This window comes from Perissodus microlepis, chromosome 23 (assembly GCF_051167445.1).
Source record: "Perissodus microlepis isolate ML-2025 ecotype Zambia chromosome 23, ASM5116744v1, whole genome shotgun sequence".
Taxonomy (NCBI): Eukaryota; Metazoa; Chordata; class Actinopteri; order Cichliformes; family Cichlidae; genus Perissodus; species Perissodus microlepis.
Window position 1 is genome coordinate 24,991,551 of NC_140482.1, and position 144,179 is coordinate 25,135,729.

At 40.8% G+C, this 144,179-nt stretch overlaps 1 protein-coding gene across 2 annotated transcripts; it reads right to left on the minus strand.

The window, feature by feature from the left end:
- Positions 1-9,016: 9,016 nt before the first annotated feature.
- On the minus strand, positions 9,017-81,087 carry LOC146361558 (BCL-6 corepressor-like). Of its 2 annotated transcripts, XM_084920676.1 has the most exons (14): positions 80,289-81,087; positions 65,476-65,569; positions 63,284-63,363; positions 55,283-58,885; positions 47,908-48,166; positions 43,297-43,737; positions 42,975-43,202; positions 34,008-34,363; positions 24,696-24,854; positions 18,099-18,265; positions 17,385-17,530; positions 15,846-15,923; positions 14,690-14,873; positions 9,017-10,768 (listed from the first exon to the last, which is right to left on the minus strand). In XM_084920676.1, the coding sequence occupies exons 3-14, from the start codon at positions 63,284-63,286 to the stop codon at positions 9,472-9,474; spliced, it is 6,921 nt and encodes a 2,306-aa protein (XP_084776802.1). In that variant the 5' UTR covers positions 63,287-63,363; positions 65,476-65,569; positions 80,289-81,087; the 3' UTR covers positions 9,017-9,471. The 2 variants fall into 2 exon arrangements, with proteins under 2 accessions (XP_084776802.1, XP_084776801.1); XM_084920675.1 differs by lacking the exon at positions 65,476-65,569.
- Between the last annotated feature and the right edge of the window lie 63,092 nt (positions 81,088-144,179).

The window sequence follows — 144,179 nt, forward strand, 5'->3', positions numbered from 1 at the left end:
ATTTTTGCAGTTTAACTAATTGGTGTGTGTTATCTGGCTTCATAGATAGATAGAGCTGGGTGTCATCAGCATAGCAGTGAAAATTTATGCTATGTTTTCTAATGATACTGTCTAAGGGAAGCATGTATAATGTAAACAGAATTGGTCCTAGCGCTGAACCCTGTGGAACACCATAGTTGACCTTAGTGTGTGAAGAGGATTCTCCATTTACATGTACAAATTGGAGTCTATTAGATAGATATGATACAAACCACTGCAGCACAGTACCTGTAATACCTACAGCATGTTCTAATCGCTCTAATAAGATATTATGGTCAACAGTATCGAATGCTGCACTAAGGTCTAGCAGGACAAGCACAGAGATGAGTCCACTGTCAGAGGCCATAAGAAGATCATTTGTAACCTTCACTAAAGCTGTTTCTGTGCTGTGATGAGCTCTGAAACCTGCCAGCCAGTGGTTCCCAAACTTTTTTTGCTAGGCCCCCCTCTGTTTTACAAGAAAAATGTTTGCCCCCCCCCCCCCCCCCCCCCCCCCCCACGCGCAAACACGCACAAACACGCACAAACACACCTCAAGCTTTTAGTAAACAATTAAGCAAATACAAGTAAACTGCAATAAATTACAGGTAGTAATAAAATAAACTACTAACTCTTTTACGCTACGTCCACACCTACACGGGTATTTTTGAAAACGCAGCTGTTTCTGTGCATTTGGACCTTTCGTCCACATGTAAACAGCGTTTCCATTTGCCGAAAACTGAGATTTTGTAAAACTCCTTTTTTGCGTTTACATGTGGACGAGGAATACAGAGTTCGTCACGCAACATCAAAGGTATGTGCCTTTTTTCACGTTATTGTTTACATGAGATGAATTGCAGAATGGCAGATAGAGACAAAATACTGTTACTGTTAATCTGACTATCTGCAGGTTTTACACGCTTACATACACACGCAGTTACTGTCCCTCCATTTAGAAAGGCAGAGGCGTCACGGTGTGATTATTTTTACGTGTAGTTGTTTTTTTCCTGATATTATTTGTATCCCACTGTAACTTTACTGTGTAAAGAGCTAACATCTCCAAAATGTCAGGAGTAGTTAGTCATTATAAGAAGTGTTTGTGAACTAAAAATCAAGAATGTGGGATACTGTATGTCCGTGATTTGGAGAGCCCAGCGCGTGCTCCCGGCGAAGGGAAAACCAGTTATGCAGGGGAGACCTACCATGGTACTTGTTCAGGTGAAGCCAAAGGGAAGATATGCTTCACCATATTTTCTAGTCTTTGGTTTAGAATGAAGTTGGTTTGGAAACATATTTAGCTATGCTTCATTCCCTGCTTTGCGTTTGTGTGGGAGCCCCGTGCTAGTGTCCAAGCGTTTTAGTTTTGTTTTTTTCTCTTTTCATACTGCCATCCCCCCCCCCCCGCAATGGCTCTGTGCCCCCCTAGGGGGCGGGCCCCACACTTTGGAAAGCTCTGAAATAAGCCATTCCTCTGCAGATGGTCTGTTCAGTAGCGTTTTTTGATACGGGCGACACGGGCGGTTGCCCGGGGCGGCATCGTGGTGGGGGGCGGCATCACGGGCATCGGCAAAAAAAAAAAAAAAAAAATTGCTCGTACTCATGCTGCCCCGACATCAGCCAGCGCATATTGGGAATGGCATAGGCACCGGTCGGTTTTCTATTGCCCATTTGCTGGGAGTAAGGGCGCCCTCCGTTTGCGAGGTGCACCTGCTGCTTGTGGCACAGGGAGGAGAGGGCGGGGCGGCAGGGGATTCACTGGCTGGCTGGAGCAGCATCTAATAACCAACTCGCAAAATAAAACAAAATAAAAACAAACCAACAAACACGAAAACACCAGACATTATGATACAGACTTAAAATTTGCTCTGATGTTTTTTCGAAATTCTGTACGCGAAAAGTGAGCGCGAGAGCCCTCGGTGCGCCGCTTGCTGCTGAAGTCAAAGTAAACTTTATTGTCATCTCCACTACATACAGTCCAGTATATAGACAGACGAGATGACGAGGCTCCAGTTACAGCAGTGCAAGTAAACAAACAATAAATATAAGAAGAGTAAGAAAATAAATATGCGCTTTAGGACTCGGGGTAAAGGGATCAATAACAATTTAAAATTTATAATTTACAGTTTGGTGATTAAAGTCTCACACACAATCCGTCGAAAAGGGAGGGGGCCTGCTGCTTCCAAATAGAGCACATTTCATTCATAATGTTGTAAATTATGTATTCATGATTTGAATCCTGGGTTGTGTGAAATCCCAGAAATACACCTTAGACAAAGTGAATATGTGAACTAAGGTGTAGGTCTATTAGGTTATGTTGTGGTGATCCTCGAGTTGGGGAATGGGTGTTCATACTGGAGTGCAAAATTAAAACCAATGGAAGATGGACAAGAAAAGTTCAAAGCCATCAGGTGGGGGCACCAGAGGGAGTGTTAGCCCGGGGTGCCAAACAGGCTAGGACCGCCACTGGGTCTGTTAGCTGTTTGACAGCTACTCTTTCAAGGATTTTTGATATGAAAGGAAGGTTGGAGACTGGCCTAAAATTAGCTAAGACAGCTGCATTTAGAGATGGCTTTTTAAGTAAAGGTTAACAGGATAAGTGACCTCTGTAGAAGTAGTGTTCAGGTAGCTGATCTGCTCTTTGTTGGTACAAGGCATAAAAGATAATAACAGTAGATGAATTAGATCCTTAAACTTAGTTACAGCACTTTCAAAAAGACATCTTCTATGGCGTTATTTTTGTGCCACTGTTCTGAGCGCATGTAAAAAAAACTTGAGCGCACGTAAAAAAAAATTGCAGGTGCAAGTGTTGCATTTTGAGGAGAAATTTATTTTGAGCGAAGAAAAGCTAAATTTGAGTGAACAAAATTCATTGCTGCGTGCAAAAAATGTATTTCAGTGTTTGCTATTATCCACACACACACACAATAGCAGCCCCTGTCGCTCAGTTTTTGCACTAGCGCTCGCTCGCAATGTGTTGCTCGCGCTCTCAACATTTCTGCCCGTGCGCGCTCAACTCTTTCTCTACACTGTTATATTTGTGCCACAAAACCAGCCAATCACAGACTTGGATGCAAAAAAAATCTAATTGGCTGTTTTGGTCTCCAATCAGCTCGAAATGACGAAATGCAATATCCCAGAATCCATTTCGTCCAAAATTCAAACGAGGCAGTGGCGGAGGAACACAGAGTGGCGGAGTTTGAAATATTACTCTGTCTGGGTCACAAAATAAACTTTTAAGATATTTTCATGCGAGAATGGTGCTGTGTAAACTTCAAATATCTGCTCGATTTATCAAGACATCACATATTTGCATAAGTGCTCTAACGTTTTCGGAGATGCCTGTTACCCACCAGCTGACCGCATAGCTGGACTGGCCATTGGGCATACCGGGCATTTGCCCAGTGGGCCGATGGTGATTTTTCATTTTTATGTTTGTTTGTTTGTCTTTGTAACGGTATAAACAATGAAAGGTGGTAGATTAGCCAGTTGGTCATGATCAACTCTGGGCTGGACCAATTACAATAAATCCGTATTGAGGGGAAAAGGAACACGATTCGTCCCGGACTTCAGCTACAATGAAAAAGACACAAAGCTGGAGTTATTCTGTCTTTGGTGCACAGCTGCCTCTTCTTCTCTCATTCTCTCCCCACCCTCTCCTGTTGCTACTTCAATCATGAAACTGATCAATGATCAGCTGATCATCTCTCTTGTTGGTTTATCGCCCACTTTGCGCCAGAAAGAGGAAATCAGTGGATGTTGCGCTAAACAACAGCAGCACGTTCAAGCTTGATAAGCTGTTGTTAGAATTTATTTAATATTACTTTCTAGTATCAGCTGATGTTTGTTGGAGCCACAGCTGTAAAAGCTGCTGCTCATGATATCGGTTTGGATATGTGGTGAGAGGGAAACATGAAGGTGATACAAATTATACATATATACCAACAAGACAGTGTACATCACTGTCACACAGCGTTTGTTTTAGTTCAAAAGCTTTATGGTTTTTCCTGTAATACCTTGTGGTGTAGTCGGTGATTTTTTGTCAGTTCAGCCTTATATATTATGTTTAACCCGAGTGACCACCTGGTCAGCTGGTGGGTAACAGGCATCTCCGAAAACGTTAGAGCACTTATGCAAATATGTGATGTCTTGATAAATCAAGCAGATATTTGAAGTTTACACAGCACCATTCTCGCATGAAAATATCTTAAAAGTTTATTTTGTGACCCAGAAAGAGTAATATTTCAAACTCCGCCACTCTGTGTTCCTCCGCCACTGCCTCGTTTAGTTTTGGACAAAATGGATTCTGGGATATTGCATTTCGTCATTTCGAGCTGATTGGAGACCAGAACAGCCAATTAGATTTTTTTTGCATCCAAGTCTGTGATTGGCTGGTTTTGTGGCACAAATATAACGGTGTACAGAAAGAGTTGAGCGCGCATAGGCAGAAATGTTGAGAGCACGAGCAACACATTGCGAGCGAGCGCAAGTGCAAAAACTGAGCGACAGGGGCTGCTATTGTGTGTGTGTGCATAATAGCAAACACTGAAATACATTTTTTGCACGCAGCAATGAATTCTGTTCACTCAAATTTAGCTTTTCTTCGCTCAAAATAAATGTCTCCTCAAAATGCAACACTTGCACCTGCAATTTTTTTTTTACGTGCGCTCAGAATAGTGGCACAAAAATAACGCCATAATCTTCTGTGATGAAATGTACTCCCCACTGCTGTGTAATCCATTATTGTAAATTTAAATGTTTTTAGGAAATAACAGGACAAAAGAGGGTTTTCAGGAAACACTGTTAAATGTTCAGGTTCTATGACATATGTTAGAACAAGATCTAGAGTGTGATTAAAGTGGTGGGTGGGTTCTTTTACATCTTGAGAGAAGCCAATTGAGTCTAATAATAGATTAAATACCGTGTTGAAGCTGTCATTTTTAGTATCTACATGGATGTGAAAGTCACCCACAATAATTATTTTACCTGAGCTAAGCACTAAATCACAAAAAGTCTGCAAAATCAGACAGAAATGCTGAGTAAGGTCCAGCTGGACAATAGATAACAACAAATTCAGGCACTTCTGGTCCAATCATGTGGCCAAAGGTCATATTAGGAAAAAGCTTTAGTTTTAGTATAGCCCTTGCTCTTGTTTAATCTGAGCCTCCCCTCACCCCTCTCCGAAAACCCCCCAAAACATCTGCTGCAGTAATACTAATCAATATAATACTAACGGTTATGTTTTTCAGCAGAATAAGAATAAGCACCTTTACTTTTGATAATATGTGTACAATTTGCTAACAGTACAGTTTTTATATGTAGTTCTTCACCCAGGAAGGAAGGAGTGCAGAAGAACTGCATCTGTCAGCAGTGGAGAAAACCACAGATGTGTGTGAGTGTTTGCTTTCTCCTTCCCACACCTTTGTATTGTGTTTTGTGAGTACACCTGTGAGGACATTGTTTTGTGAGGACATTGTGTCTGCTCCTTACTCTCACAGTGGTTTCAGACTGATCGATGGGCCTCACAAGGAGAGAAGACCAAATGCGTGTGTCTTTGAGAGAAAAGTGAATAATGTGTGAATGACTCATCTCTCTCTCTCTCTCTTTTTCTATCAGGATAAATAGGGTGTGGGCGATCGAAAGTGAAGACAGCTGAGTGAGGGAGGGCGTGCGAGGCCAGCAGACACAGAGAGAGAGAAAACATCCAGGATGCATGAATGGCCTCGCTCTCTTTCATATAAGAGAAAGTAGTTTGTCCCAGTTTTTGAGAATCCAGTGAGTCACCTTGTTTGCACTTTCCGTGTCTTTGTGAGGAACATCGTTCTCTGACTATCACAGCTAAACGTTGAAGGCTGTTAATGTAAAGAATGCAGCTTTAACCTTCCTGAATGAAATGCATTCAGCATGTCTGTGAGGCTTTGAGGACACATTCAGTGAGCGTGGTCAACAACTATGGGGCAAAAACTTCACACGTGTTTACATTCTTTTCCATCAGCAACACCACGAGGAGGTGTCTGATCATTCCAGATTTCCTGTCCAAGACAGGGCCTGACATCGAAAAACACGACAGCCACTGTTTGAAAGCCAGATTTTAAACCAGTTCAAATGCCAAAACACACTCCAATATAGTGTAAAACCTAGTTTGAGCCAAAGTCAAAATAGTCTGAAACAAACAAATGAACAAAAAAAGTGCATAATGAGTCTCAAACCAAGTCTAACGCTAAGTCTGACAAAAAGTCTCAAAAATGAGTGTAAAACCATCCCAGAGCCATATTCCAAACTAATCTAATCCACAACTGAAGCCAAGGAAATGGTCAGAAAAGAAACTGGACATAAGGTCCCAAAGCTTCAGTATTAAACAGCCTAAAACCAAGAGGCCTGCACTACAAACCAAGTCTGGCACACCCAGGATATACAGGGATGGAGTGGCATTTATACAGCGCTTTCCTAGACTTACTTATTGACATAGATTTAGCCATACAGTCATACAGCACTTTATTCTAACATTTCAAGTAGTTATCTGTCTTACATCCATGGCCAGTTATGAATTAACATTTAGCCTAACCTTTAGACTGTTAAAAAAAAAGCCAGAGTACCCAGAGGGGGACCATGGAAACATACGTACACATACATAAGTCTTTCCACTGCAGGAACTCAGGCATTAAGTTGCATAAACTGTCACAGAACCATAATGTGTCCTTTCCTCTATTGTTTTCTATGATCCACTGAAATCATGCCCATATGGAAAATATATATGTAAATCTTATAAAGTTTGTATCTGTCTTGTGTGAAACTTGTATGAAAAGCATACAAGAGTGAAAACAGATAAAAGATCCCTTGAAAAATTATAATTATAAATGAAACTTGTATGTTTTGGATACTTACTAAAACAATATATGAAAGTAATGAGAAAGTGGCCACTTTCATGAGTAAATCATATAAGCCTTATATGATTCACTACATGAAGTAGGCCACATCTTATGCAAGTCTTTTATAAGTTTTTTCTATATCTTTTTCATATGGGTGGTCAAAAGTAATAATTTGCTAATGGCTTGAAAATTGACATCAATTCCTAAACAGTAAGTTGGTTGCTGTTTGTTGCAGCCCCCAGTATAGACAAGAACATTATTGACGGCCATGATAAGCTACTCGGCTTCTATTCTTACATCGTACTGACTGCTGGTTTTAAAAATAAAGAAGTGTTCCAACATTCAGCATCCAGCCACGTGTGACATTTTTTGAAGATCGTTTAGAGGTACCAACCCTGCAGGTGTTTGTTTTTTGCTGTACCAAAAATAGCACTGAAAGAGGTCCTATGGGACGGATTCTGCCACAACTAGACAATTGACTAATAATAGTCAATTAGTTCTGCGCTAACAGAAATGATAAATCACCTATAATGTTTAAGAGACTGCTAGCAATTTTAACTAGTAAGCAGTAACCATTAAAAAAATAGCTAGACTCCTGGTCCTGCTAACCAAACAGTTACAGTCATGTGAAAAATAAATATTTTGCAGGAGCCTATGCAGTCCTATGAAAAAGTACAACTTCACTACTTCCATAGGAATTAGCAGCTAGAGCTGTGAATCAAATATACTTAACTGATCATTAGCAAGTGTGAAAACTAGAGACGGAAATTGATAAGAATTTAGAGATTCCATTATCAATATGACTTATTAATTTGATTCCTTATTGATTCTCTTGTCAATTGTCATTGCGTTCTCATTAGCTCCGCTTTGAGAGGCACCAAAATCACTAAGCAGCATATCAAAGACATTACATTTATGCAAATTAATTGCATGCTTCGTGGTAAAATGGTTGTGCATGTTGGAGTTACTTCGCCCTTTGTTATGATCCGCGTTGGGATCATTAGGGTGTTGTTTTTTGTGTAACCATTTCCCTAATTGTAGAGGGTTTCAAAAATTGTGCTGCTGATTTTCATGAAGAGATGCTCCCATGACTCATTGAGTGACACTACTGACTAACCAATTGGTGGCATGCAGTCAGCTGACATCACATTTTTGGATCACCTCAGATTGCTTTGAACCCCGGCCAAGTAAGTACTAAAAAATATCTGGTACCAGGTACTACCACCTAATTTAAAAAAATGGATGCCAGGTGAGCCGTGCCAAGCTAACCTGAGTCGGTAGTAGTGGAACAGGGCTATAAGAATTTAGGAATGAACACAAAGCCAACAGCACAAAGCAAACTTTAAAATAAGCACAAAGAGACTTCAAAGCAATTATCACAGTGATTCTACTGTAAAAACATGAACAGATAGAAACAAAAGCTGCGGCTTGACTGCTCATCAGTTTGTTACTAATGATGTGTTGGTCGCGAACGAAACAGCTCTTAGAGTCGACTCTTTGAAGTGAACGACGTGAGCCGGCTCCTTATTGGGAGCCGTGTTTTTTCTCTCTCTTTCTCTCACCATCTCTCTCTCGCACTTTTTTTCGCTTCACTCCGCACGCGAGCCTTGTGCTTGCGCTGGGGAGAGGGGGGAAGGGCGGTAGTTACACTGGCAGTAGCACAGGAACAGAGCCGGCGGGACACAACAGATAACAGGCAACGATACATTTATTATATTTTAATGAAATTTGCAGATTGTTTCGGTGGAGTTTAATAAACTCAGCCGTCTGCTCCTTGCTATCTAAAATATAACAGGACACCGGAGTATATTCTCGAGCATCTCACACTTCTGATAATCATTTGACTGCTTGACGTTTATTCAGCTGTGTAAAAACTTGAAGTTTGAAAAGTGAGCCAGTAGTGCTCAACAAAGATACAAGGGAATAATAAAGTTATACATAAAAAAGACTGCATCAAGTTATTGCTACTGAAAGTGGTTCTACGAGCTACTGGATCATGAGGTGTACCTAATTTGCACATGATTACACAATCCTGTGCACATGATTACACAATCCTGTGCACAGGATTACACAATCCGGTGCAAATTTTATTTTTTACATGACTGTAAAAATAAGTATATAAACTCAAGTCTTTGCAGTTTGCTCAGGATAATTCAGACAGTTAACTCATTTGTTTTCTTTCCTCATATTTATTGGACAGTAATAGATTGGTGACAAAAGCCAACAGGATGCTGAATACAAAATTACACACAAAGGTAACAAACAGCTTCCCAGACGTCAACCAACAATCTTAGCATGTCAACAGGAATGCCATTGTATTTACACCAGACTGCATTTACAAAGAAAAAAAATGATCCATCAATTGTGTGCTCATAAATTAAAAAACAAACAAAACCCCCAAACAAACAAAGACTATTTACAGTTTACATATAACACACATTTAATACTGGTACAGTCTTGCCACAGAGTTAACTGTCTTTTCAATGTCCAGATATTAATTTACAATGTTTTTACATGTATGTTGGAATGCTTCTCAGTTTATTTCTGTCAGGATATGTCTCTTCAAATTTCCTGGTGTTTTGTCATTTCATGACTTCCCTTTGATCCTGGCACCCTTCCCAACCACTTTACCTGGCTCTTTCTTTAAGTCTCTTGGAACAGTGCCAACTTTCATTCCCAAGTCCCTGATATGAACTCTAACATTCGTCAAGTTCCTCTGCCAAGCAGGGTCCATCTTTATGTTCTTAGTGCATTCACCTTGGGTGACACAGGGATTAGCCTCTCTTTTTGGTGCTCCACTGTTGCTGCCCATTCTCTTTATTCCTTGACATTCCCATGTGGTGGCATCCACCCTGACATCCGACTTTGCAGGGCCAGAGATCCCAGCACTCTTACTTCGCAGTCGCTGGGGTTCCCAAGCACTACAGTCAACTGCAGCAGCTGGGTTTGTAGAGTCCAAAACCCTGTTGCTTATGTTTCCTTGATTTTCCCGTTTCCACACATTAGCATCCACTGCACCATTTGAATGAGTGGGAGTGGAATTCCCAATGTTCTTATTCCGAAGTCGTGGTGTTTCTAATACTGCTGTGTCCAATTTGGCATCAGAATTCCCAGGATTTCGACTTCGTAGTCGCTGTGGTTCCCACATGCTAGTCCCAGCCATCACATCAGATTTGACCGAAGTGATTTGGACCATTTTGTTGCCTTGCTGCGGTTGTTCCCACAGGTTTGAGTCCATCTTAGAGTCCGGATTAGCAGAACCCATGACCTGAGGATTCTTAGAACGCTGTCTTTGTGGTTCCCACAGGCTAGCATTCAATGTCATGTTTGGCTTAGTGGCTGAAGGACCCACAGCAATTTTAATTCCTTGCTTTTGTGGTTCCCATATGCTGGGATTTAGTTTAGTTTCTGCCTTTTCTGCTGGAGTAGAATATCCCAGGTTTTTAAATCCCTGACCTCTGGACTCAGTCTGGGTCAGCACCACATTTCCCACCTTAGGACCAGCATCTGGTCCATGTTGCTCTGGGGATAATGGTGGTGGAACACGCTGCAGCGGTCTTGGTGAATGTGGTGGAGATGGAGTTGGTGGTGGCGAAGCTTCCAGCGAGTCCCAGCGACTATCCACAAACTCCACTGAAGAGCCTAGCATGCCAGCCAGCTCGGGTGTGGCCTCCACCAGCTCCAGAGGGTCTTTGACATCTGGCCTGAAGGAGGCCAACTCCTGTTCATCAGGACCTGTCAGGAGCTGTGACAGGGATGCCTGCCGGTAGAACTCGTCTTCAGGGATGGACTGGACGTTGAGCTGTGGGAAGAGGCGGCGAAAGGACCGAGAAGTCATCCGAAGGCGACCCAAGACATCTGCAAGAAGGAGCCAGTTCCTGGGACTGGAGGAAACAAGAAGGGGAAATGAGATTAGTGCTTGTAGCCCTAATTTTGTCCCAGTGCTTTTGGCCTCTTGGAGCAAAATAATAAAATTCAGGGGTGCCAAAAGGTTGATCCTGTTTATCTGGACATAGTGTTTTCAGTGGGAGAAACTTTTCGTCACTCATCCACGTGACTTCTTCAGTCTCAGCTGACTGCAGGTTTCCCCAACCTTATAAACAATAACCCGTTAAACATTTCATTCCCCACTCCCACTGAAAACGCTACGCCCCAATGAACAGAATCAACCTATTGGGATTTTCTTACCCGGAATGATTGAGCATGCATCAAGACAATTCAGGGGTGTCTCGATACTTTTCCATGGTACGCTATCATGTCAAAACTTGAGGAAAAATTCTTGTTTTATTGGTAAAAATCAGGTCAAGTGGCTTGAATATGCCACTACAAAAAGTTGTTAAACTTGCAGCTCCCGCATTAGGCTTCCACTACATGTAACAGATTTTAAGAACACATGTATCGTGTTTTAACAAGTAAGCAAGTTGATTTTACTGTGTCACTATTGTGCAATTTTTTACACTGACACAATTTCCCAATGCATCCTGATCGGCCAGTAATCACTACAACTGAAACCACTAAAAGTGAAATTAATTCTACTGCAGTTCCATAGGGCCCTATCTTGAGAGTACCGCTCGTGAAACCAACAATCCAGTCGTGACATATTAGTGAGTGTTCTCTACTGCCGCATAGTGTACATTGAAAAAATAAGACTTCAGGTTTGAAGAGGTCTACATTGCCCATGATAAAACCCCTCACCCACTCATTGCTGCTCGAGCCCATAATTTAATATTGAACACTTTGGGCTGCTGTATAATGACTGCAGTGGTGCTTGACAGATTATATATTATATATTCAGCTGAGGCAAAATTTTAAATTTGGCTTCCACGGATGCCAAAGAGGGAAGAGGAAGGTGGGAGGAAAAAAGAAGGAGACAGCTCCTCTTTTATATATTCTGCTGTAGCAGCTGAAAACATCAATGGAGCTGTTATTGATTCACAATGTCTGTCAATGTGTGCGCGTGTCAAGGGCAGATTAACACACACACACACACACACACACACACACACACACACACACACACACGCTCAGTGCCATGGACAAGGCCACATGTTGCTTTAAAGCCAGTTGCTGCCTGAATTTTAAACAGCTCGGTGAAATGTGTGTCGCTGCCCGGTGGCCTTGTATCCAGGAAGAGCCATTAATACAACATCAGACGGCAGAGAGGAAAAAAGAGAGTGAGCGAAGAAGAGAAAGAGAGAGGCGGAGAAAAGCGACAGGGGAGGAAGACGGAGTGGAAGCCAATTAGCTGCGTCGCCACGGCGATGCAATCCTCGTTAACGACCTCTCCGTCTGTCCTCCCTCTCCTCCGCCGAGGATCTTTTTTCTCTCCTTCTCGCACCACCCTTCATCCATTCTCCCTCCTCCGCTGCTCCCTTCTTTCCTTTCCGAGCTGCTTTCCGCTGCCTTAATTGGTGTCTGAGTGTGTGCGAGTGTGAAAAGACGTGTTAGAACAACACTGAGGAGGAATGTGTGAGTGTGAAGAAGATAAAATGAGTGTGAATAAGAAACACAAAGTGTGTACACAGGTGGGGTATTTGCTAGTCCCTCTTTCTTTAGTCACATCCATTTAGCACTATTTCCTGTAGCCCTTGGTCTTTTAGAATTAGTGCCTGTAGCCCTAATTTAGTCCCAGTGTGTTTGTCCTAGTTCTGTAGCCCCAATATTATTAATATATTAGTCTTTGGTCTTTTTTTTAAAATCTCAGGTTAGACTTACTTAACCCTGCTGCTTTAGTTTGAGTTTGTTAAGCCCAGTTCTCCTGTACTATGTAGTCCTTAAACCTAATATTTGGTGTTTCTTTTAGTCTTAGTCCTTTTGGTTATACACGGGTTAGTCCCCGTTCCTTTAACCCAGCGGTCCCCAACCTTTTTTGCGCCACGGACCGGTTTATGCACGACAATATTTTCATGGACCGGCCTTTAAGGTGTCGCGGAAAAATACAACAAAATAAAACTAGTACCGGTACCGAAAAAAAGAAGATTTATTCATAACACACGTGAAAAGACCCAGGAAAACCGAGTTAACGATAAAAACAATAACAAAATAACGCTGAAAACCGATAAAAACCTTGAAAACCATACATTTCACACCTGAGCCTCAACTCTCGCGGCCCGGTACCAAACGACTCACGGACCGGTACCGGTCCGAGGCCCGGGGGTTGGGGACCGCTGCTTTAACCTACATTTTTTTTGTCCCTAGTCCTCTTAGCTTTCTACCTAATATACTTAGTTACGTTTCTGTTTTCTTTACCTCCTGTAGTCATTTTTTTGTCCTTTGGCCTTTAACTCTAACATTCAGTCCTGAATTTAGTTCTAGTTCAGTTTCTTACGGTACATGTTGTTTAAGCCTGTTCGATCCTTGTTTGTTTAACGCATACATTTTAAGTTCTCGTTCATCCCGCTTTGTCTTAGATCCTTTGGTCCTTTTAGATTTAGCCCTGGTTCTTCTCATCCTAGCTTTCTTGGTCTTGGCCTGGATCTTTTAATCATAACCCTAACACACCTATGGCCCTTTTGTTTATCCTATTTCCTTTAGTTCTAATTCCTTGACCCAGGGGTCCTGTAGTACTTCTAGGCATTTCATTCTCTGTCAGTGCGCCCCGGGCCAGCTGTGGCTACAATGTAGCTTGCCATCACCAGTGTGTGAAAGTGTGTGTGAATGGGTGGATGACTGAATGTAGTGTAAAGCGCTTTGGGGTCCTTAGGGACAAAGTAAAGCGCTATACAAATACAGGCCATTTACCATTCTAGTTCATTTACCTTAAAATATTTAGTCTTTGCTGTGGTCACAGTACCAGTTCCATTGGGGCTATAACTTAATATTGTTGTTTTAGTTCAAATGACTTTAGCTCTTTTGTAGAGCTAAATACAAGCCCTTTAGGATTCTTAGCCCCTTTTGTCACACAGTTTTTTTTGACCTAGGTTTGCCCTTGTTCCTTATATTTGAGTTCCTCTGCTTATCCCTATACATGTTGTTTTAGTTAGAAAAGACTAGGCTATTTTATATAGACATCCTCCATGGTTACACATGCATATATATTTAGCATATGTATATATATTTTTTTTACATTTTTACATCTTTTGTCCCAGACACTAGTTTATTGAGGTCCAATTTATTTTATCCACCTAGTACCTAGAGTAATAGTTAATCAGGAGCACCACTAATCCTAATCCCATTCTAATGCCTGTTAATTCTAATACAGTCGATCCAAGTTTCTGTTTCCGCTGTTCCGATGGGTTTAATCTACATCCTTGAGTCCAAGATCTTTTACGACAACAAAATCTGACATTTGTCCCTTTTCTCCATCTTTTAGGCCCATCAGGTTTTATCCTTTATATCCACCTCGCATTGTTCTAACAAGCTTTAGTCTTTCATGTCATTTACCTCTTTTCCAACAATGAGCTGCAGGTGCCCAATAAGGAAACATTTATTTCATTTCCACCAACAAGATCTGGTGCCAGCACCAAAAAGCTGGCATGAGCATGACACCACAAAAGGCACACAGCTGCAACCCGCAGTTCCTTGTTCACATGGATATTTTCCCACCTTTATATGTAATGTTTGTTTCTCAGAGCTGTCAAAATGCAGGTTGATGTCAAAGGCATCAAGCCAGAGCTGGCTCTGCATGGACAAGTATACTGTGCTGGTGGAAAAAGCTACCTAAACTCTTGCTCTATTAAATCTGTCCTCATTATTAGATTCTTAAGTTGATATTCTGAGCATACTTGCTCCTGTTTTTGACCTTTACGTTCTGGTTATGTAAGCTTCTAAGAGGGACATAAGGACGGTGGGTATTTTGGACTTACCCTTGGGAAAGTGACACCTGGATGTTGTAGCAGGGAAGCAACGGTCGGTCGGAGAGTTCAAACTCAAACACTTCCCTCCTAGCACGTTGCTCCTCATCCTCCTCCTCTTCTTCATCTTCTTCCTCCTCCTCTGGTCCCGGTGGATCAGCAAGGATATTATATACACCTTCTTCACTGGATGGCTCTGCACAAACAAGAGTCCACAACAACACATAAAAATCATCATCAAAGGTCCTTTTCTGCACTAGTCCCAGTTTTAGTCTGGGTTTCTTTCCCTATTGTGAGTTCCTTTAATTCCATTGAGTGTAATTTGGATTCGTTAGATTAGTCCTTAGTGACACAGGACTAGAGACCAGTCACTAGTTGCACCAATGGCCTCCTTATAAATACTCTGGGAGCTAGCAGTTTTCCTTGGTCACCTGTGATTTCCATGGTTGATGCTGACTTGTCGGCAAACAGCTGTCTACTGCTCACTACCATGTGGTCTTAATTCTTGTAACTTTCCAAAGACCATTAATTCTCGAGCCCCAAACCTTCAGTTTAAATTTCTTAGTCCTATCCTAAACTTCAGTTCAATTGTTACTGGACAACGAGCTCATTTCTTTAGTTGTAGTTAAACAAAGTGCTGCTCTTGTATTTACACTTAATTCTCATTTAACTGTTTATGGAAATATCGATAAATCGCAAATGTTTTCAGTACCAGTGTCTTAGAGTTGGAATCATTACACACAGGTTTAGTAGTTATGAGTGGTGTAATGGTAGTTCTTGTCATTGCAGTTGGGTTAGTGGTAATTATATATTCCTAATTAAATTCATGGCAGTGCCTTTACTCTTAACTGGTTAGAGGTTAGCTCTAACCAGTTTTGTTGTAGTTCCATCAGCTGTAATTGAGTTTGCTGTGGTTCTTTTAGTCCCGGCTGGTTTATCAAAGCTTCCTTTTGTCCTGATTTTTTCTGAGTCCCTGGAATTTTTTTAATTTTTTTTTACCAAAAGTTCAACTGCATTTCTTTTCATCTAACTTTTGTCTTCCGCTGCAGGCCATGCAATTCCTTTAATCCTAAATTATTTATCTTTCCCAGCCTTCCTGCCTTTCTCCTCTGACGATGTCATTGGTGTGTATGTGTGTGCACGTGTGTGTGTTTGTGTGTAAACTAACCGCAGACTGAGCTGCCGTAAAATTCCCAGTAGATTCCCGGATCGCCCTCCGACCTTCCCTGGAGGTCAGAGAGATAGTCTGCAGGGAGAGAACGGCAGAGTCAGTGGCTTTTGTGGCTGATCAAAGAGCCGACCAATCAGAGAGGATGAAGGCAGCGAGATGAAAACAATAGAGCCACACACAGACGCACACGCATAGACACGCACACACAGACTCGCACACACAGACCCACAGTGAAAGACGGGAAGAAGAAGATGAGTGTTTGTGTTCAGACGGTGCCGGCTCGTCGCCGCGGCGCTTGGCGCTGAGTAGACGGATGCTGGCAGGAGTGTGTGTGTGTGTGTGTGTGTCTGTGTGTGTAGCAGTAAGCTGTTCTGGGATTCAGCAGCCAAGCCTCATTAAACCCCTCTGGAGAGAGAGAGAGGGAAAAAAGGGAGATGGAGAGAGAGAACAAATAGAGGCAGGGAATGGTAATCAGACAGGCTGGCGAGCGCACACACTAGCACACAGAAACACACACACTCAGGCTGCATCGCTTTCCTTTCTGTTTCCTCCTTGTTTACTCCACTGTTTTTCTCGCTCTCACGATATGTTTAATTCTTTGTTTTTTCCACTTTCTTTTGTTCATTTTTCTTCGGAGGACAAAGGACTTTTTATGTGTAAATTTTAATGACTTTTGTAAACACAGCGAAGCGCATTAGGACAGAAAATGGGAGCAAGTGGGACAGTCGGTGGTTTTATCCTGTTTTGTGGATCTGAGTGTTGACAGCTGGCAGCCTGAATGCTTCACGAGGTCCCTTCAAAAAGGCAAGCCTTTCAGAAATGTAGATTCTTGACTGTGACCAGAAAAAAGCAAGGAAAGACAACATATATGGTATTCTGAGTGCACCTTATCGATTCATCTACAGTAGTTCCTGTTTCAGGACACCACTCTGTGGCTCTGTTATGTCTCTCAGCAAAGAAATTCTGACTTGATAATCGTTTATAGGGAACCTTACAGGAAAAGCACTGGTGGAGCAAGATGAAGCTATTTCTTACTAATAGCTACATCCCCACAGTGAAGCATGGTGGTGGTAGCATCATGCTGAAGGAATGGTTTTTGGTGACCGGGGCTGAGAAAAGATGAATTTAGAAATATACAGAGCGATCCTGAAAACCTTTTCAGGAGGGCAAACGATCTCAGGATTTAGGTGTACATTTTAAGACAAAAACAAACTGAAGAATACTGCCTGGCTTTACGAAAAATTGATCACAATCTTGGACACGAACTCAGCCAGAGTCCAGACCTGAGCATGTGAAAACGTCCGTGTAGTGATGCTCCATATTCATAACTGGCACAGTATGCAAGACCTGAAACTGTCACTGCAACCTAAAACTTTTAGTCAATTAATGGCTCTGAAAACTTAAGTCCATCTGACCAGATAAGAAAGTGACAGATGTCAAAACATTATTATCAGCAGCACTTGATTTATGTGTAAAAAACAGCAACAGTTAACAGACAGCACACACAAATGTTCTTCCTTCTCCTTATTGTCCTACCCTCCAGAAAGGTTTCCATGGCAGCGCTGTGGGTCATGTTGATTGGTGCTCGTCCTGAGTAGGAGGTCAGAGTAGGGTCAGCGCCACAGGCCAACAGGAAGCGCACCACCTCCACGTGGTCGTTTTCCACAGCGTCATGAAGTGGCCTGATGAGAAAAGAAGAAAGAGAGACTGAATCTGTCCTCATCACTTGAAGGACTTTTTAAAATCTGTTTCAGCAGCAGCTACCTGACTTTAAATTACTTTATTTTATGCTTAACAGTTTCTAATATTAATGTGCTCACTGGAAGAAGACACATAACCCATTATATTCACATAACCTTATTTAATTTAGATAAAGTAGATACTAAGATGTGAATCTGAACTGGATTTGAGTTCTTGGACTAGCTCAAACATAATAAGGCATCTAAAACACTTCTGACTCTGTATTCACATGGACAAACAATAATAGCAATTTCTAAATTTATAAAGGTTATTTATTTCTCAAATTTGGTTCAAATGTGATTAAGCCTGCAAAACTTTTACGTTTGCTGCAAGTCCGTCTGATTTTTAATGACCTCAGTTTCAGCTTTGTCCCCATTTACACATCTTTCATGAATTACCAATAGTGGATAGGATTCAAACATCCAGGAAACCTGTGCAAGAACTCATATTTACACTTTAATTTTATATTTTAATCTAACAAATGCAGAAATCTCCTTTGATGCACGGTACCTGGTTCCATCTTGAGCACTGCAGTTGACATTGGCTCCATGCTCCACCAAGTGGCGTACAATGCCCAGCCAGCCACGGGCACAGGCCTCATGTAGGGCACAGTACCCAGCATTGTCTCTATGGTTGACATCACAGATTCGCCGCTCGAGACAATACAAGACCACCTCCTGCAAATGTGGAAACAAATTGAGACCACAGTAAATTTTCCCTCCTGTCACAAACTCATCACAGAATATGAACAACTTTTCATCTTGCATTCATTCTAATGTTGTAATCCTTCTGCAATAGTCCAGTGTGCACAATTTTGGCTATAGGCGCAAGATGCTGTGTCAGGCTGCAGTCACACAAGCCTTGAGACCTCTGTGAATACATCCCCTATGATACCCTGGAAACCACAGGTCACAAGGGGGAAAAAAAGTGTCTTTTCTTGCCAGTTGTTGTGTGGTTGCTCAGGGCCGATGGTAGTCACCACATGAAATTTGTTTTAAAAAGGATGCTGCATCAAAAACTTTCTAGTAGACTGCCATAGTCCTCTGCAGTTTGCATGGAAAATGGTGATTTGTCTACAAAGACACAAAGTTTGATACAAACCATAAATGGGGACTAGTCACCTTCAAAGTAAAGGTTGTACCTTTTAAATTGTGCTGATTGCAGCTGTAAGGCTCAACCTTACCTTGAAGGTGAATGTTTGCCATTTCTGTTTTGCTTTGCACTTTATCAGGTCTCACTATTATTTGGCAAGTAGCTGGTAAGTATTTGCAGACTGCAGCAATCTGCCAGTGAACAAAGCAATTTCAAAGAGGTTTTTAGTTCAGCATCAAATACCACCTTATGACTAATTTTACCTAGTTACTGCCAGTAAGTACTTGCCAACCATTCAGGAAATACAGATTTTCTCTTAGTGACAAGTGGGTTTCTGGCTGTTTTCTAGGTCTGTGTGACTTAGCCAAACGTGACCACCAGTAGCAACTCTGGTTTTAGAAAGAGGTGATTTTTGGCAACATTTACTAACCAGTGCCACCAGAAATTTTTACAAACCTGTCTTTAAAAGATGTCTCCAAGTTAACAGTGCAAATTATAACTACAAATTGTACAACAAATGTAGAAACGTCTCAACATTCAGATACTTAATCCATCTTCCCTGAATGTGACTTCAATTCATCATGGGAATATTAATTCTGTTAGCTGCACCATATGTTATCAATCCACAAACATCGTGCACTGTTGCTGGAACCAATCAGCAACCGACCACAAGAAGTTACTGAAATCCAGGAGAGAAAAAAATGACAAAAAGCAACAGAATGCCTAATATTATTTCCAAAATAAAGAAAAGAGTTTATTAATAAAATACATATAAAATTGACTTATTGTGAATATCATTTCCACTCTTTACTCATGCTGACTCCCCCCCCCCCCCCCCCCCCCCCCCCCACACACACACACACACACACACACACACATCCCACTTGACCTTCTGCAAGAATTCCACAGGACTAAATATATATCACCACAAACACACAAAAAAGTGATCAGATAAACAATGTTTTGTTGGGTTAAAAAATGTGGTAATATTTATTTGTCTCTATGTAGATGATACAGTCATCTATACAAACAATAAAACCAACCACCTCAACCAAATCACAGTCACACTTTCGTTTCACAGGGCTTTATTATTCCCACAATATATGGAGAACATACCAACATGGAAACATCATGTTACAAGCAAAGAGCAGTTCCACCTTAAGAATATAATTAAAGCCTCACTGTTTCTGTTCTTCTATACGTGTGCACAGAAACCTGTGTGTTAATGTGTGTGTGTATGCGATGATGGATGATGGCTTCATATGCAAACTGAGCTCATTAGCTTCACCGCTGCACCTCAATGAGAGAGAGAGAGCAAGCGAGCGAGAAGCTAGGCGACACCTGTGAGCCCTGACAGGAGCCGTCACACAGAGCATGAAATATTCACACCATGTGAATGTGTGTGTGTGACCCTGAAAATCCCCCAAAACAAAACAAAAATCCCAAACTAATTTTCAAGCCCATTGAGTGAATTTGAGTGAAATAACAAAAAAAGAAGAAGTGCTGTGATGTTTGTAACATAATGTCACAGATTCAAGTTGATGTTACCTGAGATGACAGCCAGGAAAGCGGGACAGAAATATCAGCCTGCTTCCAACAATAGTTTACAACATATATTTACTAGCAGGTGGATATTTTTATCAGGCTTTTCTGAATCAGATGTTTAATGTTAAAATTATTAAAAACAACAATAAAAATAAAAACCTTCATTAATCATCAGTTCAGCATCATTTAGAGGTAATTTTGGTAGTTGGCTGGTTTTCTTGGCATTCTGATGGTGAAGGAAAACCAAGAAGTCAAGGGAACGGGACCAAAGCTAAATGTGGTCCAATATAATATTACACTGTCTGATACACTGTAGATAACTTTAAGAAAACCAATTATCATGAGGTTAATCAGAAAAAAAGGCTTTAGTTTGCTAGGGAACATACATAGACCGGACTCTCAAGCAATGGAAAATGTCATAGCGTTTGATGAGTTCAGATTTAGCCTGTTGCAGAGGTATGGGTGCATAAAGGTACGATGAGAGGTGGATGAAGTGAGGCACCCATCACGCCTGTTGCCTAATGTACAAATCTAAGTGGGCAACAATATTATCTGTTGCATCAGTTGGTCAGGTCGAGGTTCAGTGATATTATGTGCACAAAAAATGACATCAGCTGACAATCGGACTGAATAATCAACAGTTTTTCCCCTGATGGCGCGGGCATCTTCCCAGAAAACAATGGCAGGATTCATCGGGCTCACACTGAGTGTTTCAGGGAGCATGTGACATCATTTTATATTTTATTTATTTTTTTACACATGATTTGGCCGGCACAGAGTTCAGTCCTTCACCCTACTGAGAATCTTTGGGATGTGCTGTAGAAGTCTTTATACAACAGTCTTACTCATCATCTGTTCATGTGTTCACAATCCTGGTGAAAAATTATGCAAAACTGGACGGAAGCTTATTGAAACGATGCCATGATGCACTTGTGTTGTTATCAAAGCTAAACATGGTCCAATATAATATTACACTGTCTGATTTTTTTTTTCTTGGTCATGCAATGTTTTAAAATGGTTCTGCATCTGATGAGTATTTTCATTTCCAATTATCATTCAAGAACACAGAGGAGCCTTTCCATTTTTTGTACAATCAGCAAAAAAAAGAAAAGAAAAGAAAAACCCATTCACTTTACAGCAAAATTTCACATTTGAGAACATGAAAGCATCAGTTTTTTGCTTTGATTATGAACTGCAGTCATCTTCTTGATCAACTGTTGCTGCTCTGAAATGCGGCAAAGAAAAGCTGAGACTCTTTACACACTTTTTCACTATTTCTGCACTTGCAATAACGAGACCAGTGCCTGATTTTTATCTCTTTTAACTGTTCCTTACGGATCCAATTATTGCTTCGGTAATTTGAAAATATTGTTGCTGTAGATCGGTACACACGTGCGTTTTAGTTTGTGTTTAAATGAAGGTGAGACTTCATTTTGATGAAAAATGAATCAAACCAGGCAAAAAGAGGAATGAGTGAGTGGTGAGCCGAGGGCTAATTCAATTAGAGAGAGAGGGGATGTGAAAGGATGGGAAGCAAGTCTCTCTCTAATCTTTTTCATCTGGAAGCGGGGGATTAAAGTTCAAGGAAGGCGAGAGGAGGAGTGTGTGAATTAATGATCTCTGCTAAGAAAAGGAGTGAGTGAGGCAGAACAATGCTCAGCGGAGGAGGATGAATGGATGAATGTGTGAAAACGTCCAAGTGTATTTCGGTGTACATGTCTGATGTTCATAATGCCAAACTAAAATCTAAAAAACGAAAAGATTTTCTTTTAGCCTGACATCAAAAAGATAAAAAAAACAACATTTATTTTTAAAGCATTTTGATGCAACAATCCAGAAGCCATGAATTCAGTGATGTTTTGTTCTTGTTCTTAGAGTTTATAATCAGAACTGAATTTACTGATGAGAATGACATTTAAAAAAACCACTGAAGACAGTTGGATAAAAATATAACAAAGAATAACTGGACTGGAAAACTAGACTTACATGTCAGAGAGGAAAACTGGACTCAGATTTTCATGTAAGAGAGGCAGCAGTTTAAGCAAAGATGCCAATTCTTCAGACAACAGGGACAGCAAGGCATTTCCAAATCAGCCAACGGACCTAATCTCTCCAACATGTCCTGGGTCTCCTACCAGTTGAACATCTCACCAAGGAGGCATCTACAGCTGGCTGTGATGAGCTTTCTTGTGGTCACTACTCACAGCTCATGTTTATGTTTGAGGGCAAATCAACCAGTAAATCTACAGCATCTTCACCAATCTGTCTGTCAATGTCTTGCTCGAATCTTCCCTCAATTATGAACTTCTGAACAGCGTTATTAGCTTTACTTCATGTGAAACTTGCTGTCATCCTGGAGTGGGCTTCATCCTTTTCCAGCTGAGAACCTCAGAATTGAATGTGCTAATTATCGTTCCAGCCACTTCACACTCGGCTGCACACCACCTCAGTGTGAGCTAGAGGTCATGGCTCAGTAAATCCAACAAAACCACACAATCTGCAAAAGCAGAGACAAAAGAAAGCAGAGACAAAAGTCTAAGACCACCAACCACTGCGGCTGTACAGGACCCAAATATCCTGTGACAACAAGCCCGATACCACATACCCTTGAATCCCTCCCCACGGGACACCTCAAGGCACATGGCTGAATACCTTCTCCAAGTCCACAACGAGGATGAAAACTGCATCTTTCCACCTAAAGTTGAGGATTGACCAATAGGTGAAATCTCACCTTGAGTATGCCCTGATGTTGACCTTCTCAGAGAAACTGAGGAGTGGGATCCTGCTGAAGGAGAACATCCTCCGGTCGCCTTTCTTAAGAAGAGAAACCTCTACCCCAGTCAGTCCAATAAACAGCTGTTGAATTACTTCAGAGACTTTAACAACAGAAATGTGTGAGTCATCCTCCCCAGACTGCTTCCTCTGTGGATGACGTGTCAGTGGGTTTCAGGGGATCCTCAAATTATTCCTTTCCAACCATATCCACAGCTGAGGACAGCAGCACTCCACCCCCTCCACATAAACAGGAAACTACACATGAACAGGAAACAAATTCTCCAGAGTTGCCTGATGGGTTGCCAGAATCAATGCTGACCAGAAGTGTTGTTCAATGGTTTCATCAAACTTCAGTTTTTGCTTCTACCTCTGCCAAAACCCCGCTCAAAGAGGAAAACTGGACTAAGATGGTAAAGGCACCAGTTGTACCTCTTTACTCTTAACTATCCTTTAAGTGCTTTTTACACTGCGAGACACACAACATTAGGGATGGGTACCGGTATCCGTTGCCATGATGGCACCGGTTCTGACATAAACGGTAGTAACCAGACCGAAAAGCAGCACACATTTCGGTGCTTTATTTCGGTGCTTTTTTTCCTGAGCTGTGATACACTTTAGATTCTAGCCATTCATTTTACGTTTCCGAGGATAGTAGGCGGGTCCAGGTACGTACGTTCTTTTAGAGCAGAGCTACAGATTAAAAATGTCCAAGGCAAAGCGGTCAAAAGTCTGGCTGTACTTCACAGCAAAAGATGCAAACTCAGCAGCCTGCAACAAGTGCTTTAAGCTGATACTGTGATACTGTGCAAAGGAGGTAACACCTCAAATCTGATGAAACACCTGACTGAGAAATGCACCGTATTTGATAGCTTACTGCGAGACCTCACACCGTGCACATCTACTGCGGGTGTAGCCGTAGCCCTGCCAGTGTAGCAGAAATGATGAGGATGATGATGGCAGCAGCAGCAGCAGCTTCTCTGCGTGAGTAGCTTAATGTTGTTCGTGTGTAATTTACGTTGAGTAGGCTAACCACGTTATTACATTAATGCATGTAAGGTGAACTAGCAAACATCATCATAGCTACATGCGGCTGTCTTCTTGTTTGATGGCAGATACTCCCTTCACCCTGGCCAAAAAGGCTAAAATGACCAAAGAAAAAGTGGAAAACAGCTAAACATGAGAGGTTTTTGGACAAAGTTTGTGTGTTTTCCATTGATTAAGCACTGCTTCCAGCCAAGAGTGATATCATATATGCCCCATAGCTGCAGAAAAGGCTAACATTGTTATCTTTTTACAAAAAACAGCTGAACATGAGAGGTTTTTGGACCAATTTTGTGTTCTCCATTCTTTAAGCACCGGTTTGAGCACCGTTTAAGCACCGGCACCGTTTCAAAAGTACCGGTTTGGCACCGGTATTGGATAAAACCTAAACGATACCTATCCCTACACAACATGCAGTTTACTTGGGTCCAGGGAAACTGGACTAAAATAGCTCTCAAGGGGAAAATGGACTACATTGTCCTCGAGGGAAACTAGCCAAAAATAGCCCCGATAAATAAATGGACTAAAATGTTACAAACTGAACTAAAGTCAATCAAATTTGCACGTATAACCAACAGTTGTGACTGCCTAATTTAAAACTGTTACCCACCTCTCCGTACACCTGTGTGTGTGTGCGTGTCTGCATTTTATTACCTCGTATCCCAGCCGGGCGGCTCGCTGTAGCAGCGTCTCTCCGGCGTTTTTGTTCACAATGAGCCGGCGCACCTCTGGAGGGACGGGACGGGCGTTGTGGGTGTGTTGTGGGGAAGGAGGTCGATGACTGGGCGAGCGAGATGAGTCTGACAGAGCGACCTGTGTGTGTGTTTGGAGGAAAAAAAAGATGACATTTAAAGTGATTAACATGTGCTTGAGTTTTTTTTTTTATACCCACAAAACAATTAAACACACACAAAAACATGTGCTCACTTTCTTTCTACATCTGTCATTGCCACATCCCCCCCCCCCCTCGAAAGCACACACGCACAGCTCTACTTTTTCAGGCTCGGTTGAAAATAGCACTGTCACCACCTCTGCTCCCGCGACTCTGTTTTCGTGTGATTTGTGTGTGTGTGTGTTTTCCTTTGTGAGTGTGTGTGTGAACTGAAGCCTGAGGCTGATGACAGAAAGCTCAGGAGGAGATGGAGGAGGAGAAGGAGGAAGAGGAGGAGGGAGTGATGGTTTGTCTTAAAGTAAAAGACAGAGCAAAGGAGGAACAAATTAGGATTCTCTCTCCCTCTCCTCGCTGTTGGCATGCCTCTCTCGCCCCTCTCCCCACTGTTCCCCTTCATGTGTTTCCTCTTTATCTTGTTTCCTCAGGCGTGTTGTTGTGCGCTGTTGCCACTCAGGATCACACTTTGACTCTAACGCACAACAAAGAAAAGCTTTAGCAGGATTAGTAACGTCTTTTTTCTTGTGTGGGGTTCCACGTGGTGTCATTTTAGGTTCTCATGTGTTCTTGATGATCAGTTCTCTGCACAACTTTTTGGACTTGGAGAACTTGCTGCAGCTCCTGTGTGAATTTTTTCACATCATCTCATAAAATTAGATAATTTTTGGAGCTCAGGGTTCTGGCTTCACATTTGGTTAATATGTTATTAGTTTTAAGGTGGTATTTACAAGGTTTTTTGGACCACTGTTATATAGATTTTAACTTGGTTTTCAACTGCTTTTGAAAGGGTTTTAATCTGGTTTTGGACTAAATATTGGAACTGGTTTTGATCTTATTCTACTACTACTATTTTACCCAACACTGAATACTACAGTATTCAGTGTTGGGGAGTAACGGAATACATGTACCGCCATTACGTATTTAAAATACAAAATATGAGTAACTGTATTCCGTTACAGTTACCGTTTAAAAAGGTGGTAATTAGAATACAGTTACTTTGCTGAAATAAATGGATTACACAGCGGTATTTTCCTGTTTCATATTGTCGCGGGTCAGGACTGTTTGGGTTTTGTTTGACAGCTATGTTCTGTTGTTCCAGGCGGCAGCGTTACGGTTGCCATGGTTACAGGGTGACGCGCGCTCTCTGTGCGACTGCGTGTTTCCTGGGTGAGAGAGCCCTTTTTGTTGTTGTTGTTGTGCTAAGCTAATAGGCAGAATGCTACAGTCATAGCCCTAAAGAATGTAGCCTTATGGCAGTGTAGTCCGTGCTGCAGGGAGAATGGACTGCTATACACGTTATGTGTCTGTGAGCGCGAGGAGGGAGAAAAAGGAGAGTGGAAAACTACGAGTTGTCATCGAGCAGAAACGGGAGCTGGAAGCATGTAAATATAATAATAACCACTGCAGCCAAGAAGAGTGCCTGACGAGCCCAGTTGTAAGTACGCTATTAACAGAGGTGGAAAGAGTACTAAAATATTTTACTCAAGTAAAAGTACTATTACTTTGCTGAAATTTTACTCAAGTACAAGTAAAATTACCTGTCTAAAAATTTACTCAAGTAAAAGTAAAAAGTAGCTCATTTAAAATTTACTCAGAGTAAAAGTTACATAGTTACTTTTTTGTCAGCAGGAGGACAGCCTCTTCTGAGTAGTGCAAAAAAGACAATGGGATAAATCTCAAAGTAGCTGTTTTTTAATTAAAAGAAAAACTTTACAAATTAAAGTGCAGTGGCAGTTAAACTGCAAGTCTATACATCAAAATGGATAATGGTCACCAAACCAACCAACCAAACTGTCAGAACCATATAATTCTTTTACATGTGAATGTGTTTTAAACTGTCAAATAAGAGAACAAGTACTGAATTGAGCTGTACGGCAGCTGCTATAAAAATGTGTTTTAATTTTTTAAACTTGGCCCTGCTCTGTTAATTTTGAGGAGCAATTCGGGGTTGACCCCGAAGGAAATTGGGTTAAGGTTGCCGACCTTTGCCAGCGTCATCTTACCCTCCGACCATACATACATTACACAAACATCACATGGGGAAGACAGGTCAGAGAGGTATAACGATGGAAAATGCACCACGTGAGGAAAGATAAGGAGAAAAAAATAAGTCCCCCTAGACTGAGCTCCAACAGGGAGAACAGTTTGAGAACAGAAAAAAACACCTCTGCACATAGCACATGTTATTCTTTTGCCTGCAGTGTGAACATATGTGGGTTAAGTAAGAAAGTAGCCGCTTCTGTCTTCTGTCTAATTTAACTAAAATAAATTATTATTATTAACAAACAGGAAAAGTGAACACATTTTCTTTTGGCAATTTACCAATCAAGTAAAAATATTTTAAGTTGCGTGGACAACAACGTGCCCAATAACAGCTTATGTCTTAACTTAATGTGATTAACTTGAGCACAGCCTTTTTTGCTAAAATAAATGTACAAGTTTCATTTAACTTACCTCTACATGCTTGTGCAGGTTTGATGTGGAATTTTTAAAAGCTGCTAACTCGGTCTCTCTGGGCAAACACAGCTTACACTGCATAATAAAGCTGTTGCCTTTCTTGGACTTGAAGCCAAAATGGTCCCTTAAATACGGCCAGGGGTTCACATCGGTTTCTTCGAGTTCAGGGTCAGCAGAATTCGATGGGGTTTCTTTTTTCGCTGGATCCGTACCACCGATGTCAGACTCCATTTTTATCGTGACCCAACGCTAATTTGTTCTACTACCCATCATTCCCTGCAGTATTTCCGAAGCGCAATGTTGTTTTTTTGTTTTTGTTTGTTCTTTTAATTTACTCAGTAACGGGTGTGATTGAAAATGTAGCGAAGTACAATACTTTTTAAAAAATATACTTAAGTAAAAGTAAAATTACCGACTTGGAAAATGACTTTAAAAAGTACAAATACACAAAAAAACTACTCAATTACAGTAACGCAAGTAAATGTAATTCGTTACTTTCCACCTTTGGCTATTAAGACTTGACTGTACACCGTGTTCGTGTTTTCCTCCAAAACAATAAGTTCCGTTGGAGCAGCCTTTCAACGCCTCTCTCTGTCTCACGCTAGCAAAGTTGACCCAGACAACAAAGTAAAGCTATTTTTCGGCTACGACAATAATAATAATATATTAAGTAATCCAAAGTATTCAGAATACGTTACTCTCATTGAGTAACGTAACGGAATACGTTACAAACTACATTTTGGGGCATGTATTCTGTAATCTGTAGTGGAATACATTTTAAAAGTAACCTTCCCAACACTGACAGTATTGGACTGATTTTAAACAAATTGTGATTTCGACCTTGGACTGGTTTCTGGGTTTAGAATAGATTTGCAGTTGTTTTTTTCAGGGTTCAAGGTTCAAGGTTCTTTATTTGTCACATGCATAGTTATACAAGTATAACACACAGTGAAATGTAGCCTGACACGCGCCTCGACATGTGCAAAAATGGGGGGGGGGTAGAGGAAGAACATTATATATATATATATAAATAGTATATACATTGGGTGAATGTGCAGTAGTAGCAGCAAGCAGGTGAATTCTGTACATTAATATGAATAGACATCTGACTATTTTACAGAATAGACAATATAAACATATTTAAAATTAAAGGAATTTGGAATGTACATTGTGCCTTGGTTTAGAGTGTCTGGAAGAGAGTCCTGTCTCATTCAATTATAGATGATGTGAGAGGGCGGGTATGTGTGTGTTTAGGGCCCGGATGGCTTGGGGATAGAAGCTCCTCTTGAGTCTCTCTGTCCTTGCCCGGATGATGCGGAACCTTCTACCAGATTGCAGAAGTTGGAACAGTTTGTTGCCAGGATGGAACGGGTCCTTCAGTATCTGCGCTGCTCTAGTCCGGCATCTCCTGGTGTAGGTGTCCTGAAGCGGGGGGAGAGCAATCCTGCAGCAGCGTTCTGCTGTACGGATCACTCTCTGGAGAGCTCTTTGGTCCTTCACACAGCTGTTCCCAAACCACGATGTCATGTTCTGTGTGAGGATGCTCTCCACAGCGCCTGTATAGAAAATCCTGAGGATCTTTGGAGAGACCCTGAACTTCCTCAGTTGTCGTGGGTGATACAGGCGCTGCCTAGCCTTTTTGGTCTGGACCTGAATGTGGGCAGCCCATGTCAGGTCTGAGGAGATGTGGACACCAAGATACTTGAAGGACTGCACCCTCTCCACTGGAGCTCCATTGATGATAATGGGCTTGTAGTCTCTGTGCTGACCCCTTCTGAAGTCCACCACCAGCTCCTTGGTCTTGCCGACATTCAGCTGGAGGTGGTTGTCCTGGCACCATGATGCCAGATTCTTCACTTCATCCATGTAGGCCGCCTCATCGTTGTTGGAGATGGCACCCAACACCACTGTGTCGTCAGCAAACTTCACAATGGTGTTGGAGCCATGGGTGGCCACACAGTCTGAAGTGTAGAGGGAGTAGAGCAGTGGCGAGAGGACACATCCCTGAGGTGCTCCTGTGTTGATGGTGATGCTGTTAGAGACGCATCTACCCACCCTCACCACCTGAGTTCTGCCAGTGAGGAAATCCAACACCCATGCACATAGACGGCTGTTAAGTCCCAGATCCCTGAGCTTTGTGAACAGTCTGCAGGGCACTATTGTGTTAAACGCTGAACTGTAATCAACAAACAGCATTCGCACATAGTTACCCTGTTTCTTGTCCACGTGGCTGAGGGTGGTGTGCAGGACGTGGGCGATGGCATCCTCTGTGGATCTGTTGGATCGGTAGGCGAACTGCAGCGGATCTGTGGTGTCTGGGATGGAGGAGGAGATGATGTTCTTCAGCAGCCTCTCAAACACCTTCATTACTACCGAGGTCAATGCAACTGGCCGGTAATCGTTCAGGGATGAGGGTTTGCTGTTCTTGGGCACAGGGATAATGGTGGATCTTTTGAAGCATGTGGGGATCACAGACTTCGCCAGGGACTCGTTGAAGATGTAAGTGAACACACCTGCTAGCTGGTCAGCACAGCAGCGCAGCAGACGGCCGGTGATGCCGTCTGGCCCCGCCGCTTTCCTTGTGTTCACTCTCCTCAATGCCGCTCGGACGTCATGCTCTGCGATGCTGGTCACCGGTCTCTCGCTGATGACGTCACTGTCCTCGGTATTCAGGCGGTAGATAGCATTAGCCGCCTGGCTAACCTCGAAATGGGCGTAGAACTGATTCAGCTCGTTGGTGAATGCAGAGTCGGCGTTGATCGGCGCAGTGTCCCTGGCTTTGTAGTCCGTAATGGTGCGTAGTCCGTGCCACATACTCCGTGTGTCGCCCTGGTGGAAGCGGGACTCCACACGCTCCCGGTACCGGCGTTGGGCATCTCTCACCACGCGCCGCACGCCGTATGAGGCCGCTTTGTAGGCGCTCATATCGCCAGTAGCGAGACCCGCGTTGTAGGAGGCGGTCCTGGCGTTTACTGCAGTTTTGGAATTGTTCCAGAGTGTGTAGTGGACTGGCTGCAAATTTGATCTTGGAACTGGTTTCAAACTGGTTTTAGACACGGTCTGGACTAATTTTTGAAAAAAAAAAATTTAGTTTAGTTTTGGACTGATTCTGAATTTGACTTTGGACCAGGCTTTAGACGGCAGTGGATTTGGTCTTTGGCTCAAGATGTATTTGAGATGTATTTCGGGGTTGGTTGTGGATTTTATCTTGGAATTGGATTTTGACCTACTATTGAAGTCTTGGATTGTCTTTTAAGCTTGTTTTAGACTGGTTGTACATACTACCATCTACCAACTTTAGGTTATTTGGCTTACTATACTGTGATCATTTTTGCTAAAAGAACATGCAACATCTGGCATTTTTGATGTACTTTTTGAATCTTCTACACACCCACCAGCTAATGAATTACCCAGTTCACTGGATTGGACCCCAATTTGCATCCAGATGCCTTAATTGACCATGACACAGATTCAACAAGGTGCTGGAAACATTCCTCAGAGATTTTGGTCCATGTTGACATGATAGCATTAAACAGTTACTGCAGATTTTTCAACTCCACACCCATGATGGAAATTTCCCATTCCACCACAAAGCTGATCTTTTGGATTAAGATCTGGTGATTGTGCAGGCAGTTTGAGCACAATGAACTCACTATCATGTTCAAAAAACCTGATCATCTGAACTTTGAGATACGATGCGTTATCCTGCTGCTGGATATGGCCAGCACCAAGTCTCAGGTAGGCTATGGTGTTTAAACAATGCCCCACCAGTAAGGGGCCCAATATGTGCCAAGAAATGACTCCGCAACACATGCCGTTTAACATAAGCACAGTCAGATCCAATCAGCTGGATATTTTCTTCTTCTCCATCTTTAGACTGCTCCTAAGGGATCATCTGCCTCCATCTCAGTCTTCCTCTAGCCTCTTCTTTTGTTGCACCAATCTTCTGCCTCTGTCCTCTTTCACTGCATCCATGAATCTTCTCTGAGTTTTTCCTCTTTTCTTCCTGCCTGGCAGCTCCATCTCCATCCTTTGCTCTATATATCCACTATCCCTCCTCTGGACATGTCCAAACCATCTCAGCCTTGCTTCTCTGTCTCCAGAATGCTCAACCTCAGCAGCTCTACCGCAGATGTACTCATTTCTAATCTTGTCCAGTCTCTAATCTTGTCAATTAAAATCTAAACATCTTCAGCTCAGCCTCGTCTTTTCGTCAGTGCCATCATCTCCAAACCATACATCACATACATCACAGCAATTCTTACTACCATCTTGTAAACCTTCCCTTTCAGTCTTGCTGCTGTCCTGTCACAAATCCCCCCGCACACCTGTCTCCACCCACTCCACCCTCCCTGCACTCTCTTCTTCAGCTCTCTTATGCACTGTCTTTTACTTTGGATGGTTGACCCCAGGAATTTAAACTCATCAACTTTAACTACTTCTAATGTCTCCTCTGACTACAGATCACAGTGTCATCTTCAAACATCACAGTCCATGGAGACTCCTGCCTGACCACATCTATCAGCCTGTCCATCATGCAAACAACAAGGAGGTCAGAATTGGACGATTTGGCGAAAAAGCAAGATGACTTCTCTCTTTTGTATCGGCAGAGTAAACTGGATATAGCGGCAAACTGGGAAATCAGATCTAAACTAACAACGCAAATACTACTACTGCACAACACTACACAACTATCAGCCAACCAGAGGATACTGGTTCCTGCAAAGAGTTAATTATTTTGACATTAAGGTTCAAGGCTGTGAGTTCAACAAGTGTTCATCGCTCAGCAGCTCTTTGGCAGAACTGCCAGATTAATGAAAAACAAAACCAAGACCAACAAACACTAAACATTCACAATATTGGCAGAAGCAATTTGATAATGGTCCTAATATATTTACATTAAAATTAATTGGTCACTTTAATAAATGAGGACATTTTCTTGATCTTTTTCCAGTGATGAAAAGTATTTTCTGTTGTATTTAAGCAGAAACAAACCTAAATATACACAAATATATTCTGTACTTTTAATCAAATCAGAAGCAGGTAGAGCTGGATGAAAATGCAGCGCTGAGCTGCTGACGCCACTGCAACAGCCTCCACCGCTTAGCAGCCAGACGGTGTGTGCGTGTTAATGTTTTTATGTGTGTCAGGGTGTTTGTGTGAGTGTGTAATGTGCGTGTGCAGGCGTCTGTCAAACGAAGCCGCTCGCCGCCACGCATCGGCAAACAGGATGCGAGCTTTGCCCTGGAGGTGTGTGTGTTTTCTAGCGCAGCAGACTCCAACAAGGAGGAGGAGGGCTGAGCGAGAAGAGAGAGAAAGTGTGTGCGTGTGTGAGCGTGTGTTTGTGTCCTCGCTGCCCGGAGGAAATCTCCGGTGCAGCAGCTGTCAAAACGACACAATCCTCCGCCCGCACACACACACAGTATGAACACACACACGCACACCAGCAGTACATGCGGAGAATATTATTCTTCCTTCATAACCTTCAGTCACTCCATCCCTCCCTCCTTCCTTCGCTCTCTCTCTCCTTCAGTTTAATCTGCAGCGAATTGAATTACACGCGCATGCACACACACATACACGCAGACAGTAAAAACACACATACGTCCCTGCTGAGTTTTCCCAGTGAGCTCCAATCAGGACGATAATTGCAGCGATTAACAGAGACGGAAAAGAGACGAGAGGGAGGACAAACAACAAGACAGAAAAATAGAGTGTTGGAAAACCGTCCTGGCCCTTTCTGCAGAAATTATGCTTTTACTTGGACTTGTTGCCATCTTGTTTTAGTCATGTGCGACTCGTTTAGGTTTTGTCATTATACCAAGACAGTTTTATGGGTATCTTGAACTGGTTACTGGTTTTATGGGCATTTTAGCTTAGACTTCTCTTGAGGATTAGGATATCTCACACTTATCTCATAGACTTTGACTTCTAGCCATCGTATTTCAAACCTATAGGGACCATTTTGTCCAGAGAGACTGGTGGGTGTTGTGACCTGGACTTGTTTTACCAAATATAAAACAACGGTTCCAGATGCCCTTTTCTTTTCGGTCCACAGACGAGCACCTGATTTAGACACTTTTACCTTCAGCTATGGTGTATTACTACAGATATAAAACGATATCAAGGAGTTAAACAAGCGCTCCCTCTTGACATCATCCCTCTGGGTGAGTGTGTGGGCGTTTGAGTCATTCTGAGTCACATCATTTGCATGTATTACCATTTCTGCATTTAAGTAAACAAAAAAACCAAAAACAAACTCAATTTCTCCACATTTGTGTGCATTTGAAGGGTGGCAGTTTAAATCTAAGGTGGCCTGCCTGTCTCATTATTTTTATGTGTGATGGCAAAATAAAATGAATCACACTTTTCTATTTATATTTTGAGAGGAAATGAGTCAGAGGTCTTGTCCTCTATTCTTTTGATGTGGCCAGTAATCCCCTTGCTAATACGCAGCGGAAGAAATAGAGCACATAAACTAAGCATATACACAGATGACCTCTTGCACTTTCTCTCAGATGCTCACAGTTCTATTCAAGGTGTCCTTCAAAAATCCATTCGTTCTAAATAAATAATAAATAAATCATATTTTATAAAGAGAAAAAAACAAAAAAACGGACCTTCCCGTTCCTTTCTTCCTCATCACTTCCACCCTCGTCTTGTCCCTCCGCCTTTGCTGCTTCTCCTCCGGTGTGTTTCGTCTTGCAGGGACGCTTGCCTTTCGGCTTGTCTGGGTCATCATCATGGCAGCGGAATGGATGGGGGTCAGGTGATGAAGAGAAAGAGGGAGGAAGAGAAGGCAAGGAAGGAAGGAAATTTGACACCTTGCGGCTCTCCTTCAACTTCTGATGCTTGTCCTGAAGGTGGAAGGAAGTGAAGGTGGCAAAAGATGTGGGAGCCGGTTGCCGAGGTACAGAGCTGGATGGTTGCCGGGGTGGATGGGTAGGAGATGAGGGATGGGGGGCCATGTGGAAAACTGAAAGAAAAAACATAAGACAAATCAGGGATGAATTGTTTCTGGTCAAAACATAAATTATGGCAGAAATGATTCAAAATTACAAATGATATTAATAATCATTTTTTAAAAAAGTCATCAGGTATCAACTTGTTTATCGTGGTGGAAATACTTGAACAACGACTAAAAGCATTATGTTAGGTATAAAATCACTGTTTTGGCTGTGAACAGAACGCATGTCCTGCAGGTATCTGGTCACTAATTAAAGTTACATTAAAATGCTGACGGTCACAGTGATTCCAATTTATCCAGAGATAAGAATGACTTTTTATCACAATCCATCTAACAGATATCTCAGTCTTGAATCAGAGGTTGTTAATTCTATTTTAGTTTTTATAAAACTAAATCCTGAAGTGCAATTTATATGATGCTAGGAGAAAATATTATGGATTCAGTAATCTCTAGAAACAAATTTGTAGGTGAAAGTACAACATCCTCTTCTCTCCAGGGGAACATCCTAGGCATCTCCAGGCCGGCAGAGCGATATAACCTCCAGCGTGTCCTGGGTCTTCCTCAGGGCCTCCTCCCGGTTGGACATGGCTGGGATATCTCACCCAGGAGGCACCCTTGTCAGATGTCCAAACTACCTCAATAGGCTCCTTTCGCTGTGGAAGAGTAACGGCTCTATTCTGAGCTGCTCTCAAATGACTGAACTCTTCATCCTATCTCTAAGGGAGATGCTAGCCACCACAACCTGACTTTGGATAAGCCAAGATAATAGATGGATGGATGAGGGTTAAAGAGACAGGATGGCTTGTTTCTGACAGAGAATATATTGAAGACCTAGAGTTGTTGTGAAAAAGTGTTTGGCCCCTTTCTGATCTCCTATTTTTTATGTTTGTAACACTTATTTCTTTTCAGATCATTAAACAAATTTAAATATTAGACAACGATAACACAAGCAAACACAAAATTCACTTTCTAAACGAAGGTGTTTATTATTAAGGGGGAAAAAAATACAAAACTACACAGCTCTGTGTGAAAAAGTGATTGCCCCCTAAACCTAATAACTGGTTACGCCACCCTTAGCAGTGACAACTGCAATTCAAGTGTTTGTCATAACTGAGTCTTTTACAGCACTGTGGAGAATTTTTGACCTACTCATCTTTGCAGAATTATTGTAATTCAGTCAAAGTGGAGCGTTTTGGAGCATGAACCAGCTTTTTAAGGTCATGCAACAGCATTTCAATCAGATTCAGGTCAGGACTTTGACTAGGCCACTCCAAATTCTTCAGTTTGTTCTTCTTAAGCCATTCAGAGATGGACTGAAGTGCACTTCATCTTGAGGTCATGAACAGATGCCTGGACATTCTTCTTAGGATGTTTTTGTAGACAGCAAAATTCCTGGTTCCATGAACCATGAATGTTGTTTCTTATGGAAGAGCCATGAACAGTGACTTTAACTGAGGCCTGCAATTCTTTGGATGTTGTTCTGGGGTCTTTTGTGACCTCTTGGATGAGTCCTCACTGCACTCTTGGGGTAATTTTGGTTGGCCAGCCACTCCAGGGAAGGTTCACCACTGTTCCATGCTTTCGCCATTTGTGGATAATGGCTCTCGCTGTGGTTCACTGGAATCCCACAGTTTTAGAAATGGCTTTATAATATTTTCCAGACTGATAGATCACAATTACTTTTCTCATTTGTTCCTGAATTTCCTTGGATTATGCTTGATGTCTAGCTTTTGAGGAGCTTTTGGTCTACTCCACTTTGTCAAACAGATCCTATTTAAGTTATTTCTTGATTGAGAACAGGTGTGGCAGTAAACAGGCCTAGGTATGGCTAGAAAAACGAAACTTCCAAAGATGTGATACACCACAGTTAATTTATTTTAGAACAATATGTCGTGTTCTAAGATTTCTCAGGGACTTGATGGAGATTTAGGCTGGATGGACATCAAGGATGATGATATCCCTTAGAAGTGCTGAGTTAGAGTTATGAATGAAAATGAGGACAGTTTAAAACACAGATCACACCAGATATTAGGGCTGCACGATTAATCGTTAGAAAATCGCGATCTCGATTCATACTTATGTGCGATCTCATTTCCAAATGACAACGATTTAAAAAAAAAAAAAAAAGACGACGATTGTACCGCATTTTGATCCGGGACGTAATCTGCATGAAAACAAGCGCTCACTCTTCCTGCTCAACAAATGACAAGGGCGGAGCCTTATACCACGTGATACAGAAGCTGTGCCGTGTGATGCTAAAATTAGCAGGGAAAAAACAACGGAGAATACGTCAGGGATGACAAGAAAGTGACAGGAGAAAATCCGTCCCGGTCAACCACCCAAACATCAATAACGGGAACCTTATACAGCGCTTCCCCCTACCCGTCGAACTCCCGCAGGCACAAAGAAATTACGGAGGCTATCACTTATCACCTGACCAAAGATATGGCTCCCATCAACACTGTGCAAAACGAGGGATTTAGGAAAATGATCAACACCCTAGACAAATGCTACACAGTGCCGTCCTGCAACTATTTTTCTATTGTTGCACTACCTGCTCTATACACGCAGTGTCGAGCAACGGTGGAGACGGAATTTCAAGCAGTACAACATTTTGCGGCAACCACAAAACGTGAGACATTTGTTGTTTTTATGTTTATTTATTGTTTTTATGTTCAGTCTCAACTGTTACGAAGTTGATGTGCAGTTAATAAGTGCAATAAATATTTATATTGGAAAAGAAAATCGTGAGAGAATCGTGATCTCAATTCTAAGCCAAAAAATCGTGATTCTCATTTTATGCAAAATCGTGCAGCCCTACCAGATATGATAGAAAAATTAGTTCCATGGCTTTGTGTTAATGGTATTTTTTATCCAAGTTGCCAGCTGTCAACGTATGTCCAACCTAAATGTGGACGTCACTTAAAAATTAAATTCTGTTAATCGGAGTCAATACATTTTCAGGGTGACCTTAAAAATGGCCAATTTGTGCGACAAACTTAAACTTTTCTTGCAGCTTGTGATCATTCTCCTGTTTGCGCAAAGACTCTATTCATTGCCCAAAATGTCCTTCAGCCGGGGACGGGTTAGATAATAAGAGACAGAGCAAGAGAGAGCGTGAGAGAGGAACAAAGAAACACACAGCTTCCTCGCTTGAGTGGAGCAGCGAGCAAGCAGGCGTGCGAGCGAGCGAGTGAACGAGGTAGCAAATAGTGGGGGAGGGGAGGAGAGAGAGAGTGCTTGCAATGTTTTCCATTGCAGACGCCTGGAGGAAACACTCACACAGAAAAACACACACATGCTGTGCCGTCTCACACACACACACACACAACCGCTAATGTGTAAATGCCACTGCACGCGCATGCACACAGACACACACACACAGCCAGAGGTTGTTTCTGAGAGCCGGCGGGGAGTCACGCCGCTTCCATCTGCTGAATTATTTATCAGCCTGGACACACACAAACTCACACACACAGAGACACACACACACACACACACACACACACACACACACACACTTTATTCACCTACGTAGTCATTCTCTGTGAATAGGATTAACATATACAGCACATAATGAGGGCGCACGTGAATGTGTGAAGCTACTAAACAGGAATTTATCATTTACTGGAAGCTAGTTTGCGCAGACACACAAAATTAGAGACACGTGTAAAGACCCACACACATACAGGGCTAATACTGAGTGTGTGTGTCTGTGCGAATCCCTCTGGATGTGTCGCAGTAAAACAGCTCCTCATTTTAATCATCAAACTGCAGCATTCATTGTTTTCTCAAGCATGACATGATCATTAACTGGAATCACTGGCCACGCCCCTCTTGCAAACACCTGGTGCTTTCAGGTGCGACTGTGCATATCGATCGATCGTAGAAGAAAATTCTACAGTGTTCCCCAAGTTCCATTGTCTCAGTTGTAAAGATCAGTGAACTGAATAAAACTAGGATTGAACATAGTCTTTATAGAACAGAATGGAGATGGCTATCTTTCAATATAGTTCAAAGTACACAGTAAATAGTAATTTTCCTTCAAATGCCCACGACCACACTCACTAGGAGAGGTTGCCTATAAATAATGTCACAACTGGTGACATTAAAAAGTCATGAAATTGACCAACAAAGGTTTTTCTTGAGCTAGTGAAGAAGAAGAGCCTTACGAATAGAATTCAACAGGAGCGTTTCTATCACTTTGTATCTTCCTCACTTGGCTTCAGGTTACAATGAGAACTTTTTAGAGTTGGAGCTTTTAATCTTTTCGCTCCTTTTGACACAATGAAGTAGTGACTCTGCTCCAATTTCCCTCCCATTATCTGAACTCTCCAATGTATCTCATGGTGTTTTCACACCTTTGGTATTTAATCTGTTTTCCCCCTTGGCGCGGTTTGTTTGTGCAGGTGTGAACATAGTAATCGCACTGGGTCCAAAACAGCAACACTGAGACCCTTTGAACGAGAGAGTTACAAATGAACTGTTACCAGTTATGTTGCAAGTTTTTTTAAATATATTTTTTTGGCCCTTTTGACTGGCTTTATTGGATAAATACAGTGAATATAGACTGGAAAGCGGAGGGGAAGAGAGAGGGGATGACATGCAGCAAAGGGCCACGGGCCAGACCCGAACCCGGGCTGGCTGCTTTCAACCATGCGGAACATGGTCGCTCGTTCATCCGACTGAGCCAAACCGGCACCCTAGTATGTTGTAAGTGTGAGCTAAAAAACTTACTTGTATGCTTTGCATTCTGGAATACTGAATTGCACTATGATGTACAAAGTTGTGTACGGACCAGCAACTAGCTGTGAGATGAACATGAATTCTCAGTGTTCTCGGATACTTCAGAAGACTGCAATGTGTTCCTGTATTTACTTCTGTTGCTCCCAACCCAGACATCTCGGTAATAAGCGGACTGAACATTCTCACGTATTTTATTGCCATGTATTTTGGTTAACTTGGAGTTCACTCTGATTTTTCTCTGTGTGAAAACAACCCAAACCACATGGAAAAGCTACAAGGTTACAAACTCACCAACTGATTCAGACCAAAGTAATCAAACTATAGGTATGAAAACACCCTCAAAGAGTGATCCCAGATAAGGGTAGGGTGTCTGGTTGTCTGGTCTGGTACAACTCCCCTGTGGCTGTGAATGCAGCACTGGTCAATCTCATGGTCCACATTATCATCCTCTATAAACAAGATAAACTCTTTTACTTGGGGCAGCAACTGTCCTGCATCATAGAAGAACTTATCTGCTCTTTTCCTGCAGAGAATTATGGACTCAGACTAGAAATGTTGACACTCATACTAGTTGCTTCATACTCTGCTGCAGACGTCCCAGCGTGTGTCAAAAGTATGTTCTGAGGCCTACAGAACCAGACCACCTGCAAAAATCAGATGCTATTCTGAAGTTCCCAAAATGGACACTCTCCACTTCCCAGCTATGCCTGAGATCCTGTCCATGAATAACAGAAATGGCAACAAGGGACATCCTCTATGGAGTTTAACACCCACCAAGACATGCTTGATATTATGTCAAGGCTTGCTTATACTGAGGTATAACCACAGGTAACTGTGACTCATGAAACCTGTAGTTATACAGTTAAGAGTACCTCTTACTTCACCTCAGGGAACCTGGAAAAAAAATATTCTCCACATTTATAAGACACATGCAGACTTGATAGTCAAACTCCCATGATCCCATGGGTAAAGAGCTTTCCCACTGTTCCAAGGTGGAATTTTTTGGAGAAGGAAAAGAGGGTCCAAGCTTCCTTTTCAGCTTTCTCCAACAGGCTGAACAGTGTGTTACCATGACAATTGAATCACATATGAGGGAACCCTTTTGCAAATGAGAACCACTATCTCTCCCAGCTACCTCATAGGTACTGTTCCAGATGTTCATGTATCCCTGAAAAGGTGTGTCAGTGAAGACTGCCCAACAATTTCTAGAGCTTTTAGGGGGAAACTTTTGCAACTTTTGCCCGGATATTCAGCAAGTTTTCAGTCTCTGCTTCCTTTGGTAAACTTGACCAACAACAGTGTTGTTGCAGGAAGGAAGGAGCTTTTCAAAGTACCCCTTCCACCACATGGCAGTATTCACAATGTGCACCAGCAACTCCCCGACCAAAAATACCAAGCCCTGCTTTCCCTTCCTGAGTTTCTGAATGGTTTACTGGAACCTCTTTGAGGCCAACAAAAAGTCCTTCTGTATAGCCTCTGTTTTTGTCACGGCAGCAGTCTTTCTCGACCCCAGGTATTGGTGGTTTTTCAGGAGTCCCCTGGCCCAACAAAATGTGAAAGTACTCTTTCTACAGCCTGATGGCTTCTATTACCACCAACAACCATTAGTGGTTTCTTAGGTTACCACCAAGATTCACACCAATGACTGTCCTACGGGCTGCTTCTTAAATTGAGTATCATGGCCCAGTCAGATTCCATGTTACCCCATACATGCAGGAGGAGTTCTTATATGGCTTCAGTCTTGTATAGAATGAGGCGTTTTTCATAAAAACAATATTACTTTATTTTGAGTTTAATGACAGAAAGACATGTCAATAAAGTTGGGAAGTGCCTGAAAAATCATTGGTGCTATAAAGAAACAGTTGGAGGGCATTGTTATTAAGTTAACTGACTACATATCATTAACACGACTGGGTATAAAAAGAGCATCCATGAGAGGCAGATTTCACCAGTCTGTAAAAAATTGCAGTTATTAATAGTTTATCAATGAAAAATTGAAAAGGGTTGAAGATCTCTCATATAACATACACAATATCATCAAAAGATTCACTGAATTTGGAGGAATCTCTGTGTGTGAGGAAAAAGGCTTAAAATCAGTAATGAATGCTTCTGATCTTTGGGCTGTCAGGAAGCACTGCATTAAAAACAAAGATAATTCTGTCATGAAAACCACCTTATAGACTCAGGAACGCATCCAAAAATAGATAAAAAGAGTTTACCATGCCATCCACCATTGCAGGTTAAAGCTCTATCATGCAAAGAAGCTTTATGTGGACATTATACAGAAATGGGCAAAAGCTCATTTAAAATTGAGGCAAAATGGAAAACTGTTCTGTGATCAGACACATTGAAATAGTTTTTTTTTAAAAAAAACATGGAACACACAGCATCCTCTGGACTAAAAGAAGGGGGACCATCTGGCTTGTTATCAGTGCTCAGTTCAAAAGCCTGCGTCTCTGATGGTATGGTGGCATATTAGGCCATCGGTGCTAAATGCAATAAACAGGTTTAGAGCAACATATGTTCCCATCTAGACAATGTCTTTATCAAAGAAGGCCTTGCATATATCTTCAAAGTGCTTTAAGTCATTGGTAAAGTTAATCTTCTGGACAACAAAAACTGACATAACTTCAGTATTTACAGATTCATTCATACAGAGAAACAATCAGTGTGAGCAAAATCCTTGCAGTGCATGCTTTGGTAAATATAACTGCTCAGAGCTCGCAGCAAACTCCATGACAGCAGAAAAGTAACCATAAGCAGCCAATGGCTGTTCAAATTAAACACCTAAATTATTTCATAAATCTGGTGTACCACAGGGTGCTCCATTTGGTCCATTCCTATTTTGATTTAAATGGATCACATTTAAATCAATGCTTTTAATTGTATCATCTTGACAAATCAAGTTCCAACAGCATTCAAATGTGCTGCATTTGGGTTTATTTAAATTAATTATGTGTTGGTCTGCAATAATTCCAACTTGTTTCTCCTAAAAAGTAATAGCTTTACAGACCTTGCTATCAGCATCATTAGCATGTAGTAAATTTGCAGATTTTAGGCAAGCGCATGAAATCAGCAGAGACTTTGTAAGTCAGATGCACCAATACCACCACCACCACCACCACTAATGGCAGGTTTGGATTTAATTGGATTTATTTGGTTTGAGTTAAAGTGAATTTGACATCCTGAAGAGAACAAGCAGAGACTGTGAGTGCCACTCCAAGCAGCCTTCAACAAACAGAGCAAGGAGACAAGGAGGAGGCTGCTAACACATTCCCTATGTATTACTGCGAGTGTGACAGCTCCATCTGGGAGATGTTAGACGGCTATTAGCACGCCACGAGGCCGCACGGGTTCATACACACACAGATTTACACACACGCTCACATACACATACGTCGTTGGTGTAATTCCACTCGTGTGCTCCGGCAATCACAGAGAGAGCTGTGAGGGAGAGACGAGAGGGGGTGGAGGAGGAAATGGAGAGGTGTAGGACTGATGACAGCAGAGAGACGCAGAGAGAGATTTCATCAGCACGAGCAGCAACAGCAGCAGAGCTTTCTGCTCTGAACCCACAGCTCTGCCTTCAGAATAAAAGTTGTTAGAGGTCTGCCGCTGACACATAAATGTGTGCCTCATGCAGCGTGGGTTAGAAGTGTGGTTTAATAAGTGAAACAAGTCCAAATCATCATGAAACTTGACATGGGCTGTCAGCTTGTAGACATGTCTCTACTCGTGTCTAAACACATTTTATTCTTTAGTTTCCAGTTTCACAGTACATTAAATTTTTATTGTTCTTTAGTCGGATCCTGAATACACGTAGAATCATCTGAGGCAAAGCGTCAAGTTTAAAGAGCAAAATTTGAGGGTTTACCTCTCGTGCCATCCCTCCTCATAAATGTGGGCTCACACCAGCCTTCGCTGATGTCTGACCTCGCCCTGACGGATGGGACATCTGTTCTGAACTTCCTGTTGGCCTCTGCTGATCTCTGACCAGTGGGAAGCCATTGGTTGAACTCCCCGGGTAGGCGGGGCTTGTTGAGCCGAAGGCCATTCAACTCGATGCAGACCTTCAGCTTCTTCACGTCTTCCAGAGATGCCTCTGTAATCACGACCAGTGAGTCAGTAGGAGAAGACTCCAGCATCCCAACACAAAAAGATAAAATCACAGACATGAAGACTTTCTGAATTCTTACCGTTTGTGAATTTGGCTTTCTTGCTCAGATTTTCCGTCCCCTCCTCCACCTCCATCTCCTCCTCTCTGTCCTCCTCCCTCCCTCTCTTCAGCCGGCTGTTTATGATGCTGCTCTGATGGAAAGGCTCAAGGCTGAAGATACGCCGCCGACTTATCTCCATATTCAGATTTGAACCTGTGAGGCCTGGGCTGGACATAAAGGTGGAGGTGTTTCCCTGAAACAGGCCTCTGGATGGAGGGAAAAACCTTTGTTGTTGTTCTGTCTGTGAGCCAAAACAAGTGTTCTCTGTCTTTTTCTCCTGACCAGTTCCTCTTTCATGTTCATTCTTTTTCTCTTTCTCCATAAAGCCATCATTCTTCTCCTTGGGGATGGGAAGGTTGTCGGAGTTGCAACAAAGTGGCAAGACAGGGAGGTGGTTGTGAGGGCAGGGAGAGTGTAAACCTGCATGAAAAACAAAAAAAACAAACAAAAAATGTACATCTTAGTTTAACACCACCATTCATGTACTATGCCTGAATCTTAAAATGACTCCTTTTAACCACTGAGGGAAGACACTAACTACTCAAAACACATTGGCATAATTTGTAATAGTTTGAAGACACTGATTTCAATAAGTGATTTAAAGAAGAAGAAGAAGAATGCACAGAAAAGACAGACAGCTAAGATTTTTGGTGGCGCTCCATAAGCCAAATGAAAATAGTTGCATTCAGTGCCAACAGACCTTGCGTTATCAGTTACAACCAAAGACAATGACAGTTAGAGCTATGCATTCAGGTTGGTCAACTGGAGACAACTGTTGTCAGTCGGTTAGTATTATTTCCAGTTGTTTCTGGGGTGTTTTTTGCCATTTTACTTTGGAAAGTTTATGGCCTGCCTCTTACGAAATGTGACTTGGTAAATAATTGATCTAAAAAAAAATCAACTGAGACCATGCATTAAAAACTGGAAGTTAGACTTAGGCGATATTACAGTATATGTGTTCTTGTTGCTCTTAACTGAACCAAAACCTACACAGCTGTGTGCCCTCATCATTTAACAGCATATGTTATCCCAACTTCCTTTATTTATAGTCTGCAAGCAGAGGAGTCCTTCATCTTGCAGCTTAATTTCAGGGGTTTATCCAGCTGCTTTCTTATAATTTTATTTGAAACATTTTTAATCTTCCCCTGGACACCACCACCACTGACCCAGATGGCATCCAGGACCTTCTGAAAAACCAGGGAAAAATGATGCCTTAACCTCATCTTCACCCTCAAGTGTCCTGATTTACCTTTTGCTTGTTTTTTGTCCCCATAAGGAAGCTGAGTCCTCACAAAGTGAGCAATACAAACACAGCTGCGTTCTGTTTTTCCGCTGAGAGGATCAAAGACAGGCGCCTTATACTCTCCCTCATCTTTTATGTCTCTCGCTCACTCTTTCCATCTTCATCTTCACATTTTCTCTTCTTCTCCTCATTCCTTTCTTTCTCTCTTCTGTCATCTTTTTTATTCTTCTTTCATCCTTTCTTTAATCATCCCGCCTCCCTATCTTTCTCCCTCCATATATTCCCATGCTCTCTCTTTTCTGAATCATCTGACTTGCCCTGCTTCCCGTTGCTTCCAGGCACATTATGCGCTATGGCAACGGGCCATCAAAGCAATCGTCATGGAAACGTTGTTGTCTGGCTGCGTGCACTAAAGACCGCCGCTTAGCACGCACACAGAGAATAAAACTGCCCTGACTGCCCAACTCTTGATTTTCCCGAAAACTTTTTAAGTTGCTGATTTGAATTTTGTCAAAAAAATACTTTCAATGTTTCTGAGATCCTTTGATTAGTTTAGGATTTCATTAAAAAAAAATTTTTGCAGCAGAGGTCAGCAATAATCTGACATAAAATCCCCTCCCAAAAAGTTGCCATATGTAAGGCAACACTATAATTCAAATGGAAAATGTTTGCATTCAAGGAAATGATTTTTGCACAGTCACAAAGTCAGATATATTTATAAAGGAGGCTTCTCCTAATCCTAAAATGTAATCCCACATTGCCTATAAAGCAACAAAAGCACAACTGTATCACCTTTCTGACAAAGCCAGCAAAACTGAAAATGCAGTAAGGCAGTAAAAGCACAACAGTGTATAGATGTTCACCGGTCTTTTATTTATTTGCTCTGTAGAAGCATGAGCCTGAACTTGTGTGACAGATCGAGAGATACTGGCTGGATATAGTGGGGGTCACCTCAACATGTTGCACTGGTTCTGAAACCAATCTCCTAGAGAGGGAATGGAGAGGGGATTTCCAAGGCTGAGAAGCAGCTACAAAGGGCAGGTTCACCTTTATTCCCTATGCCGGTCAGGGAACAAGCTCTGACTATTGTTTCACTTGTGTGTCAAGCAACAGTTAGGAGTACCTGAACCTTTACACAGTTCTTGGGTTGGGTGCTGGAGTGCGCACAATAGGTGATAACGGTGAAACCTGGAGGGGTTAGATTTGGAGAAACAGCCTGCCTGATCTGAACATGAGTGGTCTTCTGTGCTAACTACAGATGTGCAAAACAAACACGGTGTTCATGCATACGAGTGTTATTCAATACACATGGCACCAAGACACCTTTGGCTGCACATCAATAGTCAATACTGTAATAGAATAATTGGCTTTGCATGGCTGGGCCCCTCGGATGAAGACAGGAGAAGAGCTGACAGACGATTGCAACCTGGTGATGCTTTGCATCAAGTAACAATGGTGGAGGAGGATGCTGGAGAGGCCTGGTGTGCCCAGTTGTGTAGGAAGGATACATTGTACGTGTCTAGCAGAAGTCGTGGTCCAGAAGATCTTCAAATCCCACCAGAACATCAAAGACCAGCAACACCGAGTCCAAACAGGCCAGGTCTGCCTCTATGTTGCTAGGGTCTGTAGCAAGATGGTAGGTGCTTTCTGTAGCAGAAACCCCCAAACCCAATTAGGGACACCACAAGTTAAAAATGAGTCCTATCAAACTTATCTATCTTGTGGGGCTCTGGAAGAAGCTGACTACTACCAGCATACCAAGTGGAAAGTTGCTCTAGCAGTAGCTGAAGCAAATACATGGTTATGGAAGAAGTGGGGATCAGGTAGAGGACTTGATTGTAAGGGCAGAAGTTACTGGTAGCTGAAGTTTTCAAAGCACTCCTCTCTGGCAGGCCCCTGGGACTGGATGATATTTGCCCTGATGTGGGTTTTTCCTGGTTTACACGCTTGAAGCTGCGAGCCTACATTTGATCACATCCCTCAGATGTTCTGTCCGAGTATGCTTTGGGAGAATGGGGTATCTGGCTCACTTTAAGGGCTTATAAATTCCCTGTTCAGACTGTCAGACTCGTTGCTGGTGGATAAGGAGAACACTCCATACTTATAACACAACCACAGTTTTGCAGAGCCTTTGCAGAGCCTACCACGTTCCCTTTGTAACTGTCTGACACTTTTATCAGCATTCATACTTTTCTTCCCCTCACCCCTATCCATTTGGGGTAGATGGCTGGTTCTGCTGGCGGTGTTTTCCTATTGAAAAGGAGTTTTTCCTTCCCACCGTTGCCAATTATTAAAGATTTTTGTAGGTTTTTCGTTTTGTTTTCGTTACATATATGAGTCTTTATATTGAGACAATGACTGTACTCTTACCGATAAATAAACTGTAAAAAAACAACAACAAAAAAAAAACTGCTAAAATGTTGAAAATGCTCAGGAGGAATCTACGGCACTGGTCAGGTCAACCACAATAGTCAGAGCCTGCACCAGCGCAGTGTGTAGTTACAAAGACACACTTTAGGATATGTTGTAGGGTTTCAGAGGGGTGTGTGGTTACAACGTATCTACAGTGTAGCTTTAACACAGAACTAAAATTGTAATTTTACACTGCAAACAAAATAAACTGCTATATACCCAAGAATGACTCAATCTGAAGCAAAAAAAAAAAAAAACTGACAGCAGGTTAAACATAAGAATCCAGCCATGAGTAACACAACTGAACCTTAAAATGTCTCAGATTTCAGCCTGTGGAGCTGTGACCTGCAAGAAATGCAAGTTAAAAATGACTTAAAGTGAATCATCACAGTCAGACTTGTTTGGTTAGTTTGAAAAACTCATTGAAACGAGCCAAAACCAACCACCTAAAAAACACCTACTGAATGATCCTGAAATAGCGTGTTGGGACTTTTTTTGTTTTTAGCAGCGTGAACCGAGCGTGAAACAAAACAAATCGGGACTCTGCGCTTAAAACTTTTACTTTTAAAAATGTGGAAGAGAAACCGCTGATGGTTTGCGTGTGCGACTGAACGGGCACGCTTGGCTTTCTAGAGAAAATGAGGGCAGCGGTTCGCTCAGTTTAAAAGGAGAGAAGTGCACCCAGAGTTCAAATGTGTGCGTGTATGTGAGATACACACACACACACAAACAGACACACACACACAGAGATGGAGAGAGAGCACAAGAAGGAGAGAAAGAGACAAAGAAATTGAGCGACTTCAAGCGAGTGAGATCAACTGGAAAAAAAAAGGCGTGTGTTTTTATGTCTTTGTGGGTCTGTGATGTGTGCATGTGTCTGTGTGCGTGTGCATGTGTGTGCGTCATCCTGCAGAACTCTCAGGAAATCCTCTTACCTCTTGGAGCCTCGGCAGCGGCTGCAGTGGGAGTTCTTCCTCCTCCCCCTCCTCGCCTCCCTTCACTCTGCTGGCAGCGTTCCCAACCCGCCTCATCTGTCTTCTTCTCCCCCTCCTCCTCCTCTTTTTCTTCTTCTTCTCCCTGCTGGCCTTCTGCCAGCTCCTTCTCCACTTCTTCTTCATCTCCTTCTCCTCCTCCTCGTCCTCTGTCTCCCTCTTTCTCTTTCAGCTCCAGCTCGGAGAAGCGAAGCATGGCACGCTGAGAAAAACAGAAAAGCACATATGAGAGTTTGCGTCGGTCGAGCCTGAAACACGACTAAGTGTCAACATGTTGCTTTAGCCTGGAGGCGTTTGGACCCTCTTGACCTTCATTACACATCTTAAATTTATTATTTCGCCAGAAACCAACCAGCACTCCTAAAGCTGGATGGATCAGTACATTAATTAGTCCACTTATTCTAATTGATTTAGCCAACAGACAGCAGCTTATTCAATGAAACAAACAAACACACAAAAAAACAAAAAACAAGTGAGCTCAATAAAAAATGAAGGATAGAGGACCAGTTGAAAATTTTGAGATTGATCAAGCAGCAAAGTCTGGAGATAAAAATGTTAAATGTCCACATTTATGAAATAAACTTGTTTACAGCTTGATACAACGACTGTGTTGGTCTCTGTAGCTAATGTTCTCCTTTCCAAAGACTGTACTCAAAGTTTGCATTCTTAGGGACGTGGCCTCTTTGACTGACAGGTGGGTGGCGACACGGGTGGCTCTAGCTGCTCAGCTATCTGGAGTCCTTGAATTGGACCTCTGGACTATCTAACCAATGATGCGGCCGCTGTGTGGTTAACTGTACTAACAGAGAAGAACACTGAGCTCCAGTTTTTGATTTTACTTCACACTAATTTGAAGGTATCTGTGTTTGTGTGATGCTTCCATACGGACTGTAGATGCAGCTTGCAAAACAAACCACCTGATATGAGGAGAAAAATTACAACTTGACCTTCTCGTCCAAAGATGGTCATTTCTGGCTTCAGAAAACCAACAGGACAACAAAGTAAACATATAGTAGGGTTGATGCTTTAAAAAGTAGAGTCATAAAGAATCTTTTACATGGAGTTTATGCAGTACATACTGAGTTGATACCTGAGTTTTTAGAACCCTGGGCTTTTAATGTAAAGCATCATCCACACACGGTGAAGCAACATGGCAACCAGAGATATAAGAAAGTCCATGGCATTTGCTGGCGTTGGATTGGTCTAGAGTTAAACTGTTCATTAAGTTACACAATTAAAGCGACTACCAATAAGTGCTAAGGATACCGCCAATATATGACTGGGTAGTAAAAACTAGAGGGTTACCTAGGCAACCAGATTGAAACCCTGTGTGGACGGGGTTTAGGCCCATCAAAACTGGAGTCATGCAGCGTTACACGTTTTGTTTCCATGTGAATATACAAAACCAAACAACCAGTACAGCACAGGTTTGATCTGTTTTCCTTGTTTTCAGTAATACATATTATTAAATGTAAACATTTCAGGAGTTTCAAATGAGGTAACTAAGGATAAAAGTGATCCCTATGAACCCAAAGCTGTGGTACTTTCAATATTGACCAGCTAACAAGCACTCGGTGCTGCTCCCAGGCAGACTTCCATGAGCTAGCCAATCAGAAGAAAGTGAACTTTTAATGAGGGCTTTAAGACACAGGACCCTAATACGGAGTGGGAACTGAGGAGATATATAAAGGGCTAGTATATAATACATGCGGATTATTCTGTACTGTCATTCAGAGTCCATCTTGGCATAGAAATATACGCAAGTAATTTTCAGGTAACATAATGAGCCCGCTAGAGGTTAGAGGTTTGTTTATTTGACAAATCTTAATCTTTTTAGATTTTGGGTCACCTTCCAGCTCTCAGGAAGAAGAGCTTCTGCTTTTGAACTGGATCCTGTTCACATTTGGTATTTGACCTCTTTCAGTCAATATTTGTAGGATTACTCCCTAAAAAAGAATCAGCCTTTGGTCGCCATCACCTTCCCTTCTTGACCTCTAACTCCGGACTTTCAGTGATCCTCACAGGCGGCGGCAGCTGTCAGCCAGAGGTACTCACCTCTGTTTCTCTGTGGCAGCTGGAGCCTCGAGAAGCTTCATGATTTCACTGCCTCAGAACACAAACGCACCACAAATCCTAAACACTCAGAAGTCGCTCTGTGACCCCTCGACTCTGCTGCTTTGAAAGATAAAAAATACTCCCTGCTGGCATTGCAACAGACAAACGCAGAGAAATATGTGAAGCTGCTCCAAACAAACAGTGAACAGGTGCTGCTGGGATGAAGTCCAGAAAACAGCATCATATTTTGGAGAATCTTTCTTTCCTTCAAACGATCAACCAAAGGCAGCAAATTTAATGCATTTTTGTAAAATAACTGCATATGCTGTTAGTGACCAATCATTTATGACCAATTAAAGTACACTCACACTTTGATTCCTTTCAGGAAGCTTCAAACACAACAAAGTCCCTCAGTCCTTCTCCTCCTCACAATCTGTCAGATTGTTGTCAGATTGCTCAGTTCAACTGGGATCACAGTTTGCTTGAAACTTTTAGCATTTACACCTCAACTCCTTTCAGCATGTTCATCTCTTTTCATTTTTTTTTTTTTAAACTTTATCTAACCTCTTTCACCTCTAACACTTTCAAACTCAGCGCAATGATTTTGAATTTAGGGTTTTTAAAATCAGTTCATTCATTCATTTGAACTATGGATTAACAGTTCTGTTTAATAAAATCATAGTTCCGTGTTGGTATTTATGTATATGTCTGTCTCCACTTGGGCTTCTTTTAACATCACCTGTACGTAACTTAATGGTCACCAAAATTTTTATCCCTGCGTATTGTGTGACAGAATTTTATTTGAGTCACCACAAAATACAGAATAAGGACTTTGAAAAAACACTGAAATCCTGGCAAAAATACCTACTTGGCTTGATTCGATGCAACTTGACTCAGTTTTGGTCGTTTTCTATTTCAATGCAGTCACACAAGTACTGTTCTCTTAGCAACCACCAAACCCAGACTCATCCATTAGATTTCTAGACCATTTGATTTGTCACGCCAGAGAACACTTTTCCACTGCTCTAGAGTCCAGTGGGAGTGTGTTTTACACCACTGCATCCACTTGGAAACCCATTCCATGAAGGTCTCTGCCATTGTTCTTGAGCGAATCTCAAGGTCACATGAAGTTTGGAGGTCTTTAGCGACTTACTCTTCAGAAAGTTGGCAAGCTCTGCACTCTATGTGCTTCAGCATCTGCTGAGCCTGCTGTGTGAGTACTTAACTCCAAATGTTATTTTCTTTACATGATCAGATTTTCTTATTTACTGATTATTACATAAACCTCCGTAATGTAAAGTTTTTATTGCCTTTAAAGAGTTATCAATGGCATTAATAGTTTTTTTTTTTTTCTGTGCTTAACAGCAATTTGTCATTTGAGATTCTTTTAAAGACAGAGTTTCATGGCCATTTTAATAATAAAAAAGACCTCGGCTTATTTTATTACTTAAATTCTAACCATTGGCGAGCTTTCTTGCAGTGCTCATCTCAAAAATCGCTTTATACTCCTTAAGTATTTTACCATCGCCTGCCTCTCCCCATTCACTGTTACCAATGTCTTTTCAGATGCTCTTGTTTAGGATATTCTGTAGCCACCAGCACGTGATATTTTCTTTCAGAATTTAAATATTTGCCACTCCTGTTCTGCTCTGTTACCTGAAGTAAGATACCAGAAACAAATCAAGAAACCTCCAATCATGTCTGAAAGACATTTTGTTATGATCCTAAAGAAGAAGATGCATGTTTACAGCTTACATCCCAAGATGCACCACACTCATTTCTGAAAGCTTCATCTTTGGTTTTACAGGCTTGTTATGCCCTTACTAACCATTGGTGCCTGCTCCCCTGATCCGCTGCCTGACATCCTGGTATTAGTCACTCACCTCACTCTGCCCTGACCGCAAACCCATTTTAAAAATTAATGGCCCGTGAAACGATCTACAAATCCATCCAACGCTGCCGCCCAGAGCTGAGAGCACCCAGGGGCGTAGGAGCAAAAATGTGAGTTAATTTGAGCCGGCACCCTCCTTCAGGAGCCACGATTGACTGAGCAAACAGCTTTGTACAGGGAATAAACAGATGGACAGGAATCACCCGGAAAACACATGAAAACATGGAGCCCAACATGAAGAATCAGTGCAACAATAAACCTGCATGTGCAACAGTAATGGCTAAATGTAATATTGTGTAATTAGTTTATCTGGTGCCTGGGCTTCAAGTGTCACCTGAAAAAAAAAGTAAAAAAAAAAAAAATTAATAGAATTTTACTGAAAACACAAGACCCTGAAGTTGTTGTTTATCCTTGTGGAGCTGTTGGTTTAATGCTAAACTCAACACTGTAATTGATGAAGAATGGAACAAAAAGAGACACAAAATGAATAAAAATAAGTGAAAAATGACCATAAAGAAATAAAAAAAAGACCAGAAAATGGCACAAAATGAAATAAACAGAAAATGATCAGAAAGCGATGCAAAATGATCACAAAGAGATAAAAAAACAAGAAATTGAAAGGCAAAATGACTGTAAAACAGATATAAAATGACAACAAAGACAAAGAGAGATAAAACACAGAGATAAAAAAGGACCACAAAAAGGCAAAAAATGACCATAAAACAAAGAGACGTCAAATGATGACAACTTTAGGCAAACTGACCACAAAAAACTTACGCAAAAGAAAGGCAGAATTACCATAAGGACATATAAAATGACAACAATGATGAAAAAGTACTACAAAGATACAGAAAATGAACAGAAAGAGATAAAAAGGACCACAAAAAGAAAATGACCATAAGACGGTATAACGACCATAACAGAAAGAGTTAGAAAGTAGCCACAAAGAAAAGATGGAAAAACGACTGTAACAAGATACAAAGTGGCTACAAGCAGATGATAAAAAAAGACATTCAAGAGATCCAGAAAGATGAAAAAGATAGAAGACGGAAAATGTCCATAAAAAGATACAAAACAACCACAAAAGATACAAATGTCTAGAAAGAGATCTAAAACAACAACGAATAGATTTAACAGAAGTGTGGTGCTTTTTGGGCTCAACCTTTCGTCTCACTATCTATTTGCCTGAATGTGGATATATATCTGAAAACTAACATATTAATTATAGAAATATTAATCACGTTATTTTAGACAGCTAATATTTTATTTTGCGTCCAAAATAATTCAATAGCGTTACATCAGCTGTAATGTAAAGTATAGGCTTTCTAAAGCTGCCTGTCTGGAAATGTACTTCATTATTCATTTAGCAGCTTCCATCAGTAAATAAAAAAAAAAATAACAAAAACTTTAAAGAAGTCAAAGCTAATCTGGGACTGCAGGATGAAGATGAGGACTTCTTAGGAAAAAACCCCAAAACAAAACAATGAATTCATCCTCTTCCATCTACTGAGAGGAGGATGAAGAGGAGGAGGTGAAGGAGGAACAAAGAGCAGAAAGAACAGAAAGCAAAAATGATGTTCAGAGAGAAAGATGAAGAGAAAAAATAGAAAAAGCCAAGATAAACATATAAAAATAGAGACAGAAAGGAAGAAAAAACGCAAAAGAGACTTCTTCCTTCCTTCCTTCCTTCCTTCCTTCCACTGTTTCCTTCACAGTTTGGGGAAAAACCATCAGGTTAACAGTCGCCTGGAGCCACAGAGCCGCTGAGTTATCCTAACTCGACCTCAGCTCGACCCCAAATATCAGCAGGCAGAAAAGAAAAAGAGAGGAGGAGAAGGCAGCCACTCTCCTCCTAAATACCTCCTCATACCCGACCACTCTTCACTGCAGATTCAAACAAACCTCCTCTCCCGATTTACGGTTAAAATCCCATATTATGTCTGCTAAGTCTGTTGTTGACATTCTAGGTTGTTTTTCTTTGTATGGTTGGATTAGATCTGAACACTCTATGATCAGGATTAACAATAAAAAAACAGAAGCATTAACAATAGACTCTGGCCCTGTGAGCGCAGCTGAAAGTGCTGATTTCTTTAAATGCAGACCAAAAATCCACCAGCTGAGGCTAACTTTAAGGTTGTGGCTTATAATTGCTTTTTAAAGCAACATTTTACTGTTTCTGTTTTACTTAACTCCTCTTTTACTGCCACATCATTGAATTAATTCAAATTCAAAATATTTTTCACTCATTAGCCACCTCATATAAGCCCATATTTACATTCAGTTTTTGTACATTGGGTCCTGTATAAACAAGGTTTAAGTGACTTGACTGTGCATGAAAGCAAAAGAAACAACCAACAATGAAAATTAACTTTAGAATCAGTCGGAGGGTTTTAGTTGTTCAGACACCTGCAAACGGTGATTCTATCCGAATGTTCATGTCCTTAACTGTCCACCACTTCCACAATTGGGGTTTAAAACTGCTGACACTATGCTGTGGTTGTTTTGTTTTTGTTTTTTTCTTATTGAACAATCAGTTGATAAATCAAAACCGTAATTTAAAGACCAGCGCTCTGCAGCATATGCTGAGATTCACTCCTCCTACGTAGAAGCCATAACAATCACAGCATTCTCTTTTTACTCCTCCTGCAACTTCCAAAGATAATTTGTAGGTGGGAAGCTAGTGAGGGACCGCATCCTCAGAGAAAACCAATTCCTGCTTCCTCCTACAAATATCTCCTTGGCTGCGCATCAGCAGGCAAAACTGACACATATGTTCATGTTTAATTTCTTAATAAAACCCAGAAACACCACAACAGTTGAGTTAAAAGCTGCATTCCAACCATATTTTAGCCAAAATGGCAAAGGAACTTAGCCACATATGAATGTTCATAAAAACCTATGATAAAGCTTTTTGATGCATGCTCAATCATCCAGCTAAGGAAATCTCAATTTTTTACGCTATCATAATGTTATAACTGCACAAGAAATTACTGAAATGACCTTCTTTCAGGCACAACTTATTATTTGGTAAATGTTCTCAGTCTCCTGTGCATTTCCCTGCTCCAGGACTTTATTAGATAATGTCATTTTTTAAAAAGCAACCCTGGTTTAAAATACTTTTTCCATGTTTACAAGAAGCTTCACACTGTGGAATTGGACCACAGTGAATGGGGAGTCTGTTTCCTTTCAGTGAGTGTGACTTAAATTACCTTAATGAACAGTAAGCTGAAAAATCAATATCAGAAAACAAACCCAAAGAGGCAGCAGTGGTGTAATCATAGCACACCAGACCACCAGAGAAAATCTGATTTGCTCTCTCTGTCTCACCATACCATCATTGAATAACGAAGGGATGAGGACATGATGCCTTACCTGAAGTGCTCTCTGTTCTCTGCTCAGCTTGCTCGAGTCAGCGTAAAGCTCTGTGGTCACACATTTGAATCGGTCTCCCACGTAGCCAGATGAATTGGCAATGCGTTTGGTGAGGCCAGAGACACGGGATTTGCTGTGACCATCCTCTTCATCTGCCAGAGGATCCACGCAGTCTTGCATGTTGAACTCCTTCTCATTTCCACAGCTAATAGTAGAGGAAAGGTCTTTGTTAACTAACAGCTCCAGCATTGGATCCACTGGCATCGTGTTCAGACCATCACTGGTTGGTGAAAGGTGTTGACAGGTTGGGCCCTGGATAAAACTATTTCCATATGTGGGAACCCTGAGGGTGCTGCTTGCACCGGCTGTTTGGTAATTTCCAGAAGGCTGGCTCTTAGAGAGGGATCTTCCATAACTCTGACTACTAAACTTTCCAAATGCAGGAGCTCTGGGATTAGCATTTGATTGTACTGCATTGCAGTTTACACCATGAGGGCTGTTGCTCCTGTAGCTTGTAGGCATAGAGTTAACATTTTCACGAGTTGGGCTGCTGAAAAGTTTCGGTTCAAAAGTTGGTGCCCTCACAGTCAGATTTCTGCAGCATGGCCCAACAAAATTTCTAAAATTTGGACTGTTTGCATTTCCGTTACATGATGAGGGGCCTCTTGGGTTGCTGTTGGCATATAGTTGGGCTCCTCCAGGTGATGGCCTGGAATTAAAACTTCTGCATGCTGGAACCTGAGGACTGAAGTCTCTACTACTCTGTCCCATACTGCTGTAAACGGGACTTTCTGATTGAGTGCTGCCATGGTGAGCTGAGCTCTTTGGGCTCATTGTACAGACTACTCCCATGCTGTTGTTGGAACTAGTACAATCACTAGAACTATTTTCTCTGCTTCCAGGAACCAAAGAGCTTACGTTTCTGGAAGGGCTTTGCTGAGGTTGAATATTTTTACTGCTTGAAACTTCTGATCTAACCTCACTTGTAACACTTTTCCCACCACCAGTAGCATTCAACGTTTGATTCCCAGAACCAGCAGAGGCTCCAGTTTTACATTTTCTAGAAAACTGCTGTGGAGACGTTCGGGCACATCGCATTGTCTCCTCCTCTGGGATATCTGGGAATGGACTAATTGCCTCTTCCTCCTCCTCCTCTGGGATTTCCACTGTGCTATCCTGACCAGTAGGAGGAGGTGAGGAAGAGGTGTGATGAGAAGTGTGGGATAGTGAACCTAGTCTCTGCTCTGTACCTTGAGTTGAAAGGATGCCTTTTGGAGGCCCTGGCTCTGTTTCTTTGATTTGTACATGTTTGGAGAAATCTTCTGTTCTGGTAGATGTGGAGCCACAATTACTGGTGGAAAAATCATCTTCTGCCTCATCATGCACCAGGTCAATGCAAACTATATCATCTCTTATGGCAGACAGGCCTTTACCTGAGGCCTTGGACTTGTCTTTCTCATTGTCACGTGTGCGAGAGCTGTCAACATCTGGCTTTTCTAAAGTCCAGAGTTTATCCTGGCTCTTGGACCTGATCTCCAGCTGTTCTTTGCTTGTAAGACTTGAATAATTTGAAACTGGAGTTGAGGTAATCTCTTGGGAATTTGGATATGAATGAACTCCATATGGGAGGCCGTGTCTTGGTGGAATGTTAGATGAGTAAAAGCTGCTGCTACCGAGTAATAGTGGATGCGGGTACACATGTCCTTTACTTGCTATTGACAGTCGCTGCATGGATATATTTTCTGCAACTGAGTACGGGACATAGCGATTAGTATAACCTAAGCCAGGAGGAAGATAGGAATCACTATACATCTGGCTGGAGCCATTTCCATTTTCTAAACGAAATGGCTGCTGATGCTTAGTCTGGCTTTCTTTAACCTCTGGCTTAGCAGAAGTTAAGATTTGTTTTCCAGAGTGAGTTTCCCCTTTGCTGTTTGGAGGGACTTTGTCAGAGTCAGTAGGTGGGACTTGTGGCCACCCAACTTTGGCATTTAAAGAAGGAGATGCTGCAGAAGGTTGCCCTCCTGAGACAGTACTGGAAATACTGGCTAACTCAACTCTCTTAGAGCCAGGTGAGCCAGAAGGGTGCTGTTGGTGAACAGTATTGTCCACACTTCGGTTTTTCATAGACTGAGAGCCTCTGCTGTGGTCAGAGATGACAGCAGCGGAAGGACCTGGAGTAGCCCAGCTGGGGCCTGCAGTGCTGATCATTTCGGGATGATCTGAAGTCTTAGCTGATGTGCTAACAGGTCGGGTTAAACTCTCTTTGAGCTGTTGGTCTTGACTAGTTAACAGCTTGTAATGAGATGGTGGCACATACCCCAACTTGGACAGGGCCTCTAATCTGGTTGGGAATCCACTTGGAAAACCTTCCATCTCTTTAGCAGACAAATCCAAAGGTTTTTCTCTGGGGTTTTTGGCAGCTTTATGAGGTCCTACTCTGTCCAGTGATGTCTTTGCAGGTGATATACACTTTTCTTTATTACTGCAGTCAGAGGTGACATCTTTGGTTTTACTGCTGCCTGAGTGTATAGGGGAGGAGCGGTCAGAGCTCATGTAAAAAGGGTGACACACTGAAATTGAGGTTGAGGATAAGGAAGTGCTTCTGCTAAGGGACTTTTGGAGTTCTGCAGAACTGTTGCTGAGATGGTGGGGTGTTGGAAGTGAGGAAGAAGGAAGGGTAACTGGGGATGACTCTAAGGCATCAGTACCAGCTGAGCTGGAAACATGAGTGCTACTGTTTCCACCAGTAGTTTTGCTGAGAGTATTTTTGGTAGAAGTGGTCTGAGTGGACTTTCCACCACTGCTGCTGCTACTCTCATGTTGTCGCTCTGTATGGTGAACAGCGTGAGCTTGGGTTTCCTGATGAATCTGAGGACTGGTGCTGAAGGCAGAGGGTTCTTGATGTACCTGAGAACCAATGCCCTGCAATGTCTTGTCCTGGCAGTGGGGTAATGGTGAAAGTACTGTAGAAGCTGGGGTGGCTGTAGAAATCCTTATTGGAGGGCCTAGTGGAGAAGAGATATGGGCCGGTAAATAAGGAGGCAGGTAGAAAAGTCTCTCCTCTCCAGGCGTGCTGTTCCCAAGCCTGGAGGCACACAAAGATTGATATGCCAGCTGTTGGTGGATGAAGGGTGGCTGCTGAGATAGGAATGAGGCCTTGTATGCCATGTCCAGGAAGGGGTACATTGTAGCATCGGTATAGGGGCTGATCCAAGGTAGTCTAAGAAAGCTACTGGTACCATTCAAACCCAGCTCTGGCTGTTTGTCACTGGATCCTACTCTGCGGTCCAAGCCCAAGCCATCACCTGCTGCAGCAGGAACAAGTAAAGGTTTCTGCAGTCCTGGTGCTGGGCTTTTATACAGTCCAACATATCCATTTGCAGATTTCTGGCCTTCAAGCAGGGATACATCTGGTTTATACAGGAGATCATAGCCAAGTGGCAGTGAGGTACCAGGCTCCTGGGGTTTTTCAGAAGACAGAGGATGGATGCCAGGATAAAAAATTCCTCCATGGGGGCGAAGGTTTTCCCCCACCAGAGCATTGCGGTCAATACTAAGGGCAGCTAACGGGTTCATCCTGCGAGCTGCACTGGCATCCACCTGTAACAGAGAGTAAGAGAAAATAATGAATAACTGTATTCTTTTGTAAAATCCTCAAGAACTGTTTTCTACAATAATCATTAATTCTGACTAACAGAAAGTCAGAAAAACTTTCATGCACAAAAAAGGCAACAACCTTTCTGATTCTCAGATTGATACAGAAAATGCTAAGAATAATAGCACATCTTTATATTTGAGTCAGGAAACAGTTTTTGAAATTTTATCTAATAATATTTTGCGATCCATTTCTTCATACGACATTTTGCAATGTGATGCAGCACACTGTGAAGCATTTAGTTGATACAATATTTTGTGATGAAATTTTGTGATCCAACTTTTCATGATATGACATTTTGCAATATGAGATTCCGCAGTGCATTTAATGGTTATATTTTATGATATGACATTTTGTGACATGAAATTACATATATGACTTTTGCTGAACTCTTAAGACTAAGTATCCCACACTGTCAGCTGGATGTTAGTGGGCTCTGCAGTGCAGGCGATTCTCCCTTTAGTACAGTACATACTCTGAAATATATGGTTAAGCACCACATGGTTAAATTCGCACTTCAAGGACAAACAGGAATGAAGAGAGGAATAAAGAATTTTGTCTATTTAGGGGATCTCAACTGCAAGACATAAAGCCTGTGATTTCATTTTCCTGTCATGGAGAAAAATAAGAGCACTCTTTCCTTTTATTTATTTATTTTAGTATTCCTGGATGACATACGACGCCCGGAGCTACTCTTTCACTCTCTCTCTCGGCAGATCCAGGAAACAGAGAGATGAAAAAAAGAGAGGAGGCAGGGGGTGAGAGAGAAGAGCCAGAGAGAGAGGGGGAAAAGAGGAAATGCTATAAACAAAGAGAGGGCAAGAGACAAAGGGAAAGCATGGCAGAAAAAGAGAGAGAGTCAGGGAGCGCAATATTGAAAGAAAAAAAGCAGCCTAATTGAATTTCCTGTCACACGGCGTGGTGAACCATCTCTGATTGGCTATCAGCCGCAGGGCCATTAGGAAATTATCCAGACAGCTGGGTTGCCGCCTGAGATGAGAAGGAGGAGGCAGAGATCCTTCACTCGCTCTGTTTTTTAAGGCACCGAGAAAGGAGAATGGTAGAGACTGAAAAGTGTAGCTAAAGGAAAATCAGGGTTAGAAAGCAGCTCGGAACAAAAATTAAACCAGATAAATCAGGCATTTATTTATTATAGTTAGACGATAACAGATCTATTTTCAAATTGCTATTAATTTCAAAAATCCTTGTGAAAGTTGTCACTCATCTTCTCCTTCAGCTGATTGAGGGAATCAGTGTCTTTGATAGATTCCAATCTCGAACCGATGAAGTCACAACATTGAAACAGCGTACCTGAAAATCACTAATGATATATTTACTTTTATCTGAGGACATAAGAATATAATATTCCATTTTAGTTCCTTAGTTCCATTTTAGGCTCATTTGAAGCCATTTAACATGTTAGTGTAATCTGTAACAGATTACAGAATTGGGTTGGCAAGAATGTCACAGTTCTAAATGGTTTTCATTTTTATCTGACCAATTTCATTCAATAATTTGGATATTTTAGTTATTTTAGATATTTAGCATTTTAATTTTCTCCTGGCTTGATTAATATAGCTCACTATAGCTCATGTCTTTCTCAAGCCTTTCTCTTCAGTTGGCCAAGAAATAATGCAAAAATTAGGTGGTGCTTGGACATAACCTCTATTCTTGCTTCTCTTTGGCTTCCACTAAAATTGAAAATAAAAAATAAATTTAAAATAATCCATCTTAAAATTCTGTTATTAACATAAAAAGCTCTATATGCCCAGGCTCCTGCTTATATGGCCGAGCTCTCAAGTCACCTGACCAGGGTCTTTTAACTGTCCCACGTTCTTATTTTAAATCCAGAGGTGAACACTAGGGCTGGGCGATATGGCCTAAAATCCAAATTGCGGTATAAGTTGAAGCATGTGCGGTAACGATATATATTGCGATAAATTCTTTTGTTCTTTATACCAGCGGTCCCCAATCCCTGGGCCTCGGACCGGTACCGGTCCGTGAGTCGTTTGGTACCGGGCCGCGAGAGTTGAGGCTCAGGTGTGAAATGTATAGTTTTCAGGGTTTTTATCGGTTTTCAGCGTTATTATGTTATCGATTTTATCGTTAACTCGGTTTTCCTGGGTCTTTTTACGTGTGTTATGAAAAAATCTTCTTTTATTTGGTACCGGTACTAGTTTTATTTTGTTGTATTTATCCGCGACACCTTAAAGGCCGGTCCGTGAAAATATTGTCGGGCATAAACCAGTCCGTGGCGCAAAAAAGGTTGGGGACTGCTGCTGTATACCATATTTTCTGCACTAAATGGCGCACTTAAAATCCTTCAATTTTCTCAAAAATTGACAGTGTGCCTTGTGTATGAATTCTGGTTGTGCTTACTGACCTCAAATTTTATGTGTGCGATTTTATGTGGTACACGGCGCTCAAAAATCTGTCAAAAATGTTTTACTACGACTTTGGTAAGCTACGACACTGCACCGCTTGATGGTTTGTTGGAGCATTACAGCTACCGTAGTCAGGAGCCTCGCGCAGTGTTGCCAACTTAGCGACTTTGTCGCTATATTTAAAACGTACAGCTTTGCTATCACTTCCGATATAAATGAAGACAGAAAACTAAACAGCAGTGACTTTTTTAGGGTTACTGATGTTGGGCTAGCTGGTATATAATGATGTGCTACGTGATTGCTAGCAACACAGCTATGTTAGCATAACATAAACACAGTGACGCTGGAGGATGAATGTTAACTTTTTTCCACTCGGTGAAAGTTAACGGGAGGGTTCCTGATGATTAGGGACAAATGCAATCACATGGCAAGATGCTGTAAACTAACTAAACTTCAGTCAGGAGAACAACTGAGTAAATCCATCCACAATATGAGGCTAGTCATTAATATACTGCAACAACATGGGAATAGAGCAGCTGCGAGAGAATTCAATATTAATGAATCAATGGTACGAAAGTGGAGGAAGCGCAGTTTTTGGCTTTCCTCATATTCCAAAACGTGCTTCGTCTCTTCGCTATTACTGTCGCCAGGCATAATTTGCAGATAATATTTTTCTGCTTAATATCCAACTGCTTAAACCCAAACCAGGTGCATATGACCGGCGTCGCACCGGTCTTCTTTCTGAGCACCTCCTCCTCCTCATGCTTGCAGCCGCTGTGATGCTTTCGGTCAAAACAGGTGCAGCTTGATGACACCATCAACATGTGCTATTGTGGTAGAGCGGTATAGTCAAAATCTCTACCGTTGGCCAAATTCATATTGTTTCTACCGTATACCGTTTATACCGCCCACCCCTAGTGAACACACTTGAGGTTGTAGCGCCCAAACTTTGGACCAGTCTTTTTCTGCCAATAAGGTTGGCTGTTTTTTCTAAACGCACTCTAAACGGCACCTATTTGCTTGTTGCTGTGTTGTGCTACAGTGTAGAGATGTACGCAGACACCAACAGATACATACCAACAAACAACAACAAAGCAACGCCACAATTAAGGAATCTTAATTCACATGTCCAAATTTAGAAGCAAACAAGCTACCCCAGGGCATGCAGCCTGATTATTTATTATCATATGTCCTTGCTCATTTAGGAAGGACATATGATTTAATTAAATCAAATTGCTGATTTAATTCTCTTCAGTGTTGCCCCTCACCTAGAAGCTTTTATGGTATAAATCCTAGTTCAGATCTTTCTCTGAAAGAGTTACTGCATTCACAAGATTTTCAGAACTTGTAACCTCGAACTTAAAGTTGAGGTCAAGGTCACCGATATTTTTAGTAGCTGCATCTATGGCATCAATTTAAAAATTATACTTGACTTATTGTGGTCACAAAGCTGGCCATCCCCATCGCCCACCGGTGTGGTGAAGACAATATGCAATCAGCCTTTCAGGTGTGAGGGAAAATATGCAATTTTTGGTTTTGTTAATTATATCTAAAATCACCAACCGTTGTTCTTGTTTTTTGATGTTTTACTTTGGCAATTGTGGTCACTTCCTTGAAAATTCAACTCAACAAATAATTAGCTTCTAAAGAGTAACTGCCAAACAGTTACTCTGAAACCACTGAGGTCATGGCTTAGACTGCTATTTCATGTCACGAAAAACTCTTGGAAATATTGGCTACAGTAGCTTTGTTGCTTATCCAACATTTTCATTTATGTTTCCCGACTCCTGTATCGTAAATAGCAAACTCAGACTTTCTCTAAAAATCTAATATTAAGTTGAAAAAGTTTCATCATCATTTCAACTTCATTCTGCATGGAGTGATTATAACTTAGGTAACTGTAGGTAAAGCTCCGACAGCTCAGAGGAAAATAAACTTGAAATTGAACTTTAACCTTACCATGCTGCGGGCCTGCCTTCCGCTGGTTTCTGCTTCAGACGGAGCCGTCTGCCTTGAGGACGCCGCTCAGCCCACCATGTCTGCAGATGGAGAGAAAAACCACATGAGAGCAGGTCAGACTGAAACCACATGAGGTTTCTGCAAAGAAAAAGGTCTCACTGTGTAACACAAATCATTTCCTTTGACATTTTCACAACATTTCTTTCTTTCTTTTTAACCAGAGCAGGGATACTTCAGAAAACAGACTCCGTTTGATTTGTTGTACACACTTTTACACACACTACACACAAATTTTAACCTTTGTGTTTTAATTAAGCTGATGAACTAAAAGATCAGTGAATTCATAGAATTGCATTTAAAATATAAAAACTCCAGAGATCGTCATGGGCATTTAATGTGTGAATAGCAAGAAATATCATCTGTAGTGCTGCGCAATTTGTTCAAATGCCTGAAAAACACGAGTTCAAACAGGCAGGAGTTGTTGCCTTCTTTTCAAGTAAGAACTTCACATAAAGTTTGGAAGCATTCCAGCTGCTGTCGTACAAAAGCAAACCTAATGAAGGTCTGAGAAGACGATACTTTGATAAAGTGAGCACGGGTGTTTGGAGGGTTGTGAAAAAAGTCAGTAGCATTTCACTTGTATGGGAAGCTTAAAATGTACTGGAACATCTGGTTTAACTATGCATTTTGCTTTCTATTCACATCGGACTTTTGTCCATGTCCATGTCAGATTTCACTGAAAGTTCTTCAGTATTAAAACTTTAAATGAGGTCAATCAGTTACACTCATACACAAGTTGACCTGAAGAAGATCTGAGAACCAAAATGTTGAGTAAAACACCAGGTGGTGAGCTGTTGTCAGCTCAGCACCTCTCTTTACCCACGTATCCAAGAAATATGGCTGCAGGTCTGATGATATGATTACAAAATCAGTCATCGATCCGATGTGTGCACAGGTGCCAATTGGACTTATGAATACCTTCATTATGGATAAGCTGTGGTTAGCACAGAAGTTCAATAACAGAACACCAATAGGGGTACAGATCAGACAGGCCGTTCCTTTCATTCACAACCCTCAAAGTATAACCATCAATGCCCATGTGAGAGTTGAAGTCCCCCAGCAGAACAATAGAGTCCGTAGATGAAGCACTCTCCAGCACTCCACCCAGTGACTGTAAGAAAGCTGGGTACATTGAACTGTTGTTTGGTGCATAGGCATAAACAACAGTCAGGACCCGCTCCCTTACTGAAGGCAGACCTGGGGACCACAACAACATAGTTGTTGGGGAGAGAGGGGAAAACCTCTGTCAGAGACGTGACTTTCTGATAAAAAGACAAATGTTCCAAATTCTACAATAATGTCAATAGATTTTTTTTATGCATCTGAGCTACAGTGCTGTGCAGAGTGTTGATACAGCCTTCAATCCACCAAGTTTTTTATTGGCTGTTTTTTTCACTTCTTTTCAGTCCAGTCCTTGTACCTGGCCATTTTCAGAGGGGTGTTTTTTATTTGTTTACCCACTTAACACTGACCTATGAATCATTCAAGCAGAAAAAAGTGTGTCAACACATAACACACACATCTTAAATTGTGTCTTTGGGTTAGTAGCAGCATGTCACAAAAGCACATAATTTCTTGAATGGCTGAAACATCTGAATCTTGTTAAAAGCTGAATTCTGTAAAATGCCAAAAACAACAGTCTGATAGAGATAAAATAGCGTTTCTGCACTAACAAGTTGATTCCCAAAGAACTATTAGTTCAGGGGTGGCTAACTCCAGGCCTCGAGGGCCGGTGTCCTGCAGGTTTTAGATATTACCCTGGGTCAACACACCTGAATCACATGATTAGTTCGTTACCAGGCCTCTGAAGAACTTCCAGACATGTTGAGGAGGTAATTTAGCCATTTAAATCAGCTGTGTTGGATCAAGGACACATCTAAAACCTGCAGGACACTGGCCCTCGAGGCCTGGAGTTTGACACCTGTGTATTAGCTGAAAGCTTGGGATATCTCAGCATGGTGTGCAGCGAGTACTTACAAAAATTTGAGGGAAGAATGGTTTCAGTGGAAGGAAAGAAGCCATTCTTAAGAAAGGGAAATTGGAAGAAAGGACTGAGGTATGCCAAATTATACAAGAACTGGATTTAAAATCAGTGTGTGATGTATGCGACACACACACACACACACACACACCGTTTTTGCTCACGATCACGTTTTTATTTATAATAACAATGCGCCGTGACAGCTCGTCCCGGTCCAGCCCGCCTCCCGCTCGACTCTGCCGTCACTATATAGACACACAGAAGGAAAACACTCATGACACAATCACCACCACCTGTGGCTCACCTGCCTCCCGCTACCACCCCCCTGAGCTCACCGCTCCACCCCTCCCCTGCAGCTACGCCAGGGACCACACCTCCGCCACACAGTGGTAACAGGTCTGATAGAGTGATTTTTTTTAGGATCAAATCATCATCAGTATGTACAGAAGAGGTCCAACAGTGTCTACAGCCATCTGTAAAACATGGTGAAGGCTCTGTCATGGTTTGGGGCTGCATTTCAGCCAGTGGTGTTCGGGAGCTTTGTTAAAATTGCTGAATTATGAACACAGAAAAGTACGGTGAGATTTTAAACAACAGTGCAATTTAATTTGGAAAGCATCTGATTAGCAACAGCTTCATTCATTTTTGACAATAATCCCAAACACACTGTCAATGCAGTAAAAAACATACCTAGATAGAAAAAAATACAATGGAACCCTATTCAATTCAATTCAATTCAATTTTATTTATATAGCGCCAAATCACAACAAAAGTCGCCTCAAGGCGCTTCATAGATACAGAGAAAAACCCAACAATCATATGACCCCCTATGAGCAAGCACTTTGGCGACAGTGGGAAGGAAAAACTCCCTTTTAACAGGAAGAAACCTCCGGCAGAACCAGGCTCAGGGAGGGGCGGCCATCTGCTGCGACCGGTTGGGGTGAGAGAAGGAAGACGGGATAAAAGACATGCTGTGGAAGAGAGACAGAGGTTAATAACAGATATGATTCAATGCAATGGAAAGGAAAAACTCAATGCATCATGGGAATCCCCCGGCAGCCTACGTCTATTGCAGCATAACTAAGGGAGGATTCAGGGTCACCTGGTCCAGCCCTAACTATATGCTTTAGCAAAAAGGAAAGTTTTAAGCCTAATCTTAAAAGTAGAGATAGTTTCTGTCTCCCGAATCCAAACTGGAAGCTGGTTCCACAGAAGAGGGACCTGAAAACTGAAGGCTCTGCCTCCCATTCTACTTTTAAATACTCTAGCAACAACAAGTAGGCCTGCAGAGCGAGAGCGAAGTGCTCTAATAGGGTGATATGGTACTACAAGGTCATTAAGATAAGATGGGGCCTGATTATTTAAGACCTTGTATGTGAGGAGCAGGATTTTGAATTCAATTCTGGACTTAACAATGAAGGGAAGCCAAAACAGGAGAAATATGCTCTCTCCTTCTAGTCCCTGTCAGTACTCTTGCTGCAGCATTTTGGATTAGCTGAAGGCTTTTCAGTGAGTTTTTTGGACATCCTGATAATAATGAATTACAGTAGTCCAGCCTGGAAGTAATAAATGCATGAACTAGTTTTTCAGCGTCACTCTGAGACAGGATATTTCTAATTTTAGAGATGTTGCGCAAATGGAAGAAAGCAGTCTTACATATTTGTTTAATATGTGCTTTGAAGGACATGTCCTGGTCAAAAATGACTCCAAGGTTCCTCACAGCGTTACTGGAGGCCAAGGTAATGCCATCCAGAGTAAGAATCTGGTTAGATACCATATTTCTAAGATTTTCAGGGCCGAGTACAATAACCTCAGTTTTATCTGAATTAAGAAGCAGAAAGTTAGCGGCCATCCAGGTCTTTATGTCTTTAAGACATTCCTGCAGTTTAACTAATTGGTGTGTGTTATCTGGCTTCATGGACAGATAGAGCTGGGTGTCATCTGCATAGCAGTGAAAATGTATGCTATGTCTTCTAATGATGCTGCCTAAGGGAAGCATGTATAATGTAAACAGAATTGGTCCTAGCACTGAACCCTGTGGAACTCCATAATTAACCTCAGTGTGTGAAGAGGACTCTCCATTTACATGCACAAATTGGAGTCTATTAGATAGATATGATACAAACCACTGCAGTGCAGTACCTGTAATACCTACAGCATGTTCTAATCGCTCTAATAGGATATTATCAGTCATCAGTCATGGATTGGCATCCCCAGAGCCCAGACCTCAACATTGTTGAAACAGTGTGGGATCACGCTGACAGAGAACAGAACAAAAGGCAGAAACATCCAAAGAAGAGCTTTTATTGTCCTTCAAGAAGCCTGGAGAACTATTCCTGAAGACTACTGAAAGAAATTATAAGCTTGCCTATAAGAGTTCAGGTTGTGCTGAAGAGTGAAGGTGTAAAGGTGTCAAGGTTGCAAAACAGCTGCAAGTTGTGTTAATGCAGCTGAAGTGTTGCACAAAAGTCTGCTGAATAATGTGAGCCCACCTGCACCTTATGATTTTACTTTCACTCATAAAAGGTTAAAAAATGTAAACGAGTTAGAGAAAGTCAGTGTAGTCTGGTGCACGGTTTGGGCTTCATTTCAGCTGCGCTGACAGTGAAGCACACACACTCGCAGACACACACACCGTTCTCTGTCTGCAGCCACATAACGAGGCTCGACATCTGTGTGTGCGCGCCCGTGTTTTATCGCCCAGCCGGAGGACTGATAAGGCACGTCGCCTCTTTTCCCGAGGAACTCATAATCCAGCGGAGAGAGAAAACGTATCAGCGCTGCTCGGCAGACACACGCACAGAGCTGCCTGACGAGCTGCCACACACACACTCGCACACACACACACAGAGTAATTGATGGCTGTTAGGGAGCTGGGATTTCAATAACGGCTCTTATCTCCAGACCGCTGAAGGACAGCTGTGTGTGTGTGTCCGTGTGTGCACACGTGCGTTTGAGTGTGTATGTTCAAGTCTTTGTATGCTTGTGTGCACACATTGCAGTACAAAAACCGTCAAAGTGAGGACATCGTGGCTGCTTCAGACTTGGCATTAGCATTCACGTTAGCCTGGGAAAGCATTACGTCAAGTGTTACCAACACAGCTGGATCTGCTCACTGGGAAATTTATTGGCACAATTTGAGCCAAATTCTCAGAAGAGGAAGAAAGTTTTCTTTCATGTTTTTTAGATCTGTATTTTGAGTTTGTGCATAAAAACATAAGAGTGTGATTTACTTTTCACAGTATAAAAAAGCTGTTTTTAACAAAAATACTAATTGTTTTTCTTTGTCATCTCTTATCTATGTATTATTTTCCATATCTCAATTGGGACAGCAGCATTGTGACGTCTTTAAGCCTTCTCAGGCAAGAGATGATCTTCAATAATTTCACTGGACATCCAAATTAGCCAGCATCCCCTCTCTGTAAGGTCGTAGTGTCACATGAATTTCTTGTAACCATTTACTGAAGATCAGGCTACGTCACAGACTCTAAAGTAAAATAAAATGTATAATATCTTCCAATAAAACTCTGTGACTAGTCTATAAATGTTGAAATACTAAAACATCAAAACGCACAGTAAACTCACATAGGCTACAATAAGCCAACTAACAAGTTTTCATATTTCTTTCTGGTAAACATATTAAAAATCTTCTTTTTTTTTCATGTGCCAGACCAGATCGTTTCTTATCCAAATTATTCTATAATTTCTTCAGGACTTTGTCCTCATAATCATGTGAAATGCAAAATATAAAATCTACAATCAACACTTTAGAAGCTTAAACTTGAACTAGCTGTAGCAGTGCTGTTAGCATTATGCTAGTAGATCGGTTGCCACACATGTCAAACTCAAGGCTCTGCAAACAAACCTGGGCCTTTGTAGATTTTAATTCAACCCACAAATGAACTTAGATTTGGACTATTTTTACACTCAAAGACAAGACTATGATCAATGACACTTTACCTTTTCATTGAAATGTCTAACAAAATAATAGAATTGTATCCCTTTTAGCTTTTTCACGATTAATTTTCTTATTCTCCATAGAGCTGATAGTAGCTAGAAGTGATGATGAAGTTATTTTTTATTCATTCTTTAGAGATTTTATGTAGACAGAAAGTCATATAGCACATAAGTCCAGGATAATTACTAAAGCATATAAATAAATTACATAAATATCAGGCAAGCGTTGAGATTAGATGCTAAAAACATGCAATGTTATAAACGTCTGTGTGGAACCTCTTCAAACAATAAACCAAAAATTTATTCCAGTTTAAACTGGACAGGTAAAGCTAGCAGGTTACAGGACCGCCACTGCTATATCTTTGCTACATCTCTGCTACATCTTTACTCAAAAGGGTGGATTAAGTATGACTGAAACTGACTGATCTATTCACTTCTTTGTTGCTATATATGTGACAATGCATCAGCAGCAGGAGGGTCTGTTAGGCTTTGCTAGTATTTCACCTCTGCTACATTAACAGATTTTTTGTTTGAACAAAATTTTCATTGGGGTCAGGTGAGTGGGACAGACTGAAAAATGCCAGTGTTAGGAAGCTTTTTATTACACTTCCGGTAACATAAAGTGTTGTTTTTAACCTGATCAACATTATTTCTCTTCTCCAGTTTCTGTCTGCTCCACTCTGTGTGTGCAGTGGTGCAAACACAGGGAGAGCAGGAAAAGAAGGAACTAACAAGGCTCTAGATACCAGCAATCGAGACTCCCACACTGAGCTGAAATCTGACCAGTGACAATGAATTAGCAGGAAAAATACATTTTTAAACGTTACCTTATCGTTTAAAGTTTTAAAGTTAGCAAATTTATATTCTTGACTTGTTATATTGGACTTTACAAAGTTAGGAAAGCAATGTTTTAGTGCAGCCTGGTGTTGCTTCACAGATAAAAAAAAAAACGATTTCTAGCCTCTTCCTCACAGTGAGGAATACAGATGACCTTCATTCTACGCTGTCAGAAAATATCACGTTCCACCCTCCAAAGTCTTGGCAGTCAGCAGACACAGAAAGTAATCATTATAAGTAATCGTTATTGTCTGCTGCTAGGTCCAGGTCCAGGTCTAGATCACAGGGGCAGCAGAGTCAACAAAGATGCTCCTCCTCCAGCGCTCCTGGGAGGGCACTAAGGCGTTCCCAAGCCAGCTGAGAGGTATAATATCTCACGTGTGAGTTTTCATTCTAGTTGGACATACTCGAAACCCCTCACATAGGAGGCATCCAGGAGGCAACCTAATTAAATGCTTCAGCCACCTCAGCTGGCTGCTTTTGATATGGAGGTGCAGCAACTCCACAGCATCTCAAAAGGAGAGCCAGATAGCCTTCAATGAGAAATCCCATTTCTACATCCTATATCTGTGATCTTATTATTTCAGTCATCATGAAAAGCTACATCACAGGTGAGGGTGACTTAGACAATGATGACTTAGACCCAAGGGGGTCTGCATCAGCAGATACCTGAATCCAAGTTATGTACACTGGATTGTGAATGGAAAAGGTTGGATTTGTATGTCCTTACATTTAAGCCCTTAAATGTCTAGTGTTTTGTATTTGATGCCTTTTTTAATGCATTTTTGAGACTTTACATCATCAGTGTGATTTTTCCCCTCGAAACCCAAACCTAATTACACACATACATTAAAAAAATGCATTTTTAAGGAAAAAAAATACTAGATTTAGTAAATAAGATACAAATTAAAAGTAATTTATGGAAATTAAAATGTAATTATTTTTTTAACAAATTTCTCAGATGGTTCAATAAACTCAATATTACAAAAAGAAAAAGATTTTTCCACAATTATTTCATATTTCAGGCTTTAAGGGTTAAGAGTGACACAGTACAAGAAAAACAAGGCTTTTATGTTGTTGTGAATTAGCTATTCTAGCTGATTCTCAGACTAAGATGTTATACCTGGAATCTTCAAGAGCCCTGTTTGCTTTTGTGAGAAAATCTGACGAACACCAAAATTACTTTGCATTTCTCAGCCACATAATTTTCTCTTAGATGTTAAAATCTCAAAGATAATGGAAACTGCAAGCCCTTCTTAGAAATATTATGTAATATTTTAGGCCAAATTGGAGCTATTTTTTAAAGAAAGTCTCGAGAAAATGCAGCATATGACAACAAAATGCATATTTGACATTTATGTATGACTTTTTCAGAGTGGCTTCGTCCTTTATTCCTCTTCTTCCTTTATAAGTTACTTTTTCAAACTAAGCACATTTAAATTGTTGCTCCGATGAACTTAAACTACTCAGACATTTTTAGTTATGACGTGAGTGTATCTTTCCTCTTTCAGCTTCCTTCAGTTACCCATATATGTTTTGAAACATCTCTAAAATCTCTCCCTCCTCTCATTCCCTCACAGATGTAGATGTTACAGTTGCAAACGTCAGCTCCAGATTGCTGTGTTTGCAGCCAGCTGCACGTGGAGCTCCTCTCTCAAACTCCTGATGATCCAGCTGTGCTGCTGGCCACCGAGGCCAATCTGAGCTGCAATTTTCTGGACGCGTTCATTATCTTCGTGCTCTCCGCTCAGCTTTGTTTTCATTTTACGAGACGAGAGACTGAGATGAAACTTTAATGACCCCTGCAGGGAAAACGCTGTTTATTTAACCTGGATTTATCTGGACTGCCCTGCTGATCACTGGGAAATCTCTCTGGTAATGAGAAAGGAAGAAATAAAATCCCTTTAAAAGGTACTAAAATCATCTTTAACCCTCCTGTTTTAACCTCAAACTGAAGGCGATAGATAAACATAAGGATTGATTTTCATTAATCGATTCTACCAGGATCTAAAGAGCACATTCATCTTTTTAGATTTCGATGCCTGGTGCAAAGCAGTATAAAAGAGCTTTTTTTGACCTAAGGATTGCAAGAAATACAGAAGAGAGAGTGGAAAAAGGCATGGCTACTGCATAACAGAAGGCCACATGGGATCAAATGAAGGCCATGTCCAAACTAATACGTTTTTGTTTGAAAACACATCTTTTTCTCTCTGTTTTGGCCTTCCGTCCACACTGCGATGGTGTTTTTGGTCAAGGAAAACTGAGCTTTTTTAAAACGCTCTCCAAAGTGGATAAATTTGAAAATGCCGTTTTCGCATCGCAGTGTGGACAGCGAAAACGGAGGCTTTCGAAGACGATGTCGCATTTTAGTCATGTGATGCAGTCATGTGATCAATTCAACTAAGATGGCAATGGCATTGTACAGCAGTTGTTTTGTTTGGTCTCAATTTTGACAGCCCTATTAAAAATTAATATCAGTTTATACATGATCCAGATAGCTTTTCTTCAAAGACAACGGAATGTTTACTCAGAGCTGTTGTTCAGCAGCTTTGTACTTTTGTGTTACTCGCAGCAACAACTCCACCTCATTGTCGGTCCATTTAAAAAAACTCGGTGTTTTTCCCATCTTGCCACGACATTTCAAAGAGCTGGAAAATAAATAAACGGCAGACGGAAATGACGCAGGTCGAATCGTCTTACGTTTCACGCATCCGCAGTACTGCAACGTAAACGTTTTCAGTGTGCATGAAAACGATTGAAAACGATAGTGTGGACACGGAGCGTTTTTAGACAAAAACACTGCTTCCAAATTTATCCGGATTAGTGTAGAAGTAGCCAAAAATCTACTTTGCCCAAGATTTAAATGAGTAGCTGCAAAGAGAATGAGTCTGCCCCCAAAACTGGATTTCTTTCTTCTTTTTCAGAAATACAGTGGGAGGTCTGGAAATATTAGGACAGAATGAAGACCAGAAAAAAAAAACCAGCTGAAAGCCCAGGAAAATTTTTGGGAGATTCAGCAAAATATGTGACTTCAATTAAGGTTCCCTAATTGTTTTTAAAACTGATTACTGGTGTATGTGACTTCAGATAGTGACGCTCGATTATGGTAACAATAAAAAAATAAATAAATCATGACAGTTATTTTGGTCAATACTGCGATTACAGTTACTTTAAGACTTGTTTTTTAAAAAAGAATAAGCCTTGTTGTTTGTAATTTAGTAAATTTCCTCAATCTTTAATTATAATTAAGCTGGATTGACTAACTAAACAAAGAAATACATAAATAACTGTGAGCTGACCTAAAGCTCACAATGGGGGAGAGAAGCTGACTTTCACATTCTCTTCCTTTACATTTTCCCTAATGTGTGTAATGCATTATTGCAAAACAGAATGTGGCAGAATAATCTCAACCGGCTTATTTTAATAAGCAAATGAAGACAGAATTACAGAATTAAATTTAGCTGATTGCACAGCTCTACCAGACAAGGCCTGAAAAATAAAACTATAGAAATCAAAACCACAAAGATAATCAGTTAATGAACGAAACTCAAATAAAAATGACTAAAATAAATTTTCAGATGAGTTTAAATTTTGAAAAACTCTCTCACAGCAATTATGGCTGTAATCCGAGTACAGACGGTTGGATACATTACATAAGCGATATTTTTACACTCTGGGAACCTTGTGGGTTTTACATGATTTAGGAAGAAGTACTGAAGTGTTGCAGCAAACTCAGAGCGTGAGTCATTGCAGGAACACAACAAGAGATAATTCACTGGGCTGAGAGAAATATTCTGAGAACGTGACACTGAAGAAAATCAGACAGAGATATAAAGAAGCGCTGACTCATTTAATAATAAACAGCATGTGATTTCTACCACTAGGGGTCTCCAAAGCAAACAATACGACATATCTTACTGGTGTTGGAAAGAAACACGGGATTATGGGTTTATTGTTCTCAAAGCCTTTGCCAAAGAAATCTGGTGCAGGCTTAACATCACGGTTTGTTCAATCTAAATAGCCACATCTGATGATAGTTAACGTATTGCCAGTTTACCTTATGATGACCTGACAACTAGCAAAGATACTGTAGCTAATATAACCCAGTGAATTTATTTGTGGGTAACTGGACAAATTTTCCAACTGGTCACCCACCATCCAATAAATGGTTATTCCAAATATATCTCTGAAGGTGGTTTGGGTGTTTGTTGTCTTTGGGGTTAAACTGGACAAAACTAGCAAGCTGAGAGCCCCCGAACATAGGAAGTTATTAAAGGTTTGCTTGTTTTTTTAAATACTGATACACCATCATTTTCTTTCTACAATACTGTACAAAAATCTCTAGCCACCCCTCATTTCTTTATATTTTGCTTGAAAAATTGGAAATAGGTGCAGTGATTTGTTGAAATACCTGCAAACATACATGGAAATACATTCCATAAGGCAAAAACAGTTCTTGAACAATTTTAACAAGCTTAAAATCAATATTTGGTATGACCACCTTTATTCTTCAACACAGCCTTAACTATTTTAGGTTAGCCTTCTTGTCATTTCTTTAAGCAGTTTTCAGAAATTGTTCTCCTGGCTTCTTGAAGGAGAACAAAGCCAGACCAAAGCTCTTCTTTGGATGCTGGCTGCCTTTGGTTCTGTTCTCTATCAAGATGATCCCACACTGCTTCAACAACGTTTAGGTCTGGGCTCTGGGGAGGCCAATCCATGACTGATTGTTTTCCCTTGTGTGCTTTTTCTACCCAGGTATGATTTTACTGCCTTGCAGTGGGTTTCAGACCACAGTAATGCTCAGAAATGCCAGTGGTGTTGTCACTCAGATTCCCAACACCAGTGGCATTTCAATCTTGTTTTTTCATTAAGTGGCTTAACAACAACAGCAACAACAACAATAAAAAAAAGACTTTCCTCTGAAAATGGTCAGTTACAACCCGCAGCCTGAAAATGAATGAAAAAGCAGCCAATGTCCAAAGAAAGAGCTTCAGAAAGCCTGAAGAACTTACAGCTGCTAGGTCTGGTTGCTTGGAAGAAAAATATAAAGTCATGAGATGTGTCTCAATCATTTTGCACTGTGCTGCATGTTTGGAAATGTTTTGACTTAATCATAGACTGTGGACAAGCAAGTTGACACACTCCATCAAACAATGGCGCTTCTTTTAAACCACTCACATTAATCCAGTCTAATCTTGTGGCAAATACCGAGGTCAGGTAAATTTAATTTAAGACTAATATTGGCCAACACTTTGTGTCAGTAAATAACCAAGGCTGAGGTATTGGTATTATAACTGGCAAAAATTGAGCCTGTCCACCCAGTTTGATTCTGTGAAAAACATATGAGCTGAAGATTTGATCAGCAATTAGAAATTAACCCCACTCCCCTCAATCGCAATCATGGAATTATTTTGGTTTTCAAAAGGACCAACCCAGCAAATTATAGAACAAAAAATGCCTTGGTTAAACATCTCTGTATAAACAAAATTTAGCTATTAAATGATCCACATTCAAAAACACACTTCAAATGGTCCATTTCTAACATTGCTAATTTCAATTTTCAGCACCAATCGACTGGACAGAGCACTCTAAAGACATCTTTGCTGGTGTTTACTGCAAGAGAGACTCGAATCAGGGCAGGCCCAACTCAAACTGCTACTGCCTGCTTTAATGGTGCTTTTCAGGTTTATGCTTTCAAACTGACCAGAAGTCGTACTTTTAAATTAGCAAAACAAAAATAGAAAAATCACCTAAAAGAAACATCTGCAAACAAATCATTAGACAATGCACTCTCATAACTTGGTTGTCTAATTAACCTACTCTGTGGGGAAGTGCACTACTGTTTCCACAGGTCAAAATAACCACACTAAAAATAACCCACTGATGCACACTTAGGTACTCTCTAAGCGTGCATCACCTCGGGAACTGTTCCAACAACTTGTTTTATTTTTCGTATGCCTTCAAATTACACCAAGAGCCTTTCAGAAGGAGCAATTAGTCTGCATGGGGTCTTTTAATTTTAAGTTTCATCAGATTTTTTGTACTCTTTCTGTGTACAACTTCCTGCTCTGTACAGCTTGATACAATTTACATTAACACACACACACACACACACACACACACACAAGGCTCTGTCTTTCATGATGTTGAGTGGTTGAGATGAACTCCAGAGCATCCTGCTGTACATCCAGAAATACATGGGTGTTATAGACTCCATGTCAGTAAGTCTTGTGTCCAAGTCACTTTAATTCCACCATAAAGTAGGGAGCACAAGCAGGGCTGGACTGGGCATTTTGACTAGAGACTGGCCCACCAGGTATTATAGGAAAAACCATAAAACCTTTGAATGAAAACAAACGCTGTTGTGACAGTGATGTACACTGTCTTTCTGGTATTTATGTATTAATCCAATAAACTTAAACCTACACCATTCTAAACAGTACTTAGCCGAAACCCAAAGACCAAGCAGTCTTTGGGTTAACCTCCTAAACCATCTATAACACATGGTGGAAACCTGAAATTAAGACAGAGAAGACATGATCATTACTGAATATTAAAAATAATAAATGACAGATTTAGTGATATTTTCATAAACTATTTATTTACCACATCAATGGCAGGGCAAATATCTTTTCTAACATGGAAACCTTTAAAAAGTGAAAGGAGACAGAAAGACAGGTGAGAAAGAATAAAACTTACACACAGTATTGGTACAGTATCTAGAAAATGTGGGAAAATACTGGCATCATATACAGCACTTTCTTCTGAAGAAATTATGATGGGACCCTGAAAAAAGATTACAATAATCTAATGTACAATAATGGATTTCTATACATTTTACAACAAATGAAAACATTGGTTGTAAGATTCAGATAATTGTTTAATAAAAGCGAGACATTTTAAATTAGAATAAGAAAGAAAAGTACTTCTTTGTGTCCCCCTTTCCCCGTTAATGCCCTACCTGGCCCCCTGGCAAAACTTTGCTAGATCCGCCCCTGCACAGTTACCAGCTGTCAGCTACTTAAAAAAAGGATCCTGGTGTTATTTGTCTCTCAGAAACAGTTCATAACTTCCCTTCAACTCATTCATGTCACCTAAAAGGTAAACCTGTTTCTCCATCACCTGTTCAGCTCTGATGATTCAGTAAGGACATCTCCTGGTTTCATCTTCATGTTTCCCTCTCACCACATATCCAAACCGATATCATGACCAGTAGCTTTACAGCTGTGGCTCCAGCAAACACCAGCTGATACTAGAAAGTAATATTAATTAAATTCTAACAACAGCTTATCAAGCTTAAGTGCTGCTGTTGTTTAGCGCGACATCCGCTGGTTTTCTCTGGCGCAAAGTGGGCGATAAACAAACAGGAGAGACGGGACTTGCGACAGAAAAGCCAATCAGCTGATCATTGATCAGTTTCATGATTGAAGTAGCAACAGGAGAGGGAGGGGGAGAGAATGAGAGAAGAAGAGGCAGCTGTGCAGCGTAAAGACGCAGAATAACTCCAGCTTTGTGTCTTTTTTTTTTTCTAGCTGAAGTCCGGGACAAATCGCGTTCCTTTTCACCTCAATACGAAACGCGTAATATTTTCTCTGAATACGAGATGATTCCGTTCTCTAATAACTAACCTTATGAATAAAATAAAGCACCCGCCCAGAAACTTCGTCATGCTAGCTGGTACGCAGTACGAGTTTTTGTAACTGACTGTAAAAAGTCAGCACAACGAAAATGAACTCCACCAAAACTTGGTTTATATCTGACCCAGATAGACTGCAGGTCATAACTTCTCACCTGAAGTTCAGTTCAGCTGATACTCGGCCAGCGGCCGCCTTGGGTCTCTTCTCCTCCTGCCTCAAATTTCCCACCTTCCCAAGTGGTGGAGACCAGCCACTTGCTAATGTTAATGAATCTGTGGAAGCTCTGGCATAGCCACCACGAAGCAATTGAGTTATTTTTACACATCTGCCAGCATCTGGCCAATCCACCGCCTTTCATTGTTTATAGCGTTACGTAAAAAACCAAAAAAAACATCGGCCCATAAAAACAAAAAATTACCCGGGGGGCCGATGGCCAGTCCAGCTATGAGCACAAGGTTCTTTGCAGACCTTGTGTGTACGATTTTAGAGTATAAACTCGTTCTCAGAGTCTCTGTACTGAAGTCCACCTTCTGCGCGTGTCCGTCAGGACGTCAAAGAATGTTCTGTGGTGTCTGCAGGTGTCCACATGCAGGTCTTCAACTGAGTCTAACCCCTGCTTAAGCCTGGTGGCTGGCATGAGTAACCCAGGAAGTAGACTGGGTGTGGATGAGGTTTCGTTCTGTCCTTTACATCAAATATACCAAGAACGCTTCGTAAGCAGTGCACATATGTTCTTTTATTCTGGAAATTGACTGGATTCTTTGTGCTGGTCCTGTGTTCGCCCTCTTTTGCTTTGTGCAGCAAATGTGTTATTTTTACCTGGGATAAAAATAGTTTGTCACAATATGTGCATGCTCTCCACTCCATGTCGCTTAAAACAGTGAAAGGTCTACTTTTTATTTACAGAGAGTAGCAGCATCAGATAATCTGGTTAAATTCCAGTACAAAAGCCGCTTTGCAGACTCTCCACTTTTGAAAGGCTCCTGATGAGACTCAATGCCATACAGAGGACAAACCAAAGGTATGACTTCAGAGGTACATACCCGGGATTCATGATGAGGAGTGCGTCAGATGTAATTGCAAGCTTTGCCGTAGTGATCAGCAGCTGTGCCAGAACGAAAGTGTGAAACAGCCGTACTCGAGTATTCCCGGGTTGTGCTCCTGTGCACTCTTACCAAAATCAAAACTGCTCGACATGGATGACGCTGCAGGTCGTGCGAATGCTGAAGTGGTCCAGAACAAGGAAGGGAGGCGACACCGGAGTTCACTAAGAACAGAAGAACTGCCAACAAAATCCCCCCAAAACCCCATCAAATATCAAAAGAATGTAGGAGGAGAACGCACAGATTTCATTGTTTTTAACACAGAGAACACACTGTAGTTCTCTGTCGCTGGCTGATGCACAAGCAAGAGTCGTCCACAGACCTGTGGCATCATATTTTTGATGCTGACCCCACCTGACAGCAGAAGCTTTTGGCCAGTAGACTGCCAGTTTGTGTCTGCACTCAGGCTGTCAACGAGCTTCCAACACTGAACCATAATTTCCCCATTATGTACGACTTTTACTTCTGCATAGAGCCCAGGTGTATCCTTCCCACATGGCCAACGACCTTGCTATTGCGAGCATTTATAGTTGTGGTGGTGAGCAAGTGCTGCTCTGCAATTTAGGTGCTAAAACACTAGGCTGGTCGTGAACTTTCACTCTTCTAGTTGATCCATTCTCTTCCACTCAATTTGAAAAATGACAGCAGAAGAAGAAGTAGCTGGAAGAGTACGAGGAAACAACGGCAGGCAACTGTCTCCGCGCAATGTGTATCTACATTTCTGGGGAGGTGCATGTCAGGTTAGGGCGAAGGTACGTTACGACATACCTGCAGCATAGGTTTACTGAACATGTTCCAAAAGTAACAAGGAAACTACACCAATGAGAGGTAACTAAATGAACAGCATTGTTATATGACACAAAAACATGGACGGTACACATCTGCAATGATGGTAGCACACAAGTGATTTCATGAGAAACTTTAATGTGGAATGCTCTGAAAAGGTTATAACAAGTTATAACAAGGTCACAAGAAAAGCAGCAAATTCTTACATTTAGAAAACTCTAAAAGCTGTCCTGAAATAAAACACAAACGCACTAGGTCAGGAGATTCAATTCAATTCAATTCAATTTTATTTATATAGCGCCAAATCACAACAAAAGTCGCCTCAAGGCGAGATCTCTCTGCGCTTGTGAATGTGACAAAAAGTGCAATAAAAGTCATAAAAAAATGTTGGAGATGAGCAGGAAAATTCTCAAACTGCAGGAAAAAATTATATCAGCAATGTAAAGAATATTTTCTTCAGTCTGAGGAATATTTGAGTGTTTTAAAGTGAATTAAAAGCAGGATAATATGAAGACGTCAGTGTCTGATTATTGGTGCAAAGTTATATACAGACATGTTAATCATCAGTGGAACATTAGAGGATTAACAGAAGAGTTTAAATGTAAACTTAGCTGTTTTATTTCAAAAATAACTCTAAAACTTACCGTGTTCTTCTCCTGAGCTGTAAAATCCAGTTTTTCTTACTTCCGACTGAACATCCATCCGCTCCAAGCAGGTGAGATTAAAACGAAAAAAAAAAAAAAAAAAAACCCATCAAGGTAAATAAATCCACAAATCCATCCTCCTCATCGATCCGCCGCGTGCGGGCGCAGGACGGGGTCGTGTGCGCGCACGTGCACGCTCATGGACACGCTGTCACACACTCAGCGGGGTTCGGTTTCCTCCCAGAATTAAATTAAAAATAAAAGAAGATTTAAAAAAAAAACGCTCCAAAGTCATTACAAAGAGCACGAGCGCGTCGTGTGCGCACGCGTACGCACAGGTCACAAACAAGGTGTCCCGTGCTGCGCAGAACTCCGCTGGAAAAACGCCAAATTTAACCCCGAACAGCAGACACGTACACACACACACACTCACAAACACACAGACAACCGCGCACACCTGGGCACCCACCGTCACCCACCGTCCTGCACACGTGCCGTCCGGTACCGGACTGAGCCCTGAGTGCGTATGTGTGTGTGTTTGTGTGTCCCTCCGCGGAGTCCCGGCTGGGAGCGACAGCAGCAGCGGATCAGATCCAAACACTTTGAGCCCCAAAACAAAAAACAAAAAAACAAACAAACAAAAAAAAAGGAGAAAAATATCCCTCTGGGCGCCTCGCGCGCAGCTCGCGGGTTATTCCACCTTTCTTTTCTTTCTTTGCCGTCCCGTCGTCCGTGCGTCTGCTGGGTTTATCCCGCTCTTCCTCCACCTCCTCCTCCTCCTCTCCACCCGCCGCTCTCTTTTCTGTTTTCCTCCACGCGAACACGGACTCCCTCTCTTCCTTTTTTTTTCTCTTTCTCTACGTCTTTCTCCGCCGCGCTCGCGCTCCACTGTCAAATTTCACTCAATTAACAAATTTCGGTTCCGGTGGGAGATTCCAAAATAAAACCAAACCGTGTCGTTTGTGCCATTTTCATGTGAAAGTAACCGAGGTGGAAAGAAGTGTTTATTCATGAGACAATTTTATTCCCCAGTAATTTTTCTTTTATTGCTGTGAATGAAAACAACAACAACAACAACAACAACAAATAAAAGCCACTGCAACCTAAATATAAAAACTTTAGATCTAATATATATATATATATATATATATATATATATATATATATATATATATATATATGTATAAACACATAGTATATTAATTATTACAATTCTTAAAAAACATCCAGCACAGGACTCTCAAATATCTGTTATCCATAAGACACTTTCTATTCCATTTGTATCACAAAATGAACAGAGAGGCATAAACATATAACCACAATAAATAAGAATAAGCATGATCAATAAAAAACAAACTAAAAGAAAATAATAGAGTGAAAATGACAAAAAAAAAATATTAAAGCCTTAAGCCTGACTGAAATTTGATGAGGTGATCAGAAGAGAAGCCCAAGGAGAACCATCCACAGAAGAGTGAAACTTATTTTTAAACACTTGATTAAAATCAAAGGTAATAAACCCCACTATTCAGTTTTCTTGTGTTTGTTTAGTACCATCTGCAGTTGTGGTATTACTGCAGGCACAAATCTATCTAAGAAAAACATTCTGTGACAGCTGGTATGGACTCCCACCCTTCTGTGAACTGAAATTGAAATGGTTAAGAAAATGTAAGCTGGGTCATAAGGCAACAAAGTACCAGTCTAATAATGAAAATAGTGTTTATTGTGATCACACTTTAAGTTACTGTGGATACGTTGCACTGATGTATCTATCTATGCAGGGGCGGTCCTGGCCTGTTTGGTGCCCCAGGCGAACACTCCCTCTGCCCCCCAGTGTCTACTGTTTGCCAAGTGGCTAACAGTGATGGGAATAACGGCGTTACAAATAACGGCGTTACAAATAACAGCGTTACTAACGGCGTTACTTTTTTCAGTAACGAGTAATCTAAATAATTACTATTCCTATTGTTACAACGCTGTTACCGTTACTAACAAGAAAATGCGGTGCGGTTGCGTTACTATTTTTCAACAAACAGACGGTTGAAGCTGTCTTCAGCTTACCGCACTTTATATCAGTTGCACGGAAGCTGTCTACGTAAGTAATCTGGGCGCTACAGCTTTAGGCAGCTGTGCGCGCTCCCGCGGACAGTAATCACGATCACTTTCTGGCACAACACCTGGAGCTGAGGGGGCAAAACAATCGCATGAGTGCTGCTGTTTGACTGAGGAAGAATAAAGTAGTCGTGGTAAGCCAATCACATGACCACTTAAAGACAAAGCAACAAGGTGATATATACCAGTTTTTAAATTGTGTTGATAGGCCACGTAAAACCAGAGTCATGATAAACAATATATACGCGGAGTTTTTTCCTCAATAGTTTCGTCACGTTTACTGTCTAAGGACAGAGCTAGCAAGCGCTCTCTGCTTATGAGCAAAAAAACTCAAAGCAAAGCAAAACAAAAAACAGATCTTTCGTGTTGGTGGAAAAATGTACAATGTTGACCAATCAAAAAATGATATGGCAACATGACATTTGGTTGTTCAAGAGGAGGGGGAAGCTTTAGGAGTGATGGCGAGACAGAGAGAGAGAGAGAGAGAGAGAAAAGAAAGACAGCAGAAAAAGAGAGAGAGCGAGTTTTGAGATGTGAGAGATTTGTGACGTTTAGCGTGTTTAGAGTGTGTAGTTAATGTGTTGTCTTGTGTAGTTAGTGTGTAGCGTTGTGGATAGTTTTGTGTTGTGTGTCAGAACAATGAGGCGACTGCTGTCTCCAGGTAGAAACAGGAGTGATACACCTGCTGCTGTCAGACTTGCAGGTATCAGGCTGTGATGTTCTCCTTTATAGTGGACAAAAAGTTTTTTTGGAGTGGCACAAATAATTTGTGTGGTATCTTATTGAATGCAGAACAGCTGATGGTTATGTAAATAGTTTGAAGTGGTTATTTAAAAAAGGGTAAAAGGTAAATGGCTGCCAAAATCTTTGTTGTTTGCAAAACTTCTACAGTATAGTTTTTAAAGGTAAAATGTAGAAGTCAAATCAAAAGTAGTCAAAAATGGCCAATTATACCCTGGACCCCAGAGGGTTAAACATTTATTTTAAGTAACGCAGTAATCTTTTTCTTGTTTCTCCTCTTCTTTTCTCTTTTTTTTCTATACTGAGGACCCAATGGCTTTGACCTTTTCTTGTCCATTTTCCATCAGTAATTTTGCACTCCAGTATCAACAGCCAACCCCACAACATAAACTAAAAGACTAATAGATCTACACCATGTACATTTTTTTCTGGGCTTTCACAAAACCCAGGAAAAAAAATTAATACATAACGGGCTTGGATTGACAACATTGTGAATGAAGTGTGTTTGGAAGCAGCCCCTCCCCTTTCGACAGGTTTTGTGTGAGACTTCAGCCCAGCAGCAGCAGCAATCAGCCGCTCCGAGGGCCCTCGCGCTCACTTTTCACGTCTATGTGTGTGAAAGAATTTAGAAAACACATCGGTGCAAATTATGAGTCTACATCATAATGTCTTCAGTTATTGTGTTTGTTGTAGGGTTGTCAACATTAACGCGTTAACGCCTTCATCACGATTAATTATGCGATTAAAATTTTTAACGCAATCAACCCATCTGGAGCGCAGAATGGACAAACTTTGAACAAACTGCCCAAAATGCGTTGACAGAGACATTTCGGGGATTTTGAGTCATTCTGTGTTCCAAATAGATTAATTGCGTTAAAATTTTTAATCGCACTAATCAGTTGATAACTGCATTGACAGCCCTAGTTTGTTGGTTTGTTTTTGTTTTTATTTAGTTTTATTTTGCACGCTGGCTATAGATGCCAGCCAGAGAATCCCCCGCTGCCCTGCCCCTCTCCTCACTGTGTGGCAAGCGGCAGGCGCACCTTACAAACGGAGGGCGCCTTTTCTCCCCACAAATTGGCAATAGAGAACTGATTGGTGCCCATTCAACCACCAAAATGCGCTGGCATGATGTGGGGGCAGCATGGGTGCGACCAACTTGTTTTTGCCAATGCCATGATGCCGCCCCCACCACGATGGCGCTCTGGGCAACCGCCCATTTCGTCTATATCAAAAACCACTACTGGATCTATGATCTGCTAATTTAATTCAGTTTTATTTATAGAGAACCAATTTAAACCACAGTGAGTTCAGTATGCTTTATCCTGCAATATCAGAGAAAAAAACCCAACAATTAGATGACTCCCTTTGAACAGCACTTGGCAAAAGTGGGGAGAATGAAATCCTTTTTAACAGGAAGAAACCTGAATGAGAGCCAGGATCAGTGTCATGAGATTCAGCCTAACCTTTCCTAATCCAATCTTTAATGCAGACAGTGTCCAACTGTGAGCTGGTTCTACAAGACAGCTGAAAGCTGAAGAAGCTTTACTCTTAGAAATTCAGGAACCTGAAGTAAGCCAGCAGTTTGAGTGAAGTGCTATGTCGGGATATCACATTACCCCAAGGTCTTTAACATGAGAAATTATTATTACACAACATTCAAGGAAGAGCCTATTTCAAGAAAAAAAAAAAAGAACGCCCAGTTTATCATGAACACGCAAAAGAAACGGTGCTTTTATTTTGACAGCCTCACACCTTTACTTCCGTTGTTATCGTGGCGCAAGGACTCTGGCTTCATGCAGATCTATACTCAGTGAAACACTTCACATTTCTGTTTACTTTGTTTTAATATAACTTAGAGCTGTTTTGTTTATTTGCATTTTTGCCGTTGTTTTTGCTGTTTCAGAAAAAACCCAACACCATCAGGAACTCCCCTGAAGCTGGTGTGAGTACCACAGCTGCTACAACACTGAGTGATAATACTACAACGTTTACTACGACTCTCTAAATCTCTAAAGTACGTGCGCTTAATGCTGGTACTCCTGGGTGATTGGAGTAATACTGTGTGACCAGAAAGACTAGTGTTGCATCTGCCATCTAAAAACTACTTCTACTACTGCTATAGCTGCAGTACTTATTAAACTCACTATATGCACTTCTCCTTTTGATGCTAGTACTACTTTTAGTTCAACATTTTTACTGCAAACACTTCTAAAAACACTCTGCTTGTGCTATTGGAACTCTGTTCAGTTGAGCTGCACACCTTCTTTTGTAAAACCACAGCGCCCCCAAGTGGATTCACAGAGTGTTGCAGTATATTACAGGACTGCAATGAGACAAAAGTCCTGAAACGTCATCCAGGGTTAAAACTTAAAAATAAATAAATAAATAAAATCATTTTACTTTAAATGCTTGTTTGTTTTTGTTTTTGTAGGTCAGGAGTTAAAGCAGCTCATCTGCTAAAGGTTGGTGATGCAATCCCTGGTTGCTCCACTCTGCATGTCAAATATCCTTGGGCAAGATACTAACCCCTAGTTACTCTGTGTGTGAATGTTGGACAGAAAGCATAGAAAAGTGTCCTTGTTTGAATGGGGGGGGGAGGGTGAATAAAGCATGTTGTGTAAAGTGCTTTGAGTGCTCAGATAGAGTAGAAAGTGCCATAAAAGAATCAGTCCACTTACCATTATTTTCTGTTTAGTTAGTTTGAAAGTCTTGTTTTCTTACATTAGTTGAATTTTATTGTTTGTTTCACTTTGTTAAAAAAAAACAAAAAAAACCTCAGGGTTAGTTTACTTCCGGCAGGAGCACTGGGGAGGCCCTATAGTATCTGCTCCATTTCTTTTTCTTCTTCTTCTTATTGCAGCAAATGAATCACTGTTTTGAATAGTGAACATCCTTAAAAACTGCTGAAATTTTGCACGTGTCAAGTTGGTTTTTTTACACATATGTTATGCAAAAAGGGTCTACAGCACTACCGACACATATTTTGAGGAAATTTGGTGCACACATGTAAAGGAAAAATCAAAAAATGTCCATCTTTGACCCAAATCCTACAGGAAGTTGACCATTTTGACCTGAAAATGACATTTCAAGACCAATTTCATTTTTTTATTTTCATAACTCCTCACAAATATTTTCACAGCTCATATTCATATTTGGCGGTTCTCAACTACATGATAAATTGAATAAGATGTCTGTGATGCCACAGTGATATACTGGGTGTTCTCCAATGCCATCTAGTAGTTGAAGAAAGCAACAAGCAACTCTTTCAAAAACAGCCACATGACTTCAGGAAACACCTTGACTTCTGTACACAGTTTTAGTGTAAAAACACCTCATAGTAACTGTCATCATAGTTGATAAGGTGTAATAGTTTGGGGCTAGAATCAAGATGCTGCAGTCGCCAGCTGCCCAATCAAAGTTCAGACCTCAATCCAACTGAAATACCCACAATACAACAATGCAGTGAAGCAACGTTAATAAAGTTGTAACAATGGTATAAGAGACTGATTAAGTCACACAGAAAACAATTAGTCATAGTTTTCTGTGTTTTACACCTGGACTAATCTCATAGCTTCATTTTGTTTTAATCCCAGTTAAAGAGTTGTGTTTACATATTCGGTTGTTTTTGAAGATGACCTCACAGAATTACTATCTCAGAAAATTCCTCAATATCACAGAAAACTCCCCCCAAAAACTGACACCAGTCCAGCATCCCTGTGGCTGGTTTAAAAATTTTACCCAATATTTGTTACAGCACCCACACCTGTCAGACTGTGGAAAAGGCAGTTCCCACAATTAGTATGAGTGCTTTGTTGAGTCAGAGTTAGTTTGCTAATGTCCACAACCACTGACATCCCCGCATGGTGAACCATTACATTTTCATTTCCAACCTGGGTTTGCTCAGAGTTAGGGATGCAGAATTTTTGGTTACAGTTGGTAAAATAAAAGCGGGAAGTAACATGTGTACATGGATGATTTTGTCAAAGTGACATCAGATTTTAGCAGTGTTGGGTGTTATGCCTTCCAGAGTAACGTCTTACTGCAATCACATTATGTCTCATGCAGTAACTGTGGTGCTCAGGGGGTCAGTGCCAGGGAGAGAGGTGAGGCCAGGTGACGATCTGGTTAATGAGGCGTCCCTTTTCTTATAGTGAAGCCGGAGACTGGAGCAGGAGGTGTCTGTGCTGAGACCAGCTGTGAATGGAGAGACACTACCTGTGAGAAGTGGCAATAAAACTCATAAACGTGACAGTGTGTTGGGTCCATTTTTACAGTTTTTGAAGAGAGAGAGAACCATCCGCCTCCTCAGGACATCCTGTCCCTCATCTTTGAAGGGGCCCACAGACAACTTTAAATTAGTGTACTAATGTTAAAAAAAACTATTCATTCCAAGGTGAAAGAATTGTTTTCTACGTACCGTATAATGGACTCTTGGTTTATGTTTATAAAAAGCTCAGACTGTTACTAGACAACCCCAATCCCCACCTAGAAACTTCAGTTAAGGAGGTGATTAAATGGATGAAAATGAGACATTGGGCAATAAAAGTAGTGTAAGTGTGCATTTAGTTAGACAACATATGACATTCATATGACAGTCTGCCCGTGTAACTGGACCAAGGCTGTACAGGCAAAACTAAGTCTCCCTCTGAGGATTTAGGAGGATTCAGTTGCATGATGACATCTCTCACCTCTGGGTTAAAAAGCAGACGCAAGTTTTCTCACCTCATGTCAGCGATGACACCTGCTGATTCATGCATGAAAAAAACAAACTGAAGAGTATTTGGCTTTAAATTTTCAGCCACTTTGAATTAATTACACTAAAGAAACCCCCAAAACAATAAAACAAAACCTAGAATTTAGTAAAAAACATGACCACATACAGATTAAAAATGAAGATTAAATGAGTTCAGTGCCAACGCTAACCAGTTTAGAACAGATTGCATCTGTCAGTAACCTCCTTCAGGGCTGAGGGGGAAAGAGGATGTGGTTTCACAATGTTTCTTGTGAAGTCACACTCGGCTCTCTGTCAGATGTTTTTTTTTTCTTTTTTTAAAATGCCAACTGTGTATAAAAAAACGACCCTCAATTCACTCACAAAGATGTTTGCTGACTTTTAGCACTCAGTGATTATCATAGTCTATTTATAAAATGCTGCTTTTCCTGGTTGGAACGCTTTACAATCAAATTATAGTATTAGAAGAACCACCTCCTTATTTTACTAAAACGATTTTTTTAATGTTTTAATATTATTACCGTTATCAGTATCACTATTATTAATACTTCTACTAGCATGCCAAGTAAAACTCCCGTTAGGATCCTGTTTGAGCATTTCAGTAAATATTTCACTTGCAAAAAATTACTTTTAAAGTCCTTTATGGTGCACTGTGTTTATGCTGTATACTCATTTTTAGAGCTGCATTTGCATATTTCAAATAGTTACATTTAAATGTGATAAGTTTAAAAAACTGAGATAATTTTAAGAAGATTTTTATCAGCTTTAGTCAAAGAAATGCTGTGAAAACAAAGTGCTCTGCAGCTTTATTCTATGGTGTTGAAGTCATTGTATATTTTCATCAGTGTGACCACAGTGTTGTTTCACAGCTCTCTGAAATAAGAAAACAAAAGCATTAACCTCTCCATCTTTGCTGCTGTGATGTTTTCTTTTTCGATCCAGTTTGCAGTAAACGTGTAATAATGCCAAACTCATGGACTCAGTTTATATGCAGATGACAATGCTGTTGATATTTGGGTTTTAACAAGGATACAATAAATGAAAGACACATTTTTAACATTGCATCCTTTACCCGATATATCCATTATCTCTGCACAGCCTATGTATATGGAAAGTAGAATATAATGCTGTAAAAACATGCAGTCTTTCCCTCTCAGCAAAAATATCACACAGCTGCTGGAATGCTTGAAGTCTGTGAGGGCATACATGTTAATTTTATTTTAGGTGATTTTATTTTTGTCAACAGAACAGGCAGTTCATCCTCCCACCACTTGACCACAATGCACCTCTCATCGAAACATCAAAGCACCTTCCTTCACAGTTTAACTGAAGAAATCGCTCTCTGGAAAAATAAAACCTTTTCATCTTAGCAATAGAGAACGATTTATTTGATCTCATAATTTTATTGTTATAATGTTGTTGTATACATGCAGTCAGTTTATGCACAGATGACACTACACTGCTCTTTAACTGGTTGTTGATATTTTTCATAATTTGATTTAAAATAAATCCTGACTCTAAGCTAACATGAGAGTGTGAAAGCTTAAGTGAAAACTTATTTATCCAGAGATGAGCTTTTTACTCCCACCGCCTGACCACAGCACAATCAGTATTAAATACCCTCCTACAGCAAATAAAGTCATCATAAATAAAGGAACCACTGCAGAAAAGAACCCGGGCTCCAACAACTGAGAAGTCTAAAATTAGTCACATCTTCAATCATTTCTGCTTAGCTGGTAATGCATCACCATGCAGCACTAGTATAATAGAAACATAAAACTTTTGACCCTGTTTAGTATAGAATACAAACTTCCCACTTATGAAATGCAGAAGTGTCTACACAGACGTGTTTCACAGCAAAGAAACACATCTTCAGCATGAACATCATGGTAATTTCGGGCTTTTATTGACTTAAATGACTGAAAAGATTTAAGTGAGCGTATGCATAGATTTGAAATTGTGTACACCGAGGCCCAGATTTCCAGTAATGCAAATTAAAATTAACATTAACACTAGGCCTGCCACGATTAGTTGACTAGACACGATTACATCGACGACTAATTCAATAGTCGACGATCAGAGGTGGGTCGAGTATCCAAAAATTGTACTCAAGTAAGAGTAGCATTACTTTAAAATATCATTACTCAAGTAAAAGTGAAAAGTAGACGTTTTTGGAGACGTCTGTTACCCACCAGCTCAATAGTTAGCCGGGGTTCAAGGCTCACTAGAGCCGGTGAGAACAGTGAACTCCCAGCATATCGTTATCAGATCCCCGCGGTCTTTCACTACTCAGGTTAAACATGATATCTAAGTTACTTAGATAACTTTAATAAAAAAAATTTTATTGTTTGGCTTTTTTCAGTGATTTATTTGTTCCTGAGTAAATCAGGTTGACTGAGATTAAAGTTTTAGTTTTCACACAGCTGAGTAAATGTCAAACAGAAAACGGATTAAACAGAAGTGTGAGATGGTAGAGAATTTACTCCAGTGTCCTGTTATATTTTAGATAGCAAGGAGCAGACGGCTGATTTTATTAAACTCCACTGAGACAATCTGCAAATTTCATTCAAAGTTTAATAAACTATCATCTTGTCTTTATTTTTAGTTACCTTAAACACTAAGCTAATGATAGTTATATAAGAGCACATGCATGCTGGTGCAATAAGCTGTACATTTTATGGCCAATGGACAATGGATCTGATAAGTCGACTAATGGCAAGAATAATCGGTGACTAGTCGACTATCAAAATAATCGTTTGTTTCAGCCCTAATTAACAGTGAAAAAGACGGTGGCAGAAGCAACGCAAAGATCATGACAAGCCACAGTTACATACCAAGTGCTCAATTCTCAGAGTAATCGGCCAGTAGGAGCGTTCTGTAGCTACAGCCTCTGTACCCGTTCACATGGGGAGCAAAATAACAATGTCCAAGTAATTGATGGAGGGAAGGCTTCTGAGAAAATAATCTGCAGGTGATCCATACAAAGCACGACTAGCATCAATCAATATAGCCAATTAAGACCAAGGAGCACCAGGTATGTGACTCTTACCAGTGAAAGCTAGGGAAGTCAGGTGACCGGAGACATGGATGTGTATGGCAACAGGTAAGCAAGTGAGGGAGCTTAGATAGCCTAACAACATGACCAAATAATACCACTGGGCACCAACCAGCAATTACCAATGCAATATTAAACAAAACATTCATACTGCTACACTACTGAGTTCAAAACTCTGGGTGTTTGTTCTTAGCAAAGCTGAACAACATTTTTGAGAGGTGGGGGTGCAATTTTTAACAATTTTTGAACAAAGTTGAACATCAGAAAAGCAAATTAAATTCTCAAAGTTTAAAATATTAAATTTACTAAAGAGGAAAATATATTGGTTTCCTATCTAGGACTTTTGAAGTTTGATCGTAAAGAATTTTGTTAGATTTTAATGTTGTAGTACTCACTTGGGACCAGCAGGAGATAGAAATAGTTTATATAAAAGAATATGATAGTATTCAGGCACATGAATAGTCTTTCTTAGTGAAGTCAATGACGAAATTGCGGAAAGGTAACTATTACATTTAAGTGTATTACCCATCTTTTTAATGTGTCACTTGAAGTTCAGCATAGGATCTAAAGCAGCACTTAAATATTTAACTTGATCAACATAGTTTATTTTATAATTGTTTACATGGATGTTTTGGAAAGACCTGTGCTGATGTCCTCTTGTATGTGTGTGAATCAAGGATAAGCCAAGATGAAACCTTTTCTACAATATGAGTTTCCTGGTTACTTATTCACCATCACACGGATACGTTAAGATGACTGTGTCATCGGCATACAAGCTAATTTCCTCACACACCATTGGAAGGTGTTTAATACTCAGTACAAGGCAATCCAGTTGTACAGACTCAGTGCCATCAGCTAAATATGATTGAAAAATATGATATACTGCCTAGACACACACAGCCCCTGCTCCCCAAAGGATGGAGTGGCTCCCACATTAAGATGGTAGAATCTGGAAAACATGGACACAGACAACCACACCGCAGCTGAACAAATGGCTGAGAGGGAAGCACTCCTCTGTAAAGCCAACGAAGTGGCCAACCAATCTCTCAAAACTGAAGTTTCCCAGTTTTGAAAGAAAATCATTTCATATCACCATCGTTGATACCTCAAAGGTGGGATGCTAAAGTGCACCAAGAACTAAATTAAATACCCATGGAAGAAATGAGGGCCCAGACCTGCAAATTTTAAGCCACTGGCTTGACTCATGCATAATTCACGCCACCAGCCCAGGCAAACCTGGGGAAAAGAGCATTTTCGTTTTAGGGGCCAAGCCATTAGTCCAAAATCTGTAGGGAAAGGGTGGAACAGCATCTAACTTGCTTGAGACAGGAGATCCCTTTGACTCCAAGAGTTCCAACAACATTTCATTCCACTGGGATTACTGAAAACCATAGCATGTGCAGCCAAAGAGGAAAAGTCAAGATCAGCCTCATCTCTTTTGTCTGGATGTGGAGGAGGCCCAGCTGTAGGAGAGTGAATGGAGGGAAAATGTAGAGGAGAGAGAATAAAGACGAGGGAAACAGTTAGTAAGCTAACCCACTCATAGCTTAATAATAGATGTTTCTCTCTGCATAGGAATGTGTAACAAAGTGGATAAATAGTCTCAATATGATAAATAACTAAACATGTTAAATGTTAAAGTTATCACAGTAGAGAGACTCAGCAAACATGGTTTATTTGGAAGGATTAAAAAAGAATTAACGGTTCACAGACTGCAGAATTTCCTTTATTATTATTATTTATTTATATCCGCATTATTTATTTATTTTTTTATCTTGGAAGCGTGGCAAGGAGAAAGCCTCTGCTCTCTAAAAGGAGCACAGCAGTAGGGTGTAGGTTTGCAAAGTAGCATCTGAACAAACCACCTGCATGTTTTCGCCTCATCTATTCTCATATAGGTGAACAAGGACACCTCTGGTTGTTCCACTGAGCAGATACTAGGGGTTTCTTGTGCGTTTTGCACTGGTGGGAGGTGGGAAGGGATTAACGTAGTCATAATATCTGAAAACAGGAAATTGGTTTTCTACAGAGGAGCAACAATGAAAACTTTTTTTGCAGTTTATCACTTGTGGTCGTTTTCAGAAAGTGTGATTAAAGTTCTGATTCGTTTTTGAGTCAAGTCTGACCAACAAACAACCACACAGCCCCCAAGAAGCAGAACTTTATGAAACTATTTTTTGAAAAAAAAAAAAAACACCAAACGGATTTGGTTTCTCTTCATTGGTGTTGTTACGTTTAATGTGTTAACACTAAACTTGACAGTACATGTAATTAAAGTACATTAAAGTACATTTTCTACTCCAAAACAAGAAAACACTGAATGTAAGAAAAACAAAGGAAAAGCAACCTGACAGTCACAGTGTTGTTTTAAAACACTTCTAACACTGGAGGGAACTTCCATTTGAGGCTACAACTTCTGAATGCCTAAACTGAAGACGAACGCATCAATCAAACAAAAAATCTTCACAGTTACTGGAATACATGTTCATTCCTCAACAGTGTAGTTTCACAGATCAAATGAATAATGCCACACATATGTAGAAATCAGAGGTGGAAAGTAACGAATTACATTTACTTGCGTTACTGTAATTGAGTAGTTTTTTTGTGTATTTGTACTTTTTAGAGTCATTTTTCAAGTCTGTAATTTTACTTTTACTTAAGTATATTTTTTAAAAAGTATTGTAGTTCGCTACGTTTTCAATCACACCCGTTACTGAGTAAATTAAAAAAAAAAAAAAAAACATTGCGCTTCAGAAATACTGCAGGGAATGATGGGCAGTAGAACAAATTGGCGCTAAGGTCACGTTAAAGATGGAGTCTGACATCGGTGTTTCGGATCCAGCGAAAAAAGAAGCCCCGTCGAATTCTGCTGACCCTGAACTCGAAGAAATGGATGTGAACCCCTGGCCGTATTTAAGGGACCATTTCGGCTTCAAGTGCAAGAAAGGCAACAGCTTTATTATGCAGTGTAAGCTGTGTTTGCCCAGAGAGACCGAGTTAGCAGCTTTTAAAAATTCCACATCAAACCTGCGCAAGCATGTAGAGGTAAGTTAAATACAACTCGTACCGTTATGGTAGCAAAAAGGCTGTGTTCAAATTAATCACATTAAGTTAAGACATCTGTGAAGAACACAGATAACGTTGGTTGGTACTAGCAACTTGCTGTAATCGGGCACGTTGCTGTCCACGCAAATTTCCTTTTTTTTTACTGGGTTGGTAAATTGCCAAAAGAAAATGTGTTTACTTACGTTTTTCCTGTTTGTTAATAATAATAATTTATTTTAAAAAATAGTTAAATTAAAGACAGAAGCGGCTACTTTCTTACTTAACCCACATATGTTCACACTGCAGGCAAAAGAATAACAGAGCGCTCACTTACCTTAGATTAGTCAAAGACAGCTGACTTCTGTTACTTGTTAATTAGCACTTGCAACCTCCCGTTAACTAGCCTGTTACTGTCCAATAAAAAAAAAAAACACGAGGTATATTGGTATAATTTACCAGCGGTAGCTATGTAATGCATTGATGTCTTATTAGGGACGTCAAAAAACTTTCTCTCAAACTTAACACTGGCCTGCCTGCCTCAGCTGCCTGCGAGCGTCTCTTTAGCTGTGCTGGACTACTGTTCACTGCAAAGTGAGCAAGGATGAACTCACTAACTTTGAAAATCAACTGCTCCTCAAAATTAACAGGAAGTTCAGAGAGTAACACTCTAGGATGGATACAAAGGAACTTTAATCTAGAGGTACAGTAGGGCAGGGCCAAGTTTAAAAAATTAAAAAACATTTTTAAAGCAGCTGCCGTTCAGTTCAGTACTTGTTCTCTTATTTGACAGTTTAGAACACATTCTCATGTGAAAGAATGATATGGTTTTGTATTGAAAACACTGTGATACCTGACAGTTTGGTTGATTGGTTTGGTGACCATTATCCATTTTCATGTATAGACTTGCAGTTTAACTGCCACTGCACTTTAATTTGTAAAGTTTTTCTTTTCACTAAAAAAGAACTACTTTGAGATTTATATCCCACTGTCTTTTTTTGCACTACTCAGAAGCGGCTGTCCTCCTGCTGACAGAAAAGTAACTATGTAACTTTTACTCTGAGTACATTTTAAATGAGCTACTTTTTACTTTTACTTGAGTACATTTTTAGACAGGTAATTTTACTTGTACTTGAGTAAAATTTCAGCAAAGTAATAGTACTTTTACTTGAGTAAAATATTTTAGTACTCTTTCCACCTCTGGTAGAAATATATTTAAAATGTTCTGAAGCAAACACAGCACCATTCTGAAAAAGGTTTGGAAGCTGGGTCTGTCACGGCTGAGCAGCTGGTGTGTTTGCAGTGTGGACCTAAACACACCGGCTGCTCAGCCATGAAAGTGAAAAATGTAAATAACAACAGGATGCAATGATTTGCAAAGACCTCAAAGTCAATCTATTGTTAACAATACTCTAAAAATAACACAAGCAGAGATGCTCAGACCTCCCCACCTCTCCTGGCCACCTAGCTCTTTTGGGTTCAGGAGCCTCCTCTCAGCACACCTCGAAGGTGTCCAAGAGCAATCCTTGTTAGATGCTCAAACTACCTCAGACAGCTCAATGCAATGTGGAGGAGCAGCATCTCTACTCTGAGTCATTCACTGACTGTATCTTGAAGGGGAAACCCTGACACCCTCTGGAGGAAGACTATTTGGGTCTTGTCAATCTCTTCGTTACCACCTGGAGCTTGTGAGGGTAGAAATGTAAAACTTAACATTTTTTTTAATTGGTTTTACAATTCCCACACTTACATAAAGAGCCCTAAATGAATGATCTCCAGGCTGTTCATCTCAACTTCTTGTTAAACACTCAGCTGCTTGCAGTCTTCAATACCAGGCTCAAAATGGATTAATACATTTTGAGCCCCTCACAGACTAAATGGGGGGACAGAGGCTTTGGAGCTGGGACTCTTTTGTTATGATTGTTTTTGAGTTCAGTTTTTTTCTATTCTGAACATGTAGTTTTGTTTGTTTGGTGCAATTAGCTCAGTTTTTTAAATTATATTTTATAGATATTTTCATAATTTTTACTTTTTTCCAGCATGCTGTTTCATGATGCCTGTTAAAGCCAATCTTTAAATAAACTTGACTTACTTAAGCTTTGAATGTGTTCAGAATAGCATAAACAACTAGACAGCTAAAAAAACTGTTAAACAGATGCAAACAGAGACAGAACAAATAAATATTTAAAGGTTTTAACAACAGCTTTGAATTCTGGCATATCCACATTAAATCCTAAACCACCTTAAAGCAGGTTTGGCTAAAGGTTGTCACATCTTTGGGTCTCTCGCAGCTCAGAAGCAGAGCAGATCGTTTCTGACTGAAATTAATCTCACTGCATTTCTGATGTTTGTCAAGTTTGTGGATTTTTGCGACAGGAAGAAAGAAATCCTCCCACAAGCAGAGGAGCAGAAAGTCCTGAGATATCAGACTGACCTCTGTCCACAAAATCTGAATCCACCAGGTATCATCCACCTGTCCAGGTGTGTCCATCAGCTTTGAGGCAGTGACAGCTGAGGAACCTGCAGTTTGTAGTAAATGCTCTCTGTAGCAGGAGCAGCAGATGTAGGGGGGAGCTTGATTTCCTCGTACTGAAACACAAGAGCAGCACTGAGTACAGGACAAAGTAGCACTGAAGGAGAACAATGAGCATGAGCTGCAGGGTCACCTGTACACTTTGAGTTACCAGTGGAGCCTCCAGCCTCTCACTGGTCCCAGCTGGAGGGAGGTTTGCGTGATACTTGCTGATTCTCCTCTTCAGAGACACTGATACACAACTCAGACCTGCCAACAGACAATCAGAGGAGTCACTTCACCTTCACACTCACATCAGCACTCATCACATACAACACATTTGTCCACTGTGCAGAGAAACCTTTCAACATCTGGCACAACATCTACACAGCAGAAGCACAGCTGAAACATCTGGCAGAACATAAAGAGAGGAAGTTGAGTTTTTAAACTGTGACTGGAAGCTGCTGCAGGTCTGAACTACACTCTGATCAGAAACAAGTATGAGCTCTGATTCACAGTAACACTGATCTCTTTCTACACAAACAGCAAACTGCTGCTCTGCTTTGGAAGGTGAAACTCTAAAAGAACATGAGCTTATATCTCACACTCTAAATAAAAGACAAGAAAAACATTCAAAAGTTAAACTTTCAGCCTTCAGGAAGTCCAGTTAGCTCCTCCTCCCCCAAAATGTGACACCTGATAAGTCTATAAAAGCTCCTTCCTCTGACTCTCTCTCAGTCAGCAGGCTCTGCAGGGCCTCAGTGTCCCCACACACATTGTTCTTTCATTCATTGTTAATAAAGCATTTAAACCTTATTTTTTGATTTTTATGAGATCTCTGCAGCTCCACCTTTAATATGAACATGTGGTCATGCATTTAAGAAAAATAAAAAAAGCATAATAAGTATTTCACTAGCTGGGCCCACGACCACATTTTAGGTTTGACAGCGTTTTACTAGGTAAAGCAGGTGAATTGCTTGGACATGAATTGAGCTGCGGTTCGCGGAACACCTCGAAGGGGACGGGCGACGGCTCCTGGGCCTGACAGGTTCCCAATGTAATAAATAAAAGTGAAGAAGTTAAAGAATTGAAAAGAAGAAGGAGGGTGGGGCACGTAAACGAGAATGACAGCTTGCAGAACTGGGGGAACCTATGAGAACCGGAAGAAGTGTGTTTGGAGGCGTGGTCCCTCTCCTGAAATTCTGATACACTCCATTACAACAGGTCTTTAATTTAGGCCCCACAAAACTACCACTAAAGAACAATTTTAGATGATTGTGGTTTATATTAGTTTGTACTAATCATCAGAGCTGCAGCTGTGAAATACTGATACCACTGTAATTTTTTCACTAATTAATTTTTTTACATAAAACATCGGCATCCATACATCAAGGACACTACTGGTTATGACTGATGACAATAATAGTCTAGCTAAATCTTTTGCAGATCTTTAACTTGAGCTCAAACATGTTTCAAAAAATAGCTTCATTACTTCTCTGAAACGCGATCTGATGGTTACACGTCTGCACCTCTAAATGCACCACGATGTTGCACGCTGTGGAGGTGTGCTGATATTTATAGAAGAGCAGAGAGACCACAAAGATTTAGAGAAAGAAACAGACTCACAGATTACCACAAGAACCAGTGCAGCATTCAGGCTCAGAGAGATGAAAACGACACGATCACTCTGCAATGCATTCTTGTTAGATTGCTGGTCTGGGCGGTTACTGTCGGTGACTGTGACAGATGTTGCAGACACAGCTGGAGAGAGAGACAGATTGCCAAAGAAATTAATGAGTGTATGAAGAAACTAATAAAGAAGCAAACTGAGCGACCATCTGAGGCTTTTTCAGATGATTAGTTTAAGATGTTTGTGATCTGCATTTCAAAAGTTTGAGATTAAGTTGTGAACTGGCCCAGCCATCAACACCTTTTAACAAATTGGTTCCTTTGAAGCCTCAAAGTGTGGACGATTCTTGGGCTGTGTGTTACACAAAGGTACAAATTTACTGTAAGAAGCTGCCTTGAGTTTCAGTGACGACCTCTCAGACACTGACTAAAGGAACAAAATTGACCTGGTTGTAAGAACACAGAGTTCTGCATAACATTTGAAGCCTGTTTATTTTCAAAGGTCTAGACCGATCTGACACTTAAAACAGTCGGGGTGGCTGTAGCTCAGCAGGTCACCTGCTAATTATAAGGTTGGTTCGATCCCTGAAACTGAAACACAGAATGTAACTAGGAAAACACGAGGAAGACACTTGTTTTTAGGAACTACATGATGTTGTCTTTCAGTCTCAGACATGCTTGTTAGTCTCACAGTTGTTCTTGTGTAAGATTTTTTTTTCAGGTTTACAAGACAGAGCATGATCACAGGAAATAAGATCCTGGCCATAACAGGTCAAAAATGGATAATTTGTTGTTATCCAGACACACTGATTCTATTTAATGACATCTTCCTTTAGCTGAAAGATAACTCTTATGTAGCCAAACTTGTGAAACTTCAGGTGTGAAATTTAGCTTTGGACATATTTGTGCTTCTGTAGTTTTCAGCATTACAGTAAAAAAACCCAAAACTTTTACTTACCTGAGACGAGGCAGAAAGTCTCCACAAACTGAGTGCTGCCATCTCTCTTGATGCCACAGAAGTAAAGCCTGCAGTCCTCTGTTCTGAAGTTTTTAATCACAAGTTTGTTTCCTAGGATTGAAAATTTGGTTTCAAAATCAGGAGAGCAGTAGGTAGAGCCTGCTGAGGAAAGACTGCGGCCGATACCTGCTCTGAACTGACTGTGGATCTCCATGAACCAGTATTTGTCTGATGTCTGATTGGAGCAGGTTAGAGTGACATTGGTCCCCAGCTCTCCTCTGACCTCGGTCACGTTCTCAGCCTCTGCACAGAGCAGAACCACCAACAGGATCATCCACAGGAGAACCATGATCAGCTTCAGCATCCACAACAAGACGGAGTCGTCTGAAAGCAGCTCAGCTCTGATGGACTCTGACACAGAAGTGCTCTACACTTCCTACTTCAGGCGGTGATTATGTCGTGTGCAACGCCTTAAGACAAACCACAAATACCAAGTAACTCTACAGGAAGTGAAACTTGTGGGAAAGACAAAACACAAGGGGAATAAAATGTCCTTCCAATACAGCACATTTTAATTGAAATCCTAACAAAGAACAATAACAATTATATCAAAGTAAATAAGGAACCCGCTATTGAATTAAACAGAAAAACAGAAAAGACACGGGTATAGCAGAGGCTAAACACCAGCAAACCATGCAACAACACACACACACACACACACGCACACACATATACATACATATACATACATATATTTATATATATATAAATTCTTTGCCAACATTAAGCATAATGCTAACATATTAAGAAACACAAAATAATTGAATAATCCATCAAACCAGTTGCAATCAAAGCTGAACTCTAACATGATGTGGGCTTCATAGATAATTGGCAAACCTTCTGGAGGAAACCTGGTCTTGTTAGGAGAGACGGCATCCATCCCACTTTGGATGGAGCAGCTCTCATTTCTAGAAATATGGACAAATTTATTAAACCCCCCAAAATATGACTATCCAGAGTTGGGACCAGGAAGCAGAGTTGCAGTCTTACACGCCTCTCTGCAGCTTCTCTCCTCCTGCTACCCCCCCAAAAACCCATCTCCATAGAGACTGTGTCAGCTTCCAAAAAGACAAAAAACAAACTAAAAACCAGCAACAAACAACTTAAACATAAACAATCAAAAAGAAAGAACAATACAGTATCCACATCTGAACCAAAGAGTAAAACAGTGAAATGTGGATTATTAAATATTAGGTCTCTCTCCTCCAAGTCTCTGTTAGTACACGACTTAATAATTGATCAACAAATTGATTTACTCTGCCTTACAGAAACCTGGTTGCAGCAGGATGATTATGTTAGTTTAAATGAATCAACACCCCCGAGTCATTCTAACTACCGGAAACCTCGAAGCACAGGCCGAGGGGGCGGTGTGGCAGCAATTTTTCACACCAGCCTATTAATTAATGAAAGACCAAGACAGACTTTTAATTCATTTGAAAGCCTGATGCTTAACATTGTCCACCCCAGCTGTGAAACTCAGAAACCAGTCTTACTTGTTATCATCTATCGTCCACCTGGGCCTTACACAGAGTTTCTGTCTGATTTCTCAGACTTTATATCTAATTTAGTTCTGAGCTCAAATAAAATAATTATTGTGGGTGATTTTAACATCCATGTAGATGCTAAAAATGACAGCCTCAACATGGCATTTAGTCTGTTATTAGACTCAATTGGCTTCTCTCAAAATGTAAAAGAACCCACCCACCACTTTAATCACACTCTAGATCTTGTTTTAACATATGGCATAGAAACTGAACATTTAACAGTGTTTCCTGAAAACCCTCTCCTGTCTGATCATTTCCTGATAACATTTACATTTACAATAATTGATTACACAGCGGTGGAGAGTAGATTTTATCAAAGTAGATGTCTTTCTGAAAGCGCTGTAACTAAGTTTAAGAATATAATCCACCCACTGTTATCATCTTCAATGCCCTGTACCAACACAGAGCAGAGCAGCTATCTGAACGCTACCCCAACAGAGGATGATTATCTTGTTAATAATTTCACCTCCTCACTACGTACGACTCTGGATACTGTAGCTCCAGTGAAAACTAAGGTCTCTAATCAGAAGTACCTGACTCCGTGGTATAATTCTCAAACACGTACCCTAAAGCAGATGACTCGTAATCTGGAGAGGAAATGGCGTGTCACAAATTTAGAGGATCATCATTTAGCCTGGAGAAATAGTTTGCTGCTTTATAAGAAAGCCCTCCGCAAAGCCAGAACATCTTACTATTCATCACTGATTGAAGAAAATAAGAACAACCCCAGGTTTCTCTTCAGCACTGTAGCCAGGCTGACAAAGAGTCAGAGCTCTGTTGAGCCAACCATCCCTTTAACGTTAACTAGTAATGACTTCATGAACTTCTTCACAAATAAAATTTTTATCATTAGAGAAAAAATTACCAGTAATCATCCCACAGATGTAATATTATCTACAGCTACTCTTAGTACCATTGATGTTAAGTTAGACTCTTTTTCTCCAATTGATCTTTCTGAGTTAACTTCAATAATTACTTCCTCCAAACCATCAACGTGTCTTTTAGACCCCATTCCTACAAAACTGCTCAAAGAAGTCCTGCCATTGATTAATTCTTCGATCTTAAATATGATCAACCTATCTCTAATGGTCGGCTATGTACCACAGGCCTTCAAGCTGGCTGTGGTTAAACCTTTACTCAAAAAGCCATCTCTAGACCCAGCAGTCTTAGCTAATTATAGGCCAATCTCCAACCTTCCTTTCATATCAAAAATCCTTGAAAGAGTAGTTGTCAAACAGCTAACAGATCATCTGCAGAGGAATGGTTTATTTGAAGAGTTTCAGTCAGGTTTCAGAGCTCATCACAGCACAGAAACAGCTTTAGTGAAGGTTACAAATGATCTTCTTATGGCCTCTGACAGTGGACTCATCTCTGTGCTTGTCCTGCTAGACCTCAGTGCAGCGTTCGATACTGTCGACCATAATATCCTATTAGAGCGATTAGAACATGCTGTAGGTATTACAGGTACTGCACTGCAGTGGTTTGTATCATATCTATCTAATAGACTCCAATTTGTGCATGTAAATGGAGAGTCCTCTTCACACACTGAGGTTAATTATGGAGCTCCACAGGGTTCAGTGCTAGGACCAATTCTGTTTACATTATACATGCTTCCCTTAGGCAGCATCATTAGAAGACATAGCATACATTTTCACTGCTATGCAGATGACACCCAGCTCTATCTGTCCATGAAGCCAGATAACACACACCAATTAGTTAAACTGCAGGAATGTCTTAAAGACATAAAGACCTGGATGGCCGCTAACTTTCTGCTTCTTAATTCAGATAAAACTGAGGTTATTGTACTCGGCCCTGAAAATCTTAGAAATATGGTATCTAACCAGATTCTTACTCTGGATGGCATTACCTTGGCCTCCAGTAACGCTGTGAGGAACCTTGGAGTCATTTTTGACCAGGACATGTCCTTCAACGCACATATTAAACAAATATGTAAGACTGCTTTCTTCCATTTGCGCAACATCTCTAAAATTAGAAATATCCTGTCTCAGAGTGACGCTGAAAAACTAGTTCATGCATTTATTACTTCCAGGCTGGACTACTGTAATTCATTATTATTAGGATATCCAAAAAACTCACTGAAAAGCCTTCAGCTAATCCAAAATGCTGCAGCAAGAGTACTGACAGGGACTAGAAGGAGAGAGCATATTTCTCCTGTTTTGGCTTCCCTTCATTGGCTTCCTGTTAAATCCAGAATTGAATTCAAAATCCTGCTCCTCACATACAAGGTCTTAAATAATCAGGCCCCATCTTATCTTAATGACCTTGTAGTACCATATCACCCTATTAGAGCACTTCGCTCTCGCTCTGCAGGCCTACTTGTTGTTCCTAGAGTATTTAAAAGTAGAATGGGAGGCAGAGCCTTCAGTTTTCAGGCCCCTCTTCTGTGGAACCAGCTTCCAGTTTGGATTCGGGAGACAGAAACTATCTCTACTTTTAAGATTAGGCTTAAAACTTTCCTTTTTGCTAAAGCATATAGTTAGGGCTGGACCAGGTGACCCTGAATCCTCCCTTAGTTATGCTGCAATAGACGTAGGCTGCCGGGGGATTCCCAAGATGCATTGAGTTTTTCCTTTCCAGTCACCTTTCTCACTCACTATGTATTAATAGACCTCTCTGCATTGAATCATATCTGTTATTAACCTCTGTCTCTCTTCCACAGCATGTCTTTTATCCTGTCTTCCTTCTCTCACCCCAACCGGTTGCAGCAGATGGCCGCCCCTCCCTGAGCCTGGTTCTGCCGGAGGTTTCTTCCTGTTAAAAGGGAGTTTTTCCTTCCCACTGTCGCCAAAGTGCTTGCTCATAGGGGGTCATATGATTGTTGGGTTTTTCTCTGTATCTATGAAGCGCCTTGAGGCGACTTTTGTTGTGATTTGGCGCTATATAAATAAAATTGAACTGAATTGAATTGAATTACCTTCAGTGAGTTTCTGACAGTACTCCAGCTAGCTGCCAACCTTGCAAATGAGAGACCCCATTGATGCCAGAATTCAGAGCCGAGAAGATCGCATTGACTACATCACGCCGAATAATCTGTTGCTTGGTCAAGCCACACAAAGTAGGGACTTCAAAACTATCGACTTCACAAATTATCCTTTCAAAAGGCTGAAAGAAGTACAAACCATGGTCAACAACTTCTGGAGGTCCTGGAGCCAACTCGCTGGACCAAACCTGTTCATCCGCAGTAAGTGGCATACTGCAGAGAGAAACATTGCTGTTGGAGACATAGTTTGGCTCTGCGACCAAAATGCCCTTAGAGGGCAGTTCAGACTCGCAAAAGTCATCAGTGTGAATCCTGATTCCAGAGGGATCGTTCGAGATGTGCATGTGAGGGTCTCTCCAAGTTCCAGCATTGCAGTCAAGAGTCCAAAATCTGCTACCAGAAGTCCTGAGCTGGGCACCATCCGGCGTCTTGTGGTCCTTTTACCGGTGGAAGATCAAGCCAGGGACCAGCCCACCTGAGTGCGATCTTTCCAGGCAGTGCTGAGCAAAGATCGAGTGGGAGGTGTCGCGCTGACCTAGTAGGTGTGGCTGTTACTCTTCTCTTCCTCCTCTTGCCCACTACCTGCTCTGTGCTGCTGCTTGCGCGTGGCCGCTAATTAGACCTTGTGCAATCTACAACTAAGCGCGGCCTGGTGCGCGCCGCTCCGCCACGTGAGCTTCCATGTTATTGAGCTCATGTGTGGCAGACTCTTGAATTCTTGCCTGTTCAAATAGATAAGGAGCTTGATGAACATATTCAAAACAACAATACAAATGTACTCTGTACAGGAACATTTTATTGGAAACATTTTTACAAGAAACCTGTTCTTGCCACTAACATGGCTAAAACTCATAGCTGTATAAGCTGCCCTGAAACAAGAATGACTCCACTTTTAAAACAAACTTATAGATCTCATCCAGTCTTGTTACACATCAGTGACTTTAAAGATCATGAACACTGGCTATTGAGGTATCACATATTCCTTCAGTGTCATCTATGGTATAGACATAAAAACAAGTGAACATGCATGCAAACAAATAAAAATGCATAATTTCTGGCAGAAACAGGACATTTTTTCAGGTATTAATATTAATATTATATCTGAGAACATGAATATTTGGCATGACAAAAGGATGATTGAATAATCACAGCCCTTAATCCACTGCACTGAACTGCACAGTGTTTATTTATGATCTAAGTAATCAGTAACTGTGCTCAAAACAGACTGAATCCTTTAGGCAGCTTGAATCAGTTTGGTGGATGAATAACACGTATGCTTAGAAACAATATGACATTAGGAAAATACTGGAATTTGTAAAAATATTTTCACTAACTTTAAATCGAACCTTTGTAATCAACAGCAAATACCAAACTTTGATACCTCAACCTACCTTTACTAACAATTACATATACTGTAAAGCACAATATTTTCAGACATGAACAATACTAAAGTATAAAATTGCACAGATTCCTTTTATAATACAGTGCTATACAACAGCATTACTTTTAAGTTATAACAATGTTCAGTTTTAGCCCTGACCTAATTAGAAAATAACATCTGGATGAATTAGTCTTAATACTAATTAGTTACAAAAGTATTTGACTGTGCTGAACTCTCACATCACACATGGTGCATTAAAGAAAGTTTAAAAGAGCAGTGTAATTAAATTTTATAGATCTTTAGTATTCTTTCTTCATGCTTTTGCTGAAGGTTTCTGTCTTACAGCTAGAAAGCTTGGATCTGGTGAAGACAGCTCTGGATATGGTAGTAAACACCCGTTCGTACCCGTTCATATTGTTTTGTGACTGTATCATGTAAAACTCAAAATGATAAAAGATACTGAAATATTAGCCAAAACTCGACTTCTAACAGAGATGAGAAACTTCTCTCTAATTAAAAAAAGTATTTTGTATAAGTTCAAAATACATAAGAACACATATTCCTGACATCTCTTTAAAGTCCTGCTCTAGTGTGCATGAACAGTTCACATGTAGCGCATTGCTGTGAGAGTCTAAACAATGTCCATTAGCCAGACATGCTTCCAAGAACTGCATTAAATTCTGAACGAAAATCTGGGAAGTTTTCATAGCTGTTAGCTAGCTGCAGAACATTCCCACACGTGTGTCCAACTGGTCTTCATATCATATCATATCTTGAAATTCCACATAAATGCTGTTTGTTACTATAAGATCAGCTCCGGTGCAGAAATGCATAAATTTCTGAAGTTTAATGTTTTCCAGCTCTCTGATGAATCTTTTGAGATGATTTTTCACTTCCTTTTCTTGTGGAGTCAAATCCACAGCCAATTTCAGCAGGTGGCACACTTTTTTTGAAGTTGGTTGCAGTTCAGAGAATAACTTGGTCAGAATCTGTGGCAAGATCTGAAAACTGCTGTTCACAAACGCTGTCCATCTAATCTGACTGAGCTGGAGCTGTTTTGCAAAGAAGAATGGGCAAGGATTTCAGTCTCTAGATGTGCAAAGCTGGTAGAGACATACCCTAAAAGACTGGCAGCTGTAATTGCAGCAAAAGGTGGTTCTACAAAGTATTGACTCAGGGGGCTGAATAATTACGCACACCCCACTTTTCAGTAATTGTATTTGTAAAAAATGTTTAGAATCATGTATGATTTTCGTTCCACTTCTCACGTGTACACCACTTTGTATTGGTCTTTCACGTGGAATTCCAATAAAATTGATTCATGTTTGTGGCTGTAATGTGACAAAATGTGGAAAAGTTCAAGGGGGCCGAAGACTTTTGCAAGAAACTGTAAAACTGCTGTTCAGTCTAATGAAATTCTGAGGTTTCCACAGTTTTGTGTGTTTCATAGCAAAGAAAATGAAATCTCTATGGTTGTAAAGGACGAGAGATCATGTGTGTTATTTATTCCACTTGAGTTACTTTTGAGTCCCTAGTAAAGTTCCTCTTTTGACAGACTTGCCTCTCAGTTCTTAAGCATTTTGAGATTGGTTTGTTGATCAAAAGGTTTCTATTCTGAGTTCAACAATTTCTTCACAGGAAAATCCTGGATTACCACTGACCTCAAGAGAAAAACCTCCAAGCAAAAGACTTAAACATATCTCAAAGTAATCTCTGTAAACAAGTTAAAAAATGGACACCCCAGTCATATTTTTTCACCACACGTGTTCTATTCCATTACTTAATGATACCACTAGGTGGCGCATATGCTCAGGAGGAACTTAAACCATCTTAGAGGCAAGCCTGCAGAATCAATCCTAATGTTGATGCTGTGATCATTCAAAAGTGACAAATGAAACTGAGCTGTACAAATATTTACAGGTTTTCACGACAGCTTCTGGCTCTGGTATATGTGTCTTAAATTCTTAAACACCTTGAAGCAGGTTTGGCTAAGGATTGTCAAATCTGAATCCAGCAGCTGTCATCCATGTGTGCAGGTGTGTCTGTCAGCTTGGAGGCAGTGTGGAGTGAGGAAGCTAAACTTGAGAGTAAACGCTCACCATAGCAGCAGATGAAGGTGGGAGCTGGATCTCTGAAGCAAATCATACAACAACATGTTTGTATTTAAAAGGACAGTGATACCTTTATTGTAAAACTTCAACAGGACTAGAATGAGTACTTTTATACTACAGTCTAGACTGCAAATATTACTTATTCTCTCTAAAATAGCAGTAAAACTTCAACTAAGTGGCACTAGGTAAAATGTACTTCTGCAAAGGTGCATCAACAATCACTAAACCCTCTAAAAAATCCTGCTAAACTATAACTGTACTGGCAGAGCTGCCAAAATACTCAACTACCCACAATCCTGGTTATGATTGTTTCTGTTACTTCCTTAAGTTTACTGAGGTGTTAATAGCTTTTAATTAAACTGGTACTAACCTACTTCTTTATTTAAAGTTCTGCAAATCAATCTATAAATAAATAAATATGTAAATGTATATAATGTAATGTGGCGATCAAGAAAGAGTGAGAGATCACGGGTGACATTTCCAGTATTAACACATCGTGTCAGCACTCTGTCAAAATTAACAAAGAGGCGACAGTGACAAGATTAAACTTCTTCTAAGTATGTAAGAAGTGTCAACTCAGAAACTTTGGTGACTGATCACTTAGGTGTGCATTTAGTAAACTCAGAGACGGACCTCCAGCCAAAGTAGTCATGATATAAAAACTAAAATTTGCTGCAACTCTTCAGTTTTTGCTGTTTGTTTGCAGGAATTTTCCAGTTTGTGTTTTGAGGTTCAAAAAGAAACGACTGAAGAATGGAGGCGACGTTAAGTTTGAATCCTCTCCTGATAATCATGTTGTTGTTGCTTTTGTTCTGATCAATGCAACCACATCTAAAAGAAACTTGAAAAACTCATTTTTCCTTAGTAAGATTTCATTACATTCATTAAAAAATTACAGGAAGCTCTAATATATAAATATTCTGATATATTACAGTAAATAAAAATATAAATAAAGTTGATGTTGAGGTTATAATTTCAGGACCATGGACAACACATGCAGGTTTCACCATGATCTCATGAGCTGTGCCTTGACAGGTTTTTAATGGTGGGCCTTCACAAAATCAGCTGCTGGCAGTTTTTCTATTTTAAGTAAACAAATCCAGCAAAGGTTGTGGGGATGTTGTTAACACTAAAGGTCACAGAGTAGAGAAATAAACTTTTGCCAGTTGGGCATCTCTGGTTCACTTTATGCCCTGCAGGCATGTGACTGCACCTGTGGGTGGGGCAAAACATACAATATATGAAGACAAGAAACTGGCATTCTACAGAGGAGCAGAACATTGTGAAACTCTTCTTTAAAGAACATCAGACAGGTTTGTTTTCTCTGCATTGGTGTTCTCACATGTTTAATGTGTTTATACTAAATGTTACAGAGAAGTACATCAAACCACATTTTCTGATTAAAGCAAACACAACATTAAAAGAACAAAGTAAAGAAACCTGACAGTTGCAGTGTTGCTATAAAAACACTGGTGAGAGTAGAAATATATGACAACCTCTGAATTCCTAAACCAAAAGTGAATGAAAGAATAAACCTAAAAATGTGCACAAACAATGGATTACATGTTCTTTAAAGGTTAGTGAAGTCCTGCTGCTGGTATATAAATGTGGGAATGTGAGGTTTTGCTTCACCTGACCTTCCCTCAAACAAACATTGTCTGAATGGAAACATAGTCTATGTTCTTAAACCTGTAGATGTAGTTTGGTATTCATGGGTCCGTCACAGATGACTGGTTTTTACAGTGGTTTTGAGTTCTGGCTTATCCACCTTAAATCTGAAAGCACTTTGAAGCAGGTTTGGCCAAAGGTCACATTCTTGGGTTCATATCATATCATCATATCATATCTGAGGTCAATTGATCTTGCAGGTATTTCTTTAAATGGTCGTCAAATAGAGAAGCAGGAAGTCTTCATTGATGACACTGACTGTCCACCAGTTCTGAACGCAGCAAGTATCATCCACCTGTCCAGGTGTGTCCGTCAGCGTCGACGCAGTGTGGAGCGAGGAAGTTGAACATTGTAGTAAATGCACTCTGTAGCAGGAGCAGCAGATCGATGGGAGAGCTTGATCTCCTCGTACTGAAACACAACAGCAGCACTGAGTACAGGACAAAGTAGCACTGAAGGAGAACAATGAGCATGAGCTGCAGGGTCACCTGTACACTTTGAGTTACCAGTGGAGCCTCCAGCCTCTCACTGGTCCCAGCTGGAGGGAGGTTTGCCTGATATTTGCTGATTCTCCTCTTCAGAGACACTGATACACAACTCAGACCTGCCAACAGACCATCAGAGGAGTCACTTCACCTTCACACTCACATCAGCACTCATCACATACAACACATTTGTCCACTGTGCAGAGAAACCTTTCAACATCTGGCACAACATCTACACAGCAGAAGCACAGCTGAAACATCTGGCAGAACATAAAGAGAGGAAGTTGAGTTTTTAAACTGTGACTGGAAGCTGCTGCAGGTCTGAACTACACTCTGATCAGAAACAAGTATGAGCTCTAATTCACAGTAACACTGATCTCTTTCTACACAAACAGCAAACTGCTGCTCTGCTTTGGAAGGTGAAACTCTAAAGGAACATGAGCTTATATCTCACACTCTAAATAAAAGACAAGAAAAACATTCAAAAGTTAAACTTTCAGCCTTCAGGAAGTCCAGTTAACTCCTCCTCCCCCAAAATGTGACACCTGATAAGTTTATAAAAACTCCTTCCTCTGACTCTCTCTCAGCCAGCAGGCTCTGCAGGGCCTCAGTGTCCCCGCACACATTATTACTTCTTTCATTCATTGTTATTAAAGCATTTAAACCATATTTTTTGATTTTTATGAGATCTCTGCAGCTCCACCTTTAATATGAACATGTGGTCATGCATTTAAGAACAATAAGAAAAGCATAATAAGTATTTCACTAGCTGGGCCCACGACTGCATTTTAGGTTTGACAGCGTTTTACTAGGTAAAGCAGGTGAATTGCTTGGACATGAATTGAGCTGCGGTTCGCGGAACGCCTCGAAGGGGACGGGCGACGGCTCCCGGGCCTGGCAGGTTCCCAATGTAATAAATAAAAGTGAAGAAGTTAAAGAATTGAAAAGAAGAAGGAGGGTGGGGCACGTAAACGAGAATGACAGCTTGCAGAACTGGGGGAACCTATGAGAACCGGAAGAAGTGTGTTTGGAGGCGTGGTCCCTCTCCTGAAATTCTGATACACTCCATTACAACAGGTCTTTAATTTAGGCCCCACAAAACTACCACTAAAGAACAATTTTAGATGATTGTGGTTTATATTAGTTTGTACTAATCATCAGAGCTGCAGCTGTGAAATACTGATACCACTGTAATTTTTTCACTAATTAATTTTTTTACATAAAACATCGGCATCCATACATCAAGGACACTACTGGTTATGACTGATGACAATAATAGTCTAGCTAAATCTTTTGCAGATCTTTAACTTGAGCTCAAACATGTTTCAAAAAATAGCTTCATTACTTCTCTGAAACGCGATCTGATGGTTACACGTCTGCACCTCTAAATGCACCACGATGTTGCACGCTGTGGAGGTGTGCTGATATTTATAGAAGAGCAGAGAGACCACAAAGATTTAGAGAAAGAAACAGACTCACAGATTACCACAAGAACCAGTGCAGCATTCAGGCTCAGAGAGGTGAAAACGACACGATCACTCTGCAATGCATTCTTGTTAGATTGCTGGTCTGGGCGGTTACTGTCGGTGACTGTGACAGATGTTGCAGACACAGCTGGAGAGAGAGACAGATTGCCAAAGAAATTAATGAGTGTATGAAGAAACTCACAAAGAAGCAAACTGAGCTGACATCTGAGGCTTTTTCAGATGATTAGTTTAAGATGTTTGTGATCTGCATTTCAAAAGTTTGAGATTAAGTTGTGAACTGGCCCAGCCATCAACACCTTTTAACAAATTGGTTCCTTTGAAGCCTCAAAGTGTGGACGATTGTTGGGCTGTGTGTTACACAAAGGTACAAAGTTACTGTAAGAAGCTGCCTTGAGTTTCAGTGACGACCTCTCAGACACTGACTAAAGGAACAAAATTGACCTGGTTGTAAGAACACAGAGTTCTGCATAACATTTGAAGCCTGTTTATTTTCAAAGGTCTAGACCGATCTGACACTTAAAACAGTCGGGGTGGCTGTAGCTCAGCAGGTCACCTGCTAATTATAAGGTTGGTTCGATCCCTGAAACTGAAACACAGAATGTAACTAGGAAAACACGAGGAAGACACTTGTTTTTAGGAACTACGTGATTTTGTCTTTCAGTCTCAGACATGATTGTTAGTCTCACAGTTGTTCTTGTGTAAGATTTTTTTCAGGTTTACAAGACAGAGCATGATCACAGGAAATAAGATCCTGGCCATAACAGGTCAAAAATGGACAATTTGTTGTTATCCAGACACACTGATTCTATTTAATGACGTCTTCCTTTAGCTGAAAGATAACTCTTATGTAGCCAAACTATGTGAAACTTCAGGTGTGAAATTTAGCTTTGGACATATTTGTGCTTCTGTAGTTTTCAGCATTACAGTAAAAAAAAACCCAAAACTTTTACTAACCTGAGACGAGGCAGAAAGTCTCCACAAACTGAATGCTGCCATCGCTCTTGATGCCACAAAAGTAAAGCCTGCAGTCCTCTGCTGTAAAGTTTTTACAGTTTTTTCTGATGGCTTTAACCCTAACTGTGATTCTTATAGCACAATTCCTAAAACTATTAATACTTATAGCAAAACCACTCACTGAGTTTGCAAAACTAAAAGCACAAACACTGCTGTGCACTCAGTTTGCAATTTTGTAACACACACTTTGCAAAACTGTAGGCACAATTCACTGCACAACACTCTTTTTGCAGAACTTTAAACACAACTCACTTCTTACACTCAATTACCAAATTTCCAACACACTCCTAGCAAAATTATACACATGTATGGCTATCATTAACACTATTTTGCCAACTGTCTGGCACACTTTCACATGTGAAAACTGTTGTAGATAATTAGTCCACTTTGCAATCAGCCTAAGCACTATAAACAGGCCACAGGTAAGCTGTCTATGTGGAGTACAATGGAAGGAGCAGTAAGAGTGAGAAGAGTGAGAATCAGAGGAGGCCGAGGGAGAGGACGTGGAGGTGAAGAAGTTGGAGGAAGAGGACGTGGAGGTGAAGAAGCAAGAGGGTTAGAGGAAGTTAGAGGAAGAGGACAAGGAGGAGCAAGAAGAGGACGAGGAGGGGAAAGAGGAAGGGTAAGAAGAGTAAGAAACAGAATAACTGATGACATCAGAGCTACAATAGTGGACCATGTCATCAACCATGGGATGACCCTGAGGGAAGCTGGCCAACGGGTTCAGCCTAAACTGAGCCGCTACACTGTGGCAAGCATCATTAGGACATTTCGAAATGAGAATCGGTAAGTACTTTGTAGCACTGCCATACTCTAATGAGAAACACAACAGTACCATACATGCAAAAATACTGAAATTGTTACTTTACAGAATTGCTAGACGTCCAGATGTTGGGGCAGAGGCAGAATGTTCACTCCAGAGCAAGAGACCCATATAGTGAACATGGTGATTGCCAATAATGCAATAAGACTGCGCGAAATACAGCAGCGCATAATTGATAATGACACCATCTTTCAAAATATACACAGTGCAAGCATTTCTGCACTAAGTCGTGTACTTGTGCGCCACAGAATAAGAATGAAGCAAATTTACAGTGTTCCTTTCGAGAGAAACACAGAACGTGTAAAGCAACTGCGATATGACTATGTGCAGGTAAGCTAGTGTCATTGGTTCTGAATTTGGAAGTGCATACTGTAGTGCTGTGCATGGGCCTGATGTGTTGCATTTGTTTTGTCTTGTCCAGAGAGTGATGGAACTAGAAGCAGATGCAATGGGACATGAGCTACTTTTTGTAGATGAGGCCGGTTTTAACCTCAGTAGAACCAGGAGACGTGGCAGGAACATTATTGGACACCGTGCCATCATCAATGTCCCAGGACAACGTGGTGGTAACATAACCATGTGTGCAGCTATAAGCCAAAATGGTGTTGTTCACCATCATGCAACTATAGGCCCATACAACACTGCACACATTATTGCATTCCTGGACACCTTGCATGACATGCTCATTGTTCAGAGACCAGAGCAGACCCGATATGTCATCATATGGGACAATGTTAGTTTCCATAGGGCTGCTTTGGTCCGCAACTGGTTTACAGACCACACATCCTTCATGGCACTCAACCTCCCTCCATACTCTCCATTCTTAAATCCCATCGAGGAGTTCTTCTCTGCCTGGCGCTGGAAAGTGTACGACCGTCATCCTCATCAACAGGTAGCCCTTTTACAGGCAATGGAGGAGGCATGTGGAGATATTGACCAGGCATCATGTCAGGCCTGGATACAGCATTCAAGGAGATATTTTCCCCGGTGCCTTGGACTGGAGGATATCGCATGCGATGTGGATGAAATTTTGTGGCCGGACCCAGAAAGATGACATGATGTAGGCTGATTGTCTTTTTTTTTTTCCTTTTTTTTGTGAAATTCCTATTTTGTGTTCTGACTTTGTCTTGGTTTTGATGAGTGTGAATAAACACCAATACTTGAAGTTTGGATCCTTGTATGTTTACATGACACTATGACAAAAGTGTGACCTCAAATTGACATCTGTACACAGAGAAAGCAAAAGCCAGATGTGTTTTGTATTCATACCATCAGTGTGCAGTTGGCGCATTGTGTGCTTAGTAGATGATGGCTTGTGTGTACTGTTTGATACAAAAACACCATTTTTACGAAGGTGTGAAGAGTTAATCTAGCTGTGTTCGCTTTTGCAAGAGAACTACAATGTTTTGATAATTGGGTGACAGGTTTTCTTATTTGTGTGTAGAGTTTTGCAAAAATAGCCAATAGTTACAAAAAATGTGCTTAAGCAATCAGAAAAAACTGTAAAAACAATCTTTTCTAAAACTTAAGCCTAAAATAGCAGTTTTGATGTACATCAATAAATATTCAGGATATTCACTTTCAAACTTCTTTAAGAGGGACTGGACTACTGCATGCTTAAAACACCTTTTGGCGTAATCAAGATTTTACAGTTTTTTCTGATGGCTTAAGCACATTTTTTGTAACTATTGGCTATTTTTGCAAAACTCTACACACAAATAAGAAAACCTGTCACCCAATTATCAAAACATTGTAGTTCTCTTGCAAAAGCGAACACAGCTAGATTAACCCTTCACACCTTCGTAAAAATGGTGTTTTCGTATCAAACAGTACACACAAGCCATCATCTACTAAGCACACAATGCGCCAACTACACACTGACGGTATGAATACAAAACACATCTGGCTTTTGCTTTCTCTGTGCACAAGGTAGGCTATGTCAGTTTGAGCTCATACTTTTGTCATAGATCCGTAAGCATAGAGGGATCCAAACTTCAAGTACTGGTGTTTATTCAAACACATCAAAACAAACACAAGTGTTTATTTCCAAGTATAGGATTATTTGCAATCGACATATTGACTATATGGGTTTCTTGGTCTGCAGTGAACATGCTTCCTCTGCCCCAGCATCTGGTCATCTAGCAATTCTGTAAAGTAACAATTTCAGTATTTTTACATCAATGGTATTGGTGTGTTTCTCATTGGCATATGGCAGTGCTACAAATCTTTGTGCAAAGTGACTGTACTAACCGATGCTCATTTCAAAATGTCCTTATGATACTTGCTACAGTGTAGCGGCTCGAGTTAGGCTGAACCCGTTGGCCAGCTACCCTCAGGGTCATTCCACGGTTGATTACATGGTCTACTATTGTAGCGCTGATGTCATCAGTAATTCTATTTCTTACTCTTCTTACCCTTCCTATCCCCCCTCCTCATCCTCCTCTCCCCCCTCCTCGTCCTCCTCTCCCCCCTCCTCGTCCTCCTCCTTGTCCTTGTCGTCCTCTTCATCCTACTTCTTCACCTCCACGTCCTCTTCTTCCTCTACTTCTCACTCTTCCTGCTCCCTCCATTGTACTCCACACACAGAGCTTACCTGTATTATAGTGCTTAGGCTGATTGCAAAGTGAACTAATTATCTAAAAAAGTTTTCACATGTGGCAGTGTGCCAGACAGTTGGCAAAATAGTGTAAATAATGGCCATAAATGTGTATAGTTTTGCTAGGAGTGTGTTGATCATTTGGAAATTGAGTGTAAAGCAGTGAGTTGTGTTTACAGTTCTGCAAAAAGAGTGCTGTGCAGTGGATTGTAGCTACAGGTTTGCAAAGTGTGTGTTACAAAATGGCAAACTGAGTGCAAAGCAGTGTTTGTGCTTTTAGTTTTGCAAACTCAGTGAGTGGTTTTGCTATAAGTATTAATAGTTTTAGGAATTGTGCTATAAGAATCACAGTTAGGGTTTAAGCATTCAGAAAAAACTGTATTACAGTTTTTCTGAATTGCTAAAACACATTTCTTAAAATCTCTTTGTCTCAAAACACTAAACACAAACTTTAAAATTCAAGCTAAACACACAAAATCTTCGACTTGTCTCACAAAACCAAACATTTGACCCAAAACCATTTTAACTTTTCTCAAAATCAAGCACTACTGTCAAAAACCACACAAAACCAGCCAATGTGCAAACACAACTTAGCAACGATTACACACTACAGAAATAAATACAAAACACTGTGAGATAGCTGGTGTGCGTGTTATTCCAGCCTCATGTGGCTGTCTTTCAATTCTAAACAAAATACCATTTAGTTATAAGTATACTTGTGTACATAGCGCATGTATACATTATACTATTTCATTTACTGAACTGTACAGAGAATCTTTGAGCTTGACTCAATGGTTAGGCCTCATGAATACATCTTTGTGGATGAAGCTGTATTCAATCTCGCAAAAAGCAGAAGAGGTTGCTACGTGTGTTTTCAATTTTGAGTGGTAGTGTGTTGATGATGAAAACAGTGTGTTAGTTGTGTTTCACTTCTGTAGCCTGTGTGCACCGTTCTGGGTACAAGTGCACCACACTGCTAAATGTGTTTTGTGTGTGAGAATGTGTTGAGAGTTTTGGTAAATGGGAGATTCAGATTTGCAAATGGTGTCCTAACCAGATAAATAGTGTTTAAGATTTTAGCATCTGTGGGATTGATTTAATGAAAGCGTTTTCATAGTTGACAGTTTAGTTTTTACAATGAGATTTAGTGTTTTAGCAGTTCAGAAAAACTGTAAAATAGTTTTGGGTCAAATTTTTGGTTTTGCAAGACAGGTTAAAAGTAATGTGACTGTAGCTTGAATTTTACACTTTGTGTTTAGTGTTTTGACACAAAGAGATGAGATTTTAGGAAATGCGTTTTAGCAATTCAGAAAAACTAAGATGAAATGAATATATATTCTAACAGCAATCACTGAAGCTGTGTTTTTGGTTATGGACTTGGGTCTTCCAACACTGATATGAAGACCCAAGTCAAAAATCTTGAGCTGTCAGTTATACACTGTTGTACTGTTATCCAGCATGCCTAGTCTCAATTGACCCTTTCCTAGAAAACAATAAGCCTGTAGTTGTGCTGCTTTTTAGCTTTTGCTAACTTTAGCATTCTTTGTCTTTTGGCTCCTTCAGCCCTTTACATTCTCTGTTTCCTTCCCTTTTACTTTTTTCACAGTATGTTTTGAAGCACTCAATGTACATTGAAGCCTCGCATTTCTCACATGCATAGATGGTGCATTCATCACATAGATGAGATCTCAGGAATTGATTCCCTGTGTTTATTAGCCAGTGACAATTCTGGTCATAACCTGCCTGATCTTGAACAGTAGCTAGTAGGGATCTCCTTCCATGGCTCAGTGGTTTGTGCCAGACCTTTGCAGGTGAGTATATCTTCCCATAACATCTCTGTAGAAGTAGTAGCTATTTACAAGTACACTGATGAGAGACTGTGCAAAGATGAGCCACTGTCACTCCTTGGACCGAATCATGATGTGCTCAGTATATTGTTTGCTGCATTAAGGTTCACAGACTCGATCAAAGGCATGTTGATCTTTACTGTATTGCTTGACAACTGTTTTAGTATACTTCTCCACATTTGTTGAAAATAGTGACAATATGGCTGTCCTTCCAGCAGACCAGCAGTTTCTCTCTGTGTTAGAAGATCCTCTGGGTAACCGCATGAATTCAGTCTTTGGTTTGAAGAGAACATCAAATAGATGATTTTCCCTCATTATTCCACAACTCCCACATCCTCTCTTCAGCATCTTATCCAGGACTGCAAGGGAAGTAAAAAGGGTTTTTGTGGTGGAATTTCAAACTTTGAGGCACCTCACCTTGACCTTCAAACCAAAGAACTACACTCGGCCCCTGACATAACCCAGTGACTGGAGGAATGTGTGGCATCCCCCATGTGGCTCCATATGATGCATGTACTCTCTGGATAAGGCAAACCTCCAGATCATTCATTGATCTTCTACTTAAAATGTGACATTTATGTCTTATGTTGTGATAATGAAAGTGTAGGATTGATTGTAGTTCAAAAGAGTTGTACACAAACCAATCAAACACTTTGTTCTGAAGCCTACCTCTGTATATGGTTTCTAACCTACACTGACTAGATAGAATATCTTTTATTAGAAATGAAAAATAAACAACAAATAAAAATATGCACACACCTTGATACCATGTGTTATCCTGACTGTTAACATATTTTACTGTGACACACCAAACAAGTTTGAGTAATTGTAAAGGTGGATAACATTACTAGTCACCATAAAGATCATGTTTACCACAAATATTTGTCCTCTGTTTATTTTAAACATACTTTACTATCCTTTTCTTTGGGAGCTTTCAGGCAGCTATCTTCTTCTCAAAGTGCAGTCAAGAAGTAAACCGTTCTGGTCATGTGACAATATACCTTTAACATGTGACACTGCACATTATTTATGGAAAAATGCATTGCAACATCACTCACCAAAGTTTTAGAGCCTTGTTAGATAAAACTAACCAAGATGGAAGAACATGTGTTACAGAAGTGAAACATGTCATATGAGAAAGTAATTCTGAGAACTAGAAAAAGGAAATAGGAAATCCTCAAAGGTGCCAATAACTGGATGATAAACAAAGATATTAGCTCCCAAAATTCCAATATAATGCATTAATATTTAAAAAAAACTAATCCTGAAAATTTTCTACAGTTTTCTAAAAATGCTTCACTCAATCAGTTGTAATTACTACAAACACTGCTGCCATATTGTTTACAGTAATTAAAGACTGACAGCAGTCAGAGAAGTCCAAACAGCACCGACAGCAACAGTGCCTGTTGATGATTTTTTGGAATACTTGGACAAACAGACACAGCGCAGACACATCTTCAATATTCTTTCAGTGACATTCTTGGGGGTGGGAGTGTTTTTCCTCATCCTGAAATACAGAGCACAATTACTCAATACACTAGCAATATATAGCACTGTTAGTATTAGTAGAAAATTAAAATGAGCAACAATAGAACCTTTGATTATGTGTAACAGACAGACACAGGTTCTCAGAATGAAACATGGAACCATAAACCTGTATTCTCCCTAATATATAGCAGGGGGGACTTGTGGTTATAACATGATGTCTGATTGGAGGAGTCTGTGAGAAAATAAGTCTACTGATCACCTGATCTCTGATCATTAAACACTTTCCCAATTAGTTTATGGCCACAGTAATTAATTTTAAACAATAGCCTACTGAATAACATATGAAGTTGTAAACTTTGGTCCCAATAGAGTCAGAAACAATTAGAAGTCAAGGGAAGATTTAAGGCAGGTTAAAAATGTGATCCACAAAGGTCAATGAGTGATGTAGCTTCATCTTTTAGCATTAACAATGGTGTAGCTTTAGCATTGATAGTTATATGAACAGTTGTGGTATGGAGGTATTGGTAGCAGTAGTTGGAACTAATCGGAATACAGTACTAAAAAAACTACCATTAATGGCATTTTGCCAAATATAGCAAACATGTATCGAATAGTGATGGGAGTTCCGTCTCTTTTTAGAGAACCGGCTCTTTCGGCTCGGCTCACTAAAAAGAGCCGGCTCTTTCGGCTCCGAAACGGCTCTTCAGGTTGTTTTGTTGCTTTAATTAATTTATTATTAACAATAATATAAAAATTATGCACAAAAGGAATTATTAATGTAAAAAAAGTGGTTTTATTTATATATGTTTATTAGGGGTGCAACGATACTCGTATCGATATTGAACCGTTCGATACAGTGCTTTCGGTACGCATATGTATCGAACAATACAAATTTTTTAATTTATTTTATCAACTTTCCTTCTGACGATGCTGTCTGTGTTGAGCGCTCAGTGGATCTGCGCTCGACAGTGCAGCCTAGGTGGAGTAGTCAAACGCAGACTCACTGAGCGCAGGGCAAGCTAGCCAGACAGAAGTTAAGCTCTCCTTGCAACATGGCAAATTGAACCTCCCCCACCCTCATTCAGATCTGGCATTTGGAACTATTTTGGTTTTCATGTGACGTATGACCCTGAAGGTTAGCGTGTCATGGACTAAAGCAAAACAGTATGTTGGATGTGCAATGCTCAATTACATGGGTGGGAACTAGTGTATTAGCACAGTTAGCTCGTTAACGTGTTGGCCGTCCAGCCGGATCCGTGGTAGCTCATTAACGTCATTTCAACGAGACTAACGCTGACAGCATTAGTGGGAACACAACGAATATGACTGCACATTTACTCCGACAGCATCCTAGTGCAAAGACAAGTGGAAGCAGACAAAAACAACAAGCACGCATGCTACAAACTTTACCCGAGTCATTTAGACAGCCGTTAGCACATGATTCTCCTTATGGGGACCTGATATGTTTAATATGCTGCTGAGAATATAGCCCAGAAGAAGTGTATAGTATAGCTTTTATTTTGGAAAGAGCCATTTCTCTGTAATAAACTCTCTTTTCCAAAGATGAGTGATTCCTCAATCAGATACAGGGCTCGCAAAATCGCTAGCCCGACGTCCCGGGGCTAGCGATTTTTCCAGTCGGGCTACCAAAATCTATCTCTGCCCTGCCCGTCGGGCTATCGTAGGAAGGAAAAATATATGTCAATGCTTTTGCATTCTTTCGGAAATGTAGCTGGGTAATTATGTCATTGGCATCGGTGAGCCACTGTCAATATGTGACATACTGAAATCGCGTTTGAATTTGCGCTTGTTTTTTGCTTTCACTTTGCAATCGCGCGAACTGTGTATAGAGAGCGACAGTACTGATTGGTGAGTGACGATAATTTGCGCACCAATTCCTCTGACATCGTCTTATCAATCGTTAGCTTACTAAGCAAACATGACAAGTGAAATCTCCCGCAGCAAGCTTAAAAATGTGAGAGGTTGATCGCGCAGAGAATCGCTGAGCGTTATGTGAGTGCGTGTGTAAAAGCAGCAGGATATATATTTTAGTTCTGCTGAGCCAAATAAGACAGGTCAGGGTGAAGAAGTGACAGCCAAAGAAAAGCTTACCACAAAACGGAAAAGTTATGACAAATCAGACTATAAGGCAAAAAGAAAGTGCAGCTTTATGGTTTTATGGACAAAAGAATTTCTGTGGCTGCCATATGATGAGCTATATAACCAGGGGTGTACATAAGTGGTCCGCAGGTGCGCATTCGCTGTCAAAATAAAAAACGCACGCAAGATAAGAAGTTGCAACGCGTGTTTGCGTACATAAGATTTTCAGGAGGACAGACATTTGTTTAGAACTCTTAAAGATGTCGAAGAAGCTCCTTTAAGCAATTACTTTGGTGTTCCTCCACCTCCAAAGAAATGTCAGAAGGAGTCCGAACCACAAAAGAAGCATGTATTCTCGGAAAAGTGGCTGCAGGAGGTGAGCTGGCTTCAAACAAATGATGAACGCACAGAGATGTGGTGCGGAATGTGCCGTGAAAATCCCACTCTAGAGGACAAAAACAGTGCCTTTTATATGGACGCAAACGCGCGTTGCAACTTCTTATCTGGTGCGTGTCTTTTATTTTGACAGCGAATGCGCACATGCGGACCACTTATGTGCACCCGTGTAAATAACATAATGTTCTGCTGGGTGTGTTGTTGGTTTTCCCTCGATTTCTGAGTCGACAAGCGCCTTTGTTACTGGGACCAGTCATTTTAAGAAAGGCCCCCATTAGAACCCATGAGAAATGCAAGAAATGCATTATTGCTCAGTCTGCAATATCTTTCCAAGAACAAACACCAATTGCAAATAACATACTAAAAATAAACCTGAAAATCAGTTTAAAACAGCGTACTATGTTGCAAAGAGTGAACTACCACTGGCAAAATTTAGCAGTCTTTGCAAACTTCAAAAAGCAAATGGCCTAGATCTTGGTTCCACTTGCCTCTTACCTGTGACTTCAGTGGAAATTTCAAATTCAGGATCTGACACAGACTGATTCATGTCCTACACAGTTCTTACAAGTTCATAGAAATTTCTGTTCAATTAGAACCAAGTATTTGAGTTGATGATTGTAATTTTTATACAATGTTGTAATTTGTTTTTCAACAATTTTTTGATTAATGTTTAGTTTCCGTTACAATAATATTATAAAGGAAACAAAACAGGAACCAAAACATCAATCAAAAAATTGCTCTCTTTTTTATTCGGGCTACTTAAACTTATTTTGGGCTACAAAAACTGAAGAGTCCCTGCCCGAAGGGCTACCAGGGATTTTGAAATTTTGCAAGCCCTGATATTTATAATTTTAATAAATGACAAATTAAAAAGGCATGAACATTTTTTTTTGTATCAAAAAAATATCGAACCGTGACACCAAAGTATCGAACCGAACCGAACCGTGAATTTTGTGTATCGTTGCACCCCTAATGTTTATATATAAATATATGCAGTGGCCCCTAGAGACAAAACACGTACAAACTCCAAAACACATTTCTAGCATTAACTGAACTTCCAAAGCAGAGCTACTAGATCACTTAAATTACACAATTGAAAGCATGTGTGTATTGTTTGTGTATTTATACACAGGCACTCATATATATTCAAATAATTTAAAAAAAAGTTCATTTACCTGTTATTACCACACACCAAATCCGGTCGTTGGTACTTGCTGGCTTGTGTAGCCCACAAGATAACAAAAGCTCAACACTGCGCCCAGCATCCTGGAGCACTTCTGTTGTCTTTTGTACGTGTTTTGAGTTTATACGTGCTTCCGAGTTTGTACGTGTTTTGGAGTTTGTACGTGTTTTTACGTGTTTTGGAATTTGTACGTATTTTGGAGTTTGTACGTATTTTTACGTGTTTTGGAGTTTGTACGTGCCCCAGGGTTTGTACGTGATTTGAAGTTTGTGCTTTGTCTGTAGGGGCCACCGTAAATATACTTTTATTTATTCACTCCACATAAAATGTAATAAATAAATCATATAATACAAAAATCAACTATTCACATTTCAACTTTTAACTATTTCAATTTTCAGCTTTTTCCTTTTACAAATTTAAAGTGAAACAACACAAAACACTGCAAACCACAACACAATTAAATATAAATTAAAATATGAAAACAAAAAGAACATGCATATTCTCTGTCATATGGACCTGCATGAATAAACTTTCTGAATCCTTTATCATCTGCAACTGAAAATAGTTGTGGATGATTACTATACCTTTCTAATGTGACCTTGTTGTCCCTGGCTGAGTGAAGCAGAAAAAAAGTGCGAGAGAGAGAGAGAGGCTGAGAGAAAGAAAAAAAAAAACACGTGACGGCTCGCGATAAGGAGCCGGCTCGCGTCGTTCACGTCAAAGACCCGGCTCTAAGAGCCATTTCGTTCCCGAACGACCCATCACTACCACTGACTTGGTTCAACATTACTTGGCAACAGGGAAAGTGAGGCAGGTTGCACTGGTGCATTTGTGACAGCTTCACTTGAAATGCCTTCACCGCATCATACATGCCATGTCCATGAACTGACATATTTCCTTGCTGAGCTCAAAAACTCGATTGAGAATTTTTCCCCAACTCAGCCAACACACCTCTGTATGATATGGAATGTCGGCAAACTCTGAATCTATTTCCCACATAAAAGACTGAAATTGACAATGATTTAAACTTTTAGCTCAGATAAAATTTGCGTTACGGTGATCATTACATGCTCCATTTTTAGGACTTTACCACACAGCCTTTCCTGGTGTATGATCACTGTTGGGGAGTAACGGAATACATGTACCACCGTTACGTATTTAAAATACAAAATATGAGTAACTGTATTCTGTTACAGTTACCGTTTAAAAAGGTGGTATTTAGAATACAGTTACTTTGCTGAAATAAATGGATTACACGGCGGTACTTTCCTGTTTCATATTGTTGCGGGTCAGGACTGTTTGGGTTTTGTTTGACAGCTACGTTCTGTTGTTCCAGGCGGCAGCGTTACGGTTGCCATGGTTACAGGGTGACGCTCTCTCTGCGACTGTGTGTTTCCTGGGTGAGAGAGCGCCTTTTTGTTGTTGTTGTTGTTGTGCTAAGCTAATAGGCAGAATGCTACAGGCATAGCCCTAAAGAATGTAGCATCATGGGCAGTGTAGTCCGTGCTACAGGGAGAATGGACTGCCATACACGTTATGTGTCTGTGAGCGCGAGGAGGGAGAAAAAGGAGAGTGGAAAACGGGAGCTGGAAGCATGTAAATATAATAATAACCACTGCAGCCAAGAAGAGTTACTGATGAGCCCAGTTGTAAGTACGCTATTAAGACTTGACTGTACGATGTGTTCGTGTTTTCCTCCAAAACAATAAGTTCCGTTGGAGCAGCCTTTCAACGCCTCTCTCTGTCTCTTGCAAGCAAAGTTGACCCAGACAACAAAGTAAAGCTATTTTTCGGCTACGAGCCCGACACGGAACCCGACGCATTAGCCAGAGGTCCCTTTACTACGGTTCAGAGCCGCGGACCTTCAGCAATAGTAATAAGTCACACATCAATAGTACATTCACGTAGTTTTAAAAAGCATGATAATATATTAAGTAATCCAAAGTATTCAGAATACGTTACTCTCATTGAGTAACGTAACGGATTACATTACAAAATACATTTTGGGGCATGTATTCTGTAAAATACATTTTAAAAGTAACCTTCCCAACACTGTGTATGATGCAGTGATATGCTGATAACTCACCGGTACATTTCTCCTCCTGCATCTTTACTCACATCCTGCTGACTAGTCCGCTCTTTTCACCACAAAACACCGGCGCTCCATCTGTTGTAAGTCCAACAAGTTTGTCCCAGGGCAGTTTCATGTCGGTTACACTTTGACATACGTTTTAAAAAATGTCTTTTCCTGTCATTGTCTCGTGCATCGATTTAATGTTCAATATTTCCTCTCCACGGATGAAGATGGCCAGCTGTGCAATGTCCATCATGTCTGTATTTTCATCCACAGCAAGAGAGTATGCAATAAAGTTTTTGCTTCTTTCACACAACTGTGTTCTTAAATCAGTGGCCATCTCACAAACCCGATCAGCAATCGTATTTCTCCTCAGGCTCACATTTGCCAAAATCAGCGTGTTGTCTGGACGCAAGACGTCGCAAACCTTCATCATGCAGCTCTTCAGAGTGGTACCAGTGTTGTGCCAAAAAGTGATTGTCTGCCAAAAACTGATTTTCGGTATTTGCCAAAGACTGATTGCTCGTATTTAAACTGCTATAAGTAACTTGTTGGGCTATAATATGTGAAACATATGTCAAATGCATCCCTTATGGATGACATAAAGTCATCTTGAGCCACGAACAACATTCGTGTAACAAGGTAGAAGCTGCAATCAGTTTTTGGCAGTGACTTTTATATAACCTTTATTTATGCAGTTAAAAAATGTCATTAACATTAAAAATGTCTTTTGTAAGAGTAAGTTGGCCAAGAGGACAGCAGAAATGGCAGCAAATATTACAATAGTTCAGTAAAAATATTTTAAGTGGGGATAAAGGACTGGATTGGTTATAATGTAAGTACAATAACACAGAGTTGTAAAGATACTTGAAAAACGGATAATTTTTTTATTCTCAATATAACCCCTTTGTAAACCCTGTTCACCGAAGTCTATTTACGAACATACGTAAAGATATTACACATAAAAAATACACAGAAACATTGGAAATCAGTTTTTGGCAGACAATCACTTTTTTGGCACAACACCGGGCTGATTTGGCCATCTCCCCTGCTACAATAAAACTTGCTTTCACAACAGCTTCACTTTGTGATTTTGCTCTGGTGAAAAAAGTCTGCTGAAATGTCAGATTCTTCTTTAGCTCTTCTACTTTCTGTAGTTTCTGCTCTGCATTTAGGTTTTTCAGCTTATCCTGACGTTTTGTCTCGTAGTGCCGTCTTAAAGTAAATTCCTTAATTACTGCCACATTAGCTCCACTAATAAGACACACGGGTTTACCAGCAATGTCTGTAAACATATATTCAGTCACCCACTGGCGCTGAAAGGCTCTGTTTTCAGAATCAACTTTTCTCTCCACCATTGTGAGCGGCTAGCTTCGCAATAACAGAAGTTTGACTTGATTGACGCGTAGGGTTGCCAACCGTCCCTTAAAAAACGGAATCGTCCCGTATTTAGAAACAAAAGTACACGTCCCGCATTGAGCTAATAAGGGACGCACTTTGTCCCGTAATACAGTGAGAATCAAAAGTAGTCTATAACTTTTAATGGAATTAACACTTTGTTTGAAAACATAATTCCCAGCCCCTCTCCTGCTTTGTGACCAATGAGCTGACAGCACACTTATGATAATTCGAGTGTGACAATTCAGATGACCGCTTATCTCATTGGTCGAGGAAAGGTCGCTTACGGAGAAAATACCGGAAGACAACAGATGACCACAACAAGAAGCATGGCCAACAGGGAAACAAACGCTGACACTGCGGTGCAAGTCTTGGACGTCAGTACACCTAAAGCTGGGCAGACACTGTGCGATTTTTTCAGTCGCGTTATTCAGCTCCTGCTCAAACTGCACAATTGACTCGCAGGGGTTAGAAGTTCGTAGGTCACGATGTACTCTCACACTATACGGCCCGATGCTCTGATGCGACCTGAGAGCTCACCCTGTGCGTCCATAAAATTAAGGTTATAGCAGAAAATCTGTCGCTCGCTCTCCCTCTCTGTCTTTCACTCACACAGACACGCACACCACCACCATCAACTTTGCTAAATTGCTAATGAAAAACATTGATCAGGCAGCTGTGATTGAGCAGCAATGCAAATTCAACTATTTTCATGGTTGTTGTGGTCGTGATAATTTTGTGAGGCCACATCGAAAAGGCTCGGATGAGCTTTCCAAAGTTCTACAAGTTGTGCCTCCATCGCTTGTGGATAGTGCACACGCTGCACTGCTGTACTATTCCTGGTCGTGAGGTGTTAATCACTTCTCTTTACCCCACGTATACTACACGACGCACGATGAAGGCCAAAATTGGTCCGATCACCAAAACGGTCGCACGACTCAAAAATCGGCTCAAAATGGGCCTAAAACCGCACAGTGTAAGCCCAGCATTCGAGCAGCAATGTTTGTTCCCCTTAGAGAAAGGGAAGAATGGGAAAAGGAAAACACCTGGCTGGAAAAAGTTAATATGGGCATGTGCAGTGAATATCAGCGCTATGTGGCCAGAAGTGTGATAATATAACTTATTTTGTGTAACAAACAACTGCAAGGATAGATGATTACAACAAATAGATGACTAATACATAAAAGTAATACATAGATGAATAATGATGATGAGTAATGATCCGTAATCATGGGAACAAGCGGGAGCAGCTGATTAGCATTAGAAAAGCTGAAATAATACCTCAACTGAAGCCAATTGTACTAAATGCACTATATGTGCACTGTTACAAGAATGTTTTTCTTTCTATTGTTTTCTATTATTTTAAGTTAAGCAGGACAGTTCTTTTAAAGAAAGATTTACTTATATTCTCAAAAGTTAAGCATGACAGGCTTCTGTTTGAGAAAGAGACCTGTTTTATTGTGTTAATGTTGTCATTTTGAGCTAAAAATAAATGGCTAAATGATCATTTGTTTCACATGTGTTCATATCACAAAGAATAGAATATGCATCTACTTAAATCAACTTCAAGTCAAATGGTTAAAAAAATAATTTCACACACAAAAAAAGAGCTAGAAAATTCACCACACTGGGATGGGTGAAGACAACTGGGTCGCCCGGCCCTGGCCACGAGGTGTCCCTTATTTATTTTTCAGGGAGTTGGCAACCCTATTGACGCGGGAATGTTCCCAATTAGCCTAGCGTTCAGCAAGGAGGCTGCAGTGCTGCATTATGGGATCTGTAGTTTGTATATTATTAGCGCCTCATATCGCCGGGCAGTGCATAACAATAATAGTACATCTATATAAAATGATCTCACGGGCCGGATATAAATGTACGCCGGGCCGGATGTGGCCCGCGGGCTTTGACTTTGACACATGGGCTCTACAGTTTCCTAATCCATCATTTATATTTTGTAGCGTTTCACTTTTACAGTGTTATAATTTGCAGACAGACTATGGACCCACGTCGCCTCCAGCCAGGGACAAAAAGTTCCAACCATCATCAAACCATTCAACTTGGATCATTTGGATGAAAAGCAGTTGAATTAATTAAATCAAGTAAATGGCCTGTATTTATATAGCGCTTTACTAGTCCCTAAGGACCCCAAAGCGCTTTACACATTCAGTCATCCACCCATTCACACACATTCACACACTGGTGATGGCAAGCTACATTGTAGCCACAGCCACCCTGGGGCGCACTGACAGAGGCGAGGCTGCCGGACACTGGCGCCACCGGGCCCTCTGACCACCACCAGTAGGCAACGGGTGAAGTGTCTTGCCCAAGGACATAACGACCGAAAATGTCCGGCAACCTTCCGATTACAAGGCGAACTCCCAACTCTTGAGCCACGATCGCCCCCCTTATAGTAGTTATTGTAAGATACAGGGCACAGTTTACTGAAAGTTTAAAAGCTCATCTGTAACTCGTCTAAATTTACAGTGTGGTTACAGATGTGTAATCTATTTTTTTTTTAATTGACCTCTGACCTGAGTGGAGGCAATTAAAACAATACAACAGGTTGTGGTTCGGTCGCCCCAAAACATTCTACACTTAAGTCAACTCAATACATGATTGACCCAATATGTTACAAGACAGTCTTCTTCTATATCGATACACTGCTCCCAGCTCTGCTGATATGTTTAGAAGTTCTCTTCTGAGTGCTTGGACCTGTTTACTGGATCTCCTCCCTTTAACTAGAACCAGGTGAGCTGGGCTGCTGGAGGTGCTCAAGATTTCTCAAAACAAAAGTACCTGATAGTAAAACTTGGGGTTGATGATCTGACTGATGAGATGCTGTCTTCAGGTTTGGACACTGCAGACTTTGACAGAAGCTGCTGACTGGTCTCTGAGTCATAGTCATTATCATAATGATGCTCCATGTGAAACATCAGAAATAGATGTTTGTTCTCTGCACAGGTTTGTAAACTGTGGTGAAAACATAGATGCAAATACAAGTATTCAGAAGACACACCGCTCCTCCTCTGGACATCTCACACCTCATCTTTGAAGAGGAGCACAGAGCACTTTAAATTAGGTGTTTTTTTCTACTCTCTTTTTTTAATGGTCAGTGTTCAAATACATTTTGATCATCTACTATGTGGTAATGTGTCTCATATTTACACAAGATATTTTAATCTAAATTTATATATGCTCAAGAGATGAGTTAACGTCTTGGTTTTTTGGTCAGGCTTTTATTAGAGACCCACAACCCCACCAGGAAAACCAGCAGCTGTTTATGAGGAAGTGTTTCAAACCTTTTTGTTATTTTCAGTTGTGATACTTTCTCATGTTTATAATAAACCAGCTTATAAAAATATTGTAAACATGGGGGAGATGTAAAAGAAAAATAATTGCCCATGTTTATAGTTTGACTGTACGTATTATCTGATTTATACACAATTTTCTTTCTTCACGTGAACACAAGAATTTGAACCTAGTGACCAAGTAAAGTGTGAGACTTTGGGATATGTAAGCTAACTTAAACTGGACTAGTCTTCTGCTGCACTAAAATTCATGGTTTGGACTTTTGATATTACAATGTTTGCTGGATCTCCTCCGGTGTCAGAACAGCTCCCTTCAAATGGAATTGATTGTAGAGAAGAGGACCAATTCATAGACTTGTAGTAATGAGATTGTCTTCATGACACTGACATTTTAGTCTCGGTTAAGGAGAGTGTTAAATTTTAAAGTGTGTAAAAATGAGTCACTGGGAAATAAACATACCGTAAGTGTGCTTTTAATTAGATAACATGGCTGTCAAGCGACAGTCTGTCCATGTGATTTACAGTAAAATAAACACTCCTGATAATTTGGGATGATTCTGTTTTAAGTGAATGTCTCTGGCCTTTGAGTTCTCTCATCTCATATAATATTGGTCTTTGGTTTTAAATTTGAAACCAAAGTTGTTACAGAATTACACCAAAGAAACAAAAAAAAAATATCATTAAGTTTTTTGTGACTAAATACACCTTAAATATAGAGATAAAATGAGTTCAGCAACAATGCTGACTAAAACAGACTTCATCAGATAACTTCTCTCCTGTAGCCTCCTTCAGAGCTGAGAGGGAAATAGGATGTGGTTTCAGAGTGAGACATTTTTTGTTTTTGTTTTTGATGCAAACTTCTCTGTGGTTATAATGACTTCCCTAAAGCTTCTGAAGCCTCTCCGTGACTCATAATTAAAAATAAATGACCTTCGTTTAATTTATGCAGATCCCCTCCAACTTCTACTAATTGGGCAGTTATTTTATTTTAATTTATAAACATCTGTAAAATGCTGCTTTTACTGTGTGGAACTCTTTTACTGTGAAATATGTCTTCTATGACTGCACAGTGCACTGAAAAAAAGGGATTGGCCAGCTCTTGGATTTACGTAAGCATCTTGCGTGTATTAAACACAATTGCCTCATGCTTTAAAGTTAAGTGTAACTACATAGTGTAGAAACTACATGATATGCAGAGAGGCTAGATTAAATTGTTCATATCATGTTCAAGTGAAGTAAGTCAATAATATATCAATGTTAAATCCCGCGACACTGCACGGGTTTCAGACTCGCGCTCTTTAGATCGTGGTTTCAGGAAGGCATCCATCTCAGTCAAGTCGAGCAGCCACCTCTACTTTTTTTAGTATACCAAAAAAAGTAAATTGGGTGGTTGTTACATTAAAAAAGTCTAACTTGTAATTTGAACACAATAATTTCATGTTTCTATGAACGTAATTAAATCATGAAGAATCTGTACGAAATTCAACAACTTAATTTGTTCTTGTTGAGACGACATGATACAATCTAGTAAGAGTGGTTAGTTGCTGAACTCATGAAATTCACAAGATCGCACAAGAGTTCAAACTGCAGGAAAATCACTGGAGTTATAAGAGGCAGACAACTACACACGCACCACGTGCATGCTATTGCTATTTATTGTGTATTATTACAAAAACAAAAAAATTCTGCATCAAATACAGGAAATCATAGCTTTCCCACGTTTCCTAGATTGTTGGCATGGTGGTTAGTGCTGTTGCTTCACAGTAAGAAGGTCCTGTGTTCAAATCCACATTCTGGCTAGTTTGCAGGTTTCTCTCTGGGTATTCTGGTTTCCTTCTGCAGTTATTAGAGTTAGGGTTAACTGGTGATTCTAAATTACCTGTGAATGTAAGTGTAAATGGTTGATTGTTTCTATGTGATAGACTGGTCAGCTGTCCAGGGTGTACCCTGCACCGTAACCTATCAATTCAGGGTTATTTCCCAGCCCTCCTGCAACCAGGATAAAGATAGAAGGATGGTAGTTGTTGAAGACCCATTCAATTTTTATGGTAACCAGGATCTAGACTTTGTTGAACATTATGTAATATGAAGACAGCATGTAGTATTTAAGTGACCAAGTATTGGGGTAAAAGTTATTGAATAGTGTTGAAATAAAATGACAAAATTGTGAAGGATTAACATATTCCAGGAGCTCAACTTACTTCATCTGAACATGTTTCAATCTCGTTTTATGAACACAAAATGCACAGGTTTACTGAATATGAAAAAGCTGTGTTGATTTAACTCAGTTGTTTAAGTTTCTGCCAAAGCAAAACATCTGTGTGCAACCAATGTCCACTATTGAATCAAATAAATCCAACATGGCCTTTTTTTCAGTGTGACACACACACACACAGGACTACTACACACTCTGCGTTATTTCACACTACATATGAATATTTGATTACATACTTTACTTGCAAAAAATAGTAAATGTAATTACATTTAAATGGTTCATATGCTGTACTGATGCTGTTTATTTATTTTTAGACCTTTGTTTCAGGCTTTAAATGAATCTTTAAATTAAATGAGTAAAAAAAAAAATCAGATCAATGCATCTTAACAAGATTGTCTTAACTAAAAGCAGAATCTAACTTGTTAATGGAAGTATGGACATGAATGTAGGTAAAAACACTGAACGATGCTGACATTCAACTTTTAAAAAAAAACAAAAAAAAATGAAGTCAGTGCCAAAAACCTCCAGTTCCTCTAACGGCCACTTGAGGCAGACTCCTAAAGGGAGTCAATCCCTATAGACACCATATTTTTGGTGTTAACATGGCTGTATCCCAATTCAGGGTCTGCAGCCTTAAAGTACGCAGCCTTAACGGTCCACAAGGGCTGCGTACTCAAAGACCACTAAGGCTGGAAGTGAGGCTTGTGAAATGGGACATCATCATCCGTCGCGCTGCCCATGTTGCCTAACAACCGTGATACTAACAGTGGAAACGTTTCATACAGCTTTGTTTGACAGAAATGAAGGAGAACATATTTTGTTCATTTGTTTGTTTGTTTCTACAGGAACTTTGATTTGATAAGTATCTGAGGCTGAGACCACGGGACTGTAAAACATGATTGTTGGGCTTCATTTCTGTACTGAACAGTCATTTAAGATTAGCTAGTAAATAACAATTAGCTGATGTTGTTCATGAGACTAAAGTCATCTCGCTTTGGTAATGTAAATATAATATGGCCAATATTGAAGTTATTATTTCAATCATTATTAGTTATTACAGCAGTGAATGAACTGTTTCAAACACTGAGCTTCAGTAAAGATTCAAGCTGCATTTATTTATATTTCCTGTCACCTTAAATCTTCACCCAAAGACAGGTTCCTTTGACACTGTATATGTAACTGTGTTATATATAAGAGACAAATATTGTTCTTTTAATATGTTGGCATATTGGCAAATTTCTCTCAGTGCTTACTTTAAATATCCATAAAATCATTACATTCTCTGTAAGATTAAGGTCAACTATTGAACGGCGTATATTTTAAAGTAAAGGCTTTAAAACCAAGTTAGTACAAACATCACTAATGTCACATAACTTTGCCGACATGTGGCCAACAGTAATGTTTTAATGTTCTTCATTATTAAACATTTGCACATAAATAAGTGACAGAATCATCAGTACTTACTTTTAAAAGTTTACTCTTCGGCCGCCCCTCTTCCGACGTTTTTTTTCTGCAAAGTTATCCACACCCACTGCCGCGCTATGCATTCTGGGATGTGTTGGGCCACGAAGTCTACACCGCAACATCCTTAAAATTCAGGGAAATGAAGGACGCATTTGAGGGCCGCGTTTCGAGCAGCCTTTGAATTGGGACAGCCTTCGTCGCTGTGACGTAATCGGCCTTAAAATGCGGCCTTTAAGGCTGCAGACCCTGAATTGGGATACAGCCCATGTGTAGTGATCAAAACCACACTCAAACTGCCAAGGGCCTTTATACTAATTGTACAAACTTTGAGCACAAAAGTTCTTACATGAATGAGCCCAGAATGAACAGGACCAGGGGTCAGTATCAGCCAGGATATATTAAAGTTTGTTCTTGTCTTTTAAAATAATAAAGAGGGTTTGCAATAAAACTAACACATTACGATAGAAGGTCACTAACGACCAACATCATACATCACTTTGAGCTGCAAGTAAACCTGAGAACACCACTGGTGTTTTGTACAAGGTGCTCATTGGCCACGCCACATGATGATCACTTCCTGCAGTGTGAGGAAGATTGAAAACTGAATCCATTTTGGAGTCTTCAGAGAGAATGAAGCCAACTCAAATAAATAAAGGAACCCCTTTACAAAAGAAATAAGAAGGATGGGGAGGTTACTTTAAGGAACTGACATAAGGCTCAGCAAAAAGGGAAATCAGTGATACAGCCTTCTTTGAAAAAGTCATGTAGGCAGGACTGTTCATTTTAGTTGTTCTGACAGCCTTTTTTGAGCAGTCTTTGTCTGAGAGCAGACATGACATCTGTCGGTTTCAAAAACTGACTCAAAGATAAACAAGAGAAAAATCTTAAGAGCAACAAGAGTTTTCACAGGGTCTAGCTCACAATCCAGAAACACTTTGGGATCAGATCCATGATCACAAAAAACCAGTCTGCACATACAGTACAGAGCAACGAACAAAATAGTTCTTAACAGTTGTTTCTAAATAAAATAAGATCTCATTAAGTTTTCAAAATCAAATACACTGTTGTTTTAACATTGTTTCAGTTTCTATGAATTAAATGTGTATTGCTTTATAGTATTACAATCAAATATATTTATACATCCCTTTTTAAAGCACGTGTAATCAAATCATGAAATGTTTGTAACTTAATTAGTTTTAAACAACTTATTTAGATGAATTAACCCATAACTGAAATGACAGAGTGCAGAAAAGGCAATGACTACTGTAACTCACTCTTATCTGGCCTGCCACAAAAATCCATCAGCAAGCTTCAACGTAGGTCTGGGCGATATATCGAGTTTTTAAATATAATGATATATTTTTATACAAGATATGAGATGTGACAATATTGTTTATATTGATATAGTCTATATTACATTATAATTATACTTCTGGAGCCGCAGGTTTGACTCTCTTTCGTCCACTTTTGTCTCTATGCAACGTTACTCTGCCTCGCCTCTCCTTCACTAAACACAACTCCCCCTCCCCCATTGCTTCACCTGCAGCCAACGACAAGATGGACACGGCAGCTATCAAAGAGGAGCTGGTCGGCAAAAAGAAAACATTTGGAGATTACTATTTTAGTGCTGCAGCGTTACTGTCATTAAAATGATGTTAACGCCATAACTGTATTAACGCGGCAAATCTCCGTTAACGAGTTACCGCGGATCACCCCGTGTGTGGGGCTGCACAGCGTCAACGCGTTAGCGGTTGGCTCCTTAACGTGTTGACGCCGTGCAGCTAGCACTACTAGTATTTTCACCATTTACAACAGCGCCATAAAGTGCAAAATGAAGAGTGTGTGAAACTGTGTGCTGTATCCCAGACCACATTTTATATTGAGATTTAAAAATCTAGTTGGTATTGCCAATACCAACTAGATTTTTAAATTGGTATTATTGGTATTATTGGTATGGCGAATCACACAGCAATAGTACATTCATGTAGTTGTAAAAAGCATGATAATATTTTTTTTTTTTTTTTTTTTTTCTATTTATTTATTTATTTTTTTTTTTTTGTGTCCCGTTTGGATCTTTAGCCATCAGAATTGTTGTCTTAAGGCCAAGAAAGATGCCAAGCGGATTTATTTTACCAAGTGGATCATCATGGCCTTGCCATATTGGTCCATTTGATTGACCTTTATTATAATTATGTATTTATTTTATTTTCGGTTGCTACAAACGGGACAGACGTGACTGGGGGATAGGACAGGGAGAAAGAATGAAAGAAAGAGAGGGAGAGAAAGAAAACCAAAGGGGAGAAGAGACGGTGAGAAGGGGGGGAAGAAAGGAAAAAACAAACAAACAAACAAACAAACAAACAAACAAAACGCCTGGATCACCTGTATGGAGAAAAAAAACAGAAGAGAAAGCAAACAACAAAGAGCAACATAATAAAAACAGCACCATCACAATAAACTAGCTAGCAGTAGATAACAGTAGATACTAAATAATAAACGATATTGTGCAGCACGCAAGATAGACAGCGCACAATGTGCTTTGAGGCAGCAGCCAAGAAAGGTGTAGTCCGCGTCTGTGAACACCCGTGTGTACACCTGTGTGCATACCTGTGTGGATCAGCATGCTTGTATTCCAAAGGTTTCTCCATGTAACGATCTGCTAGGGAGTGTGGGGAGCCATAGCCCCGTCCACCAGGGTATGAAGCAGGTATGGAGGAGATCCAGGCCCCAGATATCCAGAGGCCCCAGAGTACAAGGACCCGAGGAGGACCACCAAAGGGGGGGGGGAACCGTGCCACCCTCCTGGGAAGAGCTGAGTAGAGCCCCAAACGAGAGGTCACCCCGCAGCTACGGAGCAGAGGCCAGAGGGGGTTGCAGTGGCGTGCCCGCGGGCTCCGCCGGCAGCCAGCTGTGCCAGAGAGGACCGAGCTTCAGGCCCAGAGGCCAGAGGCCTGAGGGCATCCCACCCCCCGGAAGGAGCCCAGCCGGGCCACAGGCGCCCGGCCCCGCCAATCGGCCACCAGGAGTGAGCCGGTACATGCATGAGCGCCCAGCCCCAGATGACAAGGACCACCAACACACCAACGTCTAAGGGCATCAGCCACCGGCAGGGAGTGTGGTGAGGGGAGATAGGCCTCCGTACTTTAGAGGGCCTGAGATGTACCCAGAGAGGTTGAGTCTAAGACCCAACCTGACATATAGACACAGACAAACAGGCACACGCGGACACAGACGTGCATTCCCACCTCCATATGCACAACCAAATACTCGGCACTCACCCAACGTGTAGACAGACACAAATAGACACTGCACAGACAGTCGCACTCCCCAAACATACTCTATATCCCAGGTCCAGGTACCCCCACCCCCAGAGGGGCAAGCCGCACCTAGACCCAGGAGATGTAACCCTTCTCTCTGGGGTGGAGGCAAGCGGACCACCTCCTTATCTGCAGTAGCAGGGAGGCCCCGCATCCCAGACCCCAGTCTGACGGCCAGCACCTCCTCCCAGCCCCCCAGCCCTGGCGGCTAACAGAACCGGGGTGAGTGAAGACCTTAAACCTCCCTACGCCCGCTCATATGTAATGTTGTTGTGTGCTGTTCTAAAGTGCATTTAAAACTCAGGAGAGCATGGTACTAGCTTCCTCTCAGAGAGCAGCACGGCTCCTCCCGAAAACCCTCAGTGTCTAAATGCATTTAAAATTGAGGGTAGGGCACCAGCGCCAGAGGTGGGTTGGAGTACAACGACCATCCTCTGGATGCTGTAAAACGTGCCCACCCCCAAGGCCCTATATGTATGTGTTATGTGAGAGTGTGAGTAATGTGGATGTCTAGGTTGCAGAATAAAATTGAGGCACAGGCGGCCAGAAGGGGACAGAGGGGGAGTGCCTCCCCTGCACCCTGGTGACATACCTGCACCCCAAGCCCTGCGTGTGTGGGTGGGTGTGGTAGAGCGGGAATAGGGAGGCAGCTGAGGATGGGGAGGGAAGAAAGGGAGGGGCAAGCGGCCCCTCCCTGGGGCCAGCTCCCCCGCTGACCCCAGTAGGCATCCCCACGCTCTGGAACCCACCAGGGCAAGGAGGCCCAGGCCCATCCGGACCGGGGCCCGCAGCAGCAGCACTGCCCAGCCCCACAGAGTCCGGGGCAGCCCACCCGACTCCACCCCAGAGAAAACTGCACCCACCCCATCATCCAATCATCTCCCAAACTACACAAGACAATAGACACCCAGGTTGAGTTCATTCTCCCCCTCTCCTATATCTCTCCCCCCACCTGCAGAGTGAGCTCCTGTAGTGAGGAGACCACCTGCAAAGATGTAACAACCTCCCCACCAGTTAGAGAGCCCCCTAGTTGGGCCGATGCACCAGAGGTCCCCTGCACTGGGGCTGAGCCCCCCTGCACCCACCCGCCCACTGCTCCGGCGACACAACAGCCAGGACCCAAGCCCCCAAGGCCCGGCCAGCACCCCAGACCGGGGGGCGGAGCACCCCCAGACCCCCAAGCCTCCACGCCCGTCCCGGACCCTCCCAGGGGCAGCCAGGCTACCAGGCCAGTAACCAACGTCCGCCAGCACAGACCCTCCCCCATCTCCGCTGTACGCAGCCACAAGGAAAACACCATCCAAGAGCCCCAGAGCTTCTAACCAGGTCATGGCCACAGCCCCCAGGTTAGGCCCTCCAGGGAAACGTCCCTAGGGACTCCCCAGATGCCCTAAGGCCGTCCCTACCCCCACATCAACCACAATAGCGAAGGCAGGACCAAACCATGACCCCCCACCCCCACTAGGTGATGAAGCCGATCAAAGGAGCCCAAAGGGATTGATCAAATGTGATGGCAGAGGTTGTATCAAGACTAATGTGATCTATTAGATGGTTTTTATATTGGTTAGAATTAAGATTATTTTTATTTTTCCAGTTAATGAGGACCATTTTCTTGGCAATGCATAGGGCCGTAAAAACAACGTGGGCTGTGTTTATTTCTGCAGTGACCTCATCCAAGTTGCCCAGCAAGCATACTAAAGGGGAGGCTGGAATGTTACATTTCAGACACTTTGATAAGTCTTCACATATCTCACGCCAAAATTTCTGAACTGGTGGACAGAACCAAAGAGCGTGGATGTAATTGTCCGGTGTATTTGCTGTGCAGTGTGAGCAGTTGTTGGAAGGCGTATAGCCCATCTTGAACATCCTATGACCAGTATAGTGCACTCTGTGTAATATTTTGTATTGTATTAATTGCAAACTGGGATTTCTGATCCATTGAAAGGTTTTTAAGCATATCTGAGACCAAAGGTTTGGGTCTAAGTTGATTGATAAATCTGCTTCCCATTTTGCAATAGGAAGGGATATTGATTCATCTATTTTAGAAAGTGTTCTGTATATTTTAGACAATAATTTGGGGGGTTTTAGACTAAGAAATTGTACCACACTTGGTGGTGTTTGTAATTCAGCTTCACTGGGATTAAATTTCTTTTTTACTATGGATTTAATTTGTTGATATTCCAAAAATCGTTTCTTGTTGATCCCATATTGTATAACAAGTCTGTAAAACGAAATAAAGTCTGTTCCTTCCAATATATGTTCCAAGTATTTAATTCCTTTGCAACTCCAATCTGAAAAGTTTATCATATTATTGTTTTGTAATATGTCCGGGTTGTTCCAGATAGGTGTACGTTTGCATGGGATTAATGAAGACTCTGTCATTTTTAGAAACTCCCACCATGCTGTCAGAGAAGAGCTAATATTGATGCTTTTAAAGCATTCATGTCGTTTGATGTTTGAGCTGATAAATGGTAGGTCTGAAATTTCTAGGTTATTACATAGTGCCTGTTCTACATCTATCCAAGGTTCATCTAAGAAGGTGTGTTTAAACCATCTAGAGATGAACTGAAGCCTGTTGGCTAAAAAATAGTGATTAAAGTTAGGCAGATCTAATCCTCCTTTATCCTTGGTCCTTTGTAGTGTTTTTAAGCTGATACGTGGGGGTTTATCTTTCCAAAGGAATTTAGAAATGTACGAGTCTAGAGATCTGAACCAATCTTGTGATGGCTTATTTGGGATCATTGAAAATAAATAGTTTATTTTTGGCAAGATCATCATTTTTATAGTGGCGACCCTTCCCATGAGTGATATGGGTAAAGATTTCCATCTAGCCAGGTCGCCTTCTACTGTCTTTAAAAGTGGGATGTGGTTTAATTTAGTTAATTCTGAAAGTTTAGGAGAGACATTAATACCTAAATATTTTATATTTCCACATTGCAGTGGGGAAGGAGAAGAATTATGGAAGGAGCAATTAATCGGAAGAACTGTTGATTTCGACCAGTTAATTGAATAATCTGAGACACTTGAGAAGGAATTTATCAATGCAATTACCCCAGAGATATTGGTTTGTGAGTTTTGGAGAAAAAGTAACACATCATCTGCATAAAGGCTGATTTTATGTTCTATATTCTTACATTTTATGCCCTTAATTGTTGTAGCCTGTCTAATTGCTGCTGCTAATGGCTCAATAAAAATTGCAAACAGTGAAGGGGAGAGTGGGCATCCCTGTCTGGTGCCCCTCAGAAGAGAGAAGCGGGAGGATGTTTGGTCATTTGTTCTGACACAAGCTGTTGGGGAGTTATATAATATTTTTAACCAGTTTATGAAACAGGGTCCAAAACCAAATTTATGTAAAGTTGCAAATAGAAATTTCCAGTTAACTCTGTCAAATGCTTTTTCTGCATCTAAAGAAAATATTATAGTTTCAGTGTTTTTACTGCATGAGTAGTCTATTAAATTAAGTAATCTACGTGTATTTGTTGCTGAGTGCCTACCTTTTATAAAACCAGTTTGGTCAGGATGAATTAAAAGGGGGGTTATTTTCTCTAATCTCTTTGAGAGAGCTTTGCAGATTATTTTAAGGTCTACATTAATAAGGGATATTGGACGATAGCTTGAGGGATATACAGGGTCTTTGCCTGGTTTTTGTAAGAGACTGATATTTGCAGAGTTCATATTTGGTGGTAGTCTACCATTTTCTTTGATTTCCTGCAACATCCTGTGAAAAACTGGTGCCAGAATTGTCCAGAATTCTTTGTAAAAATCTGTTGGAAAACCATCTGGACCTGGAGCCTTATTATTGGGCATACTTATCAGAGCTTCCTGGAGTTCACCTGGCGTCAGTGGCGAATCCAGTGCTATTGCTTGGGTGTCTAATAATTTTGGAAGAGTTATGTTGTCGAGAAATTGATCAATTTCGTTTTTAGATGGGTTTATTTGTGGTGTATATAAAGTTTCATAGAAATCCCTAAAAATGTTATTTATTTTTTTAGGATCATATATTGTATTCCCAGATAAATCTTTAACAGCACATATAGTTGTTTTTTCTTTATTGATTTTTAACTGGTTAGCAAGAAATTGTCCGGATTTGTTACCGTGTTCATAATTTTGCAGGCGAAGTCTTTGTACTAAGAATTTAGTCTTTTTATTAATAATTTCATTTAATTCTAGTTTTGTCTTGTGTATTTTGTTTAATATTTCTTGATCTTGGTGTGACACATAGGCTTTTTCTAAGGATTTGATGTTTTTCTCTAGTTCCTGAATTTTTTTGTTTTCTTCTTTCTTCTTATGTGATGAGAAAGAGATTATTTTACCTCTCATCACGGCTTTCCCTGCTTCCCAGAGGACAGATGCTGATGTTCCAGGAATGTCATTAAAGCCTAAATATAGAGTCCATTCTTTTTTAAAGTATTTGATAAACTCTTCGTCTTTGAGCAGTGATGTATTAAATCTCCAGTTTTTTCTTGGTGTAGTATTATTCATCTGTATTAGTGTTAAAGATACAGGAGCATGATCGCTGACAGCTATAGGATGAATCTCAGTGTCTGTAATGTTACTCAGCAGTGAGCTGCTGACCAGAAAATAATCCAGACGAGAGTAGGAGTGCTGGACATGTGAGAAGAAAGTATATTCCTTACTATTGGGGTGAAGGGAGCGCCATGCATCGCAAAGACCAAAGTCGCTCATATACTGTTTGATTATATTTGTAGACTGCCAGTTACGCTGAGTTCCTGCTGTATTGAGCCTATCCATTTCTTCATTTAGTCCCAGGTTGAGGTCTCCCCCCAGAACAATTGTGCAGTCTAGGTGTTCGGAGAGTGTACTAAAAAAACCGTGGAAGAATGAGGGGTCATCAACATTTGGACCATATATACTTACAATACCTAGCTTTTGGTTAAGTATAGATAGTTTGACGATTAGGAATCTGCCCTCTGGATCTATAACTGTATCGAGTACTGTGAAATTAATATTTTTATGTATTAGAATTGCTACTCCTCTTTGTCTAGAATTATAACAGGCTGAGAACACATTAGGAAACTCCGGTGTTTTAAGTTTATTCAAACCTGTGACAGGCATGTGGGTTTCTTGTAATAAAACAACGTCTGCCTGTAATTTTTTAAGTTGGTTAAGTATTTTTAACCTTTTTTCCCTAGAGCCAGCTCCATGCACATTCCATGTGACAAATCTTAGCATGCCCATAGTTGTGTGTTTGTGGCTAATGATGTACGCTGTGTGTCTCGCTTAGACGGGTGAGGAAAATGGAAACACATCATTTTTTTTTTTTTTTTTTTGGTAAGTAAAGAGAAGAAAATGCGCGGCAAGAAGCTCCATAGGTCTGACTATGTGTGTGCATAATAACTAATATGAGCAAATGTGTGCATGTGTCCTATATCTGTGTGCGCTGTGTGGCTGTTGTAAATGTGTTGCCTTTAAACGCATGTGTGTGCGTGATCGTGCAGAGTAAGCATGTAGAAATAGACAGTGTCGTTTGTGAATGGATAGGGAAACAGGTGATCGACATAGTGATAGAAAAGAGAAGCAAATAAACCAAAGAGCAAGGTGCGCGACAAGAGAGAGAGAGGAAAAAAGAAATAAAAACAGAAACATTCCAATTAAAGCATTGGCGGAGAGTGACGGTGACGTTATACTAAATTAGCAAACTGAAATTACATAGTTAAGCAAAAGTTAATACAAGAGAGTGTGAGTGAAGAGAATAGTGTAGCGGATTCTTATCTGGTGTGCGGTCAATACAGCCATGGAGTGGTGCCAGGGTCGCGGTAGAGTTGTCCGTCCACGTAGAGCCGGTCCACGGCGATGACAGCCCGGGAGCCTTTCTGGATAAAACTACGTCGGACTGGGAAGAGGACCCTGCGTCGTTCCAGGATCTCTCTGGGGAACTGATCGTTCACGCTGAAATCCGTTCCTTTCAGCTCTCTGCCGCGACTCTTCACCTGCTCCTTCTGCTTGAAGTGGCCGAAGCATGATAATATATTAAGTAATCCAAAGTATTCAGAATACGTTACACTCATTGAGTAACGTAACGGAATACGTTACAAAATTTTGGCGCATGTATTCTGTAATCTGTAGTGGAATACATTTTAAAAGTAGAGTTCCCAACACTGGACACAACCGTCACCTCTGTAATGTCCAGGAAAGCTGTCCCATTAAAAAAAAAACAAAAAAAACGGCTTGTGCGCATAGTAGCAGTTCCTTTATTTTGGTTGTTTTCGCACCACTGTAACATGCCTGTGTCACAAATGCAGCTTGACATTCACCCACTTTCTCAGAGTCTGTTGTTACAGGGAAGTGAAAGTTTATTTACAGTGCATTTACGCAATTATGTTCTGTCCCGACAGCTTTTTAACATGACAGCATGATTAGCATGATCTCAGTTGCCATGGCCCCTGAACCCACTGCAGCTTCTCATTGGTCACTCCACCCGACAGTTTACCACTTGGACTTTACATGATAAATTAGCTAGGTCTGTAATGTATTCATTTCTGAGTGTTATTTCTCTCTATTTGCTCTTTACATGGTTGAGCTTCATGTTCATGCAGGTCTTGAACACCAAGAACATCCAAGCTCTGCATACTTGTGTTTGTGCTCACAGGTTTCTTTCATACTCGGAATCTTTATATGACATTGTAAATATAGATTATGGAGTCATCAACAAAGTCTTTCACAGAGTAGAAAACCTTTTTTTAAAAAAACAAACAAACAAACAAATAAAATATCAAATTTTGGTTTATGTTACTGTGAGAGACTGGTGACCCTGGTGGCCCTGAGTTGAATAAGTAGAGGAAAATGGATGGATGTGTCAGTAATTTTGACAGCTTTTCCAGATTTTTGCTGCCCCTCTCCCAACATTTTTGTCATGTACTGTGTGTGGAAGGCAGGATCGGACCCAGAAAGGATTTAAACATAAAAAAACCCTCAGCTTTATTGCTGGCACAAGTTAATACAGAACTACATTGGAAAACCGAGGAACAGAACTATGAACAGAACACAGCCGGCTATGTCAGGGACCTGGGTCTGAGGGACCCAGGATCCATGAGCAGTTGGTGATTTATATTATAATATATCACATTGTGCTGCTGTTCCTGTTGTCCATGCTTGTGTATATAGGCAGGTGGGTGCGGCTGTGACAGGCACCTTCAGGCGTGGTGGGTGTAGCCCTGCCAGGTGACTGGCCACACCTGAAGATTGAGGGCACTAGGGAGCGGACACACGGAGCACAGACACTTGGAGAATACACGGAGTGGGAGTCAGGGATGCACATGGATTCATTGTTGTGTGGATTGTCTTTACGTCACTGTAAATAAACACACTGCATTCATCAAAGAGTCCATCGTTTCGGTCCTCCATCCTCACATCCCCACGGTCTGCCACGTAGACCGTGACAGGCTACGAGGGAGATCACGACAATGAGCATAAGAAGACGCAGACACTAAATATAACAGGGAAACACGGCAAAGAGGAAACACCGCTGGCACTAATTACACTGACAAAACAGGGAAGAGCAAGAGCAAAACAGAACATGATCCACACCAGACAGAACAGACAAATGTACAGGGTGGGCCATTTATATGGATACACCGTAATAAAATGGGAATGGTTGGTGATATTAAAGTCCTGTTTGTGGCACATTAGTATATGTGAGGGGGCAAACTCCTCAAGATGGGTGGTGACCATGGTGGCCATTTAGAAGTCGGCCATCTTGTGTACAACTTTTGTTTTTTCAATAGGAAGAGGGCCATGTGACACATCAAACTTATTGGTAATATCACAAGAAAAACAATGGTGTGTTTGGTTTCGACGTAACATCATGGCTCTCGTCACTAAGTATTTAAGTCAATACCTTATATAATATCAAAATATGCAATTGAAAATTTATTTTTAAATATTTTTTAAGTGATTAAAATCGTGTCCAGAGTTTTTGTCAACACCGTCAGATTTTTTTAAAAGTACAAAAAAATCAGGAATTATTGTGGGTAGCTTACACTCTGAGGACCCCTGTACCACTTCCTGTTTGATACACATGCCATGAGGTCACTGCTGTGACAATTTGTTTGTTTTTATTTCATTTATTGCACACCTTTCTAATAAAACTCTGTGTTACAACCATAGTGCGTCAACACCAAAGTCGATGT

Coding starts and splice junctions, on each gene's coding strand:
- LOC146361558 (XM_084920675.1), bottom strand. Junction 34,364..42,974: donor GAGGAGGGATGGCACGAGAG/GTAAACCCTCAA, acceptor TTTTTCTTTCAG/TTTTCCACATGGCCCCCCAT. Junction 14,874..15,845: donor TTACGGCAGCTCAGTCTGCG/GTTAGTTTACAC, acceptor TTGTTTGTGCAG/AGCCATCCAGTGAAGAAGGT.